General features: G+C 50.9%; 22 non-coding genes across 22 annotated transcripts; all 22 read left to right on the top strand.

Annotated features, from left to right (window-relative positions):
- The first annotated feature begins 30,799 nt into the window (after window positions 1–30,799).
- Window positions 30,800–30,872, top strand: TRNAK-CUU (transfer RNA lysine (anticodon CUU)). Its single transcript has one exon. It is a non-coding gene; the product is annotated as a tRNA-Lys (tRNA).
- Window positions 30,873–38,144: 7,272 nt separating this feature from the next.
- TRNAR-CCU (transfer RNA arginine (anticodon CCU)) lies at window positions 38,145–38,217 on the top strand. Its single transcript has one exon. It is a non-coding gene; the product is annotated as a tRNA-Arg (tRNA).
- A 5,631-nt stretch (window positions 38,218–43,848) lies between these two features.
- Window positions 43,849–43,921, top strand: TRNAR-CCU (transfer RNA arginine (anticodon CCU)). Its single transcript has one exon. It is a non-coding gene; the product is annotated as a tRNA-Arg (tRNA).
- A 2,366-nt stretch (window positions 43,922–46,287) lies between these two features.
- Window positions 46,288–46,360, top strand: TRNAK-CUU (transfer RNA lysine (anticodon CUU)). The gene has a single exon. It is a non-coding gene; the product is annotated as a tRNA-Lys (tRNA).
- A 4,000-nt stretch (window positions 46,361–50,360) lies between these two features.
- TRNAK-CUU (transfer RNA lysine (anticodon CUU)) lies at window positions 50,361–50,433 on the top strand. Its single transcript has one exon. It is a non-coding gene; the product is annotated as a tRNA-Lys (tRNA).
- A 741-nt stretch (window positions 50,434–51,174) lies between these two features.
- TRNAK-CUU (transfer RNA lysine (anticodon CUU)) lies at window positions 51,175–51,247 on the top strand. The gene has a single exon. It is a non-coding gene; the product is annotated as a tRNA-Lys (tRNA).
- A 3,178-nt stretch (window positions 51,248–54,425) lies between these two features.
- Window positions 54,426–54,498, top strand: TRNAK-CUU (transfer RNA lysine (anticodon CUU)). Its single transcript has one exon. It is a non-coding gene; the product is annotated as a tRNA-Lys (tRNA).
- A 7,256-nt stretch (window positions 54,499–61,754) lies between these two features.
- On the top strand, window positions 61,755–61,827 carry TRNAK-CUU (transfer RNA lysine (anticodon CUU)). Its single transcript has one exon. It is a non-coding gene; the product is annotated as a tRNA-Lys (tRNA).
- A 1,556-nt stretch (window positions 61,828–63,383) lies between these two features.
- On the top strand, window positions 63,384–63,456 carry TRNAK-CUU (transfer RNA lysine (anticodon CUU)). Its single transcript has one exon. It is a non-coding gene; the product is annotated as a tRNA-Lys (tRNA).
- Window positions 63,457–68,272: 4,816 nt separating this feature from the next.
- TRNAK-CUU (transfer RNA lysine (anticodon CUU)) lies at window positions 68,273–68,345 on the top strand. The gene has a single exon. It is a non-coding gene; the product is annotated as a tRNA-Lys (tRNA).
- A 741-nt stretch (window positions 68,346–69,086) lies between these two features.
- On the top strand, window positions 69,087–69,159 carry TRNAN-AUU (transfer RNA asparagine (anticodon AUU)). Its single transcript has one exon. It is a non-coding gene; the product is annotated as a tRNA-Asn (tRNA).
- An 11,629-nt stretch (window positions 69,160–80,788) lies between these two features.
- On the top strand, window positions 80,789–80,861 carry TRNAK-CUU (transfer RNA lysine (anticodon CUU)). Its single transcript has one exon. It is a non-coding gene; the product is annotated as a tRNA-Lys (tRNA).
- Window positions 80,862–81,602: 741 nt separating this feature from the next.
- On the top strand, window positions 81,603–81,675 carry TRNAK-CUU (transfer RNA lysine (anticodon CUU)). Its single transcript has one exon. It is a non-coding gene; the product is annotated as a tRNA-Lys (tRNA).
- A 1,558-nt stretch (window positions 81,676–83,233) lies between these two features.
- TRNAK-CUU (transfer RNA lysine (anticodon CUU)) lies at window positions 83,234–83,306 on the top strand. The gene has a single exon. It is a non-coding gene; the product is annotated as a tRNA-Lys (tRNA).
- Window positions 83,307–84,044: 738 nt separating this feature from the next.
- On the top strand, window positions 84,045–84,117 carry TRNAN-AUU (transfer RNA asparagine (anticodon AUU)). Its single transcript has one exon. It is a non-coding gene; the product is annotated as a tRNA-Asn (tRNA).
- Window positions 84,118–94,934: 10,817 nt separating this feature from the next.
- Window positions 94,935–95,007, top strand: TRNAK-CUU (transfer RNA lysine (anticodon CUU)). Its single transcript has one exon. It is a non-coding gene; the product is annotated as a tRNA-Lys (tRNA).
- A 742-nt stretch (window positions 95,008–95,749) lies between these two features.
- TRNAK-CUU (transfer RNA lysine (anticodon CUU)) lies at window positions 95,750–95,822 on the top strand. The gene has a single exon. It is a non-coding gene; the product is annotated as a tRNA-Lys (tRNA).
- Window positions 95,823–98,190: 2,368 nt separating this feature from the next.
- Window positions 98,191–98,263, top strand: TRNAK-UUU (transfer RNA lysine (anticodon UUU)). The gene has a single exon. It is a non-coding gene; the product is annotated as a tRNA-Lys (tRNA).
- Window positions 98,264–103,078: 4,815 nt separating this feature from the next.
- On the top strand, window positions 103,079–103,151 carry TRNAK-CUU (transfer RNA lysine (anticodon CUU)). Its single transcript has one exon. It is a non-coding gene; the product is annotated as a tRNA-Lys (tRNA).
- A 13,228-nt stretch (window positions 103,152–116,379) lies between these two features.
- Window positions 116,380–116,452, top strand: TRNAK-CUU (transfer RNA lysine (anticodon CUU)). Its single transcript has one exon. It is a non-coding gene; the product is annotated as a tRNA-Lys (tRNA).
- Window positions 116,453–120,440: 3,988 nt separating this feature from the next.
- On the top strand, window positions 120,441–120,513 carry TRNAK-CUU (transfer RNA lysine (anticodon CUU)). The gene has a single exon. It is a non-coding gene; the product is annotated as a tRNA-Lys (tRNA).
- A 1,540-nt stretch (window positions 120,514–122,053) lies between these two features.
- TRNAK-CUU (transfer RNA lysine (anticodon CUU)) lies at window positions 122,054–122,126 on the top strand. Its single transcript has one exon. It is a non-coding gene; the product is annotated as a tRNA-Lys (tRNA).
- Window positions 122,127–141,769: the final 19,643 nt, after the last annotated feature.

Genomic DNA, 141,769 nt, shown 5'->3' on the forward strand with positions numbered 1-141,769 from the left:
CACCATACAAATAGTGTTGTCTCACATCATAGCAAAAGCATTTATTCTCACCATACTGGTAGTAATGTTTCTGTTAACCAAGCTGTTAGGGTGGCTCCTGTAAGGGACAGGTCTCCTTCTGTTCATTCCCATCATACCTCTGTTTCGAGGAATGTCCCTCCCACCAACCCTGATGACAGAATGTTAGAGAGGGAACTCAATAAGTTGAGGGTGGAACAAACCAGACTGAAGCTTAAAAAGCAACAGCTGGATTTGGATAGACAGTCTTTTGAATTAGAGAAGGAAAGACAGAAGTTGGGTTTAGATACCCATGGTGGCAGCAGCAGTATTCCCCATAGTCATCCTGCAAAAGAGCATGATTCCAGGAATCTGCACAAGATAGTTCCCCCTTATAAGGAGGGGGATGACATTAACAAGTGGTTTGCTGCACTTGAGAGGGCCTGTGTTGTACAGGATGTCCCTCAAAGGCAGTGGGCTGCTATCCTATGGCTATCATTTAGTGGAAAAGGTAGGGATAGGCTACTTACTGTGAAAGAAAATGATGCTAATAATTTCCAAGTTCTTAAGAATGAACTCCTGGATGGTTATGGCTTAACCACTGAACAGTACAGGATAAAGTTCAGAGATACCAAAAAGGAGTCTTCACAAGACTGGGTTGATTTCATTGACCATTCAGTGAAGGCCTTGGAGGGGTGGTTACATGGCAGTAAGGTTACTGATTATGACAGCCTGTATAACTTAATCCTGAGAGAGCATATTCTTAATAATTGTGTGTCTGATTTGTTGCACCAGTACTTGGTGGACTCTGATCTGACCTCTCGCCAAGAATTGGGAAAGAAGGCAGACAAATGGGTCAGAACAAGAGTGAACAGAAAAGTTCATACAGGGGGTGACAAAGATGGCAACAAAAAGAAGGATGGTAAGTCTTCTGACAAGGGTGGGGACAAATCTTAAAATGAGTCTTCATCAGGCCCACAAAAACACTCTGGTGGGGGTGGTGTATCCAAATCCTCCTTTAATCAGAACAAGGAAAAGAAACCATGGTGCTATTTATGTAAAATAAAAGGCCATTGGACAACTGATCCCAGTTGTCCAAAGAAAGGCACCACTGCTCCTACCACTACAACCCCTACTGCTACACCTAGTGTCCCTACTAATAGCAGTGGTGGTGGGAGCAAACCTACTAATAGCCAATCCAAGGGAGTAGCTGGGCTCACTTTTGGTAACTTAGTTGGGGTTGGTCTGATTAGGGAGACCACAGAGGCTACTTTAGTCTCTGAAGGGGCTATTGATTTAGCCACTTTGGTTGCTTGCCCCCATAACGTGGAGAAGTACAAGCAACTAACCCTAATAAATGGTGTTGAGGTCCAGGCCTACAGGGACACAGGTGCCAGTGTCACAATGGTGATTGAGAAACTGGTGCACCCTGAACAACACATACTTGGACACCAGTACCAAGTAACCGATGCTCACAACATAACACAAAGCCACCCCATGGCTGTTGTAAATCTCAACTGGGGGGGGGGTAACTGGTCCAAAGAAAGTTGTGGTAGCTTCAGATTTACCTGTAGACTGTCTATTAGGGAATGATTTGGAGACATCAGCTTGGTCAGATGTGGAGTTGGAGGCCCATGCAGCAATGCTGGGCATCCCAGGGCATATTTTTGCTTTGACAAGGGCTCAGGCCAAAAAGCAAAAAGGACAGGGAAGCTTGGATCCTGGAACAATGGACCAAGTGCTCCCTAAATCTAGGGCTAGTAGAAGCAAACCACTTCCTACTATCCCTCCCTCTACAGTGGATTCAACTTCTGAGGAAGAAGAATTCCCTCCCTGTGCAGAACCTACACCAGAGGAGCTGGAAGCAGACACTGCTGAGCTTTTGGGTGAAGGGGGGCCTGCCAGGGAGGAGCTGAGTGTGGCACAGCAAACCTGTCCCACATTAGAGGGTCTCAGACAGCAAGCTGTCAAACAGGCTAATGGGGATGTCAGTGACTCTCACAGAGTTTACTGGGAGGACAACCTCTTGTACACTGAGCATAGGGATCCTAAACCTGGAGCTGCCAGGAGATTAGTGATTCCTCAGGAGTACAGAAAGTTCCTCCTAACACTGGCACATGACATTCCCCTAGCTGGGCACATGGGTCAAATGAAAACTTGGGACAGATTGGTTCCATTGTTTCATTGGCCTAGGATGTCTGAGGACACAAAAGAATTTTGTAAGTCCTGTGAAACCTGTCAAGCCAGTGGCAAGACAGTTGGCACCCCAAAGGCACCCCTTATCCCACTGCCTGTGGTTGGGGTTCCCTTTGAGAGGGTAGGGGTTGACATAGTTGGCCCCCTTGACCCTCCTACTGCTTCAGGCAATAGGTTTATCTTGGTGGTAGTGGACCATGCCACAAGATATCCTGAAGCTATTCCTTTAAGGACCACTACAGCTCCTGCATTGGCAAAGGCCCTCCTGGGAATATTTTCCAGGGTGGGCTTCCCAAAGGAAGTAGTATCAGACAGGGGAAGCAATTTCATGTCTGCATACTTAAAGGCCATGTGGAAGGAGTGTGGTGTAACGTACAAGTTCACAACACCCTATCATCCACAAACAAATGGACTGGTGGAGAGATTTAATAAAACTCTCAAAGGCATGATTATGGGTCTCCCTGAAAAACTCCGCAGGAGATGGGATATCCTTCTACCATGCCTCCTTTTTGCCTACAGGGAGGTACCCCAGAAAGGAGTGGGCTTCAGCCCCTTTGAACTTCTTTTTGGACACCCTGTTAGGGGTCCACTCACACTTGTAAAGGAGGGTTGGGAACAACCTTTAAAAGCTCCTAAGCAGGATATTGTGGATTATGTACTTGGCCTCAGATCAAGGATGGCTCAGTACATGAAAAAGGCCAGTAAAAACCTTCAGGCCAGCCAAGAGCTCCAGAAGCAATGGCATGATCAGAAGGCTGTTTTGGTTCAGTACCAACCAGGGCAGAAAGTGTGGGTCTTGGAGCCTGTGGCCCCAAGAGCACTCCAAGATAAATGGAGTGGACCCCACACAATTGTTGAAAAAAAGGGTGAAGTCACCTACTTGGTTGACTTGGGCACTGCCAGGAGTCCCCTTAGGGTGCTCCATGTCAACCGCCTGAAACCCTACTATGACAGGGCTGATCTCACCCTGCTCATGGCAACTGATGAGGGACAGGAAGAAGACAGTGATCCTCTACCTGATCTCTTCTCTTCCACAGAACAAGATGCTCTTGTGGAAGGTGTAGTTTTGGCAGATTGTCTTACTGCTGAGCAGAAAGACCATTGCATAAATCTCCTAGGACAATTTTCAGAACTCTTCTCTACTGTGCCAGGCACCACTTCTTGGTGTGAGCACACTATAGATACTGGAGACAGTTTACCTGTCAAAAGTAAGATCTATAGGCAGCCTGACCATGTCAGGGACTGCATAAAGCATGAAGTTCAGAAAATGTTGGAACTAGGAGTGGTTGAGCACTCTGACAGTCCATGGGCTTCTCCTGTGGTACTGGTACCAAAACCCAATTCTAAAGATGGAAAGAAGGAAATGCGGTTTTGTGTAGACTATAGAGGTCTCAACTTGGTAACCAAAACTGATGCTCACCCTATACCCAGGGCAGATGAGCTTATAGATACACTGGCATCTACCAAGTATCTAAGCACTTTTGATTTGACTGCAGGGTATTGGCAGATCAAATTATCAGAAGATGCTAAACCTAAGACTGCATTTTCTACCATTGGAGGACATTACCAGTTTACTGTAATGCCTTTTGGTTTGAAAAATGCACCTGCCACTTTTCAGAGGTTGGTGAACACAGTCCTGCAAGGGCTGGAAGCTTTCAGTGCAGCATATTTGGACGATATAGCTGTCTTTAGCTCCAGCTGGGATGATCACCTGGTCCACCTATGGAAAGTTTTGGAGGCCCTGCAAAAGGCAGGCCTCACTATCAAGGCTTCAAAGTGCCAGATAGGGCAGGGTAAGGTGGTTTATCTGGGACACCTTGTTGGTGGGGAACAGATTGCACCACTTCAGGGGAAAATCCAAACAATTATTGATTGGGTTCCCCCTACCACTCAGACTCAGGTGAGAGCCTTCCTAGGCCTCACTGGGTATTACAGGAGGTTCATTAAGAACTATGGCTCCATTGCAGCCCCTCTTAATGACCTCACATCCAAGAAAATGCCTAAAAAGGTATTATGGACAGCAAACTGTCAGAAAGCTTTTGAGGAGCTGAAGCAGGCCATGTGCTCTGCACCTGTCCTGAAAAGCCCTTGTTACTCTAAAAAATTCTATGTCCAGACTGATGCATCTGAATTAGGAGTAGGGGCAGTCCTATCACAACTTAATTCGGAGGGCCAGGATCAACCTGTTGCTTTTATTAGTAGAAGGTTGACCCCTAGAGAAAAGCGTTGGTCTGCCATTGAGAGGGAGGCCTTTGAGGTGGTCTGGGCTCTGAAGAAGTTGAGGCCATACCTGTTTGGCACTCACTTCATTGTTCAGACAGACCACAAACCTCTACTTTGGCTAAAACAAATGAAAGGTGAAAATCCTAAATTGTTGAGGTGGTCCATATCCCTACAGGGAATGGACTATACAGTGGAACATAGACCTGGGAGTAGCCACTCCAATGCAGATGGACTCTCCAGATATTTCCACTTAGACAATGAAGACTCATCAGGTCATGGCTAGTCTTATTGTCCTTCGTTTGGGGGGGGGTTGTGTAGGAAAGTACCATCTTGCCTGGCATGTTACCCCCATTTTTCACTGTATATATGTTGTTTTAGTTGTATGTGTCACTGGGACCCTGGTAACCCAGGGCCCCAGTGCTCATAAGTGTGCCTGAATGTGTTACCTGTGTAGTGACTAACTGTCTCACTGAGGATCTGCTAATCAGAACCTCAGTGGTTATGCTCTCTCATTTCTTTCCAAATTGTCACTAACAGGCTAGTGACCATTTTTACCAATTTACATTGGCTTACTGGAACACCCTTATAATTCCCTAGTATATGGTACTGAGGTACCCAGGGTATTGGGGTTCCAGGAGATCCCTATGGGCTGCAGCATTTCTTTTGCCACCCATAGGGAGCTCTGACAATCCTTACACAGGCCTGCCACTGCAGCCTGAGTGAAATAACGTCCACGTTATTTCACAGCCATTTTACACTGCACTTAAGTAACTTATAAGTCACCTATATGTCTAACCTTTACCTGGTAAAGGTTAGGTGCAAAGTTACTTAGTGTGAGGGCACCCTGGCACTAGCCAAGGTGCCCCCACATTGTTCAGAGCCAATTCCCTGAACTTTGTGAGTGCGGGTACACCATTACACGCGTGCACTACATATAGGTCACTATCTATATGTAGCTTCACAATGGTAACTCCGAATATGGCCATGTAACATGTCTATGATCATGGAATTGCCCCCTCTATGCCATCCTGGCGTAGTTGGCACAATCCCATGATCCCAGTGGTCTGTAGCACAGACCCTGGTACTGCCAAACTGCCCTTCCTGGGGTTTCACTGCAGCTGCTGCTGCTGCCAACCCCTCAGACAGGCAGCTGCCCTCCTGGGGTCCAGCCAGGCCTGGCCCAGGATGGCAGAACAAAGAACTTCCTCTGAGAGAGGGTGTGACACCCTCTCCCTTTGGAAAATGGTGTGAAGGCAGGGGAGGAGTAGCCTCCCCCAGCCTCTGGAAATGCTTTGTTGGGCACAGAGGTGCCCAATTCTGCATAAGCCAGTCTACACCGGTTCAGGGGACCCCTTAGCCCTGCTCTGGCGCGAAACTGGACAAAGGAAAGGGGAGTGACCACTCCCCTGACCTGCACCTCCCCTGGGAGGTGTCCAGAGCTCCTCCAGTGTGCTCCAGACCTCTGCCATCTTGGAAACAGAGGTGCTGCTGGCACACTGGACTGCTCTGAGTGGCCAGTGCCACCAGGTGACGTCAGAGACTCCTGCTGATAGGCTCCTTCAGGTGTTAGTAGCCTGTCCTCTCTCCTAGGTAGCCAAACCCTCTTTTCTGGCTATTTAGGGTCTCTGTCTCTGGGGAAACTTCAGATAACGAATGCAAGAGCTCATCCGAGTTCCTCTGCATCTCTCTCTTCACCTTCTGATAAGGAATCGACTGCTGACCGCGCTGGAAGCCTGCAAACCTGCAACATAGTAGCAAAGACGACTACTGCAACTCTGTAACGCTGATCCTGCCGCCTTCTCGACTGTTTTCCTGCTTGTGCATGCTGTGGGGGTAGTCTGCCTCCTCTCTGCACCAGAAGCTCCGAAGAAATCTCCCGTGGGTCGACGGAATCTTCCCCCTGCAACCGCAGGCACCAAAAAGCTGCATTACTGGTCCCTTGGGTCTCCTCTCAGCACAACGAGCGAGGTCCCTCGAATCCAGCGACTCTGTCCAAGTGACCCCCACAGTCCAGTGACTCTTCAGTCCAAGTTTGGTGGAGGTACGTCCTTGCCTCACCTCGCTGGGCTGCATTGCTGGGAACCGCGACTTTGCAGCTACTCCGGCCCCTGTGCACTTCCGGCGGAAATCCTTTGTGCACAGCCAAGCCTGGGTCCACGGCACTCTAACCTGCATTGCACGACTTTCTAAGTTGGTCTCCGGCGACGTGGGACTCCTTTGTGCAACTTCGGCGAGCACCGTTTCACGCATCCTCGTAGTGCCTGTTTCTGGCACTTCTCCGGGTGCTACCTGCTTTAGTGAGGGCTCTTTGTCTTGCTCGACGTCCCCTCTCTCTTCAGGTCCAATTTGCGACCTCCTGGTCCTTCCTGGGCCCCAGCAGCGTCCAAAAACGCCAAACGCATGATTTGCGACTATCAAGGCTTGTTGGCGTCCTTCCGGCGGGAAAGCACTTCTGCACGACTCTCCAAGGCGAGTGGGATCCGTCCACTAAAGGGGAAGTCTCTAGCCCTTTTCGTTCCTGCAGAAACCTCAGCTTCTTCTGTCCAGTAGAAGCTTCTTTGCACCCACAGCTGGCATTTCCTGGGCATCTGCCCATCTCCGACTTGCTTGTGACTTTTGGACTTGGTCCCCTTGTTCCACAGGTATCCTAGATTGGAAATCCACAGTTGTTGCATTGCTGGTTTGTGTCTTTCCTGCATTTTTCCTCTAACACGACTTCTTTGTCCTTAGGGGAACATTAGTGCACTTTGCACTCACTTTTCAGGGTCTTGGGGAGGGTTATTTTTCTAACTCTTACTATTTTCTAATAGTCCCAGCGACCCTCTACAAGGTCACATAGGTTTGGGGTCCATTCGTGGTTCGCATTCCACTTTTGGAGTATATGGTTTGTGTTGCCCCTATCCCTATGTTTCCCCATTGCATCCTATTGTAACTATACATTGTTTGCACTGTTTTCTAAGACTATACTGCATATTTTTGCTATTGTGTATATATATCTTGTGTATATTTCCTATCCTCTCACTGAGGGTACACTCTAAGATACTTTGGCATATTGTCATAAAAATAAAGTACCTTTATTTTTAGTATAACTGTGTATTGTGTTTTCTTATGATATTGTGCATATGACACTAAGTGGTACTGTAGTAGCTTCACACGTCTCCTAGTTCAGCCTAAGCTGCTCTGCTAAGCTACCATTATCTATCAGCCTAAGCTGCTAGACACCCTATACACTAATAAGGGATAACTGGGCCTGGTGAAAGGTGCAAGTACCCCTTGGTACTCACTACAAGCCAGTCCAGCCTCCTACATGACCAGGCATTGTTTTTCTGTTATTTAGAGACATTGTTCTTTTTCACTTTCATTGTCAGAAAGCCTGGAAACTTCCCTTCCGATGATGCTGGGTATAATTATATAGCAAAGGTGTGGGTAATTGTTATTACAGATTTATTGTGTGATAATATAAGACTTTTTTCCAGCCATTACAGGGGTGAAACTCTTCAGTTATCAGTATTGGGGATATTTACAGGCCTATGCTGAGAAAATGTGTGGCCTATTTCTAAACACTGTGTGGGTAAAACTGTACTCCTCTCGGGGTGATGAATGCTTTGCTTATTTTCATACCATCCCTGATGTAATGTATAGTTTGTACCCAGTCACTACACAGGTATAACCAGGTAGATCTCAGGATGGTGAAGCATTGGTTGCATTCCCTCTCTCCATAGCCAGATCAGTGTAGCAATCTAAGGTTGTTTTGAAGTCAGATTATATAATCCAAAACTAACTTAAATAAAAAGGTTTTTGTAGAATCTTGGGTTGTCCTTATATTGATTGACTGTCTTTGAGGAACTGTTTTCAATAAGGTCTAATATGTCCTAGAGACTGTGCAGTGAGGCAAAGTGTATAGGGGGATAGCGCAACAATGCATCCAGTGCAATAGGACTAAGGTGGGGTGATGGAGCACCCTTATCTTCCCTTCGAGAGGGTCCCCTCAGGTATTGTTACAGCACCGGCTCCTGGGAAGCATTTCATACCTTTTCAAGGCTAATTATTAGATGTGAAAAGCTGCAGAGCCAACGCAAACTAGACTCTAGGAACTTCAGGCATGGAAAATATAGATTTCTAAAAGTTACTTTTCCTTAATTTCTATTAAAAATCCGACCCCACCATTGAATTGGATTTTTATTAACTATTAAAATAGTTGTTTTCATTTTTTGGTAACTAGTTCCATCCCCAAAATATAGTATTAGTATTTTAATCTGTACTCTGGATTTCTAAATAGGACAGCTAGTTATTCCACAGTGGAAAATAGCTTGTGGGTGCTAATCACTGTAAGGACATGTTAACATTAAAGTTCTACATGCCCTATGGTTAAATACCATGTTCCCTGTCTAGCGGACTACAACACCTACATTGGGATGAGTTGTTAATATTTAAAAGGGAGGTTTTTACTTATTGAGAGGTTTTACTTTGACTGATTGAATGGCATCTTCCATATGCAACAGCCAGGCTATAATGATAAGCCTGAAGCCAGGATTGCACTGTCACTGTAGTGGATGTCCAATATGTGCTGCATAGCACTAGTGACATTTAACTTCCATGTCTTTGGTACTCTTTGTACCATATACCAGGACCTTATTGGCAAGTTAACTATGCCATTAACAAGTATGCCAATTCAACCATGTTCAAAGGGGGAGCACAGGCACTTTACTACTTAATAGCAGGGGTAAACTGCACAGAGTTCTAAAACCAGCAAAAATATAGGGTCCATTGTAGTGACTATGCAGAAAAGGCAGATATTCTACAGTTCACATCTATATTGTAGCTCTCTGCATGTCGCCAGTTTGCCCTGCATCAGTCTGCGCCAGCGATACTTCATATCAGTGCTGCGGCTGTCTGCATTGTACGAGTCTACCCTGCAGGTTCCTATGATACTTCACATCAGTGCTGTTTTTATCTGCATTGCACCAGTCTGCCCTGTGCCAGTCTGTATCTTGACACTTAACATCAGTCCTGTACCTCTCTGCATTGCACCAGTCTGACCTGCACCAATCTATCCCTTTAATACTTCTACACATCCTGTGTGCAGCACTTTGCATTACACCAGTCTATACCTGCAATTCTTCTTGGTTACCCTGATGTAGCTCTTTGCATTGTCCCAGTCTGCCCTGTGCCAGTCTGTACCTGCAGTGCTTCTTGACTACCGTGGTGTACCAGTCTGACCTGTGCCACTCTGTACCTGTGATGCTTCTACACAGCCTTGGTGCTCTTTCCACTGAGCCAGTCTGCCCTTCTGAGTCAGTTGCTGTCAGGCCTCGCAAGCCAGTGGAACTCTGTGTGTTGTCCAGTTAATCCTTCACTCTCTTCAGCTGTTGTAGCTCAATATAGCAAGGCTGTGAGGTGCTATGGGGTCACTCTGCTCTTCACACTCTCTCTGACAGAGTCTGTGCCTGTGTCCCTGAATGTAATGGAAGGTGGAAATGTAACTGAGGCAGAAAAACAACTTTGTCTTGTTTTCACAGACACGTATTTGCGCTATGAACCGCCTCCAAAGCTATTTATCTGCCCGGGGTGACAGACTGGAGTGGGTATTAATGGTTGGTGGAAATGCACACAGGGCGGGCTGCTTCAGAATCTTTTCATTCAAGTGAAGACACACAAAAACCCAGATTGATAAAAAAGTAGCTCATTAGCTCTGACAAGCCACTTTTTCTGTGCCACCCTAGAAGCACCTACAACGTCATAGCTGTGCCGTATTTAACATAAGGCACACCATGGTGGTAGTTAGAACAATAGCATCAAAATGTTTGACGCTATTGTGGCGCTTTGCTACACTAGCGCCAAAATATTTGATGCTAGTGTAGCAAAGTGCAAGGAGGCGCATTGATTTAAATGGGTGCGTCATTTTAATGCCTGCTCTGAGCAGCTGTGCAAAATGAGAGAAAAAGTGGCGCAGTGAAATCTGGTAAATTTCACTGTGCCATTCTTTCGGGCCTACTAGCGCCTGAACACCACCCTTGCATACATTATGCCTGGCGCAGGCATAATGTGGCGCAAGGGGTTACAAAGTGGCAGAATGCATGCATTGCGCCACTTTGAAAATATGGCGCGGGTGAAAATGCCACCTTAGCACCACATTTGCTTTAAAACTGATGCAAATGTGGCGCAAGGTGGCAGTGGGGGCTTCTGAAACCTGGCCCAAAGAGAGACAGCCTGCTGGAAGCAGAAAGAGAGCTGCATGTATGTAAGCAGAAGCTGATCCAGAGAGACAGGCGGCTGGATGCAGGGAGACAGATGAGTGTAGTGTACCCAGAACAATGTCAAAGAGACAAAAGCAACTGCAAGTATGTGCCCAGAGACGGGTTGAGAGGACAGATGCATGTATGTACCAGAGTGAGCTCCAGAGAGACTGATGGGGACATAAGACTGGGGTAGAGCGAGAGATGGAGAAAGAGAAAGGTGCCTGTGTCGAGTCAGCAGCAGAGAAAATGAAACAAAGGGGCCTCCTGGGATAACCACACATTACTTCCTCACACAGAACACACAGAGGGTGTGTGAAATGACATAGGCACAGCTCAGTCGGTAGAGCATGAGACTCTTAATCTCAGGGTTGTGGGTTCGAGCCCCACGTTGGGCATGATGCTTTTTAAAGGCTTCTCCATTTTCGGGTTTAACATTAACTCTCACCTTTTTCAGATATTTTGCTGAGGCTTAAAACTACACACACACACACATCCTGCAGTTTGCCTCACGATTCCCACAGGACTCCACACAACGCAGCACTTCCCACCCTGGGAGGCGCCGCTGGGAGCGGTCCTATGCCGAGCCTTTCCTGCGCCCTTTCCTAGCCTGAGCCGCCCGTGCTTACAGCGAGCTCGGAGTCCGCTCCGGTCCGTCCTGTCCCCCACCATCCTTTCAAAAAGAGGAGTTTAAAGTCTCATCCCCGCTGGTGTTATGATTAAAGTAGGTATGAAAACTACTTTATGTCAGCAGCGGGATTTGACCATGGGACTGGGGAAGATACTGCTCTTGAATGTGACGCCTTACACCGCTCAGCCATTCCGGCAGCCTCCGGAACACAGCTCTGGAGGCTGACTGCCACCTCGCGACACAGGGAGAGTTCTGTAGGAAGTTGGCTCTGTATGTGCTATTTCAAAGTAAGGAATAGCATGCACAGAGTCCAAGGGTTCCCCTTAGAGGTAAAATAGTGGTAAAAAGAGATAATACTAATGCTCTATTTTGTGGTAGTGTGGTCGAGCAGTAGGCTTATCCAAGGAGTAGTGTTAAGCATTTGTTGTACATACACATAGACAATAAATGAGGTACACACACTCAGAGACAAATCCAGCCAATAGGTTTTGTATAGAAAAATATCTTTTCTTAGTTTATTTTAAGAACCACAGGTTCAAATTTAACATGTAATATCTTGTTTGAAAGGTATTGCAGGTAAGTACATTAGGAACTTTGAATCATTTCAATTGCATGTATACTTTTCAAGTTATTCACAAATAGCTATTTTAAAAGTGGACACAGTGCAATTTTCACAGTTCCTGGGGGAGGTAAGTTTTTGTTAGTTTTACCAGGTAAGTACGACACTTACAGGGTTCAGTTCTTGGTCCAAGGTAGCCCACCGTTGGGGGTTCAGAGCAACCCCAAAGTTACCACACCAGCAGCTCAGGGCCGGTCAGGTGCAGAGTTCAAAGTGGTGCCCAAAACGCATAGGCTTCAATGGAGAGAAGGGGGTGCCCCGGTTCCAGTCTGCCAGCAGGTAAGTACCCGCGTCCTCGGGGGGCAGACCAGGGGGGTTTTGTAGGGCACCGGGGGGGACACAAGCCCACACAGAAATTTCACCCTCAGCGGCACGGGGCGGCCAGGTGCAGTGTTAGAACAAGCGTCGGGTTCGCAATGGAAGTCAATGAGAGATCAAGGGATCTCTTCAGCGCTGCAGGCGGGCAAGGGGGGGCTTCCTCTGGGAAACCTCCACTTGGGCAAGGGAGAGGGACTCCTGGGGGTCACTTCTGCAGTGAAAGTCCGGTCCTTCAGGTCCTGGGGGCTGTGGGTGCAGGGTCTTTTCCAGGCGTCGGGACTTAGGTTTCAGAGAGTCGCGGTCAGGGGAAGCCTCGGGATTCCCTCTGCAGGCGGCGCTGTGGGGGCTCAGGGGGGACAGGTTTTGGTACTCACAGTCGTAGAGTAGTCCGGGGGTCCTCCCTGAGGTGTTGGTTCTCCACCAGCCGAGTCGGGGTCGCCGGGTGCAGTGTTGCAAGTCTCACGCTTCTTGCGGGGAGTTGCAGGGTTCTTTAAAGCTGCTTCTTGAAACAAAGTTGCAGTCTTTTTGGAGCAGGTCCGCTGTCGTCGGGAGTTTCTTGTCGTCGTCGAAGCAGGGCAGTCCTCAGAGGATGCAGAGGTCGCTGGTCCCTTTGGAAGGCGTCGCTGGAGCAGAGTTCTTTGGAAGGCAGGAGACAGGCCGGTGAGTTTCTGGAGCCAAGGCAGTTGTTGTCTTCTGGTCTTCCTCTGCAGGGGTTTTTCAGCTAGGCAGTCCTTCTTCTTGTTGTTGCAGGAATCTAATTTTCTAGGGTTCAGGGTAGCCCTTAAATACTAAATTTAAGGGCGTGTTTAGGTCTGGGGGGTTAGTAGCCAATGGCTACTAGCCCTGAGGGTGGGTACACCCTCTTTGTGCCTCCTCCCAAGGGGAGGGGGTCACAATCCTAACCCTATTGGGGGAATCCTCCATCTGCAAGATGGAGGATTTCTAAAAGTCAGAGTCACCTCAGCCCAGGACACCTTAGGGGCTGTCCTGACTGGCCAGTGACTCCTCCTTGTTGCTTTCTTTGTTCCCTCCAGACTTGCCGCCAAAAGTGGGGGCCGTGGCCGGAGGGGGCGGGCAACTCCACTAAGCTGGAGTGCCCTGCTGGGCTGTGACAAAGGGGTGAGCCTTTGAGGCTCACCGCCAGGTGTTACAGCTCCTGCCTGGGGGAGGTGTTAGCATCTCCACCCAGTGCAGGCTTTGTTACTGGCCTCAGAGTGACAAAGGCACTCTCCCCATGGGGCCAGCAACATGTCTCTAGTGTGGCAGGCTGCTGGAACTAGTCAGCCTACACAGACAGTCGGTTAAGTTTCAGGGGGCACCTCTAAGGTGCCCTCTGGGGTGTATTTTGCAATAAAATGTACACTGGCATCAGTGTGCATTTATTGTGCTGAGAAGTTTGATACCAAACTTCCCAGTTTTCAGTGTAGCCATTATGGTGCTGTGGAGTTCGTGTTTGACAAACTCCCAGACCATATACTCTTATGGCTACCCTGCACTTACAATGTCTAAGGTTTTGTTTAGACACTGTAGGGGTACCATGCTCATGCACTGGTACCCTCACCTATGGTATAGTGCACCCTGCCTTAGGGCTGTAAGGCCTGCTAGAGGGGTGACTGACCTATACTTGCATAGGCAGTGAGAGGTGGGCATGGCACCCTGAGGGGAGTGCCATGTCGACTTACTCGTTTTGTTCTCACTAGCACACACAAGCTGGCAAGCAGGGTGTCTGTGCTGAGTGAGAGGTCTCCAGGGTGGCATAAGACATGCTGCAGCCCTTAGAGACCTTCCTTGGCATCAGGGCCCTTGGTACTAGAAGTACCAGTTACAAGGGACTTATCTGGATGCCAGGGTCTGCCAATTGTGGACACAAAAGTACAGGTTAGGGAAAGAACACTGGTGCTGGGGCCTGGTTAGCAGGCCTCAGCACACTTTCAATTGTAAACATAGCATCAGCAAAGGCAAAAAGTCAGGGGGCAACCATGCCAAGGAGGCATTTCCTTACAAGTTCACACTGTTCTCTACTGGACATTTAAGTATGTGCCCAGAGACATGTTGAGAGGACAGATGCATGTATGTACCACAGTGAGCTCCAGGGAGACTGATGGGGACATAAGACTGAGGTAGAGCGAGAGATGGAGAAAGAGAAAGGTGCCTGCGTCGAGTCAGCAGCAGAGAAAATGAAACAAAGGGGCCTCCTGGGATAACCACACACTACTTCCTCACAAAGAACACAAAGAGGGTGTGTGAAATGACATAGGCACAGCAGCCCGGCTAGCTCAGTTGGTAGTGCATGAGACTCTTAATCTCAGGGTCGTGGGTTCGAGCCCCACGTTGGGTGTGATGCTTTTTAAAGGCTTCTCCATTTTCGGGTTTAACATTAACTCTCACCTTTTTCAGATATTTCGCTGAGGCTTAAAACTACACACACACACACATCCTGCAGTTTGCCTCACGATTCCCACAGGACTACACACAACGCAGCACTTCCCACCCTGGGAGGCGCCGCTGGGAGTGGTCCTAGGCCGAGCCTTTCCTGCGCCCTTTCCTAGCCTGAGCCGCCCGTGCATACAGCGAGCTCGGAGTCCGCTCCAGTCCATCCTGTCCCCCCCCCATCCTTTCAAAAAGAGGAGTTTAAAGTCTCATCCCCGCTGGTGTTATGATTAAAGTAGGTATGAAAACTACTTTATGTCGGCAGCGCGATTTGATCACAGGACTGGGGAAGATACTGCTCTTGAATGTGGCACCTTCCACCGCTCGGCCATTCCGGCAGCCTCCGGAACACAGCTCTGGAGGCTGACTGCCACCTCGCGATACAGGGAGCGTTCACACTGTTCTCTACTGGACATTTAAGTATGTGCCCAGAGACAGGTTGAGAGGACAAATGCATGTATGTACCAGAGTGAGCTCCAGAGAGACCGATGGGGACATAAGACTGGGGTAGAGCGAGAGATGGAGAAAGAGAAAGGTGTCTGTGTCGAGTCAGCAGCAGAGAAAATGAAACAAAGGGGCCTCCTGGGATAACCACACACTACTTCCTCACAAAGAACACACAGAGGGTGTGTGAAATGACATAGGCACAGCAGCCCGGCTAGCTCAGTTGGTAGAGCATGAGCCTCTTAATCTCAGGGTCGTGGGTTCAAACACCACGTTGGGTGTGATGCTTTTTAAAGGCCTCTCCATTTTCGGGTTTAACATTAACTCTCACCTTTTTCAGATATTTTGCTGAGGCTTAAAACTACACACACACACACATCCTGCAGTTTGCCTCACGATTCCCACAGGACTCCACACAACGCAGCACTTCCCGCCCTGGGAGGCGCCGCTGGGAGTGGTCCTAGGCCGAGCCTTTCCTGCGCCCTTTCCTAGCCTGAGCCGCCCGTGCATACAGCGAGCTCGGAGTCCGCTCCAGTCCATCCTGTCCCCCCCCCATCCTTTCAAAAAGAGGAGTTTAAAGTCTCATCCCCGCTGGTGTTATGATTAAAGTAGGTATGAAAACTACTTTATGTCAGCAGCGGGATTTGATCACGGGACTGGGGAAGATACTGCTCTTGAATGTGGCACCTTACACTGCTCGGCCATTCCTGCAGCCTGTGGAGCACGGCTCTGGAGGCTGACTGCCACCTCGCGACACAGGGAGAGTTCACACTGTTCTCTACTGGACATTTAAGTATGTGCCCAGAGACAGGTTGAGAGGACAGATGCATGTATGTACCAGAGTGAGCTCCAGAGAGACTGATCGGGACATAAGACTGGGGTAGAGCGAGAGATGGAGAAAGAGAAAGGTGCCTGTGTCGAGTGAGCAGCAGAGAAAATGAAACAAAGGGGCCTCCTGGGATAACCACACACTACTTCCTCACAAAGAACACACAGAGGGTGTGTGAAATGACATAGGCACTGCAGCCCGGCTAGCTCAGTCGGTAGAGCATGAGACTCTTAATCTCAGGGTCGTGGGTTCGAGCCACACGTTGGTCGTGATGCTTTTTAAAGGCTTCTCCATTTTCGGGTTGAACATTAACTCTCACCTTTTTCAGATATTTCGCTGAGGCTTAAAACTACACACACACATCCTGCAGTTTGCCTCACGATTCCCACAGGACTCCACACAACGCAGCACTTCCCACCCTGGGTGGCGCCACTGGGAGCGGTCCTAGGCCGAGCCTTTCCTCCGCCCTTTCCTAGCCTGAGCCGCCCGTGCTTACAGCGAGCTCGGAGTCCGCTCCAGTCCGTCCTGTCCCCCCCCATCCTTTCAAAAAGAGGAGTTTAAGGTCTCATCCCCGCTGGTGTTATGATTAAAGTAGATATGAAAACTACTTTATGTCAGCAGGAGGATTTGACCACAGGACGGGGGAAGATACTGCTCTTGAATGTGGCGCCTTACACCGCTCGGCCATTCCGGCAGCCTGCGGAACACAGCTCTGGAGGCTGACTGCCACCTCGCGACACAGGGAGAGTTCACACTGTTCTCTACTGGACATTTAAGTATGTGCCCAGAGACAGGTTGAAAGGACAGATGCATGTATGTACCAGAGTGAGCTCCATAGAGACTGATGGGGACATAAGACTGGGGTAGAGCGAGAGATGGAGAAAGAGAAAGGTGCCTGTGTCGAGTCAGCAGCAGAGAAAATGAAACAAAGGGGCCTCCTGGGATAACCACACACTACTTCCTCACAAAGAACACACAGAGGGTGTGTGAAATGATATAGGCACAGCAGCCCGGCTAGCTCAGTCGGTAGAGCATGAGACTCTTAATCTCAGGGTCGTGGGTTCGAGCTCCACGTTGGGCGTGATGCTTTTTAAAGGCTTCTCCATTTTCGGGTTTAACATTAACTCTCACCTTTTTCAGATATTTCGCTGAGGCTTAAAACTACACACACACACACATCCTGCAGTTTGCCTCACGATTCCCACAGGACTCCACGCAACGCAGCACTTCCCGCCCTGGGAGGCGCCGCTGGGAGTGGTCCTAGGCCGAGCCTTTCCTGCGCCCTTTCCTAGCCCGAGCCGCCCGTGCTTACAGCGAGCTCGGAGTCCGCTCCGGTCCGTCCTGTCCCCCCCATCCTTTCAAAAAGAGGAGTTTAAGGTCTCATCCCCGCTGGTGTTATGATTAAAGTAGGTATGAAAACTACTTTATGTTGGCAGCAGTATTTGATCACAGGACTGGGGAAGATACTGCTCTTGAATGTGGCGCCTTACACCGCTCCGCCATTCCGGCAGCCTCCGAAACACGGTTCTGGAGGCTGACTGCCACCTCGCGAAACAGGGAGAGTTCACACTGTTCTCTACTGGACATTTAAGTATGTGCCCAGAGACAGGTTGAAAGGACAGATGCATGTATGTACCAGAGTGAGCTCCAGAGAGACTGATGAGGACATAAGACTGGGGTAGAGCGAGAGATGGAGAAAGAGAAAGGTGCCTGTGTCGAGTCAGCAGCAGAGAAAATGAAACAAAGGGGCCTCCTGGGATAACCACACACTACTTCCTCACAAAGAACACACAGAGGGTGTGTGAAATGACATTGGCAGAGCAGCCTGACTAGCTCAGTCGGTAGAGCATGAGACTCTTAATCTCAGGGTTGTGGGTTCGATCACCACATTGGGCGTGATGCTTTTTAAAGGCTTCTCCATTTTCGGGTTTAACATTAACTCTCACCTTTTTCAGATATTTCGCTGAGGCTTAAAACTACACACACACACACATCCTTCAGTTTGCCTCACGATTCCCACAAGACTCCACACAAAGCAGCACTTCCTGCCCTGTGAGGCGCCGCTGGGAGCGGTCCTAGGCCAAGCCTTTCCTGCGCCCTTTCCTAGCCTGATCCGCACGTGCTTACAGCGAGCTCGGAGTCCGCTCCGCTCCGTCCTGTCCCCCCCCATCCTTTCAAAAAGAGGATTTTAAGGTCTCATCCCCGCTGGTGTTATGATTAAAGTAGGTATGAAAACTACTTTATGTTGGCAGTGGTATTTGATCACAGGACTGGGGAAGATACTGCTCTTGAATGTGGTGCCTCACACCGCTCGGCCATTCCGGCTGCCTCCAAAACACGGCTCTGGAGGCTGACTGCCAGCTCGCGAAACAGGGAGAGTTCACACTGTTCTCTACTGGACATTTAAGTATGTGCCCAGAGACAGGTTGAGAGGACAGATGCATGTATGTACCAGAGTGAGCTCCAGAGAGACTGATGGGGACATAAGACTGGGGTAGAGCGAGAGATGGAGAAAGAGAAAGGTGCCTGAGTCGAGTCAGCAGCAGAGAAAATGAAACAAAGGGGCCTCCTGGGATAACCACACACTACTTCCTCACAAAGAACACACAGAGGGTGTGTGAAATGATATAGGCACAGCAGCCCGGGTAGCTCAGTTGGTTGAGCATGAGACTCTTAATCTCAGGGTCGTGGGTTCGAGCCCCATGTTGGGCGTGATGCTTTTTAAACGCTTCTCCCTTTTTGGGTTTAACATTAACTCTCACCTTTTTCAGATATTTTGCTGAGGCTTAAAAATACACAAAAACACATCTTGCAGTTTGCCTCACGATTCCCACAGGACTCCACACAACGCAGCACTTCCCGCCCTGGGAGGCGCTGCTGGGAGCGGTCCTAGGCCGAGCCTGTCCTGCGCCCTTTCCTAGCCTGAGCCGCCCGTGCTTACAGCGAGCTCGGAGTCCGCTCCGGTCCGTCCTGTCCCCCCCCATCCTTTCAAAAAGAGGAGTTTAAGGTCTCATCCCCCCTGGTGTTATGATTAAAGTAGGTATGAAAACTACTTTATGTCAGCTGTGGGATTTGACCACAGGACTGGAGAAGATACTGCTCTTGAATGTGGCGCCTTACACCGCTCGGCCATTCCGGCAGCCTCTGGATACGGCTCTGGAGGCTGACTGCCACCTCGCGAAACAGGGAGAGTTCACACTGTTCTCTACTGGACATTTAAGTATGTGCCCAGAGACAGGTTGAGAGGACAGATGCATGTATGTACCAGAGTGAGCTCCAGAGAGACTGATGGGGACATAAGACTGGGGTAGAGCGAGAGATGGAGAAAGAGAAAGGTGCCTGTGTCGAGTCAGCAGCAGAGAAAATGAAACAAAGGGTCTCCTGGGATAACCACACACTACTTCCTCACAAAGAACACACAGAGGGTGTGTGAAATGACATAGGCACAGCAGCCTGACTAGCTCAGTCGGTAGAGCATGAGACTCTTAATCTCAGGGTCGTGGGTTCGAGCCCCACGTTGGTCGTGATGCTTTTTAAAGGCTTCTCCATTTTCGGGTTGAACATTAACTCTCACCTTTTTCAGATATTTCGCTGAGGCTTAAAACTACACACACACACATCCTGCAGTTTGGCTCACGATTCCCACAGGACTACACACAACGCAGCACTTCCCGCCCTGCGTAGCGCCACTGGGAGCGGTCCTAGGCCGAGCCTTTCCTGCGCCCTTTCCTAGCCTGAGCCGCCCGTGCTTACAGCGAGCTCGGAGTCCGCTCCAGTCCGTCCTGTCCCCCCCCCCATCCTTTCAAAAAGAGGAGTTTAAGGTCTCATCCCGCTGGTGTTATGATTAAAGTAGATATGAAAACTACTTTATATCAGCAGCAGGATTTGACCACGGGACGGGGGAAGATACTGCTCTTGAATGTGGCGCCTTACACCGCTCAGCCATTCCGGAAGCCTGCGGAACACGGCTCTGGAGGCTGACTGCCACCTCGCGACACAGGGAGAGTTCACACTGTTGTCTACTGGACATTTAAGTATGTGCCCAGAGACAGGTTGAAAGGACAGATGCATGTATGTACCAGAGTGAGCTCCAGAGAGACTGATGGGGACATAAGACTGGGGTAGAGCGAGAGATGGAGAAAGAGAAAGGTGCCTGTGTCGAGTCAGCAGCAGAGAAAATGAAACAAAGGTGCCTCCTGGGATAACCACACACTACTTCCTCACAAAGAACACACAGAGGGTGTGTGAAATGACATAGGCACAGCAGCCCGGCTAGCTCAGTCGGTAGAGCATGAGACTCTTAATCTCAGGGTCGTGGGTTCGAGCCCCATGTTGGGTGTGATGCTTTTTAAAGGCTTCTCCATTTTCGGGTTTAACATTAACTCTCACCTTTTTCAGATATTTCGCTGAGGCTTAAAACCACACACACACACATCCTGCAGTTTGCCTCACGATTCCCACAGGACTCCCCACAACGCAGCACTTCCCGCCCTGGGTGGCGCCACTGGGAGCGGTCCTAGGCCGAGCCTTTCCTGCGCCCTTTCCTAGCCTGAGCCGCCCGTGCTTACAGCGAGCTCGGAGTCCGCTCCAGTCCGTCCTGTCCCCCCCCATCCTTTCAAAAAGAGGAGTTTAAGGTCTCATCCCCGCTGGTGTTATGATTAAAGTAGATATGAAAACTACTTTATGTCAGCAGCAGGATTTGACCACGGGACGGGGGAAGATACTGCTCTTGAATGTGGCGCCTCACACCGCTCGGCCATTCCGGCAGCCTCCGAAACATGTCTCTGGAGGCTGACTGCACCTCGCGAAACAGGGAGAGTTCACACTGTTCTCTACTGGACATTTAAGTATGTGCCCAGAGACAGGTTGAGAGGACAGATGCATGTATGTACCAGAGTGAGCTCCAGAGAGACTGATGAGGACATAAGACTGGGGTAGAGCGAGAGATGGAGAAAGAGAAAGGTGCCTGTGTCGAGTCAGCAGCAGAGAAAATGAAACAAAGGGGCCTCCTGGGATAACCACACACTACTTCCTCACAAAGAACACACAGAGGGTGTGTGAAACGACATAGCCACAGCAGCCTGACTAGCTCAGTTGATAGAGCATGAGACTCTTAATCTCAGGGGCGTGGGTTCGAGCCCCATGTTGGGTGTGATGCTTTTTAAAGGCTTCGCCATTTTCGGGTTTAACATTAACTCTCACCTTTTTCAGATATTTCGCTGAGGCTTAAAACTACACACACACACACATCCTGCAGTTTGGCTAACGATTCCCACAGGACTCCACACAACGCAGCACTTCCCACCCTGGGAGGCGCCGCTGGGAGCGGTCCTATGCCGAGCCTTTCCTGCGCCCTTTCCAAGCCTGAGCCGCCCGTGCTTACAGCGAGCTCGGAGTCCGCTCGGAGTCCGCTCCGGTCCGTCCTGTCCCCCCCCATTCCTTTCAAAAAGAGGAGTTTAAAGTCTCATCCCCGCTGGTGTTATGATTAAAGTAGGTATGAAAACTACTTTATGTCAGCAGCGGGATTTGACCATGGGACTGGGGAAGATACTGCTCTTGAATGTGATGCCTTACACTGCTCGGCCATTCCGGCAGCCTCCGGAACACAGCTCTGGAGGCTGACTGCCACCTCGCGACACAGGGAGAGTTCACACTGTTCTCTACTGGACATTTAAGTATGTGCCCAGAGACAGGTTGAGAGGACAGATGCATGTATGTACCACAGTGAGCTCCAGGGAGACTGATGGGGACATAAGACTGAGGTAGAGCGAGAGATGGAGAAAGAGAAAGGTGCCTGCGTCGAGTCAGCAGCAGAGAAAATGAAACAAAGGGGCCTCCTGGGATAACCACACACTACTTCCTCACAAAGAACACACAGAGGGTGTGTGAAATCCCATAGGCACAGCAGAACGGCTAGCTCAGTCGGTAGCGCAGGAGACTCTTAATCTCAGGGTCGTGGGTTTGAGCCCCACGTTGGGCGTGATGCTTTTAAAAGGCTTCTCCATTTTCGGGTTTAACATTAACTCTCACCTTTTTCAGATATTTCGCTGAGGCTTAAAACTACACACACACACACATCCTGCAGTTTGCCTCATGATTCCCACAGGACTCCACACAATGCAGCACTTCCCGCCCTGGAAGGCGCCGCTGGGAGCGGTCCTAGGCCAAGCCTTTCCTGCGCCCTTTCCTAGCCTGAGCCGCCCGTGCTTACAGCGAGCTCGGAGTCCGCTCCGCTCCGTGCTGTCCCCCCCCCCATCCTTTCAAAAAGAGGATTTTAAGGTCTCATCCCCGCTGTTGTTATGATTAAAGTAGGTATGAAAACTACTTTATGTTGGCAGCGGTATTTGATCACAGGACTGGGGAAAATACTGCTCTTGAATGTGGCGCCTCACACCGCTCGGCCATTCCGGCAGCCTCCAAAACACGGCTCTGGAGGCTGACTGCCAGCTCGCGAAACAGGGAGAGTTCACACTGTTCTCTACTGGACATTTAAGTATGTGCCCAGAGACAGGTTGAGAGGACAGATGCATGTATGTACCAGAGTGAGCTCCAGAGAGACTGATCGGGACATAAGACTGGGGTAGAGCGAGAGATGGAGAAAGAGAAAGGTGCCTGAGTCGAGTCAGCAGCAGAGAAAATGAAACAAAGGGGCCTCCTGGGATAACCACACACTACTTCCTCACAAAGAACACACAGAGGGTGTGTGAAATGATATAGGCACAGCAGCCTGGGTAGCTCAGTTGGTAGAGCATGAGACTCTTAATCTCAGGGTTGTGGGTTCGAGCCCCACGTTGGCCGTGATGCTTTTTAGACGCTTCTCCCTTTTTGGGTTTAACATTAACTCTCACCTTTTTCAGATATTTCGCTGAGCCTTAAAAATACACAAACACACATCCTGCAGTTTGCCTCACGATTCCCACAGGACTCCACACAACGCAGCACTTCCCGCCCTGGGAGGCGCCGCTGGGAGCGGTCCTAGGCCGAGCCTGTCCTGCGCCCTTTCCTAGCCTGAGCCGCCCGTGCTTACAGCGAGCTCGGAGTCCGCTCCGCTCCGTCCTGTCCCCCCCCATCCTTTCAAAAAGAGGAGTTTAAGGTCTCATGCCCGCTGGTGTTATGATTAAAGTAGGTATGAAAACTACTTTATGTCAGCAGCGGGATTTAACCACAGGACTGGGGAAGATACTGCTCTTGAATGTGGCGCCTTACACCGCTAGGCCATTCCGGCAGCCTCTGGATACGGCTCTGGAGGCTGACTGCCACCTCGCGAAACAGGGAGAGTTCACACTGTTCTCTACTGGACATTTAATTATGTGCCCAGAGACAGGTTGAGAGGACAGATGCATGTATGTACCAGAGTGAGCTCCAGATAGACTGATGTGGACATAAGACTGGGGTAGAGCGAGAGATGGAGAAAGAGAAAGGTGCCTGTGTCGAGTCAGCAGCAGAGAAAATGAAACAAAGGGGCCTCCTGGGATAACCACACACTACTTCCTCACAAAGAACACACAGAGGGTGTGTGAAATGACATAAGCACAGCAGCCTGGCTACCTCAGTCGGTAGAGCTTGAGACTCTTAATCTCAGGGTCGTGGGTTCGAGCGCCACGTTGGGCGTGATGCTTTTTAAAGGATTCTCCATTTTCGGGTTTAACATTAACTCTCACCTTTTTCAGATATTTCGCTGAGGCTTAAAACTACACACACACACACATCCTGCAGTTTGACTCACGATTCCCACAGGACTCCACACAACACAGCACTTCCCGCCCTGGGAGGCGCCGCTGGGAGCTGTCCTATGCCGAGCCTTTCCTGCGCCCTTTCCTAGCCTGAGCCGCCCGTGCTTACAGCGAGCTCGGAGTCCGCTCCGGTCCGTCCTGTCCCCCCCCATTTTTTCAAAAAGAGGAGTTTAAAGTCTCATCCCCGCTGGTGTTATGATTAAAGTAGGTATGAAAACTACTTTATGTTGGCAGCGCGATTTGATCACAGGACTGGGGAAGATACTGCTCTTGAATGTGGCACCTTACACCGCTCAGCCATTCCGGCAGCCTCCAGAACACAGCTCTGGAGGATGACTGCCACCTTGCGAAACAGGGAGCTTTCATACTGTTCTCTACTGGACATTTAAGTATGTGCCCAGAGACAGGTTGATAGGACAAATGCATGTATGTACCAGAGCGAGCTCCAGAGAGACTGATGGGGACATAAGACTGGGGTAGAGCGAGAGATGGTGAAAGAGAAAGGTGCCTGTGTCGAGTCAGCAGCAGAGAAAATGAAACAAAGGGGCCTCCTGGGATAACCACACACTACTTCCTCACAAAGAACACAAAGAGGGTGTGTGAAATGACATAGGCACAGCAGCCCGGCTAGCTCAGTCGGTATCGGTAGTGCATGAGACTCTTAATCTCAGGGTCGTGGGTTTGAGCCCCACGTTGGGTGTGATACTTTTTAAAGGCTTCTCCATTTTCGGGTTTAACATTAACTCTCACCTTTTTCAGATATTTCGCTGAGGCTTAAAACTACACACACACACACATCCTGCAGTTTGCCTCACGATTCCCACAGGACTCCACACAACGCAGCACTTCCCGCCCTGGGAGGCGCCGCTGGGAGCGGTCCTAGGCCAAGCCTTTCCTGCGCCCTTTCCTAGCCTGAGCCGCACGTGCTTACAGCGAGCTCTGAGTCCGCTCCGCTCTGTCCTGTCCCCCCCCCCATCCTTTCAAAAAGAGGATTTTAAGGTCTCATCCCCGCTGGTGTTATGATTAAAGTAGGTATGAAAACTACTTTATGTTGGCAGTAGTATTTGATCACAGGACTGGGGAAGATACTGCTCTTGAATGTGGCGCCTCACACCGCTCGGCCATTCCGGCAGCCTCCAAAACACGCCTCTGGAGGCTGACTGCCAGCTCGCGAAACAGGGAGAGTTCACACTGTTCTCTACTGGACATTTAAGTATGTGCCCAGAGACAGGTTGAGTGCACAGATGCATGTATGTACCAGAGTGAGATCCAGAGAGACTGATGGGGACATAAGACTGGGGTAGAGCGAGAGATGGAGAAAGAGAAAGGTGCCTGAGTCGAGTCAGCAGCAGAGAAAATGAAACAAAGGGGCCTCCTGGGATAACCACACACTACTTCCTCACAAAGAACACACAGAGGGTGTGTGAAATGACATAGCCACAGCACCCTGGCTAGCTCAGTCAGTAGAGCATGAGACTCTTAATCTCAGGGTTGTGGGTTCGAGCCCCACGTTGGGTGTGATGCTTTTTAAAGGCTTCTCCATTTTCGGGTTTAACATTAACTCTCACCATTTTCAGATATTTCGCTGTGGCTTAAAACTACACACACACACATCCTGCAGTTTGCCTCACGATTCCCATAGGACTCCATACAACGCAGAACTTCCCGCCCTGGGAGGCGCCGCTGGGAGCCGTCCTAGGCCGAGCCTTTCCTGCGCCCTTTCCTAGCCTGAGCCGCCCGTGCTTACAGCGAGGTCGGAGTCCGCTCCGGTCCGTCCTGTCCCCCCCCATCCTATCAAAAAGAGGAGTTTAAGGTCTCATCCCCACTGGTGTTATGATTAAAGTAGGTATGAAAACTACTTTATGTCGGCAGCGGTATTTGATCACGGGACTGGGGAAGATACTGCTCTTGAATGTGGCACCTTACACCGCTCGGCCATTCCGGCAGCCTCCGGAACACGGCTCTGGAGGCTGACTGCCACCTCTCGAAACAGGGAGAGTTCACAATCTTCTCTACTGGACATTTAAGTATGTGCCCAGAGACAGGTTGAGAGGACAGATGCATGTATGTACCAGAGTGAGCTCCAGAGAGACTAATGGGGACATAAGACTGGGGTAGAGCGAGAGATGGAGAAAGAGAAAGGTGCCTGTGTCGAGTCAGCAGCAGAGAAAATGAAACAAAGGAGCCTCCTGGGATAACCACACACTACTTCCTCACAAAGAACACACAGAGGCTGTGTGAAATGACATAGGCACAGCAGCCTGACTAGCTCAGTTGGAAGAGCATGAGACTCTTAATCTCAGGGTTGTGGGTTCGATCCCCATGTTGGGCGTGCTGCTTTTTAAAGGCTTCTCCATTTTGGGGTTTAACATTAACTCTCACCTTTTTCAGATATTTTGCTGAGGCTTAAAACTACACACACAAACACACATCCTGCAGTTTGACTTACGATTCCCACAGGACTCCACAAAACGCAACACTTCCCGCCCTGGGAGGCGCCGCTGGGAGCGGTCCTAGGCCGAGCCTTTCCTGCGCCCTTTCCTAGCCTGAGCCGCCCCTGCTTACAGCGAGCTCGGAGTCCGCTCCGGTCCGTCCTGTCTCCCCCCATCCTTTCAAAAAGAGGAGTTTAAAGTCTCATCCCCGCTGGTGTTATGATTAAAGTAGGTATGAAAACTACTTTATGTCAGCAGCGGGATTTGATCACGGGACTGGGGAAGATACTACTCTTGAATGTGGCGCCTTACACCGCTCGGCCATTCCGGCAGCCTGCGGAACACGGTTCTGACTGCCACCTCGCGACACACGGAGAGTTCAAACTGTTCTCTACTGGACATTTAAGTATGTGCCCAGAGACAGGTTGAGAGGACAGATGCATGTACGTACCAGAGTGAGCTCCAGAGAGACTGATGGGGACATAAGACTGGGGTAGAGCGAGAGATGGAGAAAGAGAAAGGTTCCTGTGTCGAGTCAGCAGCAGAGAAAATGAAACAAAGGAGCATCCTGGGATAACCACACACTACTTCCTCACAAAGAACACACAGAGGCTGTGTGAAATGCTATAGGCACAGCAGCCTGACTAGCTCAGTCGGTAGAGCATGAGACGCTTAATATCAGGGTCGTGGGTTCGAGCCCCACGTTGGGCGTGAGGCTTTTTAAAGGCTTCTCCATTTTCGGGTTTAACATTAACTCTCACCTTTTTCAGATATTTTGCTGAGGCTTAAAACTACACACGCACACACACATCCTGCAGTTTGCCTCACGATTCCCACAGGACTCCACACAACGCAACACTTCCCGCCCTGGGAGTCGCCACTGGGAGCGGTCCTAGGCCGAGCCTTTCCTGCGCCCTTACCTAGCCTGAGCCGCCCGTGCTTACAGCGAGCTCGGAGTCCGCTCCGGTCCGTCCTGTCCCCCCCATCCTTTCAAAAAGAGGAGTTTAAAGTCTCATCCCCGCTGGTGTTATGATTAAAGTAGGTATGAAAACTACTTTATGTCAGCAGCGGGATTTGACCACAGGACTGGTGAAGATACTGCACTTGAATGTGGCACCTTACAACGCTAAGCCATTCCGGCAGCATCCGGAAAACAGCTCTGGAGGCTGACTGCCACCTCGCGAAACAGGGAGAGTTCACACTGTTCTCTACTGGACATTTAAGTATGTGGCCAGAGACAGGTTGAGAGGACAGATGCATGTATGTACCAGAGTCAGCTCCAGAGAGACTGATGAGGACATAAGACTGGGGTAGAGCAAGAGATGGAGAAAGAGAAAGGGGCCTGTGTCGAGTCAGCAGCAGAGAAAATGAAACAAAAGGGCCTCCTGGGATAACCACACACTACTTCCTCATAAAGAACACACAGAGGGTGTGTGAAATGACATAGGCACAGCAGCCCGGCTAGCTCAGTCGGTAGAGCATGAGACTCTTAATCTCAGGGTCGTGGATTTGAGCCCCACGTTGGGCGTGATGCTTTTTAAAGGCTTCTCCCTTTTCGGGTTTAACATTAACTCTCACCTTTTTCAGATATTTCGCTGAGGCTTAAATATACACAAACACACATCCTGCAGTTTGCCTCACGATTCCCACAGGACACCACACAACGCAGCCCTTCCCGCCCTGGGAGGCGCCGCTGGGAGCGGTCCTAGGCCGGGCCTTTCCTGCGCCCTTTCCTAGCCTGAGCCGCCGTGCTTACAGCGAGCTCGGAGTCCGCTCCGCTCCGTCCTGTCCCCCCCCATCCTTTCAAAAAGAGGAGTTTAAAGTCTCATCCCCGCTGGTGTTATGATTAAAGTAGGTATGAAAACTACTTTATGTCAGCAGCAGGATTTGACCATGGGACTCAGGAAGATACTGCTCTTGAATGTGGCGCCTTACACCGCTCGGCCATTCCGGCAGCCTCTGGAACACAGCTCTGGAGGCTGACTGCCACCTCGCGACACAGGGAGAGTTCACACTGTTCTCTACTGAACATTTAGGTATGTGCCCAGAGACAGGTTGAGAGGACAGATGCATGTATGTACCACAGTGAGCTCCAGAGAGACTGATGGGGACATAAGACTGGGGTAGAGCGAGAGATGGAGAAAGAGAAAGGTGCCTGTGTCGAGTCAGCAGCAGAGAAAATTAAACAAAGGGGCCTCCTGGGATAACCACACACTACTTCCTCACAAAGAACACACAGAGGGTGTGTGAAATGACTTAGGCACAGCAGCCCGGCTAGTTCAGTCGGTAGAGCATGAGACTCTTAATCTCAGGGTTGTTGGTTTGAGCCCCATGTTGGGCGTGATGCTTTTTAAAGGCTTCTCCATTTTCGGGTTTAACATTAACTCTCACCTTTTTCAGATGTTTCGCTGAGGCTTAAAACTACATACACACACATCCTGCAGTTTGCCTCACGATTCCCACAGGACTCCACACAACGCAGCACTTCCCGCCCTGGGAGGCGCCACTGGGAGCGGTCCTAGGCCGAGCCTTTCCTGCGCCCTTTCCTAGCCTGAGCCGCCCGTGCTTACAGTGAGCTCGGAGTCTTCTCCGGTCCGTCCTGTCCCCCCCAATCCTATCAAAAAGAGGAGTTTAAGGTCTCATCCCCGCTGGTGTTATGATTAAAGTACGTATGAAAACTACTTTATGTCGGCAGCGGGATTTGATCACAGGACTGGGGAAGATACTGCACTTGAATGTGGCACCTTACAACGCTAAGCCATTCCGGCACCCTCCGGAAAACGGCTCTGGAGGCTGACTGCCACCTCGCGAAACAGGGAGAGTTCACACTGTTCTCTACTGGACATTTAAGTATGTGGCCAGAGACAGGTTGAGAGGACAGATGCATGTATGTACCAGAGTCAGCTCCAGAGAGACTGATGAGGACATAAGACTGTGGTAGAGCGAGAGATGGAGAAAGCGAAAGGTGCCTGTGTCGAGTCAGCAGCAGAGAAAATGAAACAAAGGGGCCTCCTGGGATAACCACACACTACTTCCTCATAAAGAACACACAGAGGGTGTGTGAAATGACATAGGCACAGCAGCCCGGCTAGCTCAGTCGGTAGAGCATGAGACTCTTAATCTCAGGGTCGTGGATTCGAACCCCACGTTGGGCGTGATGCTTTTTAAAGGCTTCTCCCTTTTCGGGTTTAACATTAACTCTCACCTTTTTCAGATATTTCGCTGAGGCTTAAATATACACAAACACACATCCTGCAGTTTGCCTCACGATTCCCACAGGACTCCACACAACGCAGCACTTCCCGCCCTGGGAGGCGCCGCTGGGAGCGGTCCTAGGCCGAGCCTTTCCTGCGCCCTTTCCTAGCCTGAGCCGCCCGTGCTTACAGCGAGCTCGGAGTCCGCTCCGCTCCATCCTGTCCCCCCCCATCCTTTCAAAAAGAGGAGTTTAAGGTCTCATCCCCGCTGGTGTTATGATTAAAGTAGGTATGAAAACTACTTTATGTCAGCAGAGGGATTTGACCACAGGACTGGGGAAGATACTGCTCTTGAATGTGGCGCCTTACACCGCTCGGCCATTCCGGCAGACTTCAGAACACAGCTCTGGAGGCTGACTGCCACCTCGCGAAACAGGGAGAGTTCACACTCTTCTCTACTGGACATTTAAGCATGTGCCCAGAGACAGGTTGAAAGGACAGATGCATGTATGTACCAGAGTGAGCTCCAGAAAGACTGATGGGGACATAAGACTGGGGTAGAGCGAGAGATGAAGAAAGAGAAAGGAGCCTGTGTCAGGTCAGCAGCAGAGAAAATTAAACAAAGGGGCCTCCTGGGATAACCACACACAACTTCCTCACAAAGAACACACAGAGGGTGTGTGAAATGACATAGCCACAGTAGCCTGGCTAACTCAGTCGGTAGAGCATGAGACTCTTAATCTCAGGGTCGTGGGTTCGAGCTCCACATTGGGCGTGATACTTTTTAAAGGCTTCTCCATTTTCGGGTTTAACATTAACTCTCACCTTTTTCAGATATTTTGCTCAGGCTTAAAACTACACACACACACACATCCTGCAGTTTGCCTCACGATTCCCACAGGACTCCACACAACGCAGCACTTCCCGCCCTGGGAGGCGCCGCTGGGAGCGGTCCTATGCCGAGCCTTTCCTGCGCCCTTTCCTAGCCTGAGCCGCCCGTGCTTACAGCGAGCTCGAGGCCGCTCCGGTCCATCCTGTCCCCCCCCATCCTTTCAAAAAGAGGAGTTTAAAGTCTCATCCCCGCTGGTGTTATGATTAAAGTAGGTATGAAAACTACTTTATGTCAGCAGCGGGATTTGATCACAGGACTGGGGAAAATACTGCACTTGAATGTGGCGCCTTACACCGCTTGGCCATTCCGGCAGGCTGCGGAACATGGCTCTGGAGGCTGACTGCCACCTCGCGACACAGGGAGAGTTCACACTGTTCTCTACTGGACATTTAAGTATGTGCCCAGAGACAGGTTGAGAGGACAGATGCATGTATGTACCAGAGTGAGCTCCAGAGAGACTGATGGGGACATAAGACTGGGGTAGAGCGAGAGATGGAGAAAGAGAAAGGTGCCTGTGTCGAGTCAGCAGCAGAGAAAATGAAACAAAGGGGCCTCCTGGGATAACAACACACTACTTCCTCACAAAGAACACACAGAGGGTGTGTGAAATGACATAGGCACAGCAGCCCGGCTAGCTCAGTCGGTAGAGCATGAGACTCTTAATCTCAGGGTCGTGGGTTCGATCCCCACGTTGGGCGTGATGCTTTTTAAAGGCTTCTCCATTTTCGGGTTGAACATTAACTCTCACCTTTTTCAGATATTTCGCTGAGGCTTAAAACTACACAGACACACATCCTGCATTTTGCCTCACAATTTCCACAGGACTCCACACAACGCAGCACTTCCTGCCCTGGGTGGCGCCGCTGGGAGCGCTCCTAGGCCGAGCCTTTCCTGCGCCCTTTCCTAGCCTGAGCCGCCTGTGCTTACAGCGAGCTCGGAGTCCGCTCCGGTCCGTCCTGTCCCCCCCCATCCTTTCAAAAAGAGGAGTTTAAGGTCTCATCCCCGCTGGTGTTATGATTAAAGTAGGTATGAAAACTACTTTATGTCAGCAGCGGGATTTGACCACAGGACTGGGGAAGATACAGCTTTTGAACGTGGCGCCTTACACCGCTCGGCCATTCCGGCAGCCTGCGGAACACGGCTCTGGAGGCTGACTGCCACCTCGCGACACAGGGAGAGTTCACACTGTTCTCTACTGGACATTTAAGTATATGCCCAGAGACAGGTTGAGAGGACAGATGCATGTATGTACCACAGTGAGCTCCAGAGAGACTGATGGGGACATAAGACTGGGGTAGAACGAGAGATGGAGAAAGAGAAAGGTGCCTGTGTCGAGTCAGCAGCAGAGAAAATGAAACAAAGGGGCCTCCTGGGATAACCACACACTACTTCCTCACAAAGAACACACAGAGGGTGTGTGTGAAAGGACATAGACACAGAAGCCCGGCTAACTCAGTCGGTTGCGCATGAGACTCTTAATCTCAGGGTTGTGGGTTCGAGCCCCACGTTGGGGGTGATGCTTTTTAAAGGCTTCTCCATTTTCGTGCTTAACATTAACTCTCTCCTTTTTCAGATATTTCGCTGAGGCTTAAAACTACACACACACACACATCCTGCAGTTTGCCTCACGATTCCCACAGGACTCCACACAACGCAGCACTTCCCGCCTGCCCTGAGAGGCGGCGCTGGGAGCGGTCCTAGGCCGAGCCTTTCCTGCGCCCTTTCCTAGCCTGAGCCGCCCGTGCTCACAGCGAGCTCGGAGTCCGCTCCGGTCCGTCCTGTCCCCCCCCATCCTTTCAAAAAGAGGAGTTTAAAGTCTCATGCCCGCTAGTGTTATGATTAAAGTAGGTATGAAAACTACTTTATGTCAGCAGCAGGATTTGATCACGGGACTGGGGAAGATACTGCTCTTGAATGTGGCGCCTTACACCGCTCGGCCATTCCGGCAGCCTGTGGAACACGGCTCTGGAGGCTGACTGCCACCTCGCGACACAGGGAGAGTTCACACTGTTCTCTACTGGACATTTAAGTATGTGCCCAGAGACAGGTTGAGAGGACAGATGCATGTATGTACCAGAGTGAGCTCCAGAGAAACTGGAGGGGACATAAGACTGGGGTAGAGCGAGAGATGGAGAAAGAGAAAGTTGCCTGTGTCGAGTCAGCAGCAGAGAAAATGAAACAAAGGGGCCTCCTGGGATAACCACACACTACTTCCTCACAAAGAACACACAGAGGGTGTGTGAAATGACATATGCACAGCATCCCGGCTAGCTCAGTCGGTAGAGCGTGAGACTCTTAATCTCAGGGTCGTGGGTTCGACCTCCACATTGGGAGTGATGATTTTTAAAGGCTTCTCCATTTTCGGGTTGAACATTAACTCTCACCTTTTTCAGATATTTCGCTGAGGCTTAAAACTACACACACACACATCCTGCAGTTTGCCTCACGATTCCCACAGGACTCCACACAAAGCAGCACTTCCCGCCCTGGGTGGCGCCGCTGGGAGCGGTCCGAATCCGAGCCGTTCCTGCGCCCTTTCCTAGCCTGAGCCACCTGTGCTTACAACGAGCTCGGAGTCCGCTCCGGTCCGTCCTGTCCCCCCCCCCCCATACTTTCAAAAAGAGGAGTTTAAGGTATCATCCCTCCTGGTGTTATGATTAAAGTAGGTATGAAAACTACTTGATGTCAGCAGCGGGATTTGACCACGGGACTGGGAAAGATACTGCTCTTGAATGTGGCGCCTTACATCGCTCGGCCATTCCGGCAGCCTCCAGAACACAGCTCTGGAGGCTGACTGCCACCTCGCGAAACAGGGAGAGTTCACACTGTTCTATAGTGGACATTTAAGTATGTGCCCAGAGACAGGTTGAGAGGACAGATGCATGTATGTACCAGAGTGAGCTCCAGAGAGACTGATGGGGACATAAGACTGGGGTAGAGCGAGAGATGGATAAAGAGAAAGGTGCCTGTGTCGAGTCAGCAGCAGAGAAAATGAAACAAAGGGGCCTCCTGGGATAACCACACACTACTTCCTCACAAAGAACACACAGAGGGTGTGTGAAATGACACATTTACAGCAGCCTGGCTAGCTCAGTCGGCAGAGCATGAGACTCTTAGTCTCAGGGTCGTGGGTTCCAGCCCCATGTTGGGCATGATGCTTTTTAAAGGCTTCTCCATTTTCGGGTTTAACATTAACTCTCACCTTTTTCAGATATTTCGCTGAGGCTTAAAACTACACACACACACACATCCTGCAGTTTGCCTCACGATTCCCACAGGACTTCACACAACGCAGCACTTCCCGCCCTAGGAGGTGACGCTGGGAGCGGTCCTAGGCCGAGCCTTTCCTGCGCCCTTTCCTAGCCTGAGCCGCCCGTGCTTACAGCGAGCTCTGAGTCCGATCCGGTCCGTCCTGTCCACCCCCATCCTTTCAAAAAGAGGAGTTTTACGGTCTCATCCCCGCTGGTGTTATGATTAAAGTAGTTATGAAAACTACTTTATGTCAAAAGCAGGATTTGATCACAGGACTAGGGAAGATACTGCTCTTGAATGTGGCACCTTACAACGCTCAGCCATTCCGGCAGCCTGCAGAAAACGGCTCTGGAGGCTGACTGCTACCTCGCGGAACAGGGAGAGTTCACACTGTTCTCTACTGGACATTTAAGTATGTGCCCAGAGACAGGTTGAGAGGACAGATGCATGTATGTACCAGAATGAGCTCCAGAGAGACTGATGAGGACATAAGACTGGGGTAGAGCGAGAGATGGAGAAAGAGAAAGGTGCCTGTGTCGAGTCAGCAGCAGAGAAAATGAAACCAAGGGGCCTCCATGGATAACCACACACTACTTCCTCACAAAGAACACACAGAGGGTGTGTGAAATGATATAGGCACAGCAGCCCGGCTAGCTCAGTCGGTAAAGCATGAGACCCTTAATCTCAGGGTTGTGGGTTTGAGCCCCATGTTGGGTGTGATGCTTTTTAAAGGCTTCTCCATTTTCGGGTTTAACATTAACTCTCACCTTTTTCAGATATTTCGCTGAGGCTTAAAACTACACACACACACATCCTGCAGTTTGCCTCACGATTCCCACAGGACTCCACACAACGCATCACTTCCCGCCCTGGGAGGCGCCGCTGGGAGCGGTCCTAGGCCGAGCCTTTCCTGCGCCCTTTCCTAGCCTGAGCCGCCCGTGCTTTCAGCGAGCTCGTAGTCCGCTCCGGTCCGTCCTGTCCCCCCCTATCCTTTCAAAAAGAGGAGTTTAAGGTCTCATCCCCGCTGGTGTTATGATTAAAGTAGGTATGAAAACTACTTTATGTCAGCAGCGGTATTTGATCACAAGACTGGGGAAGATATTGCTCTTGAATGTGGCGCCTTACACCGCTCGGCCATTCCGGCAGCCTACGGAACACGGCTCTGAAGGCTGACTGCCACCTCGCGAAACAGGGAGAGTTCACACTGTTCTATACTGGACATTTAAGCATGTCCCCAGAGACAGGTTGAGAGGACAGATGCATGTATGTACCAGAGTGAGCTCCAGAAAGACTGATGGGGACATAAGACTGGGGTAGAGCGAGAGATGGAGAAAGAGAAAGGTGCCTGTGTCGAGTCAGCAGCAGACAAAATGAAACAAAGGGGCCTCCTGGGATAACCACACACTACTGCCTCACAAAGAACACACAGAGGGTGTGTGAAATGACATAGACACAGCAGCCTAGCTAGCTCAGTTGGTAGAGCATGAGACTCTTAATCTCAGGGTCGTGGATTCGAGCCACACGTTGGGGGTGATGCTTTTTAAAGGCTTCTCCATTTTCGGGTTTAACATTAACTCTCACCTTTTTCAGATATTTCGCTGAGGCTTAAAACTACGCACACACACATCCTGCAGTTTGCCTCACAATTCCCACAGGACTCCACACAACGCAGCACTTCCCGCCCTGGGAGGCGCCGCTGGGAGCGGTCCTAGGCCGAGCCTTTCCTGCGCCCTTTCCTAGCCTGAGCCGTCCGTGCTTACAGCGAGCTCGGAGTCCGCTCCGGTCCGTCCTGTCCACCCCCATCCTTTCAAAAAGACGAGTTTTACGGTCTCATCTCCGCTGGTGTTATGATTAAAGTAGGTTTGAAAACTACTTTATGTCGGCAGCGGGATTTGATCACAGGACTGGGAAAAATACTGCTCTTGAATGTGGCACCTTACAACGCTCAGCCATTCCGGCAGCCTCTGGAAAACGGCTCTGGAGGCTGACTGCCACCTCGCGAAACAGGGAGAGTTCACACTGTTCTCTACTGGACATTTAAGTATGTGCCCAGAGACAGGTTGAGAGGACAGATGCATGTATGTACCAGAGTGAGCTCCAGAAAGACTGATGGGGACATAAGACTGGGGTAGAGCGAGAGATGGAGAAAGAGAAAGGTGCCTGTGTCGAGTCAGCAGCAGAGAAAATGAAACAAAGGGGCCTCCTGGGATAACCACACACTACTTCCTCTCAAAGAACACACAGAGGGTGTGTGAAATGACATAGGCACAGCAGCCCGGCTAGCTCAGTCGATAGAGCATGAGACTCTTAATCTCAGGGTCGTGGGTTCGAGCCCCACATTGGGTGTGATGCTTTTTAAAGGCTTCACCCTTTTCGGGTTTAACATTAACTCTCACCTTTTTCAGATATTTCGCTGAGGCTTAAAAATACACAAACACACATCCTGCAGTTTGCCTCACGATTCCCACAGGACTCCACACAACGCAGCACTTCCCGCCCTGGGAGGCGCCGCTGGGAGCGGTCCTAGGCCGAGCCTTTCCTGCGCCCTTTCCTAGCCTGAGCCGCCCGTGCTTACAGCGAGCTCGGAGTCTGCTCCGGTCCGTCCTGTCCCCCCCCATCCTTTCAAAAAGATGAGTTTAAGGTCTCATCCCCGCTGGTGTTATGATTAAAGTAGGTATGAAAACTACTTTATGTCAGCAGCGGGATTTGACCACGGGACTGGGGAATATACTGCTCTTGAATGTGGCGCCGTACACCGCTCGGCCATTCCGGCATCCTCCGGACACATCTCTGGAGGCTGACTGCCACCTCGCAAAACAGGGAGAGTTCACACTGTTCTCTACTGGACATTTAAGTATGTGCCCAGAGAGAGGTTGAGAGGACAGATGCATGTATGTACCAGAGTGAGATCCAGAGAGACTGAAGGGGACATAAGACTGGGGTAGTGCGAGAGATGGAGAAAGAGAAAGGTGCCTGTGTCGAGTCAGCAGCAGAGAAAATGAAACAAAGGGGCCTCCTGGGATAACCACACACTACTTCCTCACAAAGAACACACAGAGGGTGTGTGAAATGACATAGGCACAGCAGTCTGACTAGCTCAGTCGGTAGAGCATGAGACTCTTAATCTCAGGGTCGTGGGTTGGAGCCCCATGTTGGGCGTGATGCTTTTTAAAGGCTTCTCCATTTTCGGGTTTAACATTAACTCTCACCTTTTTCAGATATTTTGCTGAGGCTTAAAACTACACACACACACACATTCTGCAGTTTGCCTCACGATTCCCACAGGACTCCACACAACGCAGCACTTCCTGCCCTGGGAGGCGCCGCTGGGAGCGGTCCAAGGCCGAGCCTTTCCTGCGCCCTTTCCTAGCCTGAGCCGCCCGTGCTTACAGCGAGCTCGGAGTCCGCTCCGGTCCGTCCTGTCCCCCCCCATCCTTTCAAAAAGAGGAGTTTAAAGTCTCATCCCCACTGGTGTTATGATTAAAGTAGGTATGAAAACTACTTTATGCGGGCAGCGGGATTTCATCACAGGACTGGGGAAGATACTGCTCTTGAATGTGGCGCATTACACCGCTCGGCCATTCCGGCAGCCTGCGGAACACGGCTCTGGAGGCTGACTGCCACCTCGCGAAACAGGGAGAGTTCACACTGTTCTCTACTGGACATTTAAGTATGTGCCCAGAGACAGGTTGAGAGGACAGATGCATGTATGTACCAAAGTGAGCTCCAGAGAGACTGATGGGGACATAAGACTGGGGTAGAGCGAGAGATGGAGAAAGAGAAAGGTGCCTGTGTCGAGTCAGCAGCAGAGAAAATGAAACAAAGGGGCCTCCTGGGATAACCACACACTACTTCCTCACAAAGAACACACAGAGGGTTTGTGAAATGATATAAGCACAGCAGCCCGGCTAGCTCAGTCGGTAGAACATGAGACTTTTTATCTCAGGGTCGTGGGTTCGAGCTACTCGTTGGGTGTGATGCTTTTTAAAGGCTTCTCCATTTTCGGGTTTAACATTAACTCTCAGCTATTTCAGATATTTTGCTGAGGCTTAAAACTACACACACACACACATCCTGCAGTTTGCCTCACGATTCCCACAGGACTCCACACAACGCAGCACTTCCCGTCCTGGGAGGCGCCGCTGGGAGCGGTCCTAGGCCGAGCCTTTCCTGCGCCCTTTCCTAGCCTGAGCCGCTCGTGCTTACAGCGAGCTCGGAGTCCGCTCCGGTCCGTCCAGTCCCCCCCCATCCTTTCAAAAAGAGGAGTTTAAAGTCTCATCCCCGCTGGTGTTATGATTAAAGTAGGTATGAAAACTACTTTATGTCGGCAGCGGGATTTCATCACGGGACTGGGGAAGATACTGCTCTTGAATGTGGCGCCTTACACCGCTCGGCCATTCCGGCAGCCTGCGGAAAACGGCTCTGGAGGCTGACTGCCACCTCGCGAAACAGGGAGAGTTCACACTGTTCTCTACTGGACATCTAATTATGTGCCCCGAGACAGGTTGAGAGGACAGATGCATGTATGTACCAGAGTGAGCTCCAGAGAGACTGATGGGGACATAAGACTGGGGTAGAGCGAGAGATGGAGAAAGAGAAAGGTGCCTGTGTCGAGTCAGCAGCAGAGAAAATGAAACAAAGGGTCCTACTGGGATAACCACACACTACTTCCTCACAAAGAACACACAGAGGGTTTGTGAAATGACATAAGCACAGCAGCCCGGCTAGCTCAGTCGGTAGAGCATGAGACTCCTAATCTCAGGGTCGTGGTTTCGAGCCCTGCGTTGGGTGTGATGCTTTTTAAAGGCTTCTCAATTTTTGGGTTTAACATTAACTCTCACCTATTTCAGATATTTTGCTGAGGCTTAAAACTACACACACACATCCTGCAGTTTGCCTCACGATTCCCACAGGACTCCACACAACGCAGCACTTCCCGTCCTGGGAGGTGCCGCTGGAAGCGGTCCTAGGCCGAGCCTTTCCTGCGCCCTTTCCTAGCCTGAGCCGCCCGTGCTTACAGCGAGCTCGGAGTCTGCTCCGGTCCGTCCTGTCCCCCCCCATCCTTTCAAAAAGAGTAGTTTAAGGTCTCATCCCCGCTGGTGTTATGATTAAAGTAGGTATGAAAACTACTTTATGTCAGCAGCGGGATTTGACCACGGGACTGGGGAATATACTGCTCTTGAATGTGGCGCCTTACACCGCTCGGCCATTCCGGCAGCCTCCAGACACAACTCTGGAGGCTGACTGCCACCTCGCGAAACAGGGAGAGTTAAAAACTGTTCTCTACTGGACATTTAAGTATGTGCCCAGAGACAGGTTGAGAGGACAGATGCATGTATCTACGAGAGTGAGCTCCAGAGAGACTGATGAGGACATAAGACTGGGGTAGAGCGAGAGATGGAGAAAGAGAAAGGTGCCTGTGTCAGGTCAGCAGCAGAGAAAATGAAACAAAGGGGCCTCCTGGGATAACCACACACTACTTCCTCACAAAGAACACACAGAGGGTGTGTGAAATGACATAGCCACAGAAGCCTGGCTAACTCAGTCGGTAGAGCATGAGACTCTTAATCTCAGGGTTGTGGGTTTGAGCTCCACGTTGGGTGTGATGCTTTTTAAAGGCTTCTCCATTTTCGGGTTTAACATTAACTCTCACCTTTTTCAGATATTTCGCTGAGGCTTAAAACTACACACACACATCCTGCAGTTTGCCTCACGATTCCCACAGGACTCCACACAACGCAGCACTTCCCGCCCTGGGAGGCGCCGCTGGGAGCGGTCCTAGGCCGAGCCTTTCCTGCGCCCTTTCCTAGCCTGAGGCGCCCGTGCTTACAGCGAGCTCGGAGTCCGCTCCGTCCGTCCTGTCCACCCCCAGCCTTTCAAAAAGAGGAGTTTTATGGTCTCATCCCCGCTGGTGTTATGATTAAAGTAGGTATGAAAACTACTTTATGTCGGCAGCGGGATTTGATCACAGGCCTGGGGAAGATACTGCTCTTGAATGTGGCACCTTACACCGCTCAGCCATTCCGGCAGCCTCCAGAAAACGGCTCTGGAGGCTGACTGCCACCTCGCGAAACAGGGAGAGTTCACTCTGTTCTCTACTGGACATTTAAGTATGTGCCCAGAGACAGGTTGAGAGGACAGATGCATGTATGTACCAGAGTGAGCTCCAGAGAGACTGATGGGGACATAAGACTGGGGTAGAGCGAGAGATGGAGAAAGAGAAAGGTGCCTGTGTCGAGTCAGCAGCAGAGAAAATGAAACAAAGGGGCCTCCTGGTATAACCACACACTACTTCCTTACAAAGAACACACAGAGGGTGTGTGAAATGACATAGGCACAGCAGCCCTGCTAGCTCAGTCGGTAGAGCATGAGACTCTTAATCTCAGGGTAGTGGGTTCGAGCCCCACGTTGGGCGTGATGCTTTTTAAAGGCTTCTCCATTTTTGGGTTTAACATTAACTCTCACCTTTTTAAGATATTTCGCTGAGGCTTAAAACTACACACACACACATCCTGCAGTTTGCCTCACGATTCCCACAGGACTCCACACAACGCAGCACTTCCCGCCCTGGGAGGCGCCGCTGGGAGACGTCCTAGGCCGAGCCTTTCCTGCGCCCTTTCCTAGCCTGAGCCGCCCGTGCTTACAGCGAGCTCGGAGTTCGCTCCGGTCCGTCCTGTCCCCCCCCATCCTTTCAAAACGAGGAGTTTAAGGTCTCATCCCCGCTGGTGTTATGATTAAAGTAGGTATGAAAACTACTTTATGTCGGCAGCGGGATTTAATTACGGGACTGGGGAAGATACTGCTCTTGAATGTGGCGCCTTACACCGCTCGGCCATTCCGGCAGCCTCCGGAACACGGCTCTGGAGGCTGACTGCCCCCTCGCGAAACAGGGAGAGTTCACACTGTTCTCTACTGGACATCTAATTATGTGCCCAGAGACAGGTTGAGAGGACAGATGCATGTATGTACCAGAGTGAGCTCCAGAGAGACTGATGGGGTCATAAGACTGGGGTAGAGCGAGAGATGGAGAAAGAGAAAGGTGCCTGTGTCGAGTCAGCAGCAGAGAAAATGAAACAAAGGGTCCTCCTGGGATAACCACACACTACTTCCTCACAAAGAACACACAGAGGGTTTGTGAAATGACATAAGCACAGCAGCCCGGCTAGCTCAGTCGGTAGAACATGAGACTCTTAATCTCAGGGTCGTGTGTTCGAGCTCAACGTTGGGTGTGATGCTTTTTAAAGGCTTCTCCATTTTCGGGTTTAACATTAACTCTCAGCTATTTCAGATATTTTGCTGAGGCTTAAAACTACACACACACACACATCCTGCAGTTTGCCTCACGATTCCCACAGGACTCCACACAACGCAGCACTTCCCGTCCTGGGAGGCGCCGCTGGGAGCGGTCCTAGGCCGAGCCTTTCCTGCGCCCCTTCCTAGCCTTAGCCGCTCGTGCTTACAGCGAGCTCGGAGTCCGCTCCGGTCCGTCCTGTCCCCCCCATTCCTTTCAAAAAGAGGAGTTTAAAGTCTCATCCCCGCTGGTGTTATGATTAAAGTAGGTATGAAAACTACTTTATGTCGGCAGCGGGATTTCATCACGGGACTGGGGAAGATACTGCTCTTGAATGTGGCGCCTTACACCGCTCGGCCATTCCGGCAGCGTGCGGAACACGGCTCTGGAGGCTGACTGCCACCTCACGAAACAGGGAGAGTTCACACTGTTCTCTACTGGACATTTAAGTATGTGCCCAGAGACAGGTTGAGAGGACAGATGCATGTATGTACCAGAGTGAGCTCCAGAGAGACTGATGGGGACATAAGACTGGGGTAGAGCGAGAGATGGAGAAAGAGAAAGGTGCCTGTGTCGAGTCAGCAGCAGAGAAAATGAAACAAAGGGGCCTCCTGGGATAACCACACACTACTTCCTCACAAAGAACACACAGAGGGTGTGTGAAATGACATAGGCACAGCAGCCTGACTAGCTCAGTTGGTAGAGCATGAGACTCTTAATCTCAAGGTCGTCGGTTCGAGCCCCACGTTGGGCGTGATGCTTTTTAAAGGCTTCTCCATTTTCGGGTTTAACATTAACTCTCACCTTTTTCAGATATTTTGCTGAGGCTTAAAACTACACACACACACACATCCTGCAGTTTGCCTCACGATTCCCACAGGACTCCACACAACGCAGCACTTCCCGCCCTGGGAGGTGCCGCTGGGGGCGGTCCTAGGCCGAGCCTTTCCTGCGCCCTTTCCTAGCCTGAGCCGCCCGTGCTTACAGCGAGCTCGGAGTCCACTCCGGTCCGTCCTGTCCCCCCCATCCTTTCAAAAAGAGGAGTTTAAAGTCTCATCCCCACTGGTGTTATGATTAAAGTAGGTATGAAAACTTCTTTACGTGGGCAGCGGGATTTAATCACAGGACTGGGGAAGATACTGCTCTTGAATGTGGCGCCTTACACCGCTCGGCCATTCCGGCAGCCTGCGGAACACGGCTCTGGAGGCTGACTGCCACGTCGCGAAACAGGGAGAGTTCACACTGTTCTCTACTGGACATTTAAGTATGTGCCCAGAGACAGGTTGAGAGGACAGATGCATGTATGTACCAGAGTGAGCTCCAGAGAGACTGATGGGGACATAAGACTGGGGTAGAGCGAGAGATGGAGAAAGAGAAAGGTGCCTGTGTTGAGTCAGCAGCAGAGAAAATGAAACAAAGGGGCCTCCTGGGATAACCACACACTACTTCCTCACAAAGAACACACAGAGGGTGTGTGAAATAACATAAGCACAGCAGCCCGGCTAGCTCAGTCGGTAGAACATGATACTCTTAATCTCAAGGTTGTGGGTTAGAGCTCCACGTTAGGTGTGATGCTTTTTAAAGGCTTCTCCATTTTCGGGTTTAACATTAACTCTCACCTATTTCAGATATTTTGCTGAGGCTTAAAACTACACACACACACACATCCTGCAGTTTGCCTCACGATTCCCACAGGACTCCACACAACGCAGCACTTCCCGTCCTGGGAGGCGCCGCTGGGAGCGGTCCTAGGCCGAGCCTTTCCTGCGCCCTTTCCTAGCCTGAGCCGCCCGTGCTTACAGCGAGCTTGGAGTCCGCTCCGGTCCGTTCCCCCCCCCCCCCATCCTTTCAAAAAGAGGAGTTTAAAGTCTCATCCCTGCTGGTGTTATGATTAAAGTAGGTATGAAAACTACTTTATGTCGGGAGCGGGATTTCATCACGGGACTGGGGAAGATACTGCCCTTGAATGTGGCGCCTTACACCGCTCGGCCATTCCGGCAGCCTGCGGAACACGGCTCTGGAGGCTGACTGCCACTTCGCGAAACAGGGAGAGTTCACACTGTTCTCTACTGGACATTTAAGTATGTGCCCAGAGACAGGTTGAGAGGACAGATGCATGTATGTACCAGAGTGAGCTCCAGAGAGACTGATGGGGACATAAGACTGGGGTAGAGCGAGAGATGGAGAAAGAGAAAGGTGCCTGTGTCGAGTCAGCAGCAGAGAAAATGAAACAAAGGGGCCTCCTGGGATAACCACACACTACTTCCTCACAAAGAACACACAGAGGGTGTGTGAAATGACATAAGCACAGCAGCCTGGCTATCTCAGTCGGTAGAACATGCGACTATTAATCTCAGGGTCGTGGGTTCGAGCTCCATGTTGGGTGTGATTCTTTTTAAAGGCTTCTCCATTTTCGGGTTTAACATTAACTCTCACCTATTTCAGATATTTTGCTGAGGCTTAAAACTACACACACACACACACATCCTGCAGTTTGCCTCACGATTCCCACAGGACTCCACACAACGCAGCACTTCCCGTCCTGGGAGGCGCCGCTGGGAGCGGTCCTAGGCCGAGCCTTTCCTACGCCCTTTCCAAGCCTGAGCCGCCCGTGCTTACAGCGAGCTCGGAGTCCGCTCCGGTCCGTCCTGCCCCCCCCCATCCTTTCAAAAAGAGGAGTTTAAAGTCTCATCCCCGCTGGTGTTATGATTAAAGTAGGTATGAAAACTACTTTATGTCGGCAGCGGGATTTCATCACGGGACTGGGGAAGATACTGCTCTTGAATGTGGCGCCTTACACCGCTCGGCAATTCCGGCAGCCTGCGGAACACTGCTCTGGAGGCTGACTGCCACCTCGCGAAACAGGGAGAGTTCACACTGTTCTCTACTGGACATTTAAGTATGTGCCCAGAGACAGGTTGAGAGGACAGATGCATGTATGTACCAGAGTGAGCTCCAGATAGACTGATGGGGACATAAGACTGGGGTAGAGCTAGAGATGGAGAAAGAGAAAGGTGCCTGTGTCGAGTCAGCAGCAGAGAAAATGAAACAAAGGGGCCTCCTGGGATAACCACACACTCCTTCCTCACAAAGAACACACAGAGGGTGTGTGAAATGACATAAGCACAGCAGCCCGGCTAGCTCAGTCGGTAGAGCATGAGACTCCTAATCTCAGGGTCGTGGTTTCGAGCCCTGCGTTGGGTGTGATGCTTTTTAAAGGCTTCTCAATTTTTGGGTTTAACATTAACTCTCACCTATTTCAGATATTTTGCTGAGGCTTAAAACTACACACACACATCCTGCAGTTTGCCTCACGATTCCCACAGGACTCCACACAACGCAGCACTTCCCGTCCTGGGAGGTGCCGCTGGAAGCGGTCCTAGGCCGAGCCTTTCCTGCGCCCTTTCCTAGCCTGAGCCGCCCGTGCTTACAGCGAGCTCGGAGTCTGCTCCGGTCCGTCCTGTCCCCCCCCATCCTTTCAAAAAGAGTAGTTTAAGGTCTCATCCCCGCTGGTGTTATGATTAAAGTAGGTATGAAAACTACTTTATGTCAACAGCGGGATTTGACCACGGGACTGGGGAATATACTGCTCTTGAATGTGGCGCCTTACACCGCTCGGCCATTCCGGCAGCCTCCAGACACAACTCTGGAGGCTGACTGCCACCTCGCGAAACAGGGAGAGTTCAAACTGTTCTCTACTGGACATTTAAGTATGTGCCCAGAGACAGGTTGAGAGGACAGATGCATGTATCTACGAGAGTGAGCTCCAGAGAGACTGATGAGGACATAAGACTGGGGTAGAGCGAGAGATGGAGAAAGAGAAAGGTGCCTGTGTCAGGTCAGCAGCAGAGAAAATGAAACAAAGGGGCCTCCTGGGATAACCACACACTACTTCCTCACAAAGAACACACAGAGGGTGTGTGAAATGACATAGCCACAGAAGCCTGGCTAACTCAGTCGGTAGAGCATGAGACTCTTAATCTCAGGGTTGTGGGTTTGAGCTCCACGTTGGGTGTGATGCTTTTTAAAGGCTTCTCCATTTTCGGGTTTAACATTAACTCTCACCTTTTTCAGATATTTCGCTGAGGCTTAAAACTACACACACACACATCCTGCAGTTTGCCTCACGATTCCCACAGGACTCCACACAACGCAGCACTTCCCGCCCTGGGAGGCGCCGCTGGGAGCGGTCCTAGGCCGAGCCTTTCCTGCGCCCTTTCCTAGCCTGAGGCGCCCGTGCTTACAGCGAGCTCGGAGTCCGCTCCGTCCGTCCTGTCCACCCCCATCCTTTCAAAAAGAGGAGTTTTATGGTCTCATCCCCGCTGGTGTTATGATTAAAGTAGGTATGAAAACTACTTTATGTCGGCAGCAGGATTTGATCACAGGCCTGGGGAAGATACTGCTCTTGAATGTGGCACCTTACACCGCTCAGCCATTCCGGCAGCCTCCAGAAAACGGCTCTGGAGGCTGACTGCCACCTCGCGAAACAGGGAGAGTTCACTCTGTTCTCTACTGGACATTTAAGTATGTGCCCAGAGACAGGTTGAGAGGACAGATGCATGTATGTACCAGAGTGAGCTCCAGAGAGACTGATGGGGACATAAGACTGGGGTAGAGCGAGAGATGGAGAAAGAGAAAGGTGCCTGTGTCGAGTCAGCAGCAGAGAAAATGAAACAAAGGGGCCTCCTGGTATAACCACACACTACTTCCTTACAAAGAACACACAGAGGGTGTGTGAAATGACATAGGCACAGCAGCCCTGCTAGCTCAGTCGGTAGAGCATGAGACTCTTAATCTCAGGGTAGTGGGTTCGAGCCCCACGTTGGGCGTGATGCTTTTTAAAGGCTTCTCCATTTTTGGGTTTAACATTAACTCTCACCTTTTTAAGATATTTCGCTGAGGCTTAAAACTACACACACACACATCCTGCAGTTTGCCTCACGATTCCCACAGGACTCCACACAACGCAGCACTTCCCGCCCTGGGAGGCGCCGCTGTGAGCCGTCCTAGGCCGAGCCTTTCCTGCGCCCTTTCCTAGCCTGAGCCGCCCGTGCTTACAGCGAGCTCGGAGTTCGCTCCGGTCCGTCCTGTCCCCCCCCATCCTTTCAAAACGAGGAGTTTAAGGTCTCATCCCCGCTGGTGTTATGATTAAAGTAGGTATGAAAACTACTTTATGTCGGCAGCGGGATTTAATTACGGGACTGGGGAAGATACTGCTCTTGAATGTGGCGCCTTACACCGCTCGGCCATTCCGGCAGCCTCCGGAACACGGCTCTGGAGGCTGACTGCCCCCTCGCGAAACAGGGAGAGTTCACACTGTTCTCTACTGGACATTTAAGTATGTGCCCAGAGACAGGTTGAGAGGACAGATGCATGTATGTACCAGAGTGAGCTCCAGAGAGACTGATGGGGACATAAGACTGGGGTAGAGCGAGAGATGGAGAAAGAGAAAGGTGCCTGTGTCGAGTCAGCAGCAGAGAAAATGAAACAAAGGGGCCTCCTGGGATAACCACACACTACTTCCTCACAAAGAACACACAGAGGGTGTGTGAAATGACATAGGCACAGCAGCCCGGCTAGCTCAGTCGGTAGAGCATGAGACTCTTAATCTCAGGGTCGTGGGTTCGAGCCCCACGTTGGGCGTGATGCTTTTTAAAGGCTTCTCCATTTTCGGGTTTAACATTAACTCTCACCTTTTTCAGATATTTCGCTGAGGCTTAAAACTACGAACACACACATCCTGCAGTTTGCCTCACAATTCCCACAGGACTCCACACAACGCAGCGCTTCCCGCCCTGGGAGGCGCCGCTGGGAGCGGTCCTAGGCCGAGCCTTTCCTGCGCCCTTTCCTAGCCTGAGCCGTCCGTGCTTACAGCGAGCTCTGTGTCCGCTCCGGTCCGTCCTGTCCACCCCCATCCTTTCAAAAAGACGAGTTTTACGGTCTCATCCCCGCTGATGTTATGATTAAAGTAGGTATAAAAACTACTTCATGTCGGCAGCGGGATTTGATCACAGGACTGGGGAAGATACTGCTCTTGAAAGTGGCACCTTACAACACTCAGCCATTCCGGCAGCCTCCGGAAAACGGCTCTGGAGGCTGACTGCCACCTCGCGAAACAGGGAGAGTTCACACTGTTCTCTACTGGACATTTAAGTATGTGCCCAGAGACAGGTTGAGAGGACAGATGCATGTATGTACCAGAGTGAGATCCAGAGAGACTGAAGGGGACATAAGACTGGGGTAGTGCGAGAGATGGAGAAAGAGAAAGGTGCCTGTGTCGAGTCAGCAGCAGAGAAAATGAAACAAAGGGGCCTCCTGGGATAACCACACACTCCTTCCTCACAAAGAACACACAGAGGGTGTGTGAAATGACATAAGCACAGCACCCCGGCTAGCTCAGTCGGTAGAGCATGAGACTCTTAATCTCAGGGTCGTGGTTTCAAGCCCTGTGTTGGGTGTGATGCTTTTTAAAGGCTTCTCAATTTTTGGGTTTAACATTAACTCTCACCTATTTCAGACATTTTGCTGAGGCTTAAAACTACACACACACATCCTGCAGTTTGCCTCACGATTCCCACAGGACTCCACACAACGCAGCACTTCCCGTCCTGGGAGGCGCCGCTGGAAGCGGTCCTAGGCCGAGCCTTTCCTGCGCCCTTTCCTAGCCTGAGCCGCCCGTGCTTACAGCGAGCTCGGAATCCGCTCCGGTCCGTCCTGTCCCCCCACATCCTTTCAAAATGAGGAGTTTAAGGTCTCATCCCCGCTGGTGTTATGATTAAAGTAGGTATGAAAACTACTTTATGTGGGCAGCGAGATTTCATCACAGGACTGGGGAAGATACTGCTCTTGAATGTGGCGCCTTACACCCCTCGGCCATTCCGGCAGCCTGCAGAACACGGCTCTGGAGGCTGACTGCCACCTCGCGAAACAGGGAGAGTTCACACTGTTCTCTACTGGACATTTAAGTATGTGCCCAGAGACAGGTTGAGAGGACAGATGCATGTATGTACCAGAGTGAGCTCCAGAGAGACTGATGGGGACATAAGACTGGGGTAGAGCGAGAGATGGAGAAAGAGAAAGGTGCCTGTGTCGAGTCAGCAGCAGAGAAAATGAAACAAAGGGGCCTCCTGGGATAACCACACACTACTTCCTCACAAAGAACACACAGAGGGTGTGTGAAATGACATAAGCACAGCAGCCTGGCTATCTCAGTCGTTAGAACATGAGACTCTTAATCTCAGGGTCGTGGGTTCGAGCTCCACGTTGGGTGTGATGCTTTTTAAAGGCTTCTCCATTTTCGGGTTTAACATTAACTCTCACCTATTTCAGATATTTTGCTGAGGCTTAAAACTACACACACACACACATCCTGCAGTTTTTCTCACGATTCCCACAGGACTCCACACAACGCAGCACTTCCCGTCCTGGGAGGCGCAGCTGGGAGCGGTCCTAGGCCGAGCCTTTCCTGCGCCCTTTCCTAGCCTGAGCCGCCCGTGCTTACAGCGAGCTCGGAGTCCGCTCCGGTCCGTCCTGTCCCCCCCCCATCCTTTCAAAAAGAGGAGTTTAAAGTCTCATCCCCGCTGGTGTTATGATTAAAGTAGGTATGAAAACTACTTTATGTCGGCAGCGGGATTTCATCACGGGACTGGGGAAGATACTGCTCTTGAATGTGGCGCCTTACACCGCTCGGCCATTCCGGCAGCCTGCGGAACACTGTTCTGGAGGCTGACTGCCACCTCGCGAAACAGGGAGAGTTCACACTGTTCTCTACTGGACATTTATGTATGTGCCCAGAGACAGGTTGAGAGGACAGATGCATGTATGTACCAGAGTGAGCTCCAGAGAGACTGATGGGGACATAAGACTGGAGTAGAGCGAGAGATGGAGAAAGAGAAAGGTGCCTGTGTCGAGACAGCAGCAGAGAAAATGAAACAAAGGGGCCTCCTGGGATAACCACACACTACTTCCTCACAAAGAACACACAGAGGGTGTGTGAAATGATATAGGCACCGCAGCCCGGCTAGCTCAGTCGGTAAAGCATGAGACTCTTAATCTCAGGGTCGTGGGTTCGAGCCCCACTTTGGGCGTGATGATTTTTAAAGGCTTCTCCATTTTCGGGTTTAACATTAACTCTCACCTTTTTCAGATATTTTGCTGAGGCTTAAAACTACACACACACACATCCTGCAGTTTGCCTCACGATTCCCACAGGACTCCACACAATGCAGCACTTCCCGCCCTGGGAGGCGCCGCTGGGAGCGGTCCTAGGCCGAGCCTTTCCTGCGCCCTTTCCTAGCCTGAGCCGCCCGTGCTTACAGCGAGCTCGGAGTCCGCTCCGGTCCGTCCTGTCCACCCCCATCCTTTCAAAAAGAGGAGTTTTACGGTCTCATCCCCGCTGGTGTTATGATTAAAGTAGGTATGAAAACTACTTTATGTCAGCAGCAGGATTTGACCACAGGACTGGGGAAGATACTACTCTTGAATGTGGTGCCTTACACCGCTCGGCCATTCCGGCAGACTTCGGAAAATGGATCTGGAGGCTGACTGCCACCTCGCGAAACAGGGAGAGTTCATACTCTTCTCTACTGGACATTTAAGCATGTGCCCAGAGACAGGTTGAAAGGACAGATGCATGTATGTACCAGAGTGAGCTCCAGAAAGACTGATGGGGACATAAGACTGGGGTAGAGCGAGAGATGGAGAAAGAGAAAGGTGCCTGTGTCAGGTCAGCAGCAGAGAAAATGAAACAAAGGGGCCTCCTGGGATAACCACACACTACTTCCTCACAAAGAACACACAGAGGGTGTGTGAAATGACACAGCCACAGCAGCCTGGCTAGCTCAGTCGGTAGAGCATGAGACTCTTAATCTCAGGGTCGTGGGTTCGACCTCCACATTGGGTGTGATGATTTTTAAAGGCTTCTCCATTTTCGGGTTGAACATTAACTCTCACCTTTTTCAGATATTTCGCTGAGGCTTAAAACTACACACACACACATCCTTCAGTTTGCCTCACAATTCCCACAGGACTCCACATAACGCAGCACTTCCCACCCTGAGAGGCGCCGCTGGGAGCGGTCCTAGGCCGAGCCTTTCCAGCGCCCTTTCCTAGCCTGAGCCGCCCGTGCTTACAGCGAGCTCGGAGTCCGCTCCGGTCCGTCCTGTCCCCCCCCATCCTTTCAAAAAGAGGATTTTAAGGTCTCATCCCCGCTAGTGTTATGATTAAAGTAGGTATGAAAACTACTTTATGTTGGCAGCGGTATTTGATCACAGGACTGGGGAAGATACTGCTCTTGAATGTAGCATCTTACACCGCTCGGCCATTCCGGCAGACTTCGGAACACGTCTCTGGAGGCTGACTGCCACCTTGCGAAACAGGGAGAGTTCACACTCTTCTCTTCTGGACATTTAAGCATGTGCCCAGAGACAGGTAGAAAGGACAGATGCATGTATGTACCAGAGTGAGCTCCAGAAAGACTGATGGGGACATAAGACTGGGGTAGAGCGAGAGATGGAGAAAGAGAAAGGTGCCTGTGTCAGGTCAGCAGCAGAGAAAATGAAACAAAGGGGCCTCCTGGGATAACCACACACTACTTCCTCACAAAAAACACACAGAGGGAGTGTGAAATGACATAGGCACAGCAGCCCGGCTAGCTTAGTCGGTAGAGCATGAGACTCTTAATCTCAGGGTCGTGGGTTCGAGCCCCACGTTGGGCGTGATGCTTTTTAAAGGCTTCTCCATTTTCGGGTTTAACATTAACTCTCACCTTTTTCAGATATTTCGCTGAGGCTTAAAACTACACACACACACATCCTGCAGTTTGCCTCACGATTCCCACAGGACTCCACACAACGCAGCACTTCCCGCCCTGGGAGGCGCCGCTGGGAGCGGTCCTAGGCCGAGCCTTTCCTGTGCCCTTTCCTAGCCTGAGCCGCCCGTGCTTACAGCGAGCTCGGAGTCCGCTCCGGTCCGTCCTGTCCCCCCCCATCCTTTCAAAACGAGGAGTTTAAGGTCTCATCCCCGCTGGTGTTATGATTAAAGTAGGTATGAAAACTACTTTATGTCGGCAGCTGGATTTAATTACGGGACTCGGGAAGATACTGCTCTTGAATGTGGCGCCTTACACCGCTCGACCATTCCGGCAGCCTCTGGAACACGGCTCTGGAGGCTGACTGCCCCCTCGCGAAACAGGGAGAGTTCACACTGTTCTCTACTGGACATTTAAGTATGTGCCCAGAGACAGGTTGAGAGGACAGATGCATGTATGTACCAGAGTGAGCTCCAGAGAGACTGATGGGGACATAAGACTGGGGTAGAGCGAGAGATGGAGAAAGAGAAAGGTGCCTGTGTCGAGTCAGCAGCAGAGAAAATGAAACAAAGGGGCCTCCTGGGATAACCACACACTACTTCCTCACAAAGAACACACAGAGGGTGTGTGAAATGACATAGGCACAGCAGCCCGGCTAGCTCAGTCGGTAGAGCATGAGACTCTTAATCTCAGGGTCGTGGGTTCGAGCCCCACGTTGGGCGTGATGCTTTTTAAAGGCTTCTCCATTTTCGGGTTTAACATTAACTCTCACCTTTTTCAGATATTTTGCTGAGGCTTAAAACTACACACACACATCCTGCAGTTTGCCTCACGACTCCCACAGGACTCCACACAACGCAGCACTTCCCGCCCTGGGAGGCGCCGCTGGGAGCGGTCCTAGGCCGAGCCTTTCCTGCGCCCTTTCCTAGCCTGAGCTGCCCGTGCTTACAGCGAGCTCGGAGTCCGCTCCGGTCCGTCCTGTCCACCCCCATCCTTTCAAAAAGAGGAGTTTTACGGTCTCATCCCGCTGGTATTATGATTAAAGTAGGTATGAAAACTACTTTATGTCAGCAGCGGGATTTGACCACGGGACTGGGGAAGATACTGCTCTTGAAAGTAGTGTCTTACACCGCTCGGCCATTCCGGCAGACTTCAGAACACGGCTCTGGAGGCTGACTGCCACCTCGCGAAACAGGGAGAGTTCACACTCTTCTCTACTGGACATTTAAGCATGTGCCCAGAGACAGGTTGAAAGGACAGATGCATGTATGTACCAGAGTGAGCTCCAGAAATACTGATGGGGACATAAGACTGGGGTAGAGCGAGAGATGGAGAAAGAGAAAGGAGCCTGTGTCAGGTCAGCAGCAGAGAAAATGAAAAAAAAGGGCCTCCTGGGATAACCACACACTACTTCCTCACAAAGAACACACAGAGGGTGTGTGAAATGACATTGCCACAGCAACCTGGCTAGCTCAGTCGGTAGAGCATGAGACTCTTAATCTCAGGGTCGTGGGTTCGAGCTCCACATTGGGCGTGATGCTTTTTAAAGGCTTCTCCATTTTCGGGTTTAACATTAACTCTCACCTTTTTCAGATATTTCGCTGAGGCTTAAAACTACACACACACACATCCTGCAGTTTGCTTCACGATTCCCACAGGACTCCACAAAACGCAGCACTTCCCACCCTGGGAGGCGCCGCTGGGAGCGGTCCTAGGCCGAGCCTTTCCTGCGCCCTTTCCTAGCCTGAGCCGCCCGTGCTTACAGCGAGCTCGGAGTCCGCTCCGGTCCGTCCTGTCCACCCCCATCCTTTCAAAAAGAGGAGTTTTACGGTCTCATCCCCGCTGGTGTTATGATTAAAGTAGGTATGAAAACTAATTTATGTCGGCAGCGGGATTTGATCACAGGCCTGGGGAAGATACTGGTCTTGAAAGAGGCACCTTACACCGCTCAGTCATTCCGGCAGCCTCCGGAAAACGGCTCTGGAGGCTGACTGCCACCTCGCGAAACAGGGAGAGTTCACACTGTTCTCTACTGGACATTTAAGTATGTGCCCAGAGACAGGTTGAGAGGACAGATGGATATATGTACCAGAGTGAGCTCCAGAGAGACTGATGAGGACATAAGACTGGGGTAGAGCGAGAGATGGAGAAAGAGAAAGGTGCCTGTGTCGAGTCAGCAGCAGAGAAAATGAAACAAAGGGGCCTCCTGGGATAACCACACACTACTTCCTCAGAAAGAACACACAGAGGGTGTGTGAAATGACATAGACACAGCAGCCTGGCTAGCTCAGTCGGTAGAGCATAAGACTCTTAATCTCAGGGTCGTGGGTTCGAGCCCCCTGTTGGGCGTGATGATTTTTAAAGGCTTCTCCATTTTCGGGTTAAACATTAACTCTCACCTTTTTCAGATATTTCGCTGAGGCTTAAAACTACACACACACATCCTGCAGTTTGCCTCACGATTCCCACAGGACTCCACATAACGCAGCACTTCCCACCCTGGGAGGCGCCGCTGGGAGCGGTCCTAGGCCGAGCCTTTCCTGCGCCCTTTCCTAGCCTGAGCCGCCCGTGCTTACAGCGAGCTCGGAGTCCGCTCCGGTCCGTCCTGTCCCCCCCCATCCTTTCAAAAAGAGGAGTTTTACGGTCTCATCCCCGCTGGTGTTATGATTAAAGTAGGTATGAAAACTACTTTATGTCAGCAGCGGGATTTGACCACGGGACTGGGGAAGATACTGCTCTTGAATGTAGCATCTTACACCGCTCGGCCATTCCGGCAGACTTCAGAACACAGCTCTGGAGGCTGACTGCCACCTCGCGAAACAGAGAGAGTTCACACTCTTCTCTACTGGACATTTAAGCATGTGCCCAGAGACAGGTTGAAAGGACAGATGCATGTATGTACCAGAGTGAGCTCCAGAAAGACTGATGGGGACATAAGACTGGGGTAGAGCGAGAGATGAAGAAAGAGAAAGGAGCCTGTGTCAGGTCAGCAGCAGAGAAAATTAAACAAAGGGGCCTCCTGGGATAACCACACACTACTTCCTCACAAAGAACACACAGAGGGTGTGTGAAATGACATAGCCACAGTAGCCTGGCTAGCTCAGTCGGTAGAGCATGAGACTCTTAATCTCAGGGTCGTGGGTTCGAGCTCCACATTGGGCGTGATGCTTTTTAAAGGCTTCTCCATTTTCGGGTTTAACATTAACTCTCACCTTTTTCAGATATTTCGCTGAGGCTTAAAACTACACACACATCCTGCAGTTTGCCTCACGATTCCCACAGGACTCCACAAAACGCAGCACTTCCCACCCTGGGAGGCGCCGCTGGGATAGGTCCTAGGCCGAGCCTTTCCTGCGCCCTTTCCTAGCCTGAGCCGCCCGTGCTTACAGCGAGCTCGGAGTCCGCTCCGGTCCGTCCTGTCCACCCCCATCCTTTCAAAAAGAGGAGTTTTATGGTCTCATCCCCGCTGGTGTTATGATTAAAGTAGGTATGACAACTACTTTATGTCAGCAGCGGGATTTGATCACAGGCCTGGGGAAGATAGTGGTCTTGAATGTGGCACCTTACACCGCTCAGCCATTCCGGCAGCCTCCGGAAAACGGCTCTGGAGGCTGACTGCCACCTCGCGAAACAGGGAGAGTTCACACTGTTCTCTACTGGACATTTAAGTATGTGCCCAGAGACAGGTTGAGAGGATAGATGCATGTATGTACCAGAGTGAGCTCCAGAGAGACTGATGAGGACATAAGACTGGGGTAGAGCGAGAGATGGAAAAAGAGAAAGGTGCCTGTGTCGAGTCAGCAGCAGAGAAAATGAAACAAAGGGGCCTCCTGGGATAACCTCACACTACTTCCTCACAAAGAACACACAGAGGGTGTGTGAAATGACATAGGCACAGCAGCCCGGCTAGCTCAGTCGGTAGAGCATGAGACTCTTAATCTCAGGGTCGTGGGTTCGAGCCCCACGTTGGGCGTGATGCTTTTTAAAGGCTTCTCCATTTTCGGGTTTAACATTAATTCTCACCTTTTTCAGATATTTTGCTGAGGCTTAAAACTACACACACACACATCCTGCAGTTTGCCTCACGATTCCCACAGGACTCCACACAACGCAGCACTTCCCGCCCTGGGAGGCGCCGCTGGGAGTGGTCCTAGCCCGAGCCTTTCATGCGCACTTTCCTAGCCTGAGCCGCCCGTGCTTACAGCGAGCTCGGAGTCCGCTCCGCTCCGTCCTGTCCCCCCCATCCTTTCAAAAAGAGGATTTTAAGGTCTCATCCCCGCTGGTGTTATGATTAAAGTAGGTATGAAAACTACTTTATTTTGGCAGCGGTATTTGATCACAGGCCTGGGGAAGATACTGCTCTTGAATGTGGCACCTTACACCGCTCAGCCATTCCGGCAGCCTCCGGAAAACGGCTCTCGAGGCTGACTGCCACCTCGCGAAACAGGGAGAGTTCACACTGTTCTCTACTGGACATTTAAGTATGTGCCCAGAGACAGGTTGAGAGGACAGATGCATGTATGTACCAGAGTGAGCTCCAGAGAGACTGATGAGGACATAAGACTGGGGTAGAGCGAGAGATGGAGAAAGAGAAAGGTGCCTGTGTCGAGTCAGCAGCAGAGAAAATGAAACAAAGGGGCCTCCTGGGATAACCACACACTACTTCCTCACAAAGAACACACAGAGGGTGCGTGAAATGACATAGGCACAGCAGCCCGGTTAGCTCAGTCGGTAGAGCATGAGACTCTTAATCTCCGGGTCGTGGGTTTGAGCCCCACGTTGGGCGTGATGCTTTTTAAAGGCTTCTCCATTTTCGGGTTTAACATTAACTCTCACCTTTTTCAGATATTTCGCTGAGCCTTAAAACTACACACACACACATCCTGCAGTTTGCCTCACGATTCCCACAGCACTCCACACAACGCAGCACTTCCTGCCCTGGGAGGCGCCGCTGGGAGTGGTCCTAGGCCGAGCCTTTCATGCGCACTTTCCTAGCCTGAGCCGCACGTGCTTACAGCAAGCTCGGAGTCCGCTCCGGTCCGTCCTGTCCACCCCCATCCTTTCAAAAAGAGGAGTTTCAGGTCTCATCCCCGCTGGTGTTATGATTAAAGTAGGTATGAAAACTACTTTATGTCAGCAGCGGGATTTGACCACGGGAATGGGGAAGATACTGCTTTTGAATGTGGCGCCTTACACCGCTCGGCCATTACGGCAGACTTCGGAACACGGCTCTGGAGGCTGACTGCCACCTCGCGAGACAGGGAGAGTTCACACTCTTCTCTACTGGACATTTAAGCATGTGCCCAGAGACAGGTTGAAAGGACAGATGCATGTATGTACCAGAGTGAGCTCCAGAAAGACTGATGGGGACATAAGACTGGGGTAGAGCGAGAGATGGAGAAAGAGAAAGGTGCCTGTGTCAGGTCAGCAGCAGAGAAAATGAAACAAAGGGGCCTCCTGGGATAACCACACACTACTTCCTCACAAAGAACACACAGAGGGTGTGTGAAATGACATAGGCACAGCAGCCCGGTTAGCTCAGTCGGTAGAGCATGAGACTCTTAATCTCAGGGTCGTGGGTTTGAGCCCCACGTTGGGTGTGATGCTTTTTAAAGGCTTCTCCATTTTCGGGTTTAACATTAACTCTCACCTTTTTCAGATATTTCGCTGAGGCTTAAAACTACACACACACACATCCTGCAGTTTGCCTCACGATTCCCACAGGACTCCACACAACGCAGCACTTCCCGCCCTGGGAGGCACCGCTGGGAGTGGTCCTAGCCCGAGCCTTTCATGCGCACTTTCCTAGCCTGAGCCGCCCATGCTTACAGCGAGCTCGGAGTCCGCTCCGGTCCGTCCTGTCCACCCCCATCCTTTCAAAAAGAGGAGTTTTACGGTCTCATCCCCGCTGGTGTTATGATTAAAGTAGGTATGAAAACTACTTTATGTCAGCAGCAGGATTTGACCAAAGGACTGGGGAAGATACTGCTCTTGAATGTGGCGCCTTACACCGCTCAGCCATTCCGGCAGCCTCTGGAAAACAGCTCTGGAGGCTGACTGCCACCTCGCGAAACAGGGAGAGTTCACACTGTTCTCTACTGGACATTTAAGTATGTGCCCAGAGACAGGTTGAGAGGACAGATGCATGTATGTACCAGAGTGAGCTCCAGAGAGACTGATGAGGACATAAGACTGGGGAAGAGCGAGAGATGGAGAAAGAGAAAGGTGCCTGTGTCGAGTCAGCAGCAGAGAAAATGAAACAAAGGTGCCTCCTGGGATAACCACACACTACTTCCTCACAAAGAACACACAGAGGGTGTGTGAAATGACATAGGCACAGCAGCCCGGTTAGCTCAGTCGGTAGAGCATGAGACTCTTAATCTCAGGGTCGTGGGTTTGAGCCCCACGTTGGGCGTGATGCTTTTTAAAGGCTTCTCCATTTTCGGGTTTAACATTAACTCTCACCTTTTTCAGATATTTCGCTGAGCCTTAAAACTACACACACACACATCCTGCAGTTTGCCTCACGATTCCCACAGGACTCCACACAACGCAGCACTTCCTGCCCTGGGAGGCGCCGCTGGGAGTGGTCCTAGGCCGAGCCTTTCATGCGCACTTTCCTAGCCTGAGCCGTCCGTGCTTACAGCAAGCTCGGAGTCCGCTCCGGTCCGTCCTGTCCACCCCCATCCTTTCAAAAAGAGGAGTTTCAGGTCTCATCCCCGCTGGTGTTATGATTAAAGTAGGTATGAAAACTACTTTATGTCAGCAGTGGGATTTGACCACGGGAATGGGGAAGATACTGCTCTTGAATGTGGCGCCTTACACCGCTCAGCCATTACGGCAGACTTCGGAACACGGCTCTGGAGGCTGACTGCCACCTCGCGAAACAGGGAGAGTTCACACTCTTCTCTACTGGACATTTAAGCATGTGCCCAGAGACAGGTTGAAAGGACAGATGCATGTATGTACCAGAGTGAGCTCCAGAAAGACTGATGGGGACATAAGACTGGGGTAGAGCGAGAGATGGAGAAAGAGAAAGGTGCCTGTGTCAGGTCAGCAGCAGAGAAAATGAAACAAAGGGGCCTCCTGGGATAACCACACACTACTTCCTCACAAAGAACACACAGAGGGTGTGTGAAATGACATAGGCACAGCAGCCCGGTTAGCTCAGTCGGTAGAGCATGAGACTCTTAATCTCAGGGTCGTGGGTTTGAGCCCCACGTTGGGCGTGATGCTTTTTAAAGGCTTCTCCATTTTCGGGTTTAACATTAACTCTCACCTTCTTCAGATATTTCGCTGAGGCTTAAAACTACACACACACACATCCTGCAGTTTGCCTCACGATTCCCACAGGACTCCACACAACGCAGCACTTCCCGCCCTGGGAGGCGCCGCTGGGAGCGGTCCTAGGCCGAGCCTTTCCTGCGCCCTTTCCTAGCCTGAGCCGCCCGAGCTTAGAGCGAGCTCGGAGTCCGCTCCGGTCCGTCCTGTCCACCCCCATCCTTTCAAAAGAGGAGTTTTACGGTCTCATCCCCGCTGGTGTTATGATTAAAGTAGGTATGAAAACTACTTTATGTCAGCAGCGGGATTTGATCACAGGCCTGGGGAAGATACTGCTCTTGAATGTGGCACCTTACACCGCTCAGCAATTCCGGCAGCCTCCGGAAAACGGCTCTGGAGGCTGACAACCACCTCGCGAAACAGGGAGAGTTCACACTGTTCTCTACTGGACATTTAAGTATGTGCCCAGAGACAGGTTGAGAGGACAGATGCATGTATGTACCAGAGTGAGCTCCAGAGAGACTGATGAGGACATAAGACTGGGGTAGAGCGAGAGATGGAGAAAGAGAAAGGTGCCTGTGTCGAGTCAGCAGCAGAGAAAATGAAACAAAGGGGCCTCCTGGGATAACCACACACTACTTCGTCACAAAGAACACACAGAGGGTGTGTGAAATGACATAGGCACAGCAGCCTGGATAGCTCAGTAGGTAGACCATGAGACTCTTAATCTCAGGGTCGTGGGTTCGAGACCCCCGTTGGGCGTGATGCTTTTTAAAGGCTTCTCCATTTTCGGGTTTAACATTAACTCTCACCTTTTTCAGATATTTCGCTGAGGCTTAAAACTACACACACACACATCCTGCAGTTTGCCTCACGATTCCCACAGGACTCCACACAACGCAGCACTTCCCGCCCTGGGAGGCGCCGCTGGGAGCGGTCCTAGACTGAGCCATTCCTGCACCCTTTCCTAGCCTGAGCCGCCCGTGCTTACAGCGAGCTCGGAGTCCGCTCCGGTCCGTCCTGTCCCCCCCCCATCTTTTCAAAACGAGGAGTTTAAGGTCTCATCCCCGCTGGTGTTATGATTAAAGTAGGTATGAAAACTACTTTATGTCGGCAGCGGGATTTAATTACGGAACTGGGGAAGATACTGCTCTTGAATGTGGCGCCTTACACCGCTCGGCCATTCCGGCAGGCTCCGGAACACAGCTCTGGAGGCTGACTGCCCCCTCGCGAAACAGGGAGAGTTCACACTGTTCTCTACTGGACATTTAAGTATGTGCCCAGAGACAGGTTGAGAGGACAGATGCATGTATGTACCAGAGTGAGCTCCAGAGAGACTGATGGGGACATAAGACTGGGGTAGAGCGAGAGATGGAGAAAGAGAAAGGGGCCTGTGTCGAGTCAGCAACAGAGAAAATGAAACAAAGGGGCCTCCTGGGATAACCACACACTACTTCCTCACAAAGAGCACACAGAGGGTGTGTGAAATGACATAGGCACAGCAGCCCGGCTAGCTCAGTCGGTAGAGTATGAGACTCTTACTCTCAGGCTCGTGGGTTCGAGCCCCACGTTGGGTGTGATGCTTTATAAAGGCTTCTCCATTTTCGGGTTGAACATTAACTCTCACCTTTTTCAGATATTTTGCTGAGGCTTAAAACTACACACACACACATCCTGCAGTTTGCCTCACGATTCCCACAGGAATCCACACAACGCAGCACTTCCCGCCCTGGGAGGCGCCGCTGGGAGCGGTCCTAGGCCGAGCCTTTCCTGTGCCCTTTACTAGCCTGAGCCGCCCGTGCTTACAGCGAGCTCGGAGTCCGCTCCGGTCCGTCCTGTCCACCCCCATCCTTTCAAAAAGAGGAGTTTTACGGTCTCATCCCTGCTGGTGTTATGATTAAAGTAGGTATGAAAACTACTTTATGTCAGCAGCGGGATTTGACCACAGGACTGGGGAAGATACTGCTCTTGAATGTAGCATCTTACACCGCTCGGCCATTCCGGCAGACTTCGGAACACGGCTCTGGAGGCTGACTGCCACCTTGCGAAACAGGGAGAGTTCACACTCTTCTCTACTGGACATTTAAGCATGTGCCCAGAGACAGGTAGAAAGGACAGATGCATGTATGTACCAGAGTGAGCTCCAGAAAGACTGATGGGGACATAAGACTGGGGTAGAGCGAGAGATGGAGAAAGAGAAAGGTGCCTGTGTCAGGTCAGCAGCAGAGAAAATGAAACAAAGGGGCCTCCTGGGATAACCACACACTACTTCCTCACAAAGAACACACAGAGGGAGTGTGAAATGACATAGGCACAGCAGCCCGGCTAGCTTAGTCGGTAGAGCAAGAGACTCTTAATCTCAGGGTCGTGGGTTCGAGCCCCACGTTGGGCGTGATGCTTTTTAAAGGCTTCTCCATTTTCGGGTTTAACATTAACTCTCACCTTTTTCAGATATTTCGCTGAGGCTTAAAACTACACACACACACATCCTGCAGTTTGCCTCACGATTCCCACAGGACTCCACACAACGCAGCACTTCCCGCCCTGGGAGGCGCCGCTGGGAGCGGTCCTAGGCCGAGCCTTTCCTGCGCCCTTTCCTAGCCTGAGCCGCCCGTGCTTACAGCGAGCTCGGAGTCCGCTCCGGTCCGTCCTGTCCCCCCCCATCCTTTCAAAACGAGGAGTTTAAGGTCTCATCCCCGCTGGTGTTATGATTAAAGTAGGTATGAAAACTACTTTATGTCGGCAGCTGGATTTAATTACGGGACTCGGGAAGATACTGCTCTTGAATGAGGCGCCTTACACCGCTCGACCATTCCGGCAGCCTCTGGAACACGGCTCTGGAGGCTGACTGCCCCCTCGCGAAACAGGGAGAGTTCACACTCTTTTCTACTGGACATTTAAGCATGTGCCCAGAGACAGGTTGAAAGGACAGATGCATGTATGTACCAGAGTGAGCTCCAGAGAGACTGATGGGGACATAAGACTGGGGTAGAGCGAGAGATGGAGAAAGAGAAAGGTGCCTGTGTCGAGTCAGCAGCAGAGAAAATGAAACAAAGAGGCCTCCTGGGATAACCACACACTACTTCCTCACAAAGAACACACAGAGGGTGGGTGAAATGATATAGGCACAGCAGCCAGGCTAGCTCAGTTGGTAGATTATGAGACTCTTAATCTCAGGGTTGTGGGTTCGAGCCCCACGTTGGGTGTGATGCTTTTTAAAGGCTTCTCCATTTTCGGGTTTAACATTAACTCTCACCTTTTTCAGATATTTTGCTGAGGCTTAAAACTACACACACACACATCCTGCAGTTTGCCTCACGATTCCCACAGGACTCCACACAACGCAGCACTTCCCGCCCAGGGAGGAGCCGCTGGGAGCGGTCCTAGGCCGAGCCTTTCCTGCGCCCTTTCCTAGCATGAGCAGCCCGTGCTTACAGCGAGCTCGGAGTCCGCTCCGGTCCGTCCTGTCCACCCCCATCCTTTCAAAAAGAGGAGTTTTACGGTCTCATCCCCGCTGGTGTTATGATTAAAGTAGGTATGAAAACTACTTTATGTCGGCAGCAGGATTTGATCACAGGCCTGGGGAAGATACTGCTCTTGAATGTGGCACCTTACACCGCTCAGCCATTCCGGCAGCCTCCGGAAAACAGCTCTGGAGGCTGACTGCCACCTCGCAAAACAGGGAGAGTTCACACTGTTCTCTACTGGACATTTAAGTATGTGCCCAGAGACAGGTTGAGAGGACAGATGCATGTATGTACCAGAGTGAGCTCCAGAGAGACTGATGAGGACATAAGACTGGGGTAGAGCGAGAGATGGAAAAAGAGAAAGGTGCCTGTGTCAGGTCAGCAGCAGAGAAAATGAAACAAAGGGGCCTCCTGGGATAACCACACACTACTTCCTCACAAAGAACACACAAAGGGTGTGTGAAATGACATAGCCACAGCAGCCCGGCTAGCTCAGTCGGTAGAGCATGAGACTCTTAATCTCAGGGTCGTGGGTTCGAGCCCCACGTTGGGCGTGATGCTTTTTAAAGGCTTCTCCATTTTCGGGTTTAACATTAACTCTCACCTTTTTTAGATATTTCGCTGAGGCTTAAAACTACACACACACACATCCTGCAGTTTGCCTCACGATTCCCACAGGACTCCACACAACGCAGCACTTCCCGCCCTGGGAGGCGCCGCTGGGAACATTCCTAGGCCGAGCCTTTCCTGCGCTCTTTCCTAGCCTGAGCCGCCCGTGCTTACAGCGAGCTCGGAGTCCGCTCCGGTCCGTCCTGTCCCCCCCCATCCTTTCAAAACGAGGAGTTTAAGGTCTCATCCCCGCTGGTGTTATGATTAAAGCAGGTATGAAAACTACTTTATGTCGGCAGCGGGATTTAATTACGGGACTGGGGAAGATACTGCTCTTGAATGTGGCGCCTTACACCGCTCGGCCATTCCGGCAGACTTCGGAAAACGGATCTGGAGGCTGACTGCCACCTCGCGAAACAGGGAGAGTTCACACTCTTCTCTACTGGACATTTAAGCATGTGCCCAGAGACAGGTTGAAAGGACAGATGCATGTATGTACCAGAGTGAGCTCCAGAAAGACTGATGGGGACATAAGACTGGGGCAGAGCGAGAGATGGAGAAAGAGAAAGGTGCCTGTGTCAGGTCAGCAGCAGAGAAAATTAAACAAAGGGGCCTCCTGGGATAACCACACACTACTTCCTCACAAAGAACACACAGAGGGTGTGTGAAATTACATAGCCACAGCAGCCCGGCTAGCTCTGTCGGTAGAGCATGAGACTCTTAATCTCAGGGTCGTGGGTTCGAGTTCCACTTTCGGCATGATGCTTTTTAAAGGCTTCTCCATTTTCGGGTTTAACATTAACTCTCACCTTTTTCAGATATTTTGCTGAGGCTTAAAACTACACACACACACTTCCTGCAGTTTGCCTCACGATTCCCACAGGACTCCACACAACGCAGCACTTCCCGCCCTGGGAGGCGCCGCTGGGAGCGGTCCTAGGCCGAGCCTTTTCTTCGCCCTTTCCTAGCCTGAGCCGCCCGTGCTTACAGCGAGCTCGGAGTCCGCTCCGGTCCGTCCTGTCCACCCCCATCCTTTCAAAAAGAGAAGTTTTACGGTCTCATCCCCGCTGGTGTTAAGATTAAAGTAGGTATGAAAACTACTTTATGTCGGCAGTGGGATTTGATCACAGGCCTGGGGAAGATACTGCTCTTGAATGTGGCACCTTACACTGCTCAGCCATTCCGGCAGAATCCTGAAAACGGCTCTGGAGGCTGACTGCCACCTCGCGAAACAGGGAGAGTTCACACTGTTCTCTACTGGACATTTAAGTATGTGCCCAGAGACAGGTTGAGAGGACAGATGCATGTATGTACCAGAGTGAGCTCCAGAGAGACTGATGAGGACATAAGACTGGGGTAGAGCGAGAGATGGAGAAAGAGAAAGGTGCCTGTGTCGAGTCAGCAGCAGAGAAAATGAAACAAAGGGGCCTCCTGGGATAACCACACACTACTTCCTCACCAAGAACACACAGAGGGTGTGTGAAATGAGATAGGCACAGCAGCCTGGCTAGCTCAGTTGGTAAAGCATGAGACTCTTAATCTCAGGGTCGTGGGTTCGAGCCCCACGTTGGGCGTGATGCTTTTTAAAGGCTTCTCCATTTTCGGGTTTAACAATAACTCTCACCTTTTTCAGATATTTTGCTGAGGCTTAAAACTACACACACACACATCCTGCAGTTTGCCTCACGATTCCCACAGGACTCCACACAACGCAGCACTTCCCGCCCTGGGAGGCGCCGCTGGGAGCGTTCCTAGGCTGAGCCTTTCCTGTGCCCTTTCCTAGCCTGAGCCGCCCGTGCTTACAGCGAGCTCGGAGTCCGCTCCGGTCCCTCCTGTCCACCCCCATCCTTTCAAAAAGAGGAGTTTTACGGTCTCATCCCCGCTGGTGTTATGATTAAAGTAGGTATGAAAACTACTTTATGTCAGCAGCAGGATTTGACCACAGGACTGGGGAAGATACTGCTCTTGAATGTGGCGCCTTACACCGCTCGGCCATTCCGGCAGACTTCGGAACACGGCTCTGGAGGCTGACTGCCACCTCGCGAAACAGGGAGAGTTCACACTCTTCTCTACTGGACATTTAAGCATGTGCCCAGAGACAGGTTGAAAGGACAGATGCATGTATGTACCAGAGTGAGCTCCAGAAAGACTGATGGGGACATAAGACTGGGGTAGAGCGAGAGATGGAGAAAGAGAAAGGTGCCTGTGTCAGGTCAGCAGCAGAGAAAATGAACCAAAGGGGCCTCCTGGGATAACCACACACTACTTCCTCACAAAGAACACACAGAGGGTGTGTGAAATGACTTAGCCACAGCAGCCCGGCTAGCTCAGTCGGTGGAGCATGAGACTCTTAATCTCAGGGTCGAGGGTTCGAGCCCCACGTTGGGCGTGATGCTTTTTAAAGGCTTCTCCATTTTCGGGTTTAACATTAACTCTCACCTTTTTCAGATATTTCGCTGAGGCTTAAAACTACACACACACACATCCTGCAGTTTGCCTCACGATTCCCACAGGACTCCACACAACGCAGCACTTCCCGCCCTGGGAGGCGCCGCTGGGAGCGTTCCTAGGCTGAGCCTTTCCTGTGCCCTTTCCTAGCCTGAGCCGCCCGTGCTTACAGCGAGCTCGGAGTCCGCTCCGGTCCGTCCTGTCCCCCCCCATCCTTTCAAAACGAGGAGTTTAAGGTCTCATCCCCGCTGGTGTTATGTTTAAAGTAGGTATGAAAACTACTTTATGTCGGCAGCTGGATTTAATTACGGGACTCGGGAAGATACTGCTCTTGAATGTGGCGCCTTACACCGCTCGACCATTCCGGCAGCCTCTGGAACACGGCTCTGGAGGCTGACTGCCCCCTCGCGAAACAGGGAGAGTTCACACTCTTCTCTACTGGACATTTAAGCATGTGCCCAGAGACAGGTTGAAAGGACAGATGCATGTATGTACCAGAGTGAGCTCCAGAGAGACTGATGGGGACATAAGACTGGGGTAGAGCGAGAGATGGAGAAAGAGAAAGGTGCCTGTGTCGAGTCAGCAGCAGAGAAAATGAAACAAAGAGGCCTCCTGGGATAACCACACACTACTTCCTCACAAAGAACACACAGAGGGTGTGTGAAATGACATAGGCACAGCAGCCCGGCTAGCTCAGTTGGTAGATTATGAGACTCTTAATCTCAGGGTTGTGGGTTCGAGCCCCACGTTGGGTGTGATGCTTTTTAAAGGCTTCTCCATTTTCGGGTTTAACATTAACTCTCACCTTTTTCAGATATTTTGCTGAGGCTTAAAACTACACACACACACATCCTGCAGTTTGCCTAACGATTCCCACAGGACTCCACACAACGCAGCACTTCCCGCCCAGGGAGGAGCCGCTGGGAGCGGTCCTAGGCCGAGCCTTTCCTGCGCCCTTTCCTAGCCTGAGCAGCCCGTGCTTACAGCGAGCTCGGAGTCCGCTCCGGTCCGTCCTGTCCACCCCCATCCTTTCAAAAAGAGGAGTTTTACGGTCTCATCCCTGCTGGGGTTATGATTAAAGTAGGTATGAAAACTACTTTATGTCGGCAGCGGGATTTGATCACAGGCCTGGGGAAGATACTGCTCTTGAATGTGGCACCTTACACCGCTCAGCCATTCCGGCAGCCTCCGGAAAACGGCTCTGGAGGCTGACTGCCACCTCGCAAAACAGGGAGAGTTCACACTGTTCTCTACTGGACATTTAAGTATGTGCCCAGAGACAGGTTGAGAGGACAGATGCATGTATGTACCAGAGTGAGCTCCAGAGAGACTGATGAGGACATAAGACTGGGGTAGAGCGAGAGATGGAAAAAGAGAAAGGTGCCTGTGTCAGGTCAGCAGCAGAGAAAATGAAACAAAGGGGCCTCCTGGGATAACCACACACTACTTCCTCACAAAGAACACACAGAGGGTGTGTGAAATGACATAGCCACAGCAGCCCGGCTAGTTCAGTCGGTAGAGCATGAGACTCTTAATCTCAGGGTCGTGGGTTCGAGCCCCAAGTTGGGCGTGATGCTTTTTAAAGGCTTCTCCATTTTCGGGTTTAACATTAACTCTCACCTTTTTCAGATATTTCACTGAGGCTTAAAACTACACACACACACATCCTGCAGTTTGCCTCACGATTCCCACAGGACTCCACACAACGCAGCACTTCCCGCCCTGGGAGGCGCCGCTGGGAACATTCCTAGGCCGAGCCTTTCCTGCGCTCTTTCCTAGCCTGAGCCGCCCGTGCTTACAGCGAGCTCGGAGTCCGCTCCGGTCCGTCCTGTCCCCCCCCATCCTTTCAAAACGAGGAGTTTAAGGTCTCATCCCCGCTGGTGTTATGATTAAAGTAGGTATGAAAACTACTTTATGTCGGCAGCGGGATTTAATTACGGGACTGGGGAAGATACTGCTCTTGAATGTGGCGCCTTACACCGCTCGGCCATTCCGGCAGACTTCGGAAAACGGATCTGGAGGCTGACTGCCACCTCGCGAAACAGGGAGAGTTCACACTCTTCTCTACTGGACATTTAAGCATGTGCCCAGAGACAGGTTGAAAGGACAGATGCATGTATGTACCAGAGTGAGCTCCAGAAAGACTGATGGGGACATAAGACTGGGGCAGAGCGAGAGATGGAGAAAGAGAAAGGTGCCTGTGTCAGGTCAGCAGCAGAGAAAATTAAACAAAGGGGCCTCCTGGGATAACCACACACTACTTCCTCACAAAGAACACACAGAGGGTGTGTGAAATTACATAGCCACAGCAGCCTGGCTAGCTCTGTCGGTAGAGCATGAGACTCTTAATCTCAGGGTCGTGGGTTCGAGCTCCACTTTCGGCATGATGCTTTTTAAAGGCTTCTCCATTTTCGGGTTGAACATTAACTCTCACCTTTTTCAGATATTTTGCTGAGGCTTAAAACTACACACACACACATCCTGCAGTTTGCCTCACGATTCCCACAGGACTCCACACAACGCAGCACTTCCCGCCCTGGGAGGCGCCGCTGGGAGCGTTCCTAGGCTGAGCCTTTCCTGTGCCCTTTCCTAGCCTGAGCCGCCCGTGCTTACAGCGAGCTCGGAGTCCGCTCCGGTCCGTCCTGTCCACCCCCATCCTTTCAAAAAGAGGAGTTTTACGGTCTCATCCCCGCTGGTGTTATGATTAAAGTAGGTATGAAAACTACTTTATGTCGGCAGCGGGATTTGATCACAGGCCTGGCGAAGATACTGCTCTTGAAAGTGGCACCTTACACCGCTCAGCATTCCTGCAGCCTCCGGAAAACAGCTCTGGAGGCTGACTGCCACCTCGCGAAACAGGGAGAGTTCACACTGTTCTCTACTGGACATTTAAGTATGTGCCCAGAGACAGGTTGAGAGGACAGATGCATGTATGTACCAGAGTGAGCTCCAGAGAGACTGATGAGGACATAAGACTGGGGTAGAGCGAGAGATGGAGAAAGAGAAAGGTGCCTGTGTCGAGTCAGCAGCAGAGAAAATGAAACAAAGGGGCCTCCTGGGATAACCACACACTACTTCCTCACAAAGAACACACAGAGGGTGTGTGAAATGACATAGGCACAGTAGCCCGGCTAGCTCAGTCGGTAGAGCATGAGACTCTTAATCTCGGGGTCGTGGGTTCGAGCTCCACACTGGGCGTGATGCTTTTTAAAGGCTTCTCCATTTTCGGGTTTAACATTAACTCTCACCTTTTTCAGATATTTCGCTGAGGCTTAAAACTACACACACACACACATCCTGCAGTTTGCCTCACGATTCCCACAGGACTCCACATAACGCAGCACTTCCAACCCTGGGAGGCGCCGCTGGGAGCGGTCCTAGGCCGAGCCTTTCCTGCGCCCTTTCCTAGCCTGAGCCGCCCGTGCTTACAGCGAGCTCGGAGTCCGCTCCGGTCCGTCCTGTCCAGCCCCATCCTTTCAAAAAGAGGAGTTTTACGGTCTCATCCCTGCTGGTGTTATGATTAAAGTAGGTATGAAAACTACTTTATGTCGGCAGCAGGATTTGATCACAGGCCTGGGGAAGATACTGCTCTTGAATGTGGGACCTTACACCGCTCAGCCATTCCGGCAGCCTCTGGAAAACAGCTCTGGAGGCTGACTGCCACCTCGCGAAACAGGGAGAGTTCACACTGTTCTCTACTGGACATTTAAGTATGTGCCCAGAGACAGGTTGAGAGGACAGATGCATGTATGTACCAGAGTGAGCTCCAGAGAGACTGATGAGGACATAAGACTGGGGTAGAGCGAGAGATGGAGAAAGAGAAAGGTGCCTGTGTCGAGTCAGCAGCAGAGAAAATGAAACAAAGGGGCCTCCTGGGATAACCACACACTACTTCCTCACAAAGAACACACAGAGGGTGTGTGAAATGACATAGACACAGCAGCCCGGCTAGCTCAGTCGGTAGAGCATGAGACTCTTAATCTCAGGGTCGTGGGTTCGAGCCCCACGTTGGGCATGATGCTTTTTAAAGGCTTCTCCATTTTCGGGTTTAACATTAACTCTCACCTTTTTCAGATATTTTGCTGAGGCTTAAAACTACACACACACACATCCTGCAGTTTGCCTCACGATTCCCACAGGACTCCACACAACGCAGCACTTCCCGTCCTGGGAGGCGCCGCTGGGAGTGGTCCTAGCCCGAGCCTTTCATGTGCACTTTCCTAGCCTGAGCCGCCCGTGCTTACAGTGAGCTCGGAGTCCGCTCCGCTCAGTCCTGTCCCCCCCCATCCTTTCAAAAAGAGGATTTTAAGGTATCATCCCCGCTGGTGTTATGATTAAAGTAGGTATGAAAACTACTTTATGTTGGCAGCGGTATTTGATCACAGGACTGGGGAAGATACTGCTCTTGAATGTGGCGCCTCACACTGCTCGGCCATTCCGGCAGCCTCCGAAACACGGCTCTGGAGGCTGACTGCCACCTCGCGAAACAGGGAGACTTCACACTGTTCTCTACTGGACATTTAAGTATGTGCCCAGAGACAGGTTGAGAGGACAGATGCATGTATGTACCAGAGTGAGCTCCAGAGAGACTGATGGGGACATAAGACTGGGGTAGAGCGAGAGATGGAGAAAGAGAAAGGTGCCTGGGTCGAGTCAGCAGCAGAGAAAATGAAACAAAGGGGCCTCCTGGGATAACCACACACTACTTCCTCACAAAGAACACACAGAAGGTGTGTGAAATGACATAGGGACAGCAGCCCGGCTAGCTCAGTCGGTAGAGCATGAGACTATTAATCTCAGGGTTGTGGGTTCGAGCCCCACGTTGGGAGTGATTCTTTTTAAAGGCTTCTCCCTTTTCGGGTTTAACATTAACTCTCACCTTTTTCAGATATTTCGCTGAGGCTTAAAAATACACAAACACACATCCTGCAGTTTGCCTCACGATTCCCACAGGACTCCACACAACGCAGCACTTCCCGCCCTGGGAGGCGCTGCTGGGAGCGGTCCTAGGCCGAGCCTTTCCTGCCCCCTTTCCTAGCCTGAGCCGCCCGTGCTTACTGCGAGCTCGGAGTCCGCTCCGGTCCATCCTGTCCCCCCCATCCTTTCAAAAAGAGGAGTTTAAAGTCTCATTCCTGCTGGTGTTATGATTAAAGTAGGTATGAAAACTACTTTATGTCAGCAGCGGGATTTGACCACAGGACTGGGGAAGATACTGCTCTTGAATGTGGCGCCTTACACCGCTCGGCCATTCCGGCAGACTTCGGAAAACGGATCTGGAGGCTGACTGCCACCTCGCGAAACAGGTAGAGTTCACACTCTTCTCTACTGGACATTTAAGCATGTGCCGAGAGACAGGTTGAAAGGACAGATGCATGTATGTACCAGAGTGAGCTCCAGAAAGACTGATGGGGACATAAGACTGGGGTAGAGCGAGAGATGGAGAAAGAGAAAGGTGCCTGTGTCAGGTCAGCAGCAGAGAAAATGAAACAAAGGGGCCTCCTGGGATAACCACACACTACTTCCTCACAAAGAACACACAGAGGGTGTGTAAAATGACATAGCCACAGCAGCCCGGCTAGCTCAGTCGGTAGAGCATGAGACTCTTAATCTCAGGGTCGTGGGTTTGAGCGCCACACTGGGCGTGATGCTTTTTAAAGGCTTCTCCATTTTCGGGTTTCATTAACTCTCACCTTTTTCAGATATTTCGCTGAGGCTTAAAACTACACACACACACACACCATCCTGCAGTTTGCCTCACGATTCCCACAGGACTCCACATAACGCAGCACTTCCCACCCTGGGAGGCGCTGCTGGGAGCGGTCCTAGGCCGAGCCTTTCCTGCGCCCTTTCCTAGCCTGAGCCGCCCGTGCTTACAGCGAGCTCGGAGTCCGCTCCGGTCCGTCCTGTCCCAGCCAGCATCCTTTCAAAAAGAGGAGTTTTACGGTCTCATCCCCGCTGGTTTTATGATTAAAGTAGGTATGAAAACTACTTTATGTCGGCAGCGGGATTTGATCACAGGCCTGGGGAAGATACTGCTCTTGAATGTGGCACCTTACACCGCTCAGCCATTCCGGCAGCCTCCGGAAAATGGCTCTGGAGGGCTGACTGCCACCTCGCGAAACAGGGAGAGTTCACACTGTTCTCTACTGGACATTTAAGTATGTGCCCAGAGACAGGTTGAGAGGACAGATGCATGTATGTACCAGAGTGAGCTCCAGAGAGACTGATGAGGACATAAGACTGGGTAGAGCGAGAGATGGAGAAAGAGAAAGGTGCCTGTGTCGAGTCAGCAGCAGAGAAAATGAAACAAAGGGGCCTCCTTGTGAGAAGGTAGCCTCTTTCTAGCCTTGTTACCCCCACTTTTGGCCTGTTTGTGAGTGTATGTCAGGGTGTTTGTCACTGTTTTCACTGTCTCACCGGGATCCTGATAGCCAGGCCTCAGTGCTCATAGTGAAAACACTATGTTTTCAGTATGTTTGTTATGTGTCACTGGGATCCTGCTGGTCAGGACCCCAGTGCTCATAGGTTTGTGGCCTATATGTATGTGTCACTGGGGACCCTGTCACACAGGGCCCCAGTGCTCATAGGTGTGCATGTATATGTTCCCTGTGTGGTGCCTAACTGTCTCACTGAGGCTCTGCTAACCAGAACCTCAGTGGTTATGCTCTCTCATTACTTTCAAATTGTCACTGACAGGCTAGTGACCATTTTTACCAATTTACATTGGCTTACTGGAACACCCTTATAATTCCCTAGTATATGGTACTGAGGTACCCAGGGTATTGGGGTTCCAGGAGATCCCTATGGGCTGCAGCATTTCTTTTGCCACCCATAGGGAGCTCTGACAATTCTTACACAGGCCTGCCACTGCAGCCTGAGTGAAATAACGTCCACGTTATTTCACAGCCATTTTACACTGCACTTAAGTAACTTATAAGTCACCTATATGTCTAACCTTTACCTGGTAAAGGTTAGGTGCAAAGTTACTTAGTGTGAGGGCACCCTGGCACTAGCCAAGGTGCCCCCACATTGTTCAGAGCCAATTCACTGAACTTTGTGAGTGCGGGGACACCATTACACGCGTGCACTACATATAGGTCACTACCTATATGTAGCTTCACCATGGTAACTCCGAATATGGCCATGTTACATGTCTATGATCATGGAATTGCCCCCTCTATGCCATCCAGGCATTGTTGGTACAATTCCATGATCCCAGTGGTCTGTAGCACAGACCCTGGTACTGCCAGACTGCCCTTCCTGGGGTTTCACTGCAGCTGCTGCTGCTGCCAACCCCTCAGACAGGCAGCTGCCCTCCTGGGGTCCAGCCAGGCCTGGCCCAGGATGGCAGAACAAAGAACTTCCTCTGAGAGAGGGTGTGACACCCTCTCCCTTTGGAAAATGGTGTGAAGGCAGGGGAGGAGTAGCCTCCCCCAGCCTCTGGAAATGCTTTGTTGGGCACAGATGTGCCCAATTCTGCATAAGCCAGTCTACACCGGTTCAGGGACCCCTTAGCCCCTGCTCTGGCGCGAAACTGGACAAAGGAAAGGGGAGTGACCTCTCCCCTGACCTGCACCTCCCCTGGGAGGTGTCCAGAGCTCCTCCAGTGTGCTCCAGACCTCTGCCATCTTGGAAACAGAGGTGCTGCTGGCACACTGGACTGCTCTGAGTGGCCAGTGCCACCAGGTGACGTCAGAGACTCCTGCTGATAGGCTCCTTCAGGTGTTAATAGCCTATCCTCTCTCCTAGGTAGCCAAACCCTCTTTTCTGGCTATTTAGGGTCTCTGTCTCTGGGGAAACTTCAGATAACGAATGCATGAGCTCAGCCGAGTTCCTCTGCATCTCCCTCTTCACCTTCTGATAAGGAATCGACCGCTGACCGCGCTGGAAGCCTGCAAACCTGCAACATAGTAGCAAAGACGACTACTGCAACTCTGTAACGCTGATCCTGCCGCCTTCTCGACTGTTTTCCTGCTTGTGCATGCTGTGGGGGTAGTCTGCCTCCTCTCTGCACCAGATGCTCCGAAGAAATCTCCCGTGGGTCGACGGAATCTTCCCCCTGCAACCGCAGGCACCAAAAAGCTGCATTACCGGTCCCTTGGGTCTCCTCTCAGCACGACGAGCGAGGTCCCTCGAATCCAGCGACACCGTCCAAGTGACCCCCCCAGTCCAATGACTCTTCAGCCCAAGTTTGGTGGAGGTAAGTCCTTGCCTCACCTCGCTGGGCTGCATTGCTGGGAACCGCGACTTTGCAAGCTACTCCGGCCCCTGTGCACTTCCGGCGGAAATCCTTCGTGCACAGGCAAGCCTGGGTCCACGGCACTCTAACCTGCATTGCACGACTTTCTAAGTTGGTCTCCGGCGACGTGGGACTCCTTTGTGCAACTTCGGCGAGCACCGTTTCACGCATCCTCGTAGTGCCTGTTTCTGGCACTTTTCCGGGTGCTACCTGCTTCAGTGAGGGCTCTTTGTCTTGCTCGACGTCCCCTCTCTCTGCAGGTCCAATTTGCGACCTCCTGGTCCCTCCTGGGCCCCAGCAGCGTCCAAAAACGCCAAACGCACGATTTGCGTGTAGCAAGGCTTGTTGGTGTCCATCCGGCGGGAAAGCACTTTTGCACGACTCTCCAAGGCGTGGGGGATCCATCCTCCAAAGGGGAAGTCTCTAGCCCTTGTCGTTCCTGCAGTATTCACAGTTCTTCAGCCTAGTAAGAGCTTCTTTGCACCAACCGCTGGCATTTCTTGGGCATCTGCCCATCTCCGAGCTGCTTGTGACTTTTGGACTTGGTCCCCTTGTTCCACAGGTACCCTCAGTCAGGAATCCATCGTTGTTGCCTTGCTGATTTGTGTTTTCCTTGCATTTTCCCTCTAACACGACTATTTTGTCCTTAGGGGAACTTTGGTGCACTTTGCACTCACTTTTCAGGGTCTTGGGGAGGGTTATTTTTCTAACTCTCACTATTTTCTAATAGTCCCAGCGACCCTCTACAAGGTCACATAGGTTTGGGGTCCATTCGTGGTTCGCATTCCACTTCTGGAGTATATGGTTTGTGTTGCCCCTATCCCTATGTTTCCCCATTGCATCCTATTGTAACTATACATTGTTTGCACTGTTTTCTAAGACTATACTGCATATTTTTGCTATTGTGTATATATATCTTGTGTATATTTCCTATCCTCTCACTGAGGGTACACTCTAAGATACTTTGGCATATTGTCATAAAAATAAAGTACCTTTATTTTTAGTATAACTGTGTATTGTGTTTTCCTATGATATTGTGCATATGACACTGAGTGGTACTGTAGTAGCTTCACACGTCTCCTAGTTCAGCCTAAGCTGCTCTGCTAAGCTACCATTATCTATCAGCCTAAGCTGCTAGACACCCTATACACTAATAAGGGATAACTGGGCCTGGTGCAAGGTGCAAGTACCCCTTGGTACTCACTACAAGCCAGTCCAGCCTCCTACATTGGTTGTGCAGCGGTGGGATAAGTGCTTGAGACTACTTACCACTCTGGTCATTGTACTTTTCATAAGAGAAAAATATACAAAACAAGGTCAGTGTATATACACATAGCCAAAAGGTTTTGCATTTCCTCTTCTCACTCTTTTCTAAGTGCTGAAAAGTACTTCTAAACTTTCAAAAAGTTCTTAAAAGTTTAAAAAGTATTTTCTGTCTTTCCAAAAAGTTCTGAAAACTTTTTTCTCTTTTTCTATCACTTTAACTCTCTCTAAAAAATGTCTGGCACAGGAAAAAATGTTGAACTGTCCAAACTTGCATATGATCACCTTAGCTGGAAAGGAGCAAGGAGTCTCTGCATAGAGAGAGGTTTGAGTGTAGGGAAGAATCCTTCTTTAGAACTGTTAATTAATATGCTTAGAGTACAGGATAAGGCCATAAGTGCCCAATCTGTAGAAAAAGTAGCTAATGGTTCTCAATCTGATCCAGGGACTCCCCCAGGAAAAGGTTCAGGAAAGAAACTTCTCAGCCTGCCCATTACTAGACAGTCTAGCATAGTTGGTACAGAGGTTGAATCACACCATACTAATGATGTGCTCTCACATTATGCTGGTAGCCAAGCTGTTAGGGTGCCCTCTGTAAGGGACAGGTCTCCTTCTGTTCATTCCCATCATACCTCTGTATCTAGAAATGTCCCTCCCACCCACCCTGATGACAGATTGTTAGAAAGGGAGCTCAATAGATTGAGAGTGGAACAAACCAGACTGAAGCTCAAGAAGCAACAGCTGGATTTGGATAGACAGTCTTTAGAATTAGAGAAGGAAAGACAGAAGTTGGGTTTAGATACCCATGGTGGCAGCAGCAGTATTCCCCATAGTCATCCTGCAAAAGAGCATGATTCCAGGAATCTGCACAAGATAGTTCCCCCTTATAAGGAGGGGGATGACATTAACAAGTGGTTTGCTGCACTTGAGAGGGCCTGTGCTGTACAGGATGTCCCTCAAAGGCAGTGGGCTGCTATCCTATGGCTATCATTTAGTGGAAAAGGTAGGGATAGGCTCCTTACTGTGAAAGAAAATGATGCCAATAATTTTACAGTTCTTAAGAATGCACTCCTGGATGGTTATGGCTTAACCACTGAACAGTACAGGATAAAGTTCAGAGAGACCAAAAAGGAGTCTTCACAAGACTGGGTTGATTTCATTGACCATTCAGTGAAGGCCTTGGAGGGGTGGTTACATGGCAGTAAAGTTACTGATTATGAAAGCCTGTATAACACAATCCTGAGAGAGCATATACTTAATAATTGTGTGTCTGATTTGTTGCACCAGTACCTGGTAGACTCTGATCTGACCTCTCCCCAAGAATTGGGAAAGAAGGCAGACAAATGGGTCAGAACAAGGGTGAACAGAAAAGTTCATACAGGGGGTGACAAAGATGGCAATAAAAAGAAAGATGGTGAAAAATCTCAAGATAAGCATGGGGATAAGGGTAAAACCAAAGATCCCACTTCAAATCTTAAACACTCTTCAGAGGGTGGGGATAAAACTAATTCTTCCTCTTCTTCTCAACCTGCACACATTAAAAAGCCTTGGTGCTTTGTGTGTAAAAACAGAGGCCATAGGCCAGGGGATAAGTCCTGTCCAGGTAAAACCCCTGAGCCTACCACCACTAATACATCAAGCTCTAGTGCCCCTAGCAGTAGTGGTACTAGTGGTGGGACTGCTGGCAACAGTCAATCAAAGGGTGTAGTTGGGTTCACTTATGGGTCCATAGTGGAAACTGATGTAATCAGTCCCAAGACAGTGTCTGTCACACCTAGTGGCATTGGCCTTGCCACACTGGCTGCTTGTCCCCTTACAATGGATAAGTACAGGCAGACAGTTTCAATAAATGGTGTTGAGGCCTTGGCCTACAGGGACACAGGTGCCAGTTTCACTTTGGTGACTGAAAACCTAGTGCCTCCTGAACAACACATCATTGGACAACAGTATAAGATTATTGATGTCCATAACTCCACTAAGTTTCTTCCCTTAGCTATAATTCAGTTTAGTTGGGGTGGAGTTACTGGCCCTAAGCAGGTGGTGGTATCACCTAGCTTACCTGTAGACTGTCTCTTAGGTAATGACCTAGAGGCCTCAGGTTGGGCTGATGTAGAGTTTTATGCCCATGCAGCCATGCTGGGCATCCCTGAGGAATTGTTCCCTCTCATTTCAAGTGAAATGAAAAAGCAAAGGAGAGAAGGCCTGAAAACTCAGGATCCCTCTCCATCAACAGGTAAAAAGGGTATCACAGTATCCCCTAACCACCCTACCATTCAGGATACCATTCCTGTGGTGGGAGAAACCTCTCCTGGGGTGGCACCTGTTCCAAGGGAATCATCAGCTGGCAAAGCTGGACTCCCTGAGGTGGAAGTACCTCTCTGTGGGATAACTAACATTGGTGAGAAAACACAGCACCATTTTAGTTAACATGGAGCATCCCTTCAACCCTCCCAGAGAAACTTTAGTGCAGAAACCCTGCACTACCTCACAACACTTAGGACAGCATCCCTGCCCTAGTGTGGAGCTCATAGGACAGCATCCCTGCCCTGCTCCAACTCAAGAGAAACAGCATCCCTGTTCTCTCTTCCAGCCAAATGGACAAAGTTTTTGCCCAGCTATGGCTTTACTGAGACAGCATCCCTGTCTGGCATTTCCATCATTACAAATAGGTTCAGTGGATAATTCCCACTGCTCTAAACTAAAACTTACTGATAGAAACTCTGAAAATTCATCTTCACATTGTTGGTTAGCTAAAAAACTTCAAACAGGGTGGTTTACATCCCCACAGGGAAGTAACCATATAGTGGATGATAAAGGGAGTAACCAGTCTATTGCAGAGCTACTCTCTACTTATCACCACTTAGACAATAAAGTCTCAACTGGCCAAGGTTAGCCTTATTGTCCTTCGTTTGGTGGGGGGGTTGTGTGAGAAGGTAGCCTCTTTCTAGCCTTGTTACCGCCACTTTTGGCCTGTTTGTGAGTGTATGTCAGGGTGTTTGTCACTGTTTTCACTGTCTCACTGGGATCCTGATAGCCAGGCCTCAGTGCTCATAGTGAAAACACTATGTTTTCAGTATGTTTGTTATGTGTCACTGGGATCCTGCTGGTCAGGACCCCAGTGCTCATAGGTTTGTGGCCTATATGTATGTGTCACTGGGACCCTGTCACACAGGGCCCCAGTGCTCATAGGTGTGCATGTATATGTTCCCTGTGTGGTGCCTAACTGTCTCACTGAGGCTCTGCTAACCAGAACCTCAGTGGTTATGCTCTCTCATTACTTTCAAATTGTCACTGACAGGCTAGTGACCATTTTTACCAATTTACATTGGCTTACTGGAACACCCTTATAATTCCCTAGTATATGGTACTGAGGTACCCAGGGTATTGGGGTTCCAGGAGATCCCTATTAGCTGCAGCATTTCTTTTGCCACCCATAGGGAGCTCTGACAATTCTTACACAGGCCTGCCACTGCAGCCTGAGTGAAATAACGTCCACGTTATTTCACAGCCATTTTACACTGCACTTAAGTAACTTATAAGTCACCTATATGTCTAACCTTTACCTGGTAAAGGTTAGGTGCAAAGTTACTTAGTGTGAGGGCACCCTGGCACTAGCCAAGGTGCCCCCACATTGTTCAGAGCCAATTCACTGAACTTTGTGAGTGCGGGGACACCATTACACCCGTGCACTACATATAGGTCACTACCTATATGTAGCTTCACCATGGTAACTCCGAATATGGCCATGTAACATGTCTATGATCATGGAATTGCCCCCTCTATGCCATCCTGGCATTGTTGGTACAATTCCATGATCCCAGTGGTCTGTAGCACAGACCCTGGTACTGCCAGACTGCCCTTCCTGGGGTTTCACTGCAGCTGCTGCTGCTGCCAACCCCTCAGACAGGCAGCTGCCCTCCTGGGGTCCAGCCAGGCCTGGCCCAGGATGGCAGAACAAAGAACTTCCTCTGAGAGAGGGTGTGACACCCTCTCCCTTTGGAAAATGGTGTGAAGGCAGGGGAGGAGTAGCCTCCCCCAGCCTCTGGAAATGCTTTGTTGGGCACAGATGTGCCCAATTCTGCATAAGCCAGTCTACACCGGTTCAGGGACCCCTTAGCCCCTGCTCTGGCGCGAAACTGGACAAAGGAAAGGGGAGTGACCACTCCCCTGACCTGCACCTCCCCTGGGAGGTGTCCAGAGCTCCTCCAGTGTGCTCCAGACCTCTGCCATCTTGGAAACAGAGGTGCTGCTGGCACACTGGACTGCTCTGAGTGGCCAGTGCCACCAGGTGACGTCAGAGACTCCTGCTGATAGGCTCCTTCAGGTGTTAGTAGCCTATCCTCTCTCCTAGGTAGCCAAACCCTCTTTTCTGGCTATTTAGGGTCTCTGTCTCTGGGGAAACTTCAGATAACGAATGCATGAGCTCAGCCGAGTTCCTCTGCATCTCCCTCTTCACCTTCTGATAAGGAATCGACCGCTGACCGCGCTGGAAGCCTGCAAACCTGCAACATAGTAGCAAAGACGACTACTGCAACTCTGTAACGCTGATCCTGCCGCCTTCTCGACTGTTTTCCTGCTTGTGCATGCTGTGGGGGTAGTCTGCCTCCTCTCTGCACCAGAAGCTCCGAAGAAATCTCCCGTGGGTCGACGGAATCTTCCCCCTGCAACCGCAGGCACCAAAAAGCTGCATTACCGGTCCCTTGGGTCTCCTCTCAGCACGACGAGCGAGGTCCCTCGAATCCAGCGACACCGTCCAAGTGACCCCCACAGTCCAGTGACTCTTCTGCCCAAGTTTGGTGGAGGTAAGTCCTTGCCTCACCTCGCTGGGCTGCATTGCTGGGAACCGCGACTTTGCAAGCTACTCCGGCCCCTGTGCACTTCCGGCGGAAATCCTTTGTGCACAGCCAAGCCTGGGTCCACGGCACTCTAACCTGCATTGCACGACTTTCTAAGTTGGTCTCCGGCGACGTGGGACTCCTTTGTGCAACTTCGGCGAGCACCGTTTCACGCATCCTCGTAGTGCCTGTTTCTGGCACTTCTCCGGGTGCTACCTGCTTCAGTGAGGGCTCTTTGTCTTGCTCGACGTCCCCTCTCTCTGCAGGTCCAATTTGCGACCTCCTGGTCCCTCCTGAGCCCCAGCAGCGTCCAAAAACGCCAAACGCACGATTTGCGTGTAGCAAGGCTTGTTAGCGTCCGTCCGGCGGGAAAACACTTCTGCACGACTCTCCAAGGCGTGGGGAATCCATCCTCCAAAGGGGAAGTCTCTAGCCCTTGTCGTTCCTGCAGTATTCACAGTTCTTCAGCCTAGTAAGAGCTTCTTTGCACCAACCGCTGGCATTTCTTGGGCATCTGCCCATCTCCGAGCTGCTTGTGACTTTTGGACTTGGTCCCCTTGTTCCACAGGTACCCTCAGTCAGGAATCCATCGTTGTTGCCTTGCTGATTTGTGTTTTCCTTGCATTTTCCCTCTAACACGACTATTTTGTCCTTAGGGGAACTTTGGTGCACTTTGCACTCACTTTTCAGGGTCTTGGGGAGGGTTATTTTTCTAACTCTCACTATTTTCTAATAGTCCCAGCGACCCTCTACAAGGTCACATAGGTTTGGGGACCATTCGTGGTTCGCATTCCACTTCTGGAGTATATGGTTTGTGTTGCCCCTATCCCTATGTTTCCCCATTGCATCCTATTGTAACTATACATTGTTTGCACTGTTTTCTAAGACTATACTGCATATTTTTGCTATTGTGTATATATATCTTGTGTATATTTCCTATCCTCTCACTGAGGGTACACTCTAAGATACTTTGGCATATTGTCATAAAAATAAAGTACCTTTATTTTTAGTATAACTGTGTATTGTGTTTTCCTATGATATTGTGCATATGACACTGAGTGGTACTGTAGTAGCTTCACACGTCTCCTAGTTCAGCCTAAGCTGCTCTGCTAAGCTACCATTATCTATCAGCCTAAGCTGCTAGACACCCTATACACTAATAAGGGATAACTGGGCCTGGTGCAAGGTGCAAGTACCCCTTGGTACTCACTACAAGCCAGTCCAGCCTCCTACACTCCTGGGATAACCACACACTACTTCCTCACAAAGAACACACAGAGGGTGTGTGAAATGACATAGGCACAGCAGCCCGGCTAGCTCAGTCGGTAGCGCATGAGACTCTTAATCTCGGGGTCGTGGGTTCGAGCCCCACGTTGGGCGTGATGCTTTTTAAAGGCTTCTCCATTTTCGGGTTTAACATTAACTCTCACCTTTTTCAGATATTTTGCTGAGGCTTAAAACTACTCACACACACATCCTGCAGTTTGCCTCACGATTCCCACAGGACTCCACACAACGCAGCACTTCCCGTCCTGGGAGGCGCCGCTGGGAGTGGTCCTAGCCCGAGCCTTTCATGCGCACTTTCCTAGCCTGAGCCGCCCGTGCTTACAGCGAACTCGGAGTCCGCTCCGCTCCGTCCTGTCCCCCCCCATCCTTTCGAAAAGAGGATTTTAAGGTATCATCCCCGCTGGTGTTATGATTAAAGTAGGTATGAAAACTACTTTATGTTGGCAGCGGTATTTGATCACAGGACTGGGGAAGATACTGCTCTTGAATGTGGCGCCTCACACTGCTCGGCCATTCCGGCAGCCTCCGAAACACGGCTCTGGAGGCTGACTGCCACCTCGCGAAACAGGGAGAGTTCACACTGTTCTCTACTGGACATTTAAGTATGTGCCCAGAGACAGGTTGAGAGGACAGATGCATGTATGTACCAGAGTGAGCTCCAGAAAGACTGATGGGGACATAAGACTGGGGTAGAGCGAGAGATGGAGAAAGAGAAAGGTGCCTGTGTCGAGTCAGCAGCAGAGAAAATGAAACAAAGGGGCCTCCTGGGATAACCACACACTACTTCCTCACAAAGAACACACAGAGGGTGTGTGAAATGACATAGGCACAGCAGCCCGGCTAGCTCAGTCGGTAGAGCATGAGACTCTTAATCTCAGGGTTGTGGGTTCGAGCCCCACGTTGGGCGTGATGCTTTTTAAAGGCTTCTCCATTTTCGGGTTTAACATTAACTCTCACCTTTTTCAGATATTTTGCTGAGGCTTAAAACTACACACACACACATCCTGCAGTTTGCCTCACGATTCCCACAGGACTCCACACAACGCAGCACTTCCCGCCCTGGGAGGCGCCGCTGGGAGCGGTCCTAGGCCGAGCCTTTCCTGCCCCCTTTCCTAGCCTGAGCCGCCCGTGCTTACAGCGAGCTCGGAGTCCGCTCCGGTCCATCCTGTCCCCCCCCATCCTTTCAAAAAGAGGAGTTTAAAGTCTCATTCCTGCTGGTGTTATGATTAAAGTAGGTATGAAAACTACTTTATGTCAGCAGCGGGATTTGATCACAGGACTGGGGAAGATACTGCTCTTTAATGTGGCGCCTAACACCGCTCGGCCATTCCGGCAGCCTGAGGAACACGGCTCTGGAGGCTGACTGCCACATCGCGACACAGGGAGAGTTCACACTGTTCTCTACTGGACATTTAAGTATGTGCCCAGAGACAGGTTGAGAGGACAGATGCATGTATGTACCAGAGTGAGCTCCAGAGAGACTGATGGGGACATAAGACTGGGGTAGAGCGAGAGATGGAGAAAGAGAAAGGTGCCTGTGTCGAGTCAGCAGCAGAGAAAATGAAACAAAGGGGCCTCCTGGGATAACCACACACTACTTCCTCACAAAGAACACACAGAGGGTGTGTGAAATGACATAGGCACAGTAGCCCGGCTAGCTCAGTCGGTAGAGCATGAGACTCTTAATCTCGGGGTCGTGGGTTCGAGCCCCACGTTGGGCGTGATGCTTTTTAAAGGCTTCTCCATTTTCGGGTTTAACATTAACTCTCACCTTTTTCAGATATTTTGCTGAGGCTTAAAACTACTCACACACACATCCTGCAGTTTGCCTCACGATTCCCACAGGATTCCACACAACGCAGCACTTCCCATCCTGGGAGGCGCCGCTGGGAGTGGTCCTAGCCCGAGCCTTTCATGCGCACTTTCCTAGCCTGAGCCGCCCGTGCTTACAGCGAGCTCGGAGTCCGCTCCGCTCCGTCCTGTCCCCCCTCATCCTTTCGAAAAGAGGATTTTAAGGTATCATCCCCGCTGGTGTTATGATTAAAGTAGGTATGAAAACTACTTTATGTTGGCAGCGGTATTTGATCACAGGACTGGGGAAGATACTGCTCTTGAATGTGGCGCCTCACACTGCTCGGCCATTCCGGCAGCCTCCGAAACACGGCTCTGGAGGCTGACTGCCACCTCGCGAAACAGGGAGAGTTCACACTGTTCTCTACTGGACATTTAAGTATGTGCCCAGAGACAGGTTGAGAGGACAGATGCATGTATGTACCAGAGTGAGCTCCAGAAAGACTGATGGGGACATAAGACTGGGGTAGAGCGAGAGATGGAGAAAGAGAAAGGTGCCTGTGTCAGGTCAGCAGCAGAGAAAATGAAACAAAGGGGCCTCCTGGGATAACCACACACTACTTCCTCACAAAGAACACACAGAGGGTTTGTGAAATGACATAGCCACAGCAGCCCGGCCAGCTCAGTCGGTAGAGCATGAGACTCTTAATCTCAGGGTCGTGGGTTTGAGCTCCACACTGGGCGTGATGCTTTTTAAAGGCTTCTCCATTTTTGGGTTTAACATTAACTCTCACCTTTTTCAGATATTTCGCTGAGGCTTAAAACTACACACACACACACATCCTGCAGTTTGCCTCACGATTCCCACAGGACTCCACATAACGCAGCACTTCCAACCCTGGGAGGCGCCGCTGGGAGCGGTCCTAGGCCGAGCCTTTCCTGCGCCCTTTCCTAGCCTGAGCCGCCCGTGCTTACAGCGAGCTCGGAGTCCGCTCCGGTCCGTCCTGTCCAGCCCCATCCTTTCAAAAAGAGGAGTTTTACGGTCTCATCCCTGCTGGTGTTATGATTAAAGTAGGTATGAAAACTACTTTATGTCGGCAGCAGGATTTGATCACAGGCCTGGGGAAGATACTGCTCTTGAATGTGGGACCTTACACCGCTCAGCCATTCCGGCAGCCTCTGGAAAACGGCTCTGGAGGCTGACTGCCACCTCGCGAAACAGGGAGAGTTCACACTGTTCTCTACTGGACATTTAAGTATGTGCCCAGAGACAGGTTGAGAGGACAGATGCATGTATGTACCAGAGTGAGCTCCAGAGAGACTGATGAGGACATAAGACTGGGGTAGAGCGAGAGATGGAGAAAGAGAAAGGTGCCTGTGTCGAGTCAGCAGCAGAGAAAATGAAACAAAGGGGCCTCCTGGGATAACCACACACTACTTCCTCACAAAGAACACACAGAGGGTGTGTGAAATGACATAGGCACAGCAGCCCGGCTAGCTCAGTCGGTAGAGCATGAGACTCTTAATCTCAGGGTCGTGGGTTCGAGCCCCACGTTGGGCGTGATGCTTTTTAAAGGCTTCTCCATTTTCGGGTTTAACATTAACTCTCACCTTTTTCAGATATTTTGCTGAGGCTTAAAACTACACACACACATCCTGCAGTTTGCCTCACGATTCCCACAGGACTCCACACAACGCAGCACTTCCCGTCCTGGGAGGCGCCGCTGGGAGTGGTCCTAGCCCGAGCCTTTCATGCGCACTTTCCTAGCCTGAGCCGCCCGTGCTTACAGTGAGCTCGGAGTCCGCTCCGCTCCGTCCTGTCCCCCCCCATCCTTTCAAAAAGAGGATTTTAAGGTATCATCCCGCTGGTGTTATGATTAAAGTAGGTATGAAAACTACTTTATGTTGGCAGCGGTATTTGATCACAGGACTGGGGAAGATACTGCTCTTGAATGTGGCGCCTCACACTGCTCGGCCATTCCGGCAGCCTCCGAAACACGGCTCTGGAGGCTGACTGCCACCTCGCGAAACAGGGAGAGTTCACACTGTTCTCTACTGGACATTTAAGTATGTGCCCAGAGACAGGTTGAGAGGACAGATGCATGTATGTACCAGAGTGAGCTCCAGAGAGACTGATGGGGACATAAGACTGGGGTAGAGCGAGAGATGGAGAAAGAGAAAGGTGCCTGGGTCGAGTCAGCAGCAGAGAAAATGAAACAAAGGGGCCTCCTGGGATAACCACACACTACTTCCTCACAAAGAACACACAGAGGGTGTGTGAAATGACATAGGGACAGCAGCCCGGCTAGCTCAGTCGGTAGAGCATGAGACTATTAATCTCATGGTTGTGGGTTCGAGCCCCACGTTGGGAGTGATTCTTTTTAAAGGCTTCTCCCTTTTCGGGTTTAACATTAACTCTCACCTTTTTCAGATATTTCGCTGAGGCTTAAAAATACACAAACACACATCCTGCAGTTTGCCTCACGATTCCCACAGGACTCCACACAACGCAGCACTTCCCGCCCTGGGAGGCGCTGCTGGGAGCGGTCATAGGCCGAGCCTTTCCTGCCCCCTTTCCTAGCCTGAGCCGCCCGTGCTTACAGCGAGCTCGGAGTCCGCTCCGGTCCATCCTGTCCCCCCCCATCCTTTCAAAAAGAGGAGTTTAAAGTCTCATTCCTGCTGGTGTTATGATTAAAGTAGGTATGAAAACTACTTTATGTCAGCAGCGGGATTTGACCACAGGACTGGGGAAGATACTGCTCTTGAATGTGGCGCCTTACACCGCTCGGCCATTCCGGCAGACTTCGGAAAACGGATCTGGAGGCTGACTGCCACCTCGCGAAACAGGTAGAGTTCACACTCTTCTCTACTGGACATTTAAGCATGTGCCGAGAGACAGGTTGAAAGGACAGATGCATGTATGTACCAGAGTGAGCTCCAGAAAGACTGATGGGGACATAAGACTGGGGTAGAGCGAGAGATGGAGAAAGAGAAAGGTGCCTGTGTCAGGTCAGCAGCAGAGAAAATGAAACAAAGGGGCCTCCTGGGATAACCACACACTACTTCCTCACAAAGAACACACAGAGGGTGTGTAAAATGACATAGCCACAGCAGCCCGGCTAGCTCAGTCGGTAGAGCATGAGACTCTTAATCTCAGGGTCGTGGGTTTGAGCGCCACACTGGGCGTGATGCTTTTTAAAGGCTTCTCCATTTTCGGGTTTAACATTAACTCTCACCTTTTTCAGATATTTCGCTGAGGCTTAAAACTACACACACACACACACACATCCTGCAGTTTGCCTCACGATTCCCACAGGACTCCACATAACGCAGCACTTCCCACCCTGGGAGGCGCTGCTGGGAGCGGTCCTAGGCCGAGCCTTTCCTGCGCCCTTTCCTAGCCTGAGCCGCCCGTGCTTACAGCGAGCTCGGAGTCCGCTCCGGTCCGTCCTGTCCAGCCAGCATCCTTTCAAAAAGAGGAGTTTTACGGTCTCATCCCCGCTGTTTTTATGATTAAAGTAGGTATGAAAACTACTTTATGTCGGCAGCGGGATTTGATCACAGGCCTGGGGAAGATACTGCTCTTGAATGTGGCACCTTACACCGCTCAGCCATTCCGGCAGCCTCTGGAAAATGGCTCTGGAGGCTGACTGCCACCTCGCGAAACAGGGAGAGTTCACACTGTTCTCTACTGGACATTTAAGTATGTGCCCAGAGACAGGTTGAGAGGACAGATGCATGTATGTACCAGAGTGAGCTCCAGAGAGACTGATGAGGACATAAGACTGGGGTAGAGCGAGAGATGGAGAAAGAGAAAGGTGCCTGTGTCGAGTCAGCAGCAGAGAAAATGAAACAAAGGGGCCTCCTTGTGAGAAGGTAGCCTCTTTCTAGCCTTGTTACCCCCACTTTTGGCCTGTTTGTGAGTGTATGTCAGGGTGTTTGTCACTGTTTTCACTGTCTCACCGGGATCCTGATAGCCAGGCCTCAGTGCTCATAGTGAAAACACTATGTTTTCAGTATGTTTGTTATGTGTCACTGGGATCCTGCTGGTCAGGACCCCAGTGCTCATAGGTTTGTGGCCTATATGTATGTGTCACTGGGACCCTGTCACACAGGGCCCCAGTGCTCATAGGTGTGCATGTATATGTTCCCTGTGTGGTGCCTAACTGTCTCACTGAGGCTCTGCTAACCAGAACCTCAGTGGTTATGCTCTCTCATTACTTTCAAATTGTCACTGACAGGCTAGTGACCATTTTTACCAATTTACATTGGCTTACTGGAACACCCTTATAATTCCCTAGTACATGGTACTGAGGTACCCAGGGTATTGGGGTTCCAGGAGATCCCTATGGGCTGCAGCATTTCTTTTGCCACCCATAGGGAGCTCTGACAATTCTTACACAGGCCTGCCACTGCAGCCTGAGTGAAATAACGTCCACGTTATTTCACAGCCATTTTACACTGCACTTAAGTAACTTATAAGTCACCTATATGTCTAACCTTTACCTGGTAAAGGTTAGGTGCAAAGTTACTTAGTGTGAGGGCACCCTGGCACTAGCCAAGGTGCCCCCACATTGTTCAGAGCCAATTCACTGAACTTTGTGAGTGCGGGGACATCATTACACGCGTGCACTACATATAGGTCACTACCTATATGTAGCTTCACCATGGTAACTCCGAATATGGCCATGTTACATGTCTATGATCATGGAATTGCCCCCTCTATGCCATCCTGGCATTGTTGGTACAATTCCATGATCCCAGTGGTCTGTAGCACAGACCCTGGTACTGCCAGACTGCCCTTCCTGGGGTTTCACTGCAGCTGCTGCTGCTGCCAACCCCTCAGACAGGCAGCTGCCCTCCTGGGGTCCAGCCAGGCCTGGCCCAGGATGGCAGAACAAAGAACTTCCTCTGAGAGAGGGTGTGACACCCTCTCCCTTTGGAAAATGGTGTGAAGGCAGGGGAGGAGTAGCCTCCCCCAGCCTCTGGAAATGCTTTGTTGGGCACAGATGTGCCCAATTCTGCATAAGCCAGTCTACACCGGTTCAGGGACCCCTTAGCCCCTGCTCTGGTGCGAAACTGGACAAAGGAAAGGGGAGTGACCACTCCCCTGACCTGCACCTCCCCTGGGAGGTGTCCAGAGCTCCTCCAGTGTGCTCCAGACCTCTGCCATCTTGGAAACAGAGGTGCTGCTGGCACACTGGACTGCTCTGAGTGGCCAGTGCCACCAGGTGACGTCAGAGACTCCTGCTGATAGGCTCCTTCAGGTGTTAATAGCCTATCCTCTCTCCTAGGTAGCCAAACCCTCTTTTCTGGCTATTTAGGGTCTCTGTCTCTGGGGAAACTTCAGATAACGAATGCATGAGCTCAGCCGAGTTCCTCTGCATCTCCCTCTTCACCTTCTGATAAGGAATCGACCGCTGACCGCGCTGGAAGCCTGCAAACCTGCAACATAGTAGCAAAGACGACTACTGCAACTCTGTAACGCTGATCCTGCCGCCTTCTCGACTGTTTTCCTGCTTGTGCATGCTGTGGGGGTAGTCTGCCTCCTCTCTGCACCAGATGCTCCGAAGAAATCTCCCGTGGGTCGACGGAATCTTCCCCCTGCAACCGCAGGCACCAAAAAGCTGCATTACCGGTCCCTTGGGTCTCCTCTCAGCACGACGAGCGAGGTCCCTCGAATCCAGCGACACCGTCCAAGTGACCCCCACAGTCCAATGACTCTTCAGCCCAAGTTTGGTGGAGGTAAGTCCTTGCCTCACCTCGCTGGGCTGCATTGCTGGGAACCGCGACTTTGCAAGCTACTCCGGCCCCTGTGCACTTCCGGCGGAAATCCTTCGTGCACAGGCAAGCCTGGGTCCACGGCACTCTAACCTGCATTGCACGACTTTCTAAGTTGGTCTCCGGCGACGTGGGACTCCTTTGTGCAACTTCGGCGAGCACCGTTTCACGCATCCTCGTAGTGCCTGTTTCTGGCACTTTTCCGGGTGCTACCTGCTTTAGTGAGGGCTCTTTGTCTTGCTCGACGTCCCCTCTCTCTACAGGTCCAATTTGCGACCTCCTGGTCCCTCCTGGGCCCCAGCAGCGTCCAAAAACGCCAAACGCACGATTTGCGTGTAGCAAGGCTTGTTGGTGTCCATCCGGCGGGAAAGCACTTTTGCACGACTCTCCAAGGCGTGGGGGATCCATCCTCCAAAGGGGAAGTCTCTAGCCCTTGTCGTTCCTGCAGTATTCACAGTTCTTCAGCCTAGTAAGAGCTTCTTTGCACCAACCGCTGGCATTTCTTGGGCATCTGCCCATCTCCGAGCTGCTTGTGACTTTTGGACTTGGTCCCCTTGTTCCACAGGTACCCTCAGTCAGGAATCCATCGTTGTTGCCTTGCTGATTTGTGTTTTCCTTGCATTTTCCCTCTAACACGACTATTTTGTCCTTAGGAGAACTTTGGTGCACTTTGCATTCACTTTTCAGGGTCTTGGGGAGGGTTATTTTTCTAACTCTCACTATTTTCTAATAGTCCCAGCGACCCTCTACAAGGTCACATAGGTTTGGGGTCCATTCGTGGTTCGCATTCCACTTCTGGAGTATATGGTTTGTGTTGCCCCTATCCCTATGTTTCCCCATTGCATCCTATTGTAACTATACATTGTTTGCACTGTTTTCTAAGACTATACTGCATATTTTTGCTATTGTGTATATATATCTTGTGTATATTTCCTATCCTCTCACTGAGGGTACACTCTAAGATACTTTGGCATATTGTCATAAAAATAAAGTACCTTTATTTTTAGTATAACTGTGTATTGTGTTTTCCTATGATATTGTGCATATGACACTGAGTGGTACTGTAGTAGCTTCACACGTCTCCTAGTTCAGCCTAAGCTGCTCTGCTAAGCTACCATTATCTATCAGCCTAAGCTGCTAGACACCCTATACACTAATAAGGGATAACTGGGCCTGGTGCAAGGTGCAAGTACCCCTTGGTACTCACTACAAGCCAGTCCAGCCTCCTACATTGGTTGTGCAGCGGTGGGATAAGTGCTTGAGACTACTTACCACTCTGGTCATTGTACTTTTCATAAGAGAAAAATATACAAAACAAGGTCAGTGTATATACACATAGCCAAAAAGTTTTGCATTTCCTCTTCTCACTCTTTTCTAAGTGCTGAAAAGTACTTCTAAACTTTCAAAAAGTTCTTAAAAGTTTAAAAAGTCTTTTCTGTCTTTCCAAAAAGTTCTGAAAACTTTTTTCTCTTTTTCTATCACTTTAACTCTCTCTAAAAAATGTCTGGCACAGGAAAAAATGTTGAACTGTCCAAACTTGCATATGATCACCTTAGCTGGAAAGGAGCAAGGAGTCTCTGCATAGAGAGAGGTTTGAGTGTAGGGAAGAATCCTTCTTTAGAACTGTTAATTAATATGCTTAGAGTACAGGATAAGGCCATAAGTGCCCAATCTGTAGAAAAAGTAGCTAATGGTTCTCAATCTGATCCAGGGACTCCCCCAGGAAAAGGTTCAGGAAAGAAACTTCTCAGCCTGCCCATTACTAGACAGTCTAGCATAGTTGGTACAGAGGTTGAATCACACCATACTAATGATGTGCTCTCACATTATGCTGGTAGCCAAGCTGTTAGGGTGCCCTCTGTAAGGGACAGGTCTCCTTCTGTTCATTCCCATCATACCTCTGTATCTAGAAATGTCCCTCCCACCCACCCTGATGACAGATTGTTAGAAAGGGAGCTCAATAGATTGAGAGTGGAACAAACCAGACTGAAGCTCAAGAAGCAACAGCTGGATTTGGATAGACAGTCTTTAGAATTAGAGAAGGAAAGACAGAAGTTGGGTTTAGATACCCATGGTGGCAGCAGCAGTATTCCCCATAGTCATCCTGCAAAAGAGCATGATTCCAGGAATCTGCACAAGATAGTTCCCCCTTATAAGGAGGGGGATGACATTAACAAGTGGTTTGCTGCACTTGAGAGGGCCTGTGCTGTACAGGATGTCCCTCAAAGGCAGTGGGCTGCTATCCTATGGCTATCATTTAGTGGAAAAGGTAGGGATAGGCTCCTTACTGTGAAAGAAAATGATGCCAATAATTTTACAGTTCTTAAGAATGCACTCCTGGATGGTTATGGCTTAACCACTGAACAGTACAGGATAAAGTTCAGAGAGACCAAAAAGGAGTCTTCACAAGACTGGGTTGATTTCATTGACCATTCAGTGAAGGCCTTGGAGGGGTGGTTACATGGCAGTAAAGTTACTGATTATGAAAGCCTGTATAACACAATCCTGAGAGAGCATATACTTAATAATTGTGTGTCTGATTTGTTGCACCAGTACCTGGTAGACTCTGATCTGACCTCTCCCCAAGAATTGGGAAAGAAGGCAGACAAATGGGTCAGAACAAGGGTGAACAGAAAAGTTCATACAGGGGGTGACAAAGATGGCAATAAAAAGAAAGATGGTGAAAAATCTCAAGATAAGCATGGGGATAAGGGTAAAACCAAAGATCCCACTTCAAATCTTAAACACTCTTCAGAGGGTGGGGATAAAACTAATTCTTCCTCTTCTTCTCAACCTGCACACATTAAAAAGCCTTGGTGCTTTGTGTGTAAAAACAGAGGCCATAGGCCAGGGGATAAGTCCTGTCCAGGTAAAACCCCTGAGCCTACCACCACTAATACATCAAGCTCTAGTGCCCCTAGCAGTAGTGGTACTAGTGGTGGGACTGCTGGCAACAGTCAATCAAAGGGTGTAGTTGGGTTCACTTATGGGTCCATAGTGGAAACTGATGTAATCAGTCCCAAGACAGTGTCTGTCACACCTAGTGGCATTGGCCTTGCCACACTGGCTGCTTGTCCCCTTACAATGGATAAGTACAGGCAGACAGTTTCAATAAATGGTGTTGAGGCCTTGGCCTACAGGGACACAGGTGCCAGTTTCACTTTGGTGACTGAAAACCTAGTGCCTCCTGAACAACACATCATTGGACAACAGTATAAGATTATTGATGTCCATAACTCCACTAAGTTTCTTCCCTTAGCTATAATTCAGTTTAGTTGGGGTGGAGTTACTGGCCCTAAGCAGGTGGTGGTATCACCTAGCTTACCTGTAGACTGTCTCTTAGGTAATGACCTAGAGGCCTCAGGTTGGGCTGATGTAGAGTTTTATGCCCATGCAGCCATGCTGGGCATCCCTGAGGAATTGTTCCCTCTCATTTCAAGTGAAATGAAAAAGCAAAGGAGAGAAGGCCTGAAAACTCAGGATCCCTCTCCATCAACAGGTAAAAAGGGTATCACAGTATCCCCTAACCACCCTACCATTCAGGATACCATTCCTGTGGTGGGAGAAACCTCTCCTGGGGTGGCACCTGTTCCAAGGGAATCATCAGCTGGCAAAGCTGGACTCCCTGAGGTGGAAGTACCTCTCTGTGGGATAACTAACATTGGTGAGAAAACACAGCACCATTTTAGTTAACATGGAGCATCCCTTCAACCCTCCCAGAGAAACTTTAGTGCAGAAACCCTGCACTACCTCACAACACTTAGGACAGCATCCCTGCCCTAGTGTGGAGCTCATAGGACAGCATCCCTGCCCTGCTCCAACTCAAGAGAAACAGCATCCCTGTTCTCTCTTCCAGCCAAATGGACAAAGTTTTTGCCCAGCTATGGCTTTACTGAGACAGCATCCCTGTCTGGCATTTCCATCATTACAAATAGGTTCAGTGGATAATTCCCACTGCTCTAAACTAAAACTTACTGATAGAAACTCTGAAAATTCATCTTCACATTGTTGGTTAGCTAAAAAACTTCAAACAGGGTGGTTTACATCCCCACAGGGAAGTAACCATATAGTGGATGATAAAGGGAGTAACCAGTCTATTGCAGAGCTACTCTCTACTTATCACCACTTAGACAATAAAGTCTCAACTGGCCAAGGTTAGCCTTATTGTCCTTCGTTTGGTGGGGGGGTTGTGTGAGAAGGTAGCCTCTTTCTAGCCTTGTTACCGCCACTTTTGGCCTGTTTGTGAGTGTATGTCAGGGTGTTTGTCACTGTTTTCACTGTCTCACTGGGATCCTGATAGCCAGGCCTCAGTGCTCATAGTGAAAACACTATGTTTTCAGTATGTTTGTTATGTGTCACTGGGATCCTGCTGGTCAGGACCCCAGTGCTCATAGGTTTGTGGCCTATATGTATGTGTCACTGGGACCCTGTCACACAGGGCCCCAGTGCTCATAGGTGTGCATGTATATGTTCCCTGTGTGGTGCCTAACTGTCTCACTGAGGCTCTGCTAACCAGAACCTCAGTGGTTATGCTCTCTCATTACTTTCAAATTGTCACTGACAGGCTAGTGACCATTTTTACCAATTTACATTGGCTTACTGGAACACCCTTATAATTCCCTAGTATATGGTACTGAGGTACCCAGGGTATTGGGGTTCCAGGAGATCCCTATTAGCTGCAGCATTTCTTTTGCCACCCATAGGGAGCTCTGACAATTCTTACACAGGCCTGCCACTGCAGCCTGAGTGAAATAACGTCCACGTTATTTCACAGCCATTTTACACTGCACTTAAGTAACTTATAAGTCACCTATATGTCTAACCTTTACCTGGTAAAGGTTAGGTGCAAAGTTACTTAGTGTGAGGGCACCCTGGCACTAGCCAAGGTGCCCCCACATTGTTCAGAGCCAATTCACTGAACTTTGTGAGTGCGGGGACACCATTACACCCGTGCACTACATATAGGTCACTACCTATATGTAGCTTCACCATGGTAACTCCGAATATGGCCATGTAACATGTCTATGATCATGGAATTGCCCCCTCTATGCCATCCTGGCATTGTTGGTACAATTCCATGATCCCAGTGGTCTGTAGCACAGACCCTGGTACTGCCAGACTGCCCTTCCTGGGGTTTCACTGCAGCTGCTGCTGCTGCCAACCCCTCAGACAGGCAGCTGCCCTCCTGGGGTCCAGCCAGGCCTGGCCCAGGATGGCAGAACAAAGAACTTCCTCTGAGAGAGGGTGTGACACCCTCTCCCTTTGGAAAATGGTGTGAAGGCAGGGGAGGAGTAGCCTCCCCCAGCCTCTGGAAATGCTTTGTTGGGCACAGATGTGCCCAATTCTGCATAAGCCAGTCTACACCGGTTCAGGGACCCCTTAGCCCCTGCTCTGGCGCGAAACTGGACAAAGGAAAGGGGAGTGACCACTCCCCTGACCTGCACCTCCCCTGGGAGGTGTCCAGAGCTCCTCCAGTGTGCTCCAGACCTCTGCCATCTTGGAAACAGAGGTGCTGCTGGCACACTGGACTGCTCTGAGTGGCCAGTGCCACCAGGTGACGTCAGAGACCCCTGCTGATAGGCTCCTTCAGGTGTTAGTAGCCTATCCTCTCTCCTAGGTAGCCAAACCCTCTTTTCTGGCTATTTAGGGTCTCTGTCTCTGGGGAAACTTCAGATAACGAATGCATGAGCTCAGCCGAGTTCCTCTGCATCTCCCTCTTCACCTTCTGATAAGGAATCGACCGCTGACCGCGCTGGAAGCCTGCAAACCTGCAACATAGTAGCAAAGACGACTACTGCAACTCTGTAACGCTGATCCTGCCGCCTTCTCGACTGTTTTCCTGCTTGTGCATGCTGTGGGGGTAGTCTGCCTCCTCTCTGCACCAGAAGCTCCGAAGAAATCTCCCGTGGGTCGACGGAATCTTCCCCCTGCAACCGCAGGCACCAAAAAGCTGCATTACCGGTCCCTTGGGTCTCCTCTCAGCACGACGAGCGAGGTCCCTCGAATCCAGCGACACCGTCCAAGTGACCCCCACAGTCCAGTGACTCTTCTGCCCAAGTTTGGTGGAGGTAAGTCCTTGCCTCACCTCGCTGGGCTGCATTGCTGGGAACCGCGACTTTGCAAGCTACTCCGGCCCCTGTGCACTTCCGGCGGAAATCCTTTGTGCACAGCCAAGCCTGGGTCCACGGCACTCTAACCTGCATTGCACGACTTTCTAAGTTGGTCTCCGGCGACGTGGGACTCCTTTGTGCAACTTCGGCGAGCACCGTTTCACGCATCCTCGTAGTGCCTGTTTCTGGCACTTCTCCGGGTGCTACCTGCTTCAGTGAGGGCTCTTTGTCTTGCTCGACGTCCCCTCTCTCTGCAGGTCCAATTTGCGACCTCCTGGTCCCTCCTGAGCCCCAGCAGCGTCCAAAAACGCCAAACGCACGATTTGCGTGTAGCAAGGCTTGTTAGCGTCCATCCGGCGGGAAAACACTTCTGCACGACTCTCCAAGGCGTGGGGAATCCATCCTCCAAAGGGGAAGTCTCTAGCCCTTGTCGTTCCTGCAGTATTCACAGTTCTTCAGCCTAGTAAGAGCTTCTTTGCACCAACCGCTGGCATTTCTTGGGCATCTGCCCATCTCCGAGCTGCTTGTGACTTTTGGACTTGGTCCCCTTGTTCCACAGGTACCCTCAGTCAGGAATCCATCGTTGTTGCCTTGCTGATTTGTGTTTTCCTTGCATTTTCCCTCTAACACGACTATTTTGTCCTTAGGGGAACTTTGGTGCACTTTGCACTCACTTTTCAGGGTCTTGGGGAGGGTTATTTTTCTAACTCTCACTATTTTCTAATAGTCCCAGCGACCCTCTACAAGGTCACATAGGTTTGGGGACCATTCGTGGTTCGCATTCCACTTCTGGAGTATATGGTTTGTGTTGCCCCTATCCCTATGTTTCCCCATTGCATCCTATTGTAACTATACATTGTTTGCACTGTTTTCTAAGACTATACTGCATATTTTTGCTATTGTGTATATATATCTTGTGTATATTTCCTATCCTCTCACTGAGGGTACACTCTAAGATACTTTGGCATATTGTCATAAAAATAAAGTACCTTTATTTTTAGTATAACTGTGTATTGTGTTTTCCTATGATATTGTGCATATGACACTGAGTGGTACTGTAGTAGCTTCACACGTCTCCTAGTTCAGCCTAAGCTGCTCTGCTAAGCTACCATTATCTATCAGCCTAAGCTGCTAGACACCCTATACACTAATAAGGGATAACTGGGCCTGGTGCAAGGTGCAAGTACCCCTTGGTACTCACTACAAGCCAGTCCAGCCTCCTACACTCCTGGGATAACCACACACTACTTCCTCACAAAGAACACACAGAGGGTGTGTGAAATGACATAGGCACAGCAGCCCGGCTAGCTCAGTCGGTAGAGCATGAGACTCTTAATCTCGGGGTCGTGGGTTCGAGCCCCACGTTGGGCGTGATGCTTTTTAAAGGCTTCTCCATTTTCGGGTTTAACATTAACTCTCACCTTTTTCAGATATTTTGCTGAGGCTTAAAACTACTCACACACACATCCTGCAGTTTGCCTCACGATTCCCACAGGACTCCACACAACGCAGCACTTCCCGTCCTGGGAGGCGCCGCTGGGAGTGGTCCTAGCCCGAGCCTTTCATGCGCACTTTCCTAGCCTGAGCCGCCCGTGCTTACAGCGAACTCGGAGTCCGCTCCGCTCCGTCCTGTCCCCCCCCCATCCTTTCGAAAAGAGGATTTTAAGGTATCATCCCCGCTGGTGTTATGATTAAAGTAGGTATGAAAACTACTTTATGTTGGCAGCGGTATTTGATCACAGGACTGGGGAAGATACTGCTCTTGAATGTGGCGCCTCACACTGCTCGGCCATTCCGGCAGCCTCCGAAACACGGCTCTGGAGGCTGACTGCCACCTCGCGAAACAGGGAGAGTTCACACTGTTCTCTACTGGACATTTAAGTATGTGCCCAGAGACAGGTTGAGAGGACAGATGCATGTATGTACCAGAGTGAGCTCCAGAAAGACTGATGGGGACATAAGACTGGGGTAGAGCGAGAGATGGAGAAAGAGAAAGGTGCCTGTGTCGAGTCAGCAGCAGAGAAAATGAAACAAAGGGGCCTCCTGGGATAACCACACACTACTTCCTCACAAAGAACACACAGAGGGTGTGTGAAATGACATAGGCACAGCAGCCCGGCTAGCTCAGTCGGTAGAGCATGAGACTCTTAATCTCAGGGTTGTGGGTTCGAGCCCCACGTTGGGCGTGATGCTTTTTAAAGGCTTCTCCATTTTCGGGTTTAACATTAACTCTCACCTTTTTCAGATATTTTGCTGAGGCTTAAAACTACACACACACACATCCTGCAGTTTGCCTCACGATTCCCACAGGACTCCACACAACGCAGCACTTCCCGCCCTGGGAGGCGCCGCTGGGAGCGGTCCTAGGCCGAGCCTTTCCTGCCCCCTTTCCTAGCCTGAGCCGCCCGTGCTTACAGCGAGCTCGGAGTCCGCTCCGGTCCATCCTGTCCCCCCCCATCCTTTCAAAAAGAGGAGTTTAAAGTCTCATTCCTGCTGGTGTTATGATTAAAGTAGGTATGAAAACTACTTTATGTCAGCAGCGGGATTTGATCACAGGACTGGGGAAGATACTGCTCTTTAATGTGGCGCCTAACACCGCTCGGCCATTCCGGCAGCCTGAGGAACACGGCTCTGGAGGCTGACTGCCACATCGCGACACAGGGAGAGTTCACACTGTTCTCTACTGGACATTTAAGTATGTGCCCAGAGACAGGTTGAGAGGACAGATGCATGTATGTACCAGAGTGAGCTCCAGAGAGACTGATGGGGACATAAGACTGGGGTAGAGCGAGAGATGGAGAAAGAGAAAGGTGCCTGTGTCGAGTCAGCAGCAGAGAAAATGAAACAAAGGGGCCTCCTGGGATAACCACACACTACTTCCTTACAAAGAACACACAGAGGGTGTGTGAAAAGACATAGGCACAGCAGCCTGGCTATCTCAGTCAGTAGATTATGAGACTCTTAATCTCAGGGTTGTGGGTTCGAGCCCCACGTTGGGGGTGATGCTTTTTAAAGGCTTCTCCATTTTCGGGTTTAACATTAACTCTCACCTTTTTCAGATATTTCGCTGAGGCTTAAAACTACACACACACACATCCTGCAGTTTGCCTCACGATTCCCACAGGACTCCACACAAAGCAGCACTTCCCGCCCTGGGAGTCGCCGCTGGGAGCAGTCCTAGGCCGAGCCTTTCCTGCGCCCTTTCCTAGCCTGAGCTGCCCGTGCTTACAGCGAGCTCGGAGTCCGCTCCGGTCCATCCTGTCCCCCACCATCCTTTCAAAAAGAGTAGTTTAAAGTCTCATCCCTGCTGGTGTTATGATTAAAGTAGGTATGAAAACTACTTTATGTCAGCAGCAGGATTTGATCACATACCTGGGGAAGATACTGCTCTTGAATGTGGCGCCTTACACCGCTCGGCCATTCCGGCAGCCTGAGGAACACGGCTCTGGAGGCTGACTGCCACATCGCGACACAGGGAGAGTTCACACTGTTCTCTACTGGACATTTAAGTATGTGCCCAGAGACAGGTTGAGAGGACAGATGCATGTATGTACCAGAGTGAGCTCCAGAGAGACTGATGGGGACATAAGACTGGGGTAGAGCGAGAGATGGAGAAAGAGAAAGGTGCCTGTGTCGAGTCAGCAGCAGAGAAAATGAAACAAAGGGGCCTCCTGGGATAACCACACACTACTTCCTTACAAAGAACACACAGAGGGTGTGTGAAATGACATAGATACAGCAGCCCGGCTAGCTCAGTCGGTAGGTTATGAGACTCTTAATCTCAGGGTTGTGGGTTCGAGCCCCACGTTGGGCGTGATGCTTTTTAAAGGGTTCTCCATTTTCGGGTTTAACATTAACTCTCACCTTTTTCAGATATTTCGCTGAGGCTTAAAACTACACACACACACATCCTGCAGTTTGCCTCACGATTCCCACAGGACTCCACACAACGCAGCACTTCCCGCCCTGGGAGGCGCCGCTGGGAGCGTTCCTAGGCTGAGTCTTTCCTGCGCCCATTCCTAGCCTGAGCCGCCCGTGCTTACAGCGAGCTCGGAGTCCGCTCCGGTCCGTCCTGTCCCCCCCCATCCTTTCAAAAAAGTAGTTTAAGGTCTCATCCCCGCTGGTGTTATGATTAAAGTAGGTATGAAAACTACTTTATGTCAGCAGTGGGATTTGACCACGGGACTGGGGAAGATACTGCTCTTGAATGTGGCGCCTAACACCGCTCGGTCATTCCGGCAGCCTCCGGAACACGGCTCTGAAGGCTGACTGCCACCTCGCGAAACAGGGAGAGTTCACACTGTTCTCTACTGGACATTTAAGCATGTGCCCAGAGACAGGTTGAAAGGACAGATGCATGTATGTACCAGAGTGAGCTCCAGAAAGACTGATGGGGACATAAGACTGGGGTAGAGCGACAGATGGAGAAAGAGAAAGGTGCCTGTGTCGAGTCAGCAGCAGAGAAAATGAAACAAAGGGGCCTCCTGGGATAACCACACACTACTTCCTCACAAAGAACACACAGAGGGTGTGTGAAATGATATAGGCACAGCAGCCCGGCTAGCTTGGTTGGTAGAGCATGAGACTTTTAATCTCAGGGTCGTGTGTTCGAGCCCCACGTTGGGCGTGATGCTTTTTAAAGGCTTCTCCATTTTCGGGTTTAACATTAACTCTCACCTTTTTCAGATATTTCGCTAAGGCTTAAAACTACACACACACACACATCCTGCAGTTTCCTCACGATTCCCACAGGACTCCACACAACGCAGCACTTCCCGCCCTGGGAGGCGCCGCTGGGAGCGGTCCTAGGCCGAGCCTTTCCTGCGCCCTTTCCTAGCCTGAGCCGCCCGTGCTTACAGCGAGCTCGGAGTCCGCTCCGGTCCGTCCTGTCCACCCCCATCCTTTCAAAAAGAGGAGTTTTACGGTCTCATCCCTGCTGGTGTTATGATTAAAGTAGGTATGAAAACTACTTTATGTCGGCAGCGGGATTTGCTCACAGGCCTGGGGAAGATACTGCTCTTGAATGTGGCACCTTACACCGCTCAGCCATTCCGACAGCCTCCGGAAAACGGCTCTGGAGGCTGACTGCCACCTCGCGAAACAGGGAGAGTTCACACTCTTCTCTACTGGACATTTAAGCATGTGCCCAGAGACAGGTTGAAAGGACAGATGCATGTATGTACCTGAGTGAGCTCCAGAAAGACTGATGGGGACATAAGACTGGGGAAGAGCGAGAGATGGAGAAAGAGAAAGGTGCCTGTGTCGAGTCAGCAGCAGAGAAAATGAAACAAAGGGGCCTCCTGGGATAACCACACACTACTTCCTCACAAAGAACACACAGAGGGTGTGTGAAATGACATAGGCACAGCAGCCCGGCTAGCTCAGTCGGTAGAGCATGAGACTCTTAATCTCAGGGTCGTGGGTTCGAGCCCCATGTTGGGTGTGATGCTTTTTAAAGGCTTCTCGATTTTCGGGTTTAACATTAACTCTCACCTTTTTCAGATATTTCGCTGAGGCTTAAAACTACACACACACACATCCTGCAGTTTGCCTCACGATTCCCACAGGACTCCACACAACGCAGCACTTCCCGCCCTGGGAGGCGCCGCTGGGAGCGGTCCTAGGCCGAGCCTTTCCTGCGCCCTTTCCTAGCCTGAGCTGCCCATGCTTACAGCAAGCCGGAGTCCGCTCCGGTCCGTCCGGTCCCCCCCCCATCCTTTCAAAAAGAGGAGTTTAAGGTCTCATCCCCACTGGTGTTATGATTAAAGTAGGTATGAAAACTACTTTATGTCAGCAGCAGGATTTGACCACGGGACTGGGGAAGATACTGCTCTTGAATGTGGCGCCTTACACCACTCGGCCATTCCAGCAGCCTCCAAAACACGGCTCTGGAGGCTGACTGCCACCTCGCGAAACAGGGAGAGTTCACACTGTTCTATACTGGACATTTAAGTATGTGCCCAGAGACAGGTTGAGAGGACAGAAGCATGTATGTACCAGAGTGAGCTCCAGAGAGACTAATGGGGACATAAGACTGGGGTAGAGCGAGAGATGGAGAAAGAGAAAGGTGCCTGTGTCGAGTCAGCAGCAGAGAAAATGAAACAAAGGGGACTCCTGGGATAACCACACACTACTTCCTCACAAAGAACACACAGAGGGTGTGTGAAATGTCATAGGCACAGCAGCCCGGCTAGCTAAGTCGGTAGAGCATGAGACTCTTAATCTCAGGGTTGTGGGTTCGAACCCCACGTTGGACGTGATGCTTTTTAAAGGCTTCTCCATTTTCGGGTTTAACATTAACTCTCACCTTTTTCACATATTTCGTTGAGGCTTAAAACTACACACACACACACACATCCTGCAGTTTGCCTCACGTTTCCCACAGGACTCCACATAACGCAGCACTTCCCGCCCTGGGAGGCGCCGCTGGGAGCGGTCCTAGGCCGAGCCTTTCCTGCGCCCTTTCCTAGCCTGAGCCGCCCGTGCTTACAGCGAGCTCGGAGTCCGCTCTGGTCCGTCCTGTGCAACCCCATCCTTTCAAAAAGATGAGTTTTACGGTCTCATCCCCGCTGGTGTTATGATTAAAGAAGGTATGAAAACTACTTTATGTCGGTAGCGGGATTTGATCACAGGACTGGGGAAGATACTGCTCTTGAATGTGGCACCTTACACCGCTCAGACATTCCAGCAGCCTCCGGAAAACAGCTCTGGAGGCTGACTGCCACCTCGCGAAACAGGGAGAGTTCACACTGTTCTCTACTGGACATTTAAGTATGTGCCCAGAGACAGGTTGAGAGGACAGATGCATGTATGTACCAGAGTGAGCTCAAGAGAGACTGATGGGGACATAAGACTGGGGTAGAGCGAGAGATGGAGAAAGAGAAAGGTGCCTGTGTCGAGTCAGCAGCAGAGAAAATGAAACAAAGGGGCCTCCTGGGATAACCACACACTACTTCCTCACAAAGAACACACAGAGGGTGTGTGAAATGACAGAGGCACAGCAGCCTGGCTAGCTCAGTCGGTAGAGTATGAGACTCTTAATCTCAGGGTTGTGGGTTCGAGCCCCATGTTGGACGTGATGCTTTTTAAAGGCTTCTCCATTTTCGGGTTTAACATTAACTCTCACCTTTTTCAGATATTTCGCTGAGGCTTAAAACTACACACACACACACATGCTGCAGTTTCCTCACGATTCCCACAGGACTCCACACAACGCAGCACTTCCCGCCCTGGGAGGCGCCTCTGGGAGCGGTCCTAGGCTGAGCCTTTCCAGCACCCTTTCCTAGCCTGAGCCACCCGTGCTTACAGCGAGCTCGGAGTCCGCTCCGGTCCGTCCTGCCCTCCCCCCCCCCCATCCTTTCAAAAAGAGGAATTTAAGGTCTCATCCCCGCTGGTGTTATGATTAAAGTAGGTATGAAAACTACTTTCTGTCGGCAGCAGTATTTGATCACAGGACTGAAGAAGATACTGCTCTTGAATGTGGCGCCTTACACCACTCGGCCATTCCGGCAGCCTCCGGAACACATCTCTGGAGGCTGACTGCCACCTCGCGAAACAGGGAGAGTTCACAATCTTCTCTACTGGACATTTAAGTATGTGCCCAGAGACAGGTTGAGAGGACAGATGCATGTATATACCAGAGTGAGCTCCAGAGAGACTGATGAGGACATAAGACTGGGGTAGAGCGAGAGATGGAGAAAGAGAAAGGTGCCTGTGTCGAGTCAGCAGCAGAGAAAATGAAACAAAGGGGCCTCCTGGGATAACCACACACTACTTCCTCACAAAGAACACACAGAGGGTGTGTGAAATGACATAGGCACAGCAGCCCAGCTAGCTCAGTCGGTAGACCATGAGACTCTTAATCTCAGGGTTGTGGGTTCGAGCCCCACGTTGGGCGTGATGCTTTTTAAAGGCTTCTCCATTTTCGGGTTTAACATTAACTCTCACCATTTTCAGATATTTCACTGAGGCTTAAAACTACACACACACACATCCTGCAGTTTGCCTCACGATTCCCACAGGACTCCACACAACGCAGCACTTCCCGCCCTGAGAGGCGCCGCTGGGAGCGGTCCTAGGCCGAGCCTTTCCTGCGCCCTTTTCTAGCCTGAGCCGCCCGTGCTTACAGCGAGCTCGGAGTCCGTCCTGTCCCCCACCATCCTTTCAAAAAGAGGAGTTTAAGGTCTCATCCCCGCTGGTGTTATGATTAAAGTAGGTATGAAAACTACTTTATGTCAGCATCTGGATTTGACCACGGGACTGGGGAAGATACTGCTTTTGAATGTGGCGCCTTACTCCGCTCGGCCATTCCGGCAGCCTCCAGAAAACAGCTCTGGAGGCTGACTGCCACCTCGCGAAACAGGGAGAGTTCACACTGTTCTCTACTGGACATTTAAGTATGTGCCCAGAGACAGGTTGAGAGGACAGATGCATGTATGTACAAGAGTGAGCTCCAGAGAGACTGATGAGGACATAAGACTGGGGAAGAGCGAGAGATGGAGAAAGAGAAAGGTGCCTGTGTCGAGTCAGCAGCAGAGAAAATGAAACAAAGGGGCCTCCTGGAATAACCACACACTACTTCCTCACAAAGAACACTCAGAGGGTGTGTGAAATCACATAAGCTCAACAGCCCGGCTAGCTCAGTCGGTAGAGCATGAGACTCTTAATCTCAGGGTCGTGGGTTCGAGCCCCACATTGGGTGTGATGCTTTTTAAAGGCTTCTCCATTTTCAGGTTTAACATTAACTCTCACCTTTTTCAAATATTTCGCTGAGGCTTAAAACTACACACACACACATCCTGCAGTTTGCCTCACGATTCCCACAGGACTCCACACAACGCAGCACTTCCCGCCCTGGGAGGCTCCGCTGGGAGCAGTCCTAGGCCGAGCCTTTCCTGCACCCTTTCCTAGCCTGAGCCGCCCGTGCTTACAGCGAGCTCGGAGTCCGCTCCGGTCCGTCCTGTCCCCCCCCATCCTTTCAAAAAGAGGAGTTTAAGGTCTCATCCCTGCTGGTGTTATGATTAAAGTAGGTATGAAAACTACTTTATGTCAGCAGCAGGATTTGATCACAGGACTGGGGAAGATACTGCTCTTGAATGTGGCACCTTACCCCGCTCGGCCATTCCAGCAGCCTCCAGAACATGGCTCTGGAGGCTGACTGCCACCTCGCGAAACAGGGTGTGTTCACACTGTTCTCTACTGGACATTTAAGTATGTGCCCAGAGACAGGTTGAGAGGACGGATGCATGTATGTGCCAGAGTGAGCTCCAGAGAGACTGATGAGGACATAAGACTGGGGTAGAGCGAGAGATGGAGAAAGAGAAAGGTGCCTGTGTCGAGTCAGCAGCAGAGAAAATGAAACAAAGGGGCCTCCTGGGATAACCACACACTACTTCCTCACAAAAAACACACAGAGGGTGTGTGAAATGTCATAGGCACAGCAGCCCGGCTAGCTCAGTTGGTAGAGCATGAGACTCTTAATCTCAGGGTCGTGGGTTCGAGCCCCACGTTGGGCGTGATGCTTTTTAAAGGCTTCTCCCTTTTCGTTTTTTTTTTTTTTTTTTTATAAAGATATTTTTATTATTTTGAAGTACAAATAGAAAATACACAACAAACATACACTATAGCAATACCTGAGAAACACCGATTTCAATACCATAGCACTCTTATCATGATGTAACATCTGCCACCTTTGTCTCAATCTTCCTGTGGAGTCCGGGGACCTGTTAAATTTAGGTTTTTAAGGTTTGCGGGATTCCAGAGATTATGGTCCTGTCTTTATGACTTTAGAGTAAGTGACCGTCTCTCCCTGAAACTACTCCAAGGGGGTCGGTATGCTCTCCCCTTTTATGGCCAGTGTTCGGTCACCCCACACACAGAGCAAGGACTTCAGCCATATCTGCCCCATGGACTCTGGGTGACTTTTATTCGGGTGTGTATGGAGCTTCTTGTCGTCATAGTTTAATCAGTCAGTCAACAAACCCACCCATCTCCCCCATATTCTATTATATTTTTCAGGACACCCTCTCGCTTCATACACCAGTTTTTCGCAACCTGCACACCAATCCACTCCTCTTCTCCACTTATTAAGGGACGGCGCTTTTACGGCCTTCCATACCGACATAATGTCCCTTTTTGCCACTAAGCAGGCCACTCCCAGAAACGTACGGCTCGGTCTATTTAGCCCTGTCTCGCCCAGTGCCCCCAGTAAAAGTGGTGTTGGGGATACCTCCATCGTAGACTGCATTACCTCGGAAACTTCTTTTATAACCGCCCTCCAGTATGACTCTATAATTGGGCAGGCCCAGACCATGTGGAAGAAATCAGCTCCTGGCTGAGAGCACCGGGGGCATTCGTCTGTGGTTCGAAGATTCGCCCGGTGGAGCCTCTTAGGCGTAAGGTAAGCTGCGTGTAAATAAAGGGACTGTGACAATGGAAACCGTGTGGATATGGCCAGTGTTCGGGGAGCCTCTCTCCAATCTAAATCCTCCATGGGACCCACCCATTCCTCCCATTTCCAGTGCAGTTCCCCAAGGGGAGGGGATGTATTAGTGAGGATGGAGCGGTATATTTGGGAGGTTCCCCCTTTATTTAGATGTCCCATCATAATCATAGCCTCAAGCGGGCTATACTCTGGGATGCTGTCTCCTGGTCGTACGTGTACCCTTAGAGCATGCCTGAGCTGTAGATATTTGTGAAACTGGGTGTTGTGTAGAGAGTATGTTTTCTGGAGTTCTTCATATGATCGAATGTACGAGTTGCCCCAGATGTCGCCGATCGTAGTTATTCCAATATTGTCCCAATTTCGAAAGCCCTCCAGGGTGGAGACCTCCTTTAGCCATTTCCCCTGCCATAGAGGCGTCTGGAGAGTTAGGCGGCCCCACCACCCCGTGGCCTTCTGTGCTGTGCGCCATCCCGTGAGGACCAGCTTGGTCACCTCTGGAGTGGATTTCGGAATTGCGCCTCCATACAGGGCGTTGAAAACCCCGTTGTAACCCATCTCATGAAGTTCCAGTCTGTATGCGGGATCGGTCCAACCCCCGGCTAGCCAGTCGTTAATCACTAGTAGACGCATAGCTAGGTAGTAGAAATAAATGTTAGACATCCCCAATCCCCCGTCATAGACGTTTCTTTGACACGTGGCTAGAGCTAGTTTGGGGCGCGAGCCATGCCACAAAAATTGGCGTGCAATAGCCTCGACCTCGTTGAACCATTTCCGAGGGATTAGGTGCGGGAAGTTTTGTAGTTGGTATAGGAATCTGGGGAGTACCATCATTTTGTATAGAGCTATTCTCCCCAACGTGTTGAGTGGTAGATTCCGCCAGCGTTGGAGGTCCTTCCTAGAGTTTTTAAGAAGCGGTGTGATGTTCAGTTCCCAGGCTAGCTCTGGGAGCAGGGCTATGTGGACGCCCAGATATTTAAAACTATTGCGGCGGATTGGGATGTTGTCCTGCCAGCTAACACAGTCTCTCGAGGGGTGTAGTGGGATCAGTAGGGATTTGTTAGCGTTCAGGGTAAGCCCCGAGGCTTGTGAGAAGAGCTCTAGGAGTTCTAGGACCCGCGGGCCGCTCATTGTCGGGTTGGAGAGGTAAAGGAGGAGGTCATCAGCATACAATGCCACTCTGTCCTCTGGACCCGTAGGCCATACCCAGCCTGTTATCAGTGGGTCTTCTCTCAGCAATTTTGCCAGGGGCTCAATTGCCAGGGCGAAGAGTAACGGTGATAGGGGGCAACCCTGGCGGGTCCCGCGACGGATGGGGAATGGATCGGATGACACCCCGTTCACCTGAATACGAGCAGTCGGGTCGGAGTAAAGTAGTTTTACTAGGTTTCGGAACTTAGGTCCAAAACCGTTTTTCTTTAAGACGTGTTCTAGGTACGTCCAGTCCACAGTGTCAAAGGCTTTCTCAAAATCTATTAGCAGGAGCACAAGGGGGGACCTGGTCAAGGTGTCACGTCGAGCTAGGGCATTGTGCAACCTTCTAATGCAATGTCTAGTGCTGCGTGAGGGCATGAAGCCGCACTGGTCTGGATGTACTAGCGAGGGGAGCACTTCCCTTATCCTATTGGCCAATAATGTTGAGAGCACTTTAATTTCCGCATTTATCAGGGAGATGGGCCTATAGGCTGATCGGTCGGGCGCCGGTGGGCTCGTCTTCGGAATCACCACTATTGTGGCCTGGTCTATTTCTGCGGGGAAGCGTCCTTTTTCTGTTGCTTCGATAAACATGTTAAGCAGATGAGGACCTAAAATGTCCCCACATTTGCTGTAGAGCTCGGCTGGAAAGCCATCCGGCCCAGGAGTTTTGCCCGATGCTAGCCTGGACATGGCCGTTGTTATTTCGGCCAGAGTTATGGGTTCCTCCAGGACCTCCTTGACTGTCTGTGGGATTTTAGGGAGGATTATGTCGTCTAGTAGGGGAGACTCCCTTTCAATTTGCGGGCGGGGGCGCTCAGCGTATAGCTGGGCGTAGTATGAGGCAAAGCTCTTAGCGATTTCCCAGGGGGTCCTCGCAATTGAGCCCGCCCCGTCCGCGAACTCCGGGATAACTCTGTCGGCTAGCGGCCGTGAGGCCAGCCAGTGCAGGAGTTTGCCATTTTTATCGCCCCATCCATACACACGAGCCGCCGACGCCCTCTATGTGTGTTTCGCGGCTTCGAACACCAGTTGTCTTATTTCTTCTCTAACCATTGTTAAACGCCTCAAGGCAGATGCTGATGCCACTGTAGTCCCTGACTGCTCCAGGGCCAGGGCTTTGGCTTCAAGGGTTGTCACTTGTAATTCTCGAGCTCGTTCGCGAGCGCGCACACGGTACTTGGCCTAGCCTCTGAGTGTGGCTTTACAAGCCACCCAAACTATGCCTGGGGATTGTACAGACCCCAGATTTTGCGCAAAGTACTGAGTGAGGTGGTCTCTTATTTCAAGAATGAATTTGTTATTCTGCAAGTACCATGCGTTCATGCGCCACATGGGACGCTGATTTGGGGCTATGTCCCCTATTCGGATTCTGACTGGAGAGTGATCCGAGACTCCCCGAGATAATACCTCAGCGCCAGTGACTCTAGGAACATCCAGGGCGGGCATGAGCACCAGATCAATTCTTGCCTGAGATTGGTGAGCCGCTGAAGTGTGTGTGTATTGTCGTGTTTTGGGGTGCCATGTCCTCCAAACGTCGCACAGGGCTAGACTCGTTGCCCAACCTTTTAATTTGGCTGCTCTCCCTACTCGGGTGGAAGAACTTGGTCCGGATACGTCTATCTTAGGATCTAGGACCGAATTAAAGTCCCCTCCAATAAGTGTGAGCCCCTGTGGGAGACCTACAATCGTCCGGCGGAGAATTGATAGGAATATGTCAAAGCCAGTTGGGGGAGCGTACACACATATGAAATTTATTGGTGACCCATGTAGTATACCGGTTACTGTTACAAATCTACCCTGTGGGTCTGACTGTGTGGCTGTAATCACTATGGGTAATGAACGATCGAATAAGATGGCCACCCCTCTGGAACCTCTCGAGAAACCTGCATGGAAAGCTTTGTCAAACCCTCCCCGTGCTTGGATAGGGCATTTAGTTCCCAATAGGTGGGTTTCCTGCAAGAGGACCACTGAAGGGGCATACCTGCGCAGGGTGTTGAACACTGCAGATCTTTTGATTTTATCTAAGAGGCCATTAACATTCCATGAGAGAATCTGTGTCAGTGCGGGGACCATGTGTGCCATAGTTGCGTTACAGGGATTCGGAGACCTGACCAGAGGGCCAGAGATAGGCACCTTGAGTGGAAGGGATCTATGCGGTGGGTGTATGTATTGCTATAGTAACTTATCACAAACCATTCACTAAGCCCTAACGTGAGCTTTAAACTTCCCAACTCCCCCCCACCCCATACTTCTACCCTTGAAGCATCTGTCGCCCTACTGCCCAACGGGGCCAACGCAGCCGTGCAGACTGCCATCGAGTGGAGTGGTGGACCCCTCCTGTGTGTCGGATCAATTGCAGTTGATTAATGAAAAGTCCCTGTCCGTAATAAGGTTGTTGGGGTGCTTGGCATAGTACCGCCGCGGGCGTGCAGCGCACCAATCACGTGGACACCATCTAGTTCTGTTAGTGTTGACCAATGCAGAAGAAGCTCAGCGCACGAAGATTAGAGTCAATCAAGTTCGGGAGACTGGCTCAAACGGTCCACTCGCTGCTCCTCCCTCGAGGTCTGGTCTCCAGGTTGAGCCACTGGTCCCTCCCCCGGTGTGGGGGTCAGGATCGGATCATTATTCTCGACTGTTTGGGTATTAGAGTTCTTCAGCCTTCCTCCTCTGGATCTAGTTCGCTTTCGACCTTTCCGCTCGATGTCCTGCATGCTTGGACGTGTCGTCCGGAGGCTTCCAGACGGGTTAGTTGGACCTCTTTGGTTTCTGATACCTTCTTCCGTCAACCAGTCCCATGCCTCCTCAGGTGACTCGAAGAAGTGTGCTTTGCCGGCAAGGATTACTTTCAGGCGAGCTGGGAAGAGGAGCATATAAGAGAGCTGCATCGCTCTCAGTTTTTGTTTCACCTGTTCATACGATCGGCATTTGGTTTGAACTTCTCGAGTGTAGTCCGGAAAGACCAAGATTTTCTGGTTGTCCCAGAGGAGGTCAGGGGAGCGCCTGGCTTCCCTGAGGATCGCATCACGGTCTTTAAAGTTAAGGAAGCGCGCTATCATGGGCCTTCGGGGGCCACCCGGGGGGGGGCCGCGGGGCCAGGGCTCTATGCGCTCTCTCAATCGCGAACCAAGGTGAAAGAGTGTTCTCCGGCATCCAGGATTGAATCCAGTTTTCTAGAAACTCTGTAGCTTTGCCATCTTCCGCCCCCTCCGGGACACCCACGAAGCGTAAGTTGTTGCGTCTGGAGCGGTTCTCTGCGTCTTCCGCTCTGCGGTGGAGTTCACCGGTCCTAGTCTGCAGCTGAGCTACCTTGGTTCTAAGGTCAGCCAAGTCATCCTCTGTCTGAGAGACACGGTTCTCCACCTCCGTAATTCGGCCCACCGCATTTCTAAGATCTTGTCTTACGAGGCCCATCTCTTCCCTCACCTCACCAATCTTGGTTTCTACTGCCCGTTGCGATGTTTGTATTGCGAGAAGGATAGCACTGACCCCGTCTGCAGTCTGTTCATTGAGCGGTGCATCGCCTCCGGTTCTGGGGACCGTTGGCGTGGTAAATTGGTCGATCATCTGCTGGGATGGCTGCGTCTGTTTGGCGGCTCTATCTTTACCCATGTTGTCCGATGGGCCAAGGAAGCGCCAGCGCGGTCTGGTGGGAGCGGTGTGTATCCACGATACGGGTCGGGGGTCCGGTTCGGGGGCGGCCACTCCGCAGGTCTTCACTGGATCCGCAGGCGGGGGTGGGATCACCTGTCCCCCCGCGGTATGTCCCAGGGATTGAAGCTTGTCCAGTTATCGTTATCGTGGCACACTCATGATGAGTCCATGGGACCTGGTGTCCCCGCAGGCGCGGGACAGCGTCGACCCTGGGCCATTCCCGGGCTCACGCCCGTCTTTCTTGCCCTTTCGGTGTCCCCTCGGGTGCAGGCTCCAGGATCCTCAGGGCCCTTGCCTCCAGTCGCTCCCCCGCTCTCGTTCCCGTTCCAGAGGAGGTGCGTTTCGGTGCTTCACATTTTTGGGGGGAGGGGGGGCAGCGGATGATCTTCTGTGGCGGGGGAGCGGTCCCCCCCGATTTGTCGCCAATGACCAGCAATCTCAGGCTCCGGGTTACAGGCCCAGTCGACTCCCTCTTATTGGTGTGCGTTAGTGTCTCTTGGGGCCCAGAGGGCGCGGAATCCCTGCATGCGCCCCTCTATGCTTCCTACCTGGAGTCGCTTTGCCCGAATCAGTGCATCGGCGCTCGGGCCTGAGGCCCCCGGCCCGCCGATCCATGACGCCGGCCCGCCCCGGAGCCATCCATCCCTGGTGCCGCTGGTCGCGCCTGCAGTCCCCCGGATGGTCCCTCTTCAGGCGTGATGGGTGGTGTGTCGCCCTCGGCGCTGCTCCGGCAGCCCCGGTCGGCCTCCTCCGGTCGGGGCCCGTACGCTGTTCACCCGGCTATCTCGGCCGTAGGGCGAATCTCACCTCGGCGCGGTCCGGCCCTCCAATCGGCGCCGCCCACCAGCGGCAGCAGGCACTCCCGCGCCCCGGATTTTTGAGGCACCGGGGATCAGGGGGCCACCAACACACCCCTCGAGTCCCGGTTGGGACAAACAGGATCGATTATGGCAGTGGATTTAGGCGGATGACGGAGGGGTCCGGAGCACTCTTAGAGTGCGACCTCCATCTTGACGCCCGTGGCCACGCCCCCCCTTTTCGGGTTTAACATTAACTCGCACCTTTTTCAGATATTTTGCTGAGGCTTAAAAATACACAAACACACATCCTGCAGTTTGCCTCACGATTCCCACAGGACTCCACACAACGCAGCACTTCCCGCCCTGGGAGGCGCCGCTGGGAGCGGTTCTAGGCCGAGCCTTTCCTGCGCCCTTTCCTAGCCTGAGCTGCCCGTGCTTACAGCGAGCTCGGAGTCCGCTCCGATCCATCCTGTCCCCCCCCATCCTTTCAAAAAGAGGAATTTAAAGTCTCATCCCTGCTGGTGTTATGATTAAAGTAGGTATGAAAACTACTTTATGTCAGCAGCGGGATTAGATCACAGGACTGGGGAAGATACTGCTCATGAATGTGGCACCTTACACCGCTCGGCCATTCCGGTAGCCTGAAAAATATTGGCTCTGGAGGCTGACTGCCATCTCGCGAAACAGTGAGAGTTCACACTGTTCTCTACTGGACATTTAAGCATGTGCCCAGAGACAGGTTGAAAGGACAGATGCATGTTTGTACCAGAGTGAGCTCCAGAAAGACTGATGGGGACATAAGACTAGGGTAGAGCGAGAGATGGAGAAAGAGAAAGGTGCCTGTGTCGAGTCAGCAGCAGAGAAAATGAAACAAAGGGGCCTCCTGGGATAACCACATACTACTTCCTCACAAAGAACACACAGAGGGTGTGTGAAATGACATCGGCACAGCAGCCCGGCTAGCTCAGTCGGTAGAGCATGAGACTCTTAATCTCAGGGTCGTGGGTTGGAGCCCCATGTTGGGCGTGATGCTTTTTAAAGGCTTCTCCATTTTCGGGTTTAACATTAACTCTCACCTTTTTCAGATATTTTGCTGAGGCTTAAAACTACACACACATCCTGCAGTTTGCCTCACGATTCCCACAGGACTCCACACAACGCAGCACTTCCCGCCCTGGGAGGCGCCGCTGGGAGCGGTCCTAGGCCGAGCCTTTCCTGCTCCCTTTCCTAGCCTGAGCTGCCCGTGCTTACAGCGAGCTCGGAGTCCGCTCCGGTCCGTCCTGTCCCCACCCCATCCTTTCAAAAAGAGGAGTTTAAGGTCTCATCCCCGCTAGTGTTATGATTAAAGTAGGTATGAAAACTACTTTATGTCAGCAGCGGGATTTGACCACGGGACTTGGGAAGATACTGCTCTTGAATGTGGTGCCTTACACCGCTCGGCCATTCCGGCAGCCTCCGGAACACGGCTCTGGAGGCTGACTGCCCCCTCGCGAAACATGGAGAGTTCACACTGTTCTCTACTGGACATTTAAGTATGTGCCCAGAGACAGGTTGAGAGGACAGATGCATGTATGTACCAGAGTGAGCTCCAGAGAGACTGATGGGGACATAAGACTGGGGTAGAGCGAGAAATGGAGAAAGAGAAAGGTGCCTGTGTCGAGTCAGCAGCAGAGAAAATGAAACAAAGGGGCCTCCTGGGATAACCACACACTACTTCCTCACAAAGAACACACAGAGGGTGTGTGAAATGACATAGGCACAGCAGCCACGCTAGCTCAGTCGGTAGAGCATGAGACTCTTAATCTCAGGGTTGTGGGTTCGAGCCCCACGTTGGGCGTGATACTTTTTAAAGGCTTCTCCATTTTCGGGTTTAACATTAACTCTCACCTTTTTCAGATATTTTGCTGAGGCTTAAAACTACACACACACACATCCTGCAGTTTGCCTCACGATTCCCACAGGACTCCACACAACGCAGCACTTCCCGCCCTGGGACGTGCCGCTGGGAGGGGTCCTAGGCCGAGCCTTTCCTGCGCCCTTTCCTAGCCTGAGCCGCCCGTGCTTACAGCGAGCTCGGAGTCCGCTCCGGTCCGTCCTGTGCACCCCCATCCTTTCAAAAAGAGGAGTTTTACGGTCTCATCCCCGCTGGTGTTATGATTAAAGTAGGTATGAAAACTACTTTATGTCAGCAGCTGGAGTTGACCACGGGACTGGGGAAGATACTGCTATTGAATGTGGCGCCTTACACCGCTCGGCCATTCCGGCAGACTTCGGAACACGGCTCTGGAGGCTGACTGCCACCTCGCGAAACAGGGAGAGTTCACACTCTTCTCTACTGGACATTTAAGCATGTGCCCAGAGACAGGTTGAAAGGACAGATGCATGTATGTACCAGAGTGAGCTCCAGAAAGACTAATGGGGACATAAGACTGGGGTAGAGCGAGAGATGGAGAAAGAGAAAGGTGCCTTTGTCAGGACAGTAGCAGAGAAAATGAAACAAAGGGGCCTCCTGGGATAACCACACTCTACTTCCTCACAAAGAACACACAGAGGGTGTGTGAAATGACATCTCCACAGCAGCCCGGCTAGCTCAGTCGGTAGAGCATGAGACTCTTAATCTCATGGTCGTGGGTTCGAGATCCACATTGGGTGTGATGCTTTTTAAAGGCTTCTCCATTTTCGGGTTTAACATTAACTCTCACCTTTTTCAGATATTTTGCTTAGGCTTAAAACTACACACACACACATCCTGCAGTTTGCCTCACGATTCCCACAGGACTCCACACAACGCAGCACTTCCCGCCCTGGGACGCGCCGCTGGGAGCGGTCCTAGGCCGAGCCTTTCCTGCGCCCTTTCCTAGCCTGAGCCGCCCGTGCTTACAGCGAGCTCGGAGTCCGCTCCGGTCCGTCCTGTCGCCCCCCATCCTTTCAAAAAGAGGAGTTTTACGGTCTCATCCCTGCTGGTGTTATGATTAAAGTAGGTATGAAAACTACTTTATGTCGGCAGCAGGATTTGATCACAGGCCTGGGGAAGATACTGCTCTTGAATGTGGCATCTTACACCGCTCAGCCATTCCGGCAGCCTCCGGAAAATGGCTCTGGAGGCTGACTGCTCCTCGCGAAACAGGGAGAGTTCACACTGTTCTCTACTGGACATTTAAGTATGTGCCCAGAGACAGGTTGAGAGGACAGATGCATGTATGTACCAGAGTGAGATCCAGAGAGACTGATGAGGACATAAGACTGGGGTAGAGCGAGAGATGGAGAAAGAGAAAGGTGCCTGTGTCGAGTCAGCAGCAGAGAAAATGAAACAAAGGGGCCTCCTGGGATAACCACACACTACTTCCTCACAAAGAACACACAGAGGGTGTGTGAAATGACATAGGCACAGCATCCCGGCTAGCTCAGTCGGTAGAGCATGAGACTCTTAATCTCAGGGTTGTGGGTTCGAGCCCCACGTTGGGCGTGATGCTTTTTAAAGGCTTCTCCATTTTCGGGTTTAACATTAACTCTCACCTTTTTCAGATATTTCGCTGAGGCTTATAACTACACACGCACACATCCTGCAGTTTGCCTCACGATTCCCACAGGACTCCACACAACGCAGCACTTCCCGCCCTGGGAGGCGCCGCTGGGAGCGGTCCTAGGCCGAGCCTTTCCTGCGCCCTTTCCTAGCCTGAGCTTCCCATGCTTACAGCAAGCTCGGAGTCCGCTCCGGTCCGTCCTGTCCCCCCCCATCCTTTCAAAAAGAGGAGTTTAAGGTCTCATCCCCGCTGGTGTTATGATTAAAGTAGGTATGAAAACTACTTTATGTCAGCAGCAGGATTTGACCACGGGACTGGGGAAGATACTGCTTTTCAATGTGGCGCCTTACACCACTCGGCCATTCCGGCAGCCTCCAGAACACGCCTCTGGAGGCTGACTGCCACCTCGCGAAACAGGGAGAGTTCACACTGTACTATACTGGACATTTAAGTATGTGCCCAGAGACAGGTTAAGAGGACAGATACATGTATCTACCAGAGTGAGCTCCAGAGAGACTGATGAGGACATAAGACTGGGGTAGAGCGAGATATGGAGAAAGAGAAAGGTGCCTGTGTCGAGTCAGCAGCAGAGAAAATGAAACAAAGGGGCCTCCTGGGATAACCACACACTACTTCCTCACAAAGAACACACAGAGGGTGTGTGAAATGACATAGGCACAGCAGCCCGGCTAGCTCGGTCGGTAGAGCATAAGACTCTTAATCTCAGGGTTGTGGGTTCAAGCCCCACGTTGGGCGTGATACTTTTTAAAGGCTTCTCCATTTTCGGGTTTAACATTAACTCTCACCTTTTTCAGATATTTTGCTGAGGCTTAAAACTACACACACACACATCCTGCAGTTTGCCTCACGATTCCCACAGGACTCCACACAACGCAGCACTTCCTGCCCTGGGACGCGCCGCTGGGAGCGGTCCTAGGCCGAGCCTTTCCTGCGCCCTTTCCTAGCCTGAGCCGCCCGTGCTTACAGCGAGCTCGGAGTCCGCTCTGGTCTGTCCTGTGCACCCCCATCCTTTCAAAAAGAGGAGTTTTACGGTCTCATCCCCGCTGGTGTTATGATTAAAGTAGGTATGAAAACTACTTTATGTCAGCAGCTGGAGTTGACCACGGGACTGGGGAAGATACTGCTATTGAATGTGGCGCCTTACACCGCTCGGCCATTCCGGCAGACTTCGGAACACGGCTCTGGAGGCTGACTGCCACCTCGCGAAACAGGGAGAGTTCACACTCTTCTCTACTGGACATTTAAGCATGTGCCCAGAGACAGGTTGAAAGGACAGATGCATGTATGTACCAGAGTGAGCTCCAGAAAGACTAATGGGGACATAAGACTGGGGTAGAGCGAGAGATGGAGAAAGAGAAAGGTGCCTGTGTCAGGACAGCAGCAGAGAAAATGAAACAAAGGGGCCTCCTGGGATAACCACACACTACTTCCTCACAAAGAACACACAGAGGGTGTGTGAAATGACATCGCCACAGCAGCCCGGCTAGCTCAGTCGGTAGAGCATGAGACTCTTAATCTCATGGTCGTGAGTTCGAGATCCACGTTGGGCGTGATGCTTTTTAAAGGCTTCTCCATTTTCGGGTTTAACATTAACTCTCACCTTTTTCAGATATTTTGCTGAGGCTTAAAACTACACACACACACATCCTGCAGTTTGCCTCACGATTCCCACAGGACTCCACACAACGCAGCACTTCCCGCCCTGGGACGCGCCGCTGGGAGCGGTCCTAGGCCGAGCCTTTCCTGCGTCCATTCCTAGCCTGAGCCGCCCGTGCTTACAGCGAGCTCGGAGTCCGCTCCGGTCCGTCCTGTGCACCCCCATCCTTTCAAAAAGAGGAGTTTTACGGTCTCATCCCCGCTGGTGTTATGATTAAAGTAGGTATGAAAACTACTTTATGTCAGCAGCTGGAGTTGACCACGGGACTGGGGAAGATACTGCTATTGAATGTGGCGCCTTACACCGCTCGGCCATTCTGGCAGACTTCGGAACACGGCTCTGGAGGCTGACTGCCACCTCGCGAAACAGGGAGAGTTCACACTCTTCTCTACTGGACATTTAAGCATGTGCCCAGAGACAGGTTGAAAGGACAGATGCATGTATGTACCAGAGTGAGCTCCAGAAAGACTGATTGGGACATAAGACTGGGGTAGAGCGAGAGATGGAGAAAGAGAAAGGTGCCTGTGTCAGGACAGCAGCAGAGAAAATGAAACAAAGGGGCCCCCTGGGATAACCACACACTACTTCCTCACAAAGATCACACAGAGGGAGTGTGAAATGACGTAGCCACAGCAGCCCGGCTAGCTCAGTCGGTAGAGCATGAGACTCTTTATCTCATGGTCGTGGGTTCGAGATCCACGTTGGGCGTGATGCTTTTTAAAGGCTTCTCCATTTTCGGGTTTAACATTAACTCTCACCTTTTTCAGATATTTCGCTGAGGCTTAAAACTACACACACACACATCCTGCAGTTTGCCTCACCATTCCCACAGGACTCCACACAACGCAGCACTTCCCGCCCTGGGAGGCGCCGCTGGGAGCGATCCTAGGCCGAGCCTTTCCTGCGCCCTTTCCTAGCCTGAGCCGCCCGTGCTTACAGCGAGCTCGGAGTCCGCTCCGGTCCGTCCTGTCGCCCCCCATCCTTTCAAAAAGAGGAGTTTTACGGTCTCATCCCTGCTGGTGTTATGATTAAAGTAGGTATGAAAACTACTTTATGTCGGCAGCAGGATTTGATCACAGGCCTGGGGAAGATACTGCTCTTGAATGTGGCACCTTACACCGCTCAGCCATTCCGGCAGCCTCCGGAAAACGCCTCTAGAGGCTGACTGCTCCTCGTGAAACAGGGAGAGTTCACACTGTTCTCTACTGGACATTTAAGTATGTGCCCAGAGACAGGTTGAGAGGACAGATGCATGTATGTACCAGAGTGAGCTCCAGAGAGACTGATGAGGACATAAGACTGGGGTAGAGCGAGAGATGGAGAAAGAGAAAGGTGCCTGTGTCGAGTCAGCAGCAGAGAAAATGAAACAAAGGGGCCTCCTGGGATAACCACACACTACTTCCTCACAAAGAACACACAGAGGGTGTGTGAAATGACATAGGCACAGCAGCCCGGCTAGCTCAGTCGGTAGAGCATGAGACTCTTAATCTCAGGGTTGTGGGTTCGAGCCCCACGTTGGGCGTGATGCTTTTTAAAGGCTTCTCCATTTTCGGGTTTAACATTAACTCTCACCTTTTTCAGATATTTTGCTGAGGCTTAAAACTACACACGCACACATCCTGCAGTTTGCCTCACGATTCCCACAGGACTCCACACAACGCAGCACTTCCCGCCCTGGGAGGCGCCGCTGGGAGCGGTCCTAGGCCGAGCCTTTCCTGCGCCCTTTCCTAGCCTGAGCTTCCCATGCTTACAGCAAGCTCGGAGTCCGCTCCGGTCCGTCCTGTCCCCCCCCATCCTTTCAAAAAGAGGAGTTTAAGGTCTCATCCCCGCTGGTGTTATGATTAAAGTAGGTATGAAAACTACTTTATGTCAGCAGCAGTATTTGACCACGGGACTGGGGAAGATACTGCTTTTGAATGTGGCGCCTTACACCGCTCGGCCATTCCGGCAGCCTCCGGAACACAGCTCTGGAGGCTGACTGCCACCTCGCGAAACAGGGAGAGTTCACAATCTTCTCTACTGGACATTTAAGTATGTGCCCAGAGACAGGTTGAGAGGACAGATGCATGTATATACCAGAGTGAGCTCCAGAGAGACTGATGGGGACATAAGACTGGGGTAGAGCGACAGATGGAGAAAGAGAAAGGTGCCTGTGTCGAGTCAGCAGCAGAGAAAATGAAACAAAGGGGCCTCCTGGGATAACCACACACTACTTCCTCACAAAGAACACACAGAGGGTGTGTGAAATGATATAGTCACAGCAGCCTGGCTAGCTCAGTGGGTAGTGCATGAGACTCTTAATCTCAGGGTTGTGTGTTTGAACCCCATGTTGGGCGTGATGCTTTTTAAAGGCTTCTCCTTTTTTGGGTTTAACATTAACTCTCACCTTTTTCAGATATTTCGCTGAGGGTTAAAACTACACACACAAGCATCCTGCAGTTTGCCTCACGATTCTCACAGGACTCCACACAACGCAGCACTTCCCGCCCTGGGAGGCGCCGCTGGGAGTGGTCCTAGGCCGAGCCTTTCCTAGCCTGAGCCGCCCGTGCTTACAGCGAGCTCGGAGTCCGCTCCGGTCCGTCCTGTCCCCCCATCCTTTCAAAAAGGAGGAGTTTAAGGTCTCATCTCCGCTGGTGTTATGATTAAAGTAGGTATGAAAACTACTTTATGTCAGCAGCGGGATTTGATCACGGGACTGGGGAAGATACTGCTCTTGAATGTGGCACTTTACACCACTCGGCCATTCCGACAGCCTCCGGAACATGGTTCTGGAGGGTGACTGCCACCTCGCGAAACAGGGAGAGTTCACACTGTTCTATACTGGACATTTAAGTATGTGCCCAGAGACAGGTTGAGAGGACAGATGCATGTATGTACCAGAGTGAGCTCAAGAGAGACTGATGGGGACATAAGACTGGGGTAAAGCAAGAGATGGAGAAAGAGAAAGGTGCCTGTGTCGAGTCAGCAGCAGAGAAAATGAAACAAAGGGGCCTCCTGGGATAACGACACACTATTTCCTCACAAAGAACACACAGAGGGTGTGTGAAATGACATAGGCACAGCAGCCCGGCTAGCTCAGTTGGAAGAGCATGCGACTCTTAATCTCAGCGTCGTGGGTTCGAGCCCCACGTTGGGTGAGATGCTTTTTAAAGGCTTCTCCATTTTCGGGTTTAACATTAACTCTCACCTTTTTCAGATATTTCGCTGAGGCTTAAAAGTACACACACACACACACACATCCTGCAGTTTGCCTCACGATTCCCACAGGACTCCACACAACGCAGCACTTCCCATCCTGGGAGGCGCCGCTGGGAGCAGTCCTAGGCCGAGCCTTTCCTGCGCCCTTTCCTAGCCTGAGCCGCCCGTGCTTACAGCGAGCTCGGAGTCCGCTCCGGTCCGTCCTGTCCCCCCCCATCCTTTCAAAAAGAGGAGTTTAAGGTCTCATCCCCGCTGGTGTTATGATTAAAGTAGGTAAGAAAACTACTTTATGTCAGCAGCTGGATTTGACCACAGGACTGGGGAAGATACAGCTCTTGAATCTGGCGCCTTACACCGCTTGGCCATTCCGACAGCCTCTGGAACAAGGCTCTGGAGGCTGACTGCCACCTCGCGAAACAGGGAGAGTTCACACTGTTCTCTACTGGACATTTAAGCATGTGCCCAGAGACAGGTTGAGAGGACAGATGCATGTATGTACCAGAGTGAGCTCCAGAAAGACTGATGGTGACATAAGACTGGGGTAGAGCGAGAGATGGAGAAAGAGAAAGGTGCCTGTGTCGAGTCAGCAGGAGAGAAAATGAAACAAAGGGGCCTCCTGGGATAACCACACACTACTGACTCACAAAGAACACACAGAGGGTGTGTAAAATAAGACAGGCACAGCAGCCCGGCGAGCTCAGTCGGTAGCGCATGAGACTCTTAATCTCAGGGTCGTGGGTTCGAGCCCCACGTTGGGCGTGATGCTTTTTAAAGGCTTCTCCATTTTCGGGTTTAACATTAACTCTCACCTTTTTCAGATATTTTGCTGAGGCTTAAAACTCCACACACACACATCCTGCAGTTTGCCTCACGATTCCCACAGGACTCCACACAACGCAGCACTTCCCGCACTGGGAGGCGCCGCTGGGAGATGTCCTAGGCCGAGCCTTTCCTGCGCCCTTTCCTAGCCTGAGCCGCCCGTGCTTACAGCGAGCTCGGAGTCCTCTCCGGTCCGTCCCCTCCCCCCCCCATCCTTTCAAAAAGAAGAGTTTAAGGTCTCATCCCCGCTGGTGTTATGATTAAAGTAGGTATGAAAACTACTTTATGTCAGCAGCGGGATTTGACCACGGGACTGGGGAAAATACTGCTCTTGAATGTGGCGCCTTACACCACTCGGCCATTCCGGCAGCCTCCAGAACACGGCTCTGGAGGCTGACTGCCACCTCGCGAAACAGGGAGAGTTCACACTGTTCTATACTGGACATTTAAGTATGTGCCCAGAGACAGGTTGAGAGGACAGATGCATGTATGTACCAGAGTGAGCTCCAGAGAGACTGATGAGGACATAAGACTGGGGTAGAGCGAGAGATGGAGAAAGAGAAAGGTGCCTGTGTCGAGTCAGCAGCAGAGAAAATGAAACAAAGGGGCCTCCTGGGATAACCACACACTACTTCCTCACAAAGAACACACAGAGGGTGTGTGAAATGTCATAGGTACGGCAGCCCGGCTAGCTCAGTTGGTAGAGCATGAGACTCTTAATGTCAGGTTCGTGGGTTCGAGCCCCACGTTGGGCGTGATGCTTTTTAAAGGCTTCTCCATTTTCGGGTTTAACATTAACTCTCACCTTTTTCAGATATTTCGCTGAGGCTTAAAACTACACACACACACATCCTGCAGTTTGCCTCACGATTTCCACAGGACTCCACAGAATGCAGCACTTCCCGCCCTGGGAGGCGCCGCTGGGAGCGGTCCTAGGCTGAGCCTTTCCTGAGCCCTTTCCTAGCCTGAGCCGCCAGTGCTTACAGCGAGCTCGGAGTCCGCTCCGGTCCGTCCTGTCCCCCCCCATCCTTTCAAAAAGAGTTTAAGGTCTCATCCCCGCTGGTGTTATGATTAAAGTAGGTATGAAAACTACTTTACGTCAGCAGCGGGATTTGGCCACAGGACTGGGGAAGATACTGCTCTTGAATGTGGCACCTTACACCGCTCGGCCATTCCGGCAGCCTCCGGAACACGGCTCTGGAGGCTGACTGCCACCTCGCGAAACAGGGAGAGTTCACACTCTTCTCTACTGGACATTTAAGCATGTGCCCAGAGACAGGTTGAAAGGACAGATGCATGTATGTACCTGAGTGAGCTCCAGAAAGACTGATGGGGACATAAGACTGGGGAAGAGCGAGAGATGGAGAAAGAGAAATGTGCCTGTGTCGAGTCAGCAGCAGAGAAAATGAAACAAAGTGGCCTCCTGGGATAACCACACACTACTTCCTCACAAAGAACACACAGAGGGTGTGTGAAATGACATAGGCACAGCAGCCCGGCTAGCTCAGTCGGTAGAGCATGAGACTCTTAATCTCAGGGTCGTGGGTTCGAGCCCCACGTTGGGCGTGATGCTTTTTAAAGGCTTCTCCATTTTCGGGTTTAACATACACTCTCCTTTTTCAGATATTTCGCTGAGGCTTAAAACTACACACACACACATCCTGCAGTTTGCCTCACGATTCCTACAGGACTCCACACAACGCAGCACTTCCCGCCCTGGGAGGCGCCACTGGGAGCGGTCCTAGGCCGAGCCTTTCCTAGCCTGAGCCGCCCGTGCTTACAGCGAGCTCGGAGTCCGCTCGGTCCGTCCTGTCCCCCCCCCATCCTGTCAAAATGAGGAGTTTAAGGTCTCATCCCCGCTGGTGTTATGATTAAGGTAGGTATGAAAACTACTTTATGTCTGCAGCGGTATTTGATCACAGGACTGGGGAAGATACTGCTCTTGAATGTGGCGCCTTACACCGCTCGGCCATTCCGGCAGCCTCCGGAACACAGCTCTGGAGGCTGACTGCCACCTCGCGAAACAGGGAGAGTTCACAATATTCTCTACTGGACATTTAAGTATGTGCCCAGAGACAGGTTGAGAGGACAGATGCATGTATATACCAGAGTGAGCTCCAGAGAGACTGATGGGGACATAAGACTGGGGTAGAGCGACAGATGGAGAAAGAGAAAGGTGCCTGTGTCGAGTCAGCAGCAGAGAAAATGAAACAAAGGGGCCTCCTGGGATAACCACACACTACTTCCTCACAAAGAACACACAGAGGGTGTTTGAAATGATGGAGTCACAGCAGCCTGGCTAGCTCAGTGGGTAGTGCATGAGACTCTTAATCTCAGGGTTGTGTGTTTGAGCCCCATGTTGGGCGTGATGCTTTTTAAAGGCTTCTCCTTTTTTGGGTTTAACATTAACTCTCACCTTTTTCAGATATTTCGCTGAGGGTTAAAACTACACACACAAGCATCCTGCAGTTTGCCTCACGATTCCCACAGGACTCCACACAACGCAGCACTTCCCGCCCTGGGAGGCGCCGCTGGGAGTGGTCCTAGGCCGAGCCTTTCCTGCGCCCTTTCCTAGCCTGAGCCGCCCGTGCTTACAGTGAGCTCGGAGTCCGCTCCGGTCCGTCCTGTCCCCCCCATCCTTTCAAAAAGAGGAGTTTAAGGTCTCATCTCCGCTGGTGTTATGATTAAAGTAGGTATGAAAACTACTTTATGTCAGCAGCGGGATTTGATCACAGGACTGGGGAAAATACTGCACTTGAATGTGGCACCTTACACCACTCGGCCATTCCGGCAGCCTCCGGAACATTGCTCTGGAGGCTGACTGCCACCTCGCGAAACAGGGAGAGTTCACACTGTTCTCTACTGGACATTTAAGTTTGTGCCCAGAGACAGGTTGAGAGGACAGATGCATGTATGTACCAGAGTGAGCTCCAGAGAGTCTGATGAGGACATAAGACTGGGGTAGAGCGAGAGATGGAGAAAGAGAAAGGTGCCTGTGTCGAGTCAGCAGCAGAGAAAATGAAACAAAGGGGCCTCTTGGGATAACCACAAACTACTTCCTCACAAAGAACACACAGAGGGTGTGTGAGATGTCATAGGCACAGCAGCCCGGCTAGCTCAGTCGGTAGAGCATGAGACTCTTAATCTCAGGGTCGTGGGTTCGAGCCCCACGTTGGGTGTGATGCTTTTTAAAGGCTACTCCATTTTCGGGTTTAACATAAACTCTCACCTTTTTCAGATATTTCGCTGAAGCTTAAAACTACACACACACACATCCTGCAGTTTGCCTCACGATTCCCACAGGACTCCACACAACGCAGCACTTCCCGCCCTGGGAGGCGCTGTAGGAGGCTGGACTGGCTTGTAGTGAGTACCAAGGGGTACTTGCACCTTGCACCAGGCCCAGTTATCCCTTATTAGTGTATAGGGTGTCTAGCAGCTTAGGCTGATAGATAATGGTAGCTTAGCAGAGCAGCTTAGGCTGAACTAGGAGACGTGTGAAGCTACTACAGTACCACTTAGTGTCATATGCACAATATCATAAGAAAACACAATACACAGTTATACTAAAAATAAAGGTACTTTATTTTTATGACAATATGCCAAAGTATCTTAGAGTGTACCCTCAGTGAGAGGATAGGAAATATACATAAGATATATATACACAATAGCAAAAATATGCAGTATAGTCTTAGAAAACAGTGCAAACAATGTATAGTTACAATAGGATGCAATGGGGAAACATAGGGATAGGGGCAACACAAACCATATACTCCAGAAGTGGAATGCGAACCACGAATGGACCCCAAACCTATGTGACCTTGTAGAGGGTCGCTGGGACTATTAGAAAATAGTGAGAGTTAGAAAAATAACCCTCCCCAAGACCCTGAAAAGTGAGTGCAAAGTGCACTAAAGTTCCCCAAAGGACAAAATAGTCGTGTTAGAGGGAAAATGCAAGGAAAACACAAATCAGCAATGCAACAACGATGGATTCCTGTCTGAGGGTACCTGTGGAACAAGGGGACCAAGTCCAAAAGTCACAAGCAGCTCGGAGATGGGCAGATGCCCAAGAAATGCCAGCGGTTGGTGCAAAGAAGCTCTTACTAGGCTGAAGAACTGTGAATACTGCAGGAACGACAAGGGCTATAGACTTCCCCTTTGGAGGATGGATCCACCACGCCTTGGAGAGTCGTGCAGAAGTGTTTTCCCGCCGGATGAACGCCAACAAGCCTTGCTACACGCAAATCGTGCGTTTGGCGTTTTTGGACGCTGCTGGGGCCCAGGAGGGACCAGGAGGTCGCAAATTGGACCTGCAGAGAGAGGGGACGTCGAGCAAGACAAAGAGCCCTCACTGAAGCAGGTAGCACCCGGAGAAGTGCCAGAAACAGGCACTACGAGGATGCGTGAAACGGTGCTCGCCGAAGTTGCACAAAGGAGTCCCACGTCGCCGGAGACCAACTTAGAAAGTCGTGCAATGCAGGTTAGAGTGCCGTGGACCCAGGCTTGGCTGTGCACAAAGGATTTCCGCCAGAAGTGCACAGGGGCCGGAGTAGCTTGCAAAGTCGCGGTTCCCAGCAATGCAGCCCAGCGAGGTGAGGCAAGGACTTACCTCCACCAAACTTGGGCTGAAGAGTCACTGGACTGTGGGGGTCACTTGGACGGTGTCGCTGGATTCGAGGGACCTCGCTCGTCGTGCTGAGAGGAGACCCAAGGGACCGGAGATGCAGCTTTTTGGTGCCTGCGGTTGCAGGGGGAAGATTCCGTCGACCCACAGGAGATTTCTTCGGAGCTTCTGGTGCAGAGATGAGGCAGACTACCCCCACAGCATGCATAAGCAGGAAAACAGTCGAGAAGGCGGCAGGATCAGCGTTACAGAGTTGCAGTAGTCGTCTTTGCTACTATGTTGCAGGTTTGCAGGCTTCCAGCGCGGTCAGCGGTCGATTCCTTATCAGAAGGTGAAGAGGGAGATGCAGAGGAACTCGGCTGAGCTCATGCATTCGTTATCTAAAGTTTCCCCAGAGACAGAGACCCTAAATAGCCAGAAAAGAGGGTTTGGCTACCTAGGAGAGAGGAAAGGCTACTAACACCTGAAGGAGCCTATCAGCAGGAGTCTCTGACGTCACCTGGTGGCACTGGCCACTCAGAGCAGTCCAGTGTGCCAGCAGCACCTCTGTTTCCAAGATGGCAGAGGTCTGGAGCACACTGGAGGAGCTCTGGACACCTCCCAGGGGAGGTGCAGGTCAGGGGAGTGGTCACTCCCCTTTCCTTTGTCCAGTTTCGCGCCAGAGCAGGGGCTAAGGGGTCCCTGAACCGGTGTAGACTGGCTTATGCAGAATTGGGCACCTCTGTGCCCAACAAAGCATTTCCAGAGGCTGGGGGAGGCTACTCCTCCCCTGCCTTCACACCATTTTCCAAAGGGAGAGGGTGTCACACCCTCTCTCAGAGGAAGTTCTTTGTTCTGCCATCCTGGGCCAGGCCTGGCTGGACCCCAGGAGGGCAGCTGCCTGTCTGAGGGGTTGGCAGCAGCAGCAGCTGCAGTGAAACCCCAGGAAGGGCAGTTTGGCAGTACCAGGGTCTGTGTTACAGACCACTGGGATTATGGGATTGTGCCAACTATGCCAGGATGGCATAGAGGGGGCAATTCCATGATCATAGACATGTTACATGGCCATATTCGGAGTTACCATTGTGAAGCTACATATAGGTAGTGACCTATATGTAGTGCACGCGTGTAATGGTGTCCCCGCACTCACAAAGTTCAGTGAATTGGCTCTGAACAATGTGGGGGCACCTTGGCTAGTGCCAGGGTGCCCACACACTAAGTAACTTTGCACCTAACCTTTACCAGGTAAAGGTTAGACATATAGGTGACTTATAAGTTACTTAAGTGCAGTGTAAAATGGCTGTGAAATAACGTGGACGTTATTTCACTCAGGCTGCAGTGGCAGGCCTGTGTAAGAATTGTCAGAGCTCCCTATGGGTGGCAAAAGAAATGCTGCAGCCCGTAGGGATCTCCTGGAACCCCAATACCCTGGGTACCTTAGTACCATATACTAGGGAATTATAAGGGTGTTCCAGTAAGCCAATGTAAATTGGTAAAATTGGTCACTAGCCTGTTAGTGACAATTTGAAAGTAATGAGAGAGCATAACCACTGAGGTTCTGGTTAGCAGAGCCTCAGTGAGACAGTTAGGCACCACACAGGGAACATATACATGCACACCTATGAGCACTGGGGCCCTGTGTGACAGGGTCCCAGTGACACATACATATAGGCCACAAACCTATGAGCACTGGGGTCCTGACTAGCAGGATCCCAGTGACACATAACAACCATACTGAAAACATAGTGTTTTCACTATGAGCACTGAGGCCTGGCTATCAGGATCCCAGGGAGACAGTGAAAACAGTGACAAACACCCTGACATACACTCACAAACAGGCCAAAAGTGGGGGTAACAAGGCTAGAAAGAGGCTACCTTCTCACAGGCGCCACTGGGAGCGGTCCTAGGCCGAGCCTTTCCTGCGCCCTTTCCTAGCCTGAGCCGCCCGTGCTTACAGCGAACTCGGAGTCCGCTCCGGTCCGTCCTGTCCCCCCCCATCCTTTCAAAAAGAGGAGTTTAATGTCTCATCCCTGCTGGTGTTATGATTAAAGTAGGTATGAAAACTACTTTATGTCGGCAGCGGGATCTGATCACAGGACTGGGGAAAATACTGCTCTTGAATGTGGCGCCTTACACCGCTCAGCCATTCCGGCAGCCTCCGGAGCACAGCTCTGGAGGCTGACTGCCACCCCGCGAAACAGGGAGCGTTCACACTGTTCTCTACTGGACATTTAAGTATGTGCCCAGAGACAGGTTGAGAGGACAGATGCATGTATGTACCAGAGTGAGCTCCAGAGAGACTGATGGGGACATTAGATTGGGGTAGAGCGAGAGATGGAGAAAGAGAAAGGTGCCTGTGTCGAGTCAGCAGCAGAGAAAATGAAACAAAGGGGCCTCCTGGGATAACCACACACTACTTCCTCACAAAGAACACACAGAGGGTGTGTGAAATAACAAAAGCACAGCAGCCCAGCTAGCTCAGTCGGTAGAGCATGAGACTCTTAATCTCAGGGTTGTGGGTTCGAGCCCCACGTTGAGTGTGATGCTTTTTAAAGGCTTCTCCATTTTCGGGTTTAACATTAACTCTAACCTTTTTCAGATATTTCGCTGAGGCTTAAAACTACACACACACACATCCTGCAGTTTGCCTCACGATTCCCACAGGACTCCACACAACGCAGCACTTCCCGCCCTGGGAGGCGCCGCTGGGAGCGGTCCTAGGCCGAGCCTTTCCTGCGCCCTTTTCTTAGCCTGAGCCGCCGGTGCTTACAGCGAGCTCGGAGTCCGCTCCGGTCCGTCCTGTCCCCCCCCATCCTTTCAAAAAGAGGAGTTTAAGGTCTCATCCCTGCTGGTGTCTTTATTAAAGTAGGTATGAAAACTACTTTATGTCAGCAGCAGGATTTGATCACGAGACTGGGGAAAATACTGCTCTTGAATGTGGCACCTTACACCGCTCAGCCATTCCGGCAGCCTCAGGAATACAGCTCTGGAGGCTGACTGCCACCTCGCGAAACAGGGAGAGTTCACACTGTTCTCTACTGGACATTTAAGTATGTGCTCAGAGACAGATTGAGAGGACAGATGCATGAGTGTACCAGAGTGAGCTCCAGAGAGACTGATGAGGACATAAGACTGGGGTAGAGCGAGAGATGGAGAAAGAGAAAGGTGCCTGTGTCGAGTCAGCAGCAGAGAAAATGAAACAAAGGGGCCTCCTGGGATAACCACACACTACTTCCTCACAAAGAACACACAGAGGGTGTGTGAAATGACATAGGAACAGCAGCCTGGCTAGCTCAGTCGGTACGGCATGAAACTCTTAATCTCAGGGTCGTGAGTGCGAGCCCCACGTTGGGTGTGATGCTTTTTAAAGGCTTCTCCATTTTCGGGTTTAACATTAACTCTCACCTTTTTCAGATATTTTGCTGAGGCTTAAAACTACACACACACACATCCTGCAGTTTGCCTCACGATTCCCACAGGACTCCACACAACGCAGCACTTCCCGCCCTGGGAGGCGCCGCTGAGAGCGGTCCTAGGCCGAGCCTTTCCTGCGCCCTTTCCTAGCCTGAGCCGCCGGTGCTTACAGCGAGCTCGGAGTCCGCTCCGGTCAGTCCTGTCCCCCCCCATCCTTTCAAAAAGAGGAGTTTAAGGTCTCATCCCTGCTGGTGTCTTGATTAAAGTAGGTATGAAAACTACTTTATGTCAGCAGCGGGATTTGATCAAGGGACTGAGGAAAATACTGCTCTTGAATGTGGCACCTTACACCACTCGGCCATTCCGGCAGCCTCTGGAACATGGCTCTGGAGGCTGACTGCCACCTAGCGAAACAGGGAGAGTTCACACTGTTCTCTACTGGACATTTAAGTATGTGCTCAGAGACAGGTTGAGAGGACAGATGCATGAGTGTACCAGAGTGAGCTCCAGGGAGACTGATGAGGACATAAGACTGGGGTAGAGCGAGAGATGGAGAAAGAGAAAGGTGCCTGTGTCGAGTCAGCAGCAGAGAAAATGAAACAAAGGGGCCTCCTGGGATAACCACACACTACTTCCTCACAAAGAACACACAGAGGGTGTGTGAAATGACATAGGCACAGCAGCCTGGCTAGCTCAGTCGGTAGAGCATGAGACTCTTAATCTCAGGGTCGTGGGTTCGAGCTCCACGTTCGGCGTGATGCTTTTTAATGGCTTCTCCATTTTCGGGTTTAACATTAACTCTCACCTTTTTCAGATATTTCGCTGAGGCTTAAAACTACACACACACACATCCTGCAGTTTGCCTCACGATTCCCACAGGACTCCACACAACGCAGCACTTCCCGCCCTGGGAGGCGCCGCTGGGAGCGGTCCTAGTCCGAGCCTTTCCTGCGCCCTTTCCTAGCCTGAGCCGCCCGTGCTTACAGCGAGCTCGGAGTCCGCTCCGGTCCGTCCTGTCCACCCCCATCCTTTCAAAAAGAGGAGTTTTACGGTCTCATCCCCGCTAGTGTTATGATTAAAGTAGGTATGAAAACTACTTTATGTCAGCAACGGGATTTGATCACAGGACTGGGGAAGATACTGCTCTTGAATGTGGCACCTTACAACGCTCAGCCATTCTGGCAGCCTCCGGAATACGGCTCTGGAGGCTGACTGCCACCTCGCGAAACAGGGAGAGTTCACACTGTTCTCTACTGGACATTTAAGTATGTGCCCAGAGACAGGTTGAGAGGACAGATGCATGTATGTACCAGAGTGAGCTCCAGAGAGACTGATGAGGACATAAGACTGGGGTAGAGCGAGAGATGGAGAAATAGAAAGGTGCCTGTGTCGAGTCAGCAGCAGAGAAAATGAAACAAAGGGGCCTCCTGGGATAACCACACACTACTTCCTCAAAAAGAACACACAGAGGGTGTGTGAAATGACATAGGCACAGCAGCCCGGCTACCTCTGTCGGTAGAGCATGAGACCCTTAATCTCAGGGTCGTGGGTTCGAACCCCACGTTGGGTGTGATGCTTTTTAAAGGCTACTCCATTTTCGGGTTTAACATAAACTCTCACCTTTTTCAGATATTTCGCTGAGGCTTAAAACTACACACACACACATCCTGCAGTTTGCCTCACGATTCCCACAGGACTCCACACAACGCAGCACTTCCCGCCCTGGGAGGCGCCGCTGGGTCGGTCCTAGGCCGATCGTTTCCTGCGCCCTTTCCTACCCTGAGCCGCCCGTGCTTACAGCGAGCTCTGAGTCCGCTCCGGTCGCCCTGTCCCTCCCCCATCCTTTCAAAAAGAGGAGTTTAAGGTCTCATCCCCGCTGGTGTTATGATTAAAGTAGGTATGAAAACTACTTTACTTCGGCAGCAGGATTTGATCACGGGACTGGGGAAGATACTGCTCTTGAATGTGGCACCTTACACCGCTCGGCCATTCCGGCAGCCTCCGGAACATGGCTCTGGAGTCTGACTGCCACCTCGCGAAACAGGGAGAGTTCACACTGTTCTCTACTGGACATTTAAGTATGTGCCCAGAGACAGGTTGAGAGGACAGATGCATGTATGTACCAGAGTGAGCTCCAGAGAGACTGATGAGGACATAAGACTGGGGTAGAGCGAGAGATGGAGAAAGAGAAAGGTGCCTGTGTCGAGTCAGCAGCAGAGAAAATGAAACAAAGGGGCCTCCTGGGATAACCACACACTACTTCCTCACAAAGAACACACAGAGGGTGTGTGAAATGACTTAGACACAGCAGCCTGGCTAGCTCAGTTGGTAGAGCATGAGACTCTTAATCTCAGGGTCGTGGGTTTGAGCCCCACGTTGGGCGCGATGCTTTTTAAAGGCTTCTCCATTTTCGGGTTTAACATTAACTCTCACCTTTTTCAGATATTTCGCTGAGGCTTATAACTACACACACACACATCCTGCAGTTTGCCTCACGATTCCCACAGGACTCCACACAACGCAGCACTTCCCGCCCTGGGAGGCTCCGCTGGGAGCGGTCCTAGGCCGAGCCTTTCCTGCGCCATTTCCTAGCCTGAGCCGCCCGTGCTTACAGCGAGCTCGGAGTCCGCTCCGGTCCGTCCTGTCCCCCCCCATCCTTTCAAAAAGAGGAGTTTAAGGTCTCATCCCTGCTGGTGTTATGATTAAAGTAGGTATGAAAACTACTTTATGTCAGCAGCCAGATCTGATCACAGGACTGGGGAAGATACTGCTCTTGAATGTGGCGCCTTACACCGCTCGGCCATTCCGTCAGCCTCCGGAACACAGCTCTGGAGGCTGACTGCCACCCTGCGAAACAGGGAGCATTCACACTGTTCTCTACTGGACATTTAAGTATGTGCCCAGAGACAGGTTGAGAGGACAGATGCATGTATGTACCAGAGTGAGCTCCAGAGAGACTGATGGGGACACAAGACTGGGGTAGAGCGAGAGATGGAGAAAGAGAAAGGTGCCTGTGTCGAGTCAGCAGCAGAGAAAATGAAACAAAGGGGCCTCCTGGGATAACCACACACTACTTCCTCACTGTGAGAAGGTAGCCTCTTTCTAGCCTTGTTACCCCCACTTTTGGCCTGTTTGTGAGTGTATGTCAGGGTGTTTTTCACTGTTTTCACTGTCTCACTGGGATCCTGATAGCCAGGCCTCAGTGCTCATAGTGAAAACACTATGTTTTCAGTATGTTTGTTATGTGTCACTGGGATCCTGCTGGTCAGGACCCCAGTGCTCATAGGTTTGTGGCCTATATGTATGTGTCACTGGGACCCTGTCACACAGGGCCCCAGTGCTCATAGGTGTGCATGTATATGTTCCCTGTGTGGTGCCTAACTGTCTCACTGAGGCTCTGCTAACCAGAACCTCAGTGGTTATGCTCTCTCATTACTTTCAAATTGTCACTGACAGGCTAGTGACCATTTTTACCAATTTACATTGGCTTACTGGAACACCCTTATAATTCCCTAGTATATGGTACTGAGGTACCCAGGGTATTGGGGTTCCAGGAGATCCCTATGGGCTGCAGCATTTCTTTTGCCACCCATAGGGAGCTCTGACAATTCTTACACAGGCCTGCCACTGCAGCCTGAGTGAAATAACGTCCACGTTATTTCACAGCCATTTTACACTGCACTTAAGTAATTTATAAGTCACCTATATGTCTAACCTTTACCTGGTAAAGGTTAGGTGCAAAGTTACTTAGTGTGAGGGCACCCTGGCACTAGCCAAGGTGCCCCCACATTGTTCAGAGCCAATTCACTGAACTTTGTGAGTGCGGGGACACCATTACACGCGTGCACTACATATAGGTCACTACCTATATGTAGCTTCACCATGGTAACTCCGAATATGGCCATGTAACATGTCTATGATCATGGAATTGCCCCCTCTATGCCATCCTGGCATTGTTGGTACAATTCCATGATCCCAGTGGTCTGTAGCACAGACCCTGGTACTGCCAGACTGCCCTTCCTGGGGTTTCACTGCAGCTGCTGCTGCTGCCAACCCCTCAGACAGGCAGCTGCCCTCCTGGGGTCCAGCCAGGCCTGGCCCAGGATGGCAGAACAAAGAACTTCCTCTGAGAGAGGGTGTGACACCCTCTCCCTTTGGAAAATGGTGTGAAGGCAGGGGAGGAGTAGCCTCCCCCAGCCTCTGGAAATGCTTTGTTGGGCACAGATGTGCCCAATTCTGCATAAGCCAGTCTACACCGGTTCAGGGACCCCTTAGCCCCTGCTCTGGCGCGAAACTGGACAAAGGAAAGGGGAGTGACCACTCCCCTGACCTGCACCTCCCCTGGGAGGTGTCCAGAGCTCCTCAAGTGTGCTCCAGACCTCTGCCATCTTGGAAACAGAGGTGCTGCTGGCACACTGGACTGCTCTGAGTGGCCAGTGCCACCAGGTGACGTCAGAGACTCCTGCTGATAGGCTCCTTCAGGTGTTAGTAGCCTATCCTCACTCCTAGGTAGCCAAACCCTCTTTTCTGGCTATTTAGGGTCTCTGTCTCTGGGGAAACTTCAGATAACGAATGCATGAGCTCAGCCGAGTTCCTCTGCATCTCCCTCTTCACCTTCTGATAAGGAATCGACCGCTGACCGCGCTGGAAGCCTGCAAACCTGCAACATAGTAGCAAAGACGACTACTGCAACTCTGTAACGCTGATCCTGCCGCCTTCTCGACTGTTTTCCTGCTTGTGCATGCTGTGGGGGTAGTCTGCCTCCTCTCTGCACCAGAAGCTCCGAAGAAATCTCCCGTGGGTCGACGGAATCTTCCCCCTGCAACCGCAGGCACCAAAAAGCTGCATTACCGGTCCCTTGGGTCTCCTCTCAGCACGACGAGCGAGGTCCCTCGAATCCAGCGACACCGTCCAAGTGACCCCCACAGTCCAGTGACTCTTCAGCCCAAGTTTGGTGGAGGTAAGTCCTTGCCTCACCTCGCTGGGCTGCATTGCTGGGAACCGCGACTTTGCAAGCTACTCCGGCCCCTGTGCACTTCCGGCAGAAATCCTTCCTGCACAGCCAAGCCTGGGTCCACGGCACTCTAACCTGCATTGCACGACTTTCTAAGTTGGTCTCCGGCGACGTGGGACTCCTTTGTGCAACTTCGGCAAGCACTGTTTCACGCATCCTCGTAGTGCCTGTTTCTGGCACTTCTCCGGGTGCTACCTGCTTCAGAGAGGGCTCTTTGTCTTGCTCGACGTCTCTCTCTCTACAGGTCCAATTTGCGACCTCCTGGTCCCTCCTGGGCCCCAGCAGCGTCCAAAAACGCCAAACGCTCGATTTGCGTGTAGCAAGGCTTGTTGGCGTCCATCCGGCGGGAAAACACTTCTGCACGACTCTCCAAGGCGTGGGGGATCCATCCTCCAAAGGGGAAGTCTCTAGCCCTTGTCGTTCCTGCAGTATTCACAGTTCTTCAGCCTATTAAGAGCTTCTTTGCACCAACCGCTGGCATTTCTTGGGCATCTGCCCACCTCCGAGTTGCTTGTGACTTTTGGACTTGGTCCCCTTGTTCCACAGGTACCCTCAGTCAGGAATCCATCGTTGTTGCATTGCTGATTTGTGTTTTCCTTGCATTTTTCCTCTATCACGACTTCTGTGTCTTTAGGGGAACTTTAGTGCACTTTGCACTCACTTTTCAGGGTCTTGGGGAGGGTTATTTTGCTAACTCTCACTATTTTCTAATAGTCCCAGCGACCCTCTACAAGGTCACATAGGTTTGGGGTCCATTCGTGGTTCACATTCCACTTTTGGAGTATATGGTTTGTGTTGCCCCTATCCCTATGTTTCCCCATTGCATCCTATTGTAACTATACATTGTTTGCACTGTTTTCTAAGACTATACTGCATATTTTTGCTATTGTGTATATATATCTTGTGTATATTTCCTATCCTCTCACTGAGGGTACACTCTAAGATACTTTGGCATATTGTCATAAAAATAAAGTACCTTTATTTTTAGTATAACTGTGTATTGTGTTTTCCTATGATATTGTGCATATGACACTGAGTGGTACTGTAGTAGCTTCACACGTCTCCTAGTTCAGCCTAAGCTGCTCTGCTAAGCTACCATTATCTATCAGCCTAAGCTGCTAGACACCCTATACACTAATAAGGGATAACTGGGCCTGGTGCAAGGTGCAAGTACCCCTTGGTACTCACTACAAGCCAGTCCAGCCTCCTACATTGGTTGTGCAGCGGTGGGATAAGTGCTTGAGACTACTTACCACTCTGGTCATTGTACTTTTCATAAGAGAAAAATATACAAAACAAGGTCAGTGTATATACACATAGCCAAAAAGTTTTGCATTTCCTCTTCTCACTCTTTTCTAAGTGCTGAAAAGTACTTCTAAACTTTCAAAAAGTTCTTAAAAGTTTAAAAAGTTTTTTCTGTCTTTCCAAAAAGTTCTGAAAACTTTTTTCTCTTTTTCTATCACTTTAACTCTCTCTAAAAAATGTCTGGCACAGGAAAAAATGTTGAACTGTCCAAACTTGCATATGATCACCTTAGCTGGAAAGGAGCAAGGAGTCTCTGCATACAGAGAGGTTTGAGTGTAGGGAAGAATCCTTCTTTAGAACTGTTAATTAATATGCTTAGAGTACAGGATAAGGCCATAAGTGCCCAATCTGTAGAAAAAGTAGCTAATGGTTCTCAATCTGATCCAGGGACTCCCCCAGGAAAAGGTTCAGGAAAGAAACTTCTCAGCCTGCCCATTACTAGACAGTCTAGCATAGTTGGTACAGAGGTTGAATCACACCATACTAATGATGTGCTCTCACATTATGCTGGTAGCCAAGCTGTTAGGGTGCCCTCTGTAAGGGACAGGTCTCCTTCTGTTCATTCCCATCATACCTCTGTATCTAGAAATGTCCCTCCCACCCACCCTGATGACAGATTGTTAGAAAGGGAGCTCAATAGATTGAGAGTGGAACAAACCAGACTGAAGCTCAAGAAGCAACAGCTGGATTTGGATAGACAGTCTTTAGAATTAGAGAAGGAAAGACAGAAGTTGGGTTTAGATACCCATGGTGGCAGCAGCAGTATTCCCCATAGTCATCCTGCAAAAGAGCATGATTCCAGGAATCTGCACAAGATAGTTCCCCCTTATAAGGAGGGGGATGACATTAACAAGTGGTTTGCTGCACTTGAGAGGGCCTGTGCTGTACAGGATGTCCCTCAAAAGCAGTGGGCTGCTATCCTATGGCTATCATTTAGTGGAAAAGGTAGGGATAGGCTCCTTACTGTGAAAGAAAATGATGCCAATAATTTTACAGTTCTTAAGAATGCACTCCTGGATGGTTATGGCTTAACCACTGAACAGTACAGGATAAAGTTCAGAGAGACCAAAAAGGAGTCTTCACAAGACTGGGTTGATTTCATTGACCATTCAGTGAAGGCCTTGGAGGGGTGGTTACATGGCAGTAAAGTTACTGATTATGAAAGCCTGTATAACACAATCCTGAGAGAGCATATACTTAATAATTGTGTGTCTGATTTGTTGCACCAGTACCTGGTAGACTCTGATCTGACCTCTCCCCAAGAATTGGGAAAGAAGGCAGACAAATGGGTCAGAACAAGGGTGAACAGAAAAGTTCATACAGGGGGTGACAAAGATGGCAATAAAAAGAAAGATGGTGAAAAATCTCAAGATAAGCATGGGGATAAGGGTAAAACCAAAGATCCCACTTCAAATCTTAAACACTCTTCAGAGGGTGGGGATAAAACTAATTCTTCCTCTTCTCAACCTGCACACATTAAAAAGCCTTGGTGCTTTGTGTGTAAAAACAGAGGCCATAGGCCAGGGGATAAGTCCTGTCCAGGTAAAACCCCTGAGCCTACCACCACTAATACATCAAGCTCTAGTGCCCCTAGCAGTAGTGGTACTAGTGGTGGGACTGCTGGAAACAGTCAAGCAAAGGGTGTAGTTGGGTTCACTTATGGGTCCATAGTGGAAACTGATGTAATCAGTCCCAAGACAGTTTCTGTCACACCTAGTGGCATTGGCCTTGCCACACTGGCTGCTTGTCCCCTTACAATGGATAAGTACAGGCAGACAGTTTCAATAAATGGTGTTGAGGCCTTGGCCTACAGGGACACAGGTGCCAGTTTCACTTTGGTGACTGAAAACCTAGTGCCTCCTGAACAACACATCATTGGACAACAGTATAAGATTATTGATGTCCATAACTCCACTAAGTTTCTTCCCTTAGCTATAATTCAGTTTAGTTGGGGTGGAGTTACTGGCCCTAAGCAGGTGGTGGTATCACCTAGCTTACCTGTAGACTGTCTCTTAGGTAATGACCTAGAGGCCTCAGGTTGGGCTGATGTAGAGTTTTATGCCCATGCAGCCATGCTGGGCATCCCTGAGGAATTGTTCCCTCTCATTTCAAGTGAAATGAAAAAGCAAAGGAGAGAAGGCCTGAAAACTCAGGATCCCTCTCCATCAACAGGTAAAAAGGGTATCACAGTATCCCCTAACCACCCTACCATTCAGGATACCATTCCTGTGGTGGGAGAAACCTCTCCTGGGGTGGCACCTGTTCCAAGGGAATCATCAGCTGGCAAAGCTGGACTCCCTGAGGTGGAAGTACCTCTCTGTGGGATAACTAACATTGGTGAGAAAAACAGCACCATTTTAGTTAACATGGAGCATCCCTCCAACCCTCCCAGAGAAACTTTAGTGCAGAAACCCTGCACTACCTCACAACACTTAGGACAGCATCCCTGCACTAGTGTGGAGCTCATAGGACAGCATCCCTGCCCTGCTCCAACTCAAGAGAAACAGCATCCCTGTTCTCTCTTCCAGCCAAATGGACAAAGTTTTTGCCCAGCTATGGCTTTACTGAGACAGCATCCCTGTCTGGCATTTCCATCATTACAAATAGGTTCAGTGGATAATTCCCACTGCTCTAAACTAAAACTTACTGATAGAAACTCTGAAAATACATCTTCACATTGTTGGTTAGCTAAAAAACTTCAAACAGGGTGGTTTACATCCCCACAGGGAAGTAACCATATAGTGGATGATAAAGGGAGTAACCAGTCTATTGCAGAGCTACTCTCTACTTATCACCACTTAGACAATAAAGTCTCAACTGGCCAAGGTTAGCCTTATTGTCCTTCGTTTGGGGGGGGGTTGTGTGAGAAGGTAGCCTCTTTCTAGCCTTGTTACCCCCACTTTTGGCCTGTTTGTGAGTGTATGTCAGGGTGTTTGTCACTGTTTTCACTGTCTCACTGGGATCCTGATAGCCAGGCCTCAGTGCTCATAGTGAAAACACTATGTTTTCAGTATGTTTGTTATGTGTCACTGGGATCCTGCTGGTCAGGACCCCAGTGCTCATAGGTTTGTGGCCTATATGTATGTGTCACTGGGACCCTGTCACACAGGGCCCCAGTGCTCATAGGTGTGCATGTATATGTTCCCTGTGTGGTGCCTAACTGTCTCACTGAGGCTCTGCTAACCAGAACCTCAGTGGTTATGCTCTCTCATTACTTTCAAATTGTCACTGACAGGCTAGTGACCATTTTTACCAATTTACATTGGCTTACTGGAACACCCTTATAATTCCCTAGTATATGGTACTGAGGTACCCAGGGTATTGGGGTTCCAGGAGATCCCTATGGGCTGCAGCATTTCTTTTGCCACCCATAGGGAGCTCTGACAATTCTTACACAGGCCTGCCACTGCAGCCTGAGTGAAATAACGTCCACGTTATTTCACAGCCATTTTACACTGCACTTAAGTAATTTATAAGTCACCTATATGTCTAACCTTTACCTGGTAAAGGTTAGGTGCAAAGTTACTTAGTGTGAGGGCACCCTGGCACTAGCCAAGGTGCCCCCACATTGTTCAGAGCCAATTCACTGAACTTTGTGAGTGCGGGGACACCATTACACGCGTGCACTACATATAGGTCACTACCTATATGTAGCTTCACCATGGTAACTCCGAATATGGCCATGTAACATGTCTATGATCATGGAATTGCCCCCTCTATGCCATCCTGGCATTGTTGGTACAATTCCATGATCCCAGTGGTCTGTAGCACAGTCCTTGGTACTGCCAGACTGCCCTTCCTGGGGTTTCACTGCAGCTGCTGCTGCTGCCAACCCCTCAGACAGGCAGCTGCCCTCCTGGGGTCCAGCCAGGCCTGGCCCAGGATGGCAGAACAAAGAACTTCCTCTGAGAGAGGGTGTGACACCCTCTCCCTTTGGAAAATGGTGTGAAGGCAGGGGAGGAGTAGCCTCCCCCAGCCTCTGGAAATGCTTTGTTGGGCACAGATGTGCCCAATTCTGCATAAGCCAGTCTACACCGGTTCAGGGACCCCTTAGCCCCTGCTCTGGCGCGAAACTGGACAAAGGAAAGGGGAGTGACCACTCCCCTGACCTGCACCTCCCCTGGGAGGTGTCCAGAGCTCCTCAAGTGTGCTCCAGACCTCTGCCATCTTGGAAACAGAGGTGCTGCTGGCACACTGGACTGCTCTGAGTGGCCAGTGCCACCAGGTGACGTCAGAGACTCCTGCTGATAGGCTCCTTCAGGTGTTAGTAGCCTATCCTCACTCCTAGGTAGCCAAACCCTCTTTTCTGGCTATTTAGGGTCTCTGTTTCTGGGGAAACTTCAGATAACGAATGCATGAGCTCAGCCGAGTTCCTCTGCATCTCCCTCTTCACCTTCTGATAAGGAATCGACCGCTGACCGCGCTGGAAGCCTGCAAACCTGCAACATAGTAGCAAAGACGACTACTGCAACTCTGTAACGCTGATCCTGCCGCCTTCTCGACTGTTTTCCTGCTTGTGCATGCTGTGGGGGTAGTCTGCCTCCTCTCTGCACCAGAAGCTCCGAAGAAATCTCCCGTGGGTCGACGGAATCTTCCCCCTGCAACCGCAGGCACCAAAAAGCTGCATTACCGGTCCCTTGGGTCTCCTCTCAGCACGACGAGCGAGGTCCCTCGAATCCAGCGACACCGTCCAAGTGACCCCCACAGTCCAGTGACTCTTCAGCCCAAGTTTGGTGGAGGTAAGTCCTTGCCTTACCTCGCTGGGCTGCATTGCTGGGAACCGCGACTTTGCAAGCTACTCCGGCCCCTGTGCACTTCCGGCGGAAATCCTTCCTGCACAGCCAAGCCTGGGTCCACGGCACTCTAACCTGCATTGCACGACTTTCTAAGTTGGCGAGCACCGTTTCACGCATCCTCGTAGTGCCTGTTTCTGGCACTTCTCCGGGTGCTACCTGCTTTAGAGAGGGCTCTTTGTCTTGCTCGACGTCCCCTCTCTCTACAGGTCCAATTTGCAACCTCCTGGTCCCTCCTGGGCCCCAGCAGCGTCCAAAAACGCCAAACGCTCGATTTGCGTGTAGCAAGGCTTGTTGGCGTCCATCCGGCGGGAAAACACTTCTGCACGACTCTCCAAGGCGTGGGGGATCCATCCTCCAAAGGGGAAGTCTCTAGCCCTTGTCGTTCCTGCAGTATTCACAGTTCTTCAGCCTAGTAAGAGCTTCTTTGCACCAACCGCTGGCATTTCTTGGGCATCTGCCCACCTCCGAGTTGCTTGTGACTTTTGGACTTGGTCCCCTTGTTCCACAGGTACCCTCAGTCAGGAATCCATCGTTGTTGCATTGCTGATTTGTGTTTTCCTTGCATTTTTCCTCTATCACGACTTCTGTGTCTTTAGGGGAACTTTAGTGCACTTTGCACTCACTTTTCAGGGTCTTGGGGAGGGTTATTTTGCTAACTCTCACTATTTTCTAATAGTCCCAGCGACCCTCTACAAGGTCACATAGGTTTGGGGTCCATTCGTGGTTCACATTCCACTTTTGGAGTATATGGTTTGTGTTGCCCCTATCCCTATGTTTCCCCATTGCATCCTATTGTAACTATACATTGTTTGCACTGTTTTCTAAGACTATACTGCATATTTTTGCTATTGTGTATATATATCTTGTGTATATTTCCTATCCTCTCACTGAGGGTACACTCTAAGATACTTTGGCATATTGTCATAAAAATAAAGTACCTTTATTTTTAGTATAACTGTGTATTGTGTTTTCCTATGATATTGTGCATATGACACTGAGTGGTACTGTAGTAGCTTCACACGTCTCCTAGTTCAGCCTAAGCTGCTCTGCTAAGCTACCATTATCTATCAGCCTAAGCTGCTAGACACCCTATACACTAATAAGGGATAACTGGGCCTGGTGCAAGGTGCAAGTACCCCTTGGTACTCACTACAAGCCAGTCCAGCCTCCTACACTCACAAAGAACACACAGAGGGTGTGTGAAATGACAGAAGCACAGCAGCCCGGCTAGCTCAGTCGGTAGAGCATGAGACTCTTAATCTCAGGGTTGTGGATTCGAGCCCCACGTTGGGTGTGATGCTTTTTAAAGGCTTCTCCATTTTCGGGTTTAACATTAACTCTAACCTTTTTCAGATATTTCGCTGAGGCTTAAAACTACACACACACACATCCTGCAGTTTGCCTCACGATTCCCACAGGACTCCACACAACGCAGCACTTCCCGCCCTGGGAGGCGCCGCTGGGAGCGGTCCTAGGCCGAACCTTTCCTGCTCCCTTTCCTAGCCTGAGCCGCCCGTGCTTACAGCGAGCTCGACTCCGCTCCGGTCCGTCCTGTCCCCCCCCCCTTCCCATCCTTTCAAAAAGAGGAGTTTAAAGTCTCATCCCCGCTGGTGTTATGATTAAAGTAGGTATGAAAACTACTTTATGTCGGCAGCGGGATTTGATCACAGGACTGGGGAAAATACTGCTTTTGAATGTGGCGCCTTACACCACTCAGCCATTCCAGCAGCCTTCAGAGCAAGGCTCCGGAGGCTGACTGCCACCTCGCGAAACAGGGAGAGTTCACACTGTTCTCTACTGGACATTTAAGTATGTGCCCAGAGACAAGTTGAGAGGACAGATGCATGTATGTACCAGAGTGAGCTCCAGAGAGACTGATGGGGACATAAGACTGGGGTAGAGCGAGAGATGGAGAAAGAGAAAGGTGCCTGTGTCGAGTCAGCAGCAGAGAAAATGAAACAAAGGGGCCTCCTGGGATAACCACACACTACTTCCTCACAAAGAACACACAGAGGGTGTGTGAAATGATATAGGCACAACATCCCGGCTAGCTCAGATGGTAGAGCAGGAGACTCTTAATTGCAGGGTTGTGGGTTCGACCCCAACGTTGAGCGTGATGCTTTTTAAAGGCTTCTCCATTTTCGACTTTAACATTAACTCTCACCTTTTTCAGATATTTCGCTGAGGCTTAAAACTACACAGACACACACATCCTGCAGTTTGCCTCACGATTCCCACAGTACTCCACACAACGCAGCACTTCCTGCCCTGGGAGGCGCCGCTGGGAGCGGTCCTAGGCCGAACCTTTCCTGCTCCCTTTCCTAGCCTGAGCCACCCGTGCTTACAGCGAGCTCGACTCCGCTCCGGTCCGTCCTGTCCCCCCCCCCTTCCCATCCTTTCAAAAAGAGGAGTTTAAAGTCTCATCCCCACTGGTGTTATGATTAAAGTAGGTATGAAAACTACTTGGCAGGCAGTGGGATTTGATCACGGGACTGGGGAAGATACTGCTCTTGAATGTGGCGCCTTACACCGCTCGGCCATTCCGGCAGCCTCCGGAACACAACTCTGGAGGCTGACTGCCACCTCGCGAAACATGGAGAGTTCACACTGTTCTCTACTGGACATTTAAGTATGTGCCCAGAGACAGGTTGAGAGGACAGATGCATGTATGTACCAGATTGAGCTCCAGAGAGACTGATGGGGACATAAGACTGGGGTAGAGCGAGAGATGGAGAAAGAGAAAGGTGCCTGTGTTGAGTCAGCAGCAGAGAAAATGAAACAAAGGGACCTCTTGGGATAACCACACACTACTTCCTCACAAAGAACACACAGAGGGTGTGTGAAATGACATAAGCACAGTAGCCCGGCTTGCTCAGTAGGTAGAGGATGAGACTCTTAATCTCAGGGTCGTGGGTTCGAGCCCCACGTTGGGTGTGATGCTTTTTTAAAGGCTTCTCCATTTTCGGGTTTAACATTAACTCTCACCTTTTTCAGATATTTCGCTGAGGCTTAAAACTACACACACACACACATCCTGCAGTTTGCCTCACGATTCCCACAGGACTCCACACAACGCAGCACTTCCCACCCTGGGAGGTGCCGCTGGGAGCGGTCCTAGGCCGAGCCTTTCCTGCGCCCTTTCCTAACCTGAGCCGCCCGTGCTTACAGCGAGCTCGGAGTCCGCTCCGGTCCGTCCTGTCCCCCCCCATCCTTTCAAAAAGAGGAGTTTAAGGTCTCATCCCCGCTGGTGTTATGATTAAAGTAGGTATGAAAACTACTTTATGTCGGCAGTGGGATTTGATCACAGGACTGGGGAAGATACTGCTCTTGAATGTGGCACCTTACACCGCTCGGCCATTCCGGCAGCCTAGGGAGCACGGCTCTGGAGGCTGACTGCCACCTCGCGAAACAGGGAGAGTTCACACTGTTCTCTACTGGACATTTAAGTATGTGCCCAGAGACAGGTTGAGAGGACAGATGCATGTATGTACCAGAGTGAGCTCCAGAGAGACTGATGGGGACATAAGACTGGGGTAGAGCGAGAGATGGAGAAAGAGAAAGGTGCTTGTGTCGAGTCAGCAGCAGAGAAAATTAAACAAAGGAGCCTCCTGGGATAACCACACACTTTTTCCTCACAAAGAACACACAGAGGCTGTGTGAAATGACATAGGCACAGCAGCCCGACTAGCT

This window comes from Pleurodeles waltl, chromosome 6 (genome assembly GCF_031143425.1).
Source record: "Pleurodeles waltl isolate 20211129_DDA chromosome 6, aPleWal1.hap1.20221129, whole genome shotgun sequence".
Taxonomy (NCBI): domain Eukaryota; kingdom Metazoa; phylum Chordata; class Amphibia; order Caudata; family Salamandridae; genus Pleurodeles; species Pleurodeles waltl.